The sequence below is a fragment of the Rhinatrema bivittatum genome, chromosome 7 (genome assembly GCF_901001135.1).
Source record: "Rhinatrema bivittatum chromosome 7, aRhiBiv1.1, whole genome shotgun sequence".
NCBI classification, from domain to species: domain Eukaryota; kingdom Metazoa; phylum Chordata; class Amphibia; order Gymnophiona; family Rhinatrematidae; genus Rhinatrema; species Rhinatrema bivittatum.
In genome coordinates this window covers 65,903,560-66,047,738 of record NC_042621.1, presented here as the reverse complement: position 1 = coordinate 66,047,738, position 144,179 = coordinate 65,903,560, and the positions used below count along the sequence as shown (strand labels likewise).

At 44.0% G+C, this 144,179-nt stretch overlaps 1 protein-coding gene across 1 annotated transcript; it reads left to right on the top strand.

The window, feature by feature from the left end:
• Nucleotides 1-71,276: 71,276 nt before the first annotated feature.
• Nucleotides 71,277-143,909, top strand: DNAJA2 (DnaJ heat shock protein family (Hsp40) member A2). The gene is made up of 9 exons (XM_029608468.1): nucleotides 71,277-71,457; nucleotides 79,699-79,758; nucleotides 81,825-82,048; nucleotides 104,686-104,766; nucleotides 105,555-105,688; nucleotides 120,508-120,704; nucleotides 135,961-136,105; nucleotides 136,293-136,420; nucleotides 143,133-143,909. Exons 1-9 carry the CDS (start codon nucleotides 71,380-71,382, stop codon nucleotides 143,319-143,321), a joined length of 1,236 nt encoding a protein of 411 aa, XP_029464328.1. The 5' UTR covers nucleotides 71,277-71,379; the 3' UTR covers nucleotides 143,322-143,909.
• The last annotated feature ends 270 nt before the right edge of the window (nucleotides 143,910-144,179 follow it).

The window sequence follows — 144,179 nt, the reverse complement described above, 5'->3', positions numbered from 1 at the left end:
ATTTAACACTGTACAATACCTTACTACTCCTTTCAGCTAAACAGCCACAGTATTCTTCCACCAATTCACCTACTGAACGTTGCAATGCCTTTGCCAGCTATTTCATTTCTAAGATGATCTCTCTCTGCTTCTCTTTTCCTTCATATACCCCCACTACCACCACCATCACAAGTTACTTCAGAACACGTTAACCAGCCAACATGAGATCAACTATGCCTGAAAAACAGAAATATTACCGATTCCTTCACAGCTCAAATCCTCCACTTGTGCCCTTTAAACCCATGCTCCACTCCACTACTGAAATTGCTTAAGGAAGAGATTGCTGGATCATTGCCCAACATAGTGCACTCTTCTCTTACTACAGGTCATGTATCATCACCTTTAAAGAAAACATCAGTTCGCCCTATTTTTAAAAAGCCATCTGCGGACAGTAATGATTATTCTAACTTCCGTCCAATCTCCTCTCTTCCGTTTCTTTCTAAGGTAATACAATCCATTGTTCTAACATAACTTACACAAATTTTTGGAAAAAAATAAATACAATTTTTAAACCAATACCAATTCAGATTTAAACACTTTCACAATACTGAAATTCTCTTCCTTTCAAGTACTGATATTATTTATCATGGAATTGACTCTGGTATCTCATATGCTTTAATTCTTCTCGATCTGTCTGCGGCATTGGATACCATTAACCATGATTTCTTATTAATCCATCTCTCTTTCGTTGATATTACTGGTACAGTTCCCTCCTGGTTTAAGTCCTCTCTTTCCAATCATGCCCAACAAATCCAAACAGTAACTTGCACCTTAGACTGGTTCACAACTCCCATTAGAGTACCTCGGGGTTCCGCATTAACTGTGAACCTTTTCAATATGTATTTTACCCCTCCTCTATACCCTCCTATCTACTGTTGGGCTATCACATAGATCTATGCAGATGATATCCAGTTCTTCTTTCCTCTAAAATCAACTTGGTCATCTACAGTTCAATTTATCTTCCTTTCCCTCTCTTCCTTCAGATGTTAGCTTTCACATAATAACATTTCTTTAAACTTACAGAAATCTGAAATTATAACTTTAGGTTGTTTTGCCCCTAATCACATCCCAACTACACTCAGCTTTGACAATTTCACAAAATGTCTGAAACCTGGGAGTCATATTTGATCAAACCCCAAATCAAATCTGAAATTCGTAGCTCATATGCAAAGCTCAAGATGCTCCAACATATTAAACCTCTTCTAGATCCTTCAGATTTTCCCACAAGGTTACAAGCACTCATTCTAAATAATCTTGATTACTACAACTCCTTATGCTCAGGACTTCCTCAGTGCTCACTCAGATCATTACAGATAGTACAGAATTCTGCTGCACGGTTTTTATCAGGCAGAAAGATACATGATCTACTCCTGGGGGAACTCTGCGCAAAAAAATTTAAAATTCTGCACACAAAAACTGAAAATTCTGCGCACAAAAACTGAACATTCTGCAAAATTCTGCAAACTTTATATTGGTCAAAATAACACAATTTACATGACAGTCTTTAAGTAATTACATTTTAAATTATTAAAGAAAAAAGTTATTACTTAAAGATGCAGAATTTTAAATATTTTGAGCAGAATTTCCCTAGAAATTCACTGTACGAATGTCCCTTCCACATACGCACACCCTCATACAGGCTCCCTCACTCTCTCTCACACACACACATCCCCTCATATAGGCTCCCTCTCTGAAACCCACACTCAAGCATCCCCCACACTCCCCCTCTTTCCAACCAAGCTGTCTCTCGCACTCCCCCACACTCCCTCTTACCAACTATGCTCTCTGTCACCCCCCCTCTCTCACACACACATTCTCTCTCACACCCTCCTGCTCTCTCTCACCCTCCCCTCCCTGACACACATTCTCTCTCACCAGCATGCCGCGGGACCCGCACCGTTCGAGGCGAAGATGAAGGCCCGGCACGCTGTTCGTGGCGAAGATGAAGGCCCGGCACGCCGTTCGCGGCACATGGGGGCCTTCCATTTTCACCTTGAGCAGAAAATAGCAGCGGAGACCCCGGCATGCCGCGAACGGAGTGCGTCCCATGGTACACGCTCCGTTCATGGCGCACACGGGGGCCTTCCCTTTTCGCCGCAAACGGCACGCCGGGCCTTGATCTTCACCACGAACGGAGTGTGTGCCGCGGGATGTGCTCCGTTCACGGCATGCCAGGTTCTCCTCTGCTATTCTCTGCCTGTCCCGCGACGGCCGCTGTCCTTCTGGTTTTGAATAGTCTTCCGGCGAGGGAGGAAATCGGCGAGGCGACGGTGGAAATCTGCGGAAAGGGCTACGAGGGAGGAAATCTGCGAGGATAGGGAGGAATTCTTCGCAAATTCTGCATTCAGCAGTAGCGCAGAATTCCCCCAGGAGTAATGATCATATTGCACCCGTTTTATAGTCACTTCATCGGTTACCTATCCAGTCACGTATACAATATAAACTAGCAGTTACAGTTAATAATTTACTCTCCATGGATCACTTCCATCTTGCATTTTTACACACCTACCAGAAATCTCAGATCTGCAAAGCACTTTATATTGGATGTTCCTGCTGCAAGATGCACCCGTTTAGCGCTTACCCGTGAGAGGGCTGTTTTATAGCCGGCATAAGTCCTTGAACTCATTCCCCTCTACAATTCGTTCTATTACAGATCCAAAGGAGTTTAAGAGAACCTAAAAACCCAGCTGTTCTTGCAAGCTTTCAACTCTTACAGGCATCCTTATTTGTAATTTTACTACAAATCCTGCTGCTTTAGTTCATTGGTTATTTTTTTACAGATTCTTTGTGTTCATCTTGTCCTTTTATTTATTTATTTATTTCAGGTTTTTATATACCGGCATTCGAGAACGCAGTCCCATCATGCTGGTTCACATAAAACAGGGGTGTATCGTAAACATAAACTAAAACAATGGTGCGGAAAAGGCAGTTACATATAAAGGGGGATTTGAACTTGGCGGAGAAAGAAGAGAAAGGACAGGTTAAATAATTAACCTTTTTTGTTGTATCTGTTTTATTTTATAACTATATATGTTCTTTATGTAATCTATGCAGAGTTTCCTGATGTCTAACAATGTATCTGGCTATGTCCAGTGAGATCAGATCGGTGAGATTTTCACATCCTGGCGTTTGTCTGACTAAATGCCAACTTTAGCTGGACGAATGCACATAATATGGACCTCAATGTGCCTCATCTTGAGGAGGGAGAAAAATGGCTGCTGCTACTGGCACAAACCATATTGAGCCAAGCAGCAGCACCGAGGTTAGAGTTACCAAACAGCTCCATTTTTTTTTTCAGGACAGATGGATCCAGCCCTGGTTTCACCCCATGACATATATAAGAACATAAGAACATGTCATACTGGGTCAGACCAAGGGTCCATCAAGCCCAGCATCCTGTTTCCAACAGTGACCAATCTATGCTACAAGTACCTGGCAATTACCCAAACACTAAGCAGATCCCATGCTACTGATGCCAGTAATAGCAGTGGCTGTTCCCTAAGTCAGTTTAATTAATAGCCATTAATGGACTTCTCCTCCAAGAACTTATCCAAACCTTTTTTAAACCCAGCTACACTAACTGCACTAACCACATCCTCTGACAACAAATTCCAGAGCTTAATTGTGCATTGAGTGAAAAAGAATTTTCTCTGTTTAGTTTTAAATGTGTTACTTGCTAACTTTATGGAATGCTCCCTAGTCCTATTATCCAAAAGAGTAAATAACCAATTTACATTTACCCATTCTAGACCACTCATGATTTTAAATACCTCTATCATATCCCCCCTCAGCCATCTCTTCTCCAAGCTGAACAGTGCTAACCTCTTTAGTCTTTCCTCATAGGGGAGCTGTTCCATTCCCTTTATCATTTTGGTTGCCCTTCTCTGTACCTTCTCCATCGCAACTATATCTATTTACTGTTCTTTAGTTTGTCAGTCTATCCTACTACATCTTCCAGGTTCACAGTGTTTTGGTTCAGTTTATCAGAATCGTCACCCTTGAAAACTGTCTCCAGAATGGTATCTCCCCAACATCCTCATCCATAAACACCGAAGCAAAAAACTCATTTAATCTTTCCTCAATGGCCTTATCTTCATTAAGTGCCCCTTTAACCCCTCAATCATGTAACAGTCCAACCAACTCCCTCGCAGGCTTCCTGCTTTGGATATATTTTTTAAAGTATTTCTTATGAGTTCTTGCCTCTATGACCAACTTCTTTTCAAATTTTCTTTTAGCTTGTCTTTTAATGTTTTATATTTAACTTGCCAATGCTTATGCTTTTTCTTATTTTCTTCAGATGGATCCTTCTTCCAGTTTTCGAAGGACAAGCTTTGGCTAAAATAGCCTCTTTCACTTCACCTTTTAACCATGCTGGCAATCTTTTGGCCTTCCTTCCACCTTTTGTTGTGCCGGAGGTGGACCCTTGGGCCAAGATGGGGTTGACAAAACCTGTAGGTAGGGACCTACGGGTCCCTACCGTCGGCAGGTGGAATGGGCTGATGGACAGAGGCCAGCTGGAGCTTCACCACTACCAGCCCTCATTCCCCGCGGGTTGAGCTGGATGCCAGGACCAGCTGGGCTTAGGTGGGCCTCTATGTAGAGTTGTCAGCCGAGAGATAGCAAGTGAAAGATGGTATTGTCTTATGCTGGACAAGGTAGGGTACTGGAGACTTGGGCACCAATGGAACAGAAGCAGACAGGGGGCGCTCGAGCAAGAGCAGGCCAAAGCCTGAATGAACCAAGTCCAAGCGATAAGCTTAAGAGGCGACAAGGTACAGGCTTGAGTCAGGGCTGGCGGAAATCTGGAGACTGTGGCAAGCAAGGCAGAGGTCTGAACACGAAGGTCAATGAGTAGACAGATGATGCAAGGTCTGGAATTGAGGATAGGCAAGAGCATAGTCAGGCAAAGCAGAGAGGTCTGGGTCTGGAGATAGGCTGTAGTGTAGTCAGGTGAAGCTAAGGTCCGGGCTTGGAGAGAGTCAATGGAGTGGTCAGGTGAAGCAGAGTCAAAGTCCATGTAGGCAATCCTTAGAAAGGGCGGGAACATAGGAACAAGGAAACAGGAACCAGGAACAACAAGGAGCAGGAACCTAGAAATGAATCTCTTAGGAGGCAACGAGTACTCGACCAGGAAGGGGACCTGTTGTAAAGGCAAAGCTAGGGAGCGGAGCCTGAGCTTAAATACAGTAGCTCTGTTGATGTCATCATCCGGTGCCGCGGCTCGGTTCCCGCCGCAGTCCCTACTAAAGCAATACTGAAGCGCGTGCCTAGGGAGGGGCACGGCACCAAGAGGAAGCGTCTCTCTGCGGGCCACGCAGAGAGGCCCAAGAAGAAGCAATGGACGCGGTGTCTGGACCGGGAACGCCAGGGACTGCAGCAGGGCCGGAGGCACCGGGGGAGGCCCAAGGATGGAGCTTGCGGCCCACCACTACCAGTGAAGAGGAAACCAGGAGCTGGAGATACTGTAGCAAGGTGAGGGGGCATTGCCGTGGGTCTGCGGGGATTTTTTTAACAATGTCCATGACTTCTGCACAGTCTTAATATTTGTAGCTGCATCTTTCAGTTTTTTTTAAACTATTTTTCTGATTTTATCAAAGTTTCCCTTTTGAAAGTTTAGTGCTAGAGCCATGCATTTATTTATTGTCCCCCTACCAGTCATTAAGTTCCACCCTGTTCCCTATATTCTTTTTTATAAAGTATAATAATTTCTTGAGTTGCCTACTGTTAAAATGTATTTATATTAGTTGTTGAATTATTTCTGTTACAATGTAATAATAATAAGACACCTTAGTCTTACTATTCTCCGCGTTAACATGTAAACCGATGTGATATACCCCAATGAATGTCGGTATATAAAAGCAAATAAAATAAATACATAAATTAATTAATTCAAATTTAATCATGTTTTGATCACTATTGCAAGCGGCCGTACCACCGTTACCTCACCAAATCCTGTGCTACACTAAGAATTAGATCTCCCTCTCTTGTTGGTTCCTGAACCAATTGCTCCATAAAACTGTCATTTATTCCATCCAGGAACTTTATCTCTCTAGCATGTCCTGATGTTTCATTTACCCACTCAGTTTTGGGGTAATTAAAATCTCCCATTATTACTGCACTACCAATTTGGTTAACTTCCTAATTTCTCTTAGCATTTCATCGTCCGTCTCATCATTTTGGCCTGGTGGACGGTAGTATAGACGGTAGACGGTAGTAGCGATAGGAGTATCGCTATACTCTTCCCCAATACACAAGGGATTTCTACCCATGAAGAATAGATTGTGCATTTAGTCTTTTGCAGGATCTTTATCCTATTGGACTTTATGCCATCCCGGACATAAAGCCCCTCTCCCTCCAAAGTTGCTCCTCTCTATTATTGTGATATAATTTGTACCCTGGTATAGCACTGTCCTGTAGATTATCTTCCTTCTCTCATGTCTCTGAGATGCCAATTAAGTCTATGTCGTCATTCACTGCTATACACTCTAACTCTCCCATCTTACTTCTTAGACTTCTGGCATTGGCATACAAACATTTCAAATTGTGTTTTTTCTTTATATTAACATTCTGTTTTTCAGTTAATAGGGATAATTTGGAATCTTTTAGCTCAGGTGATTATTTATAAGCCCATGGGCTACTATTCCTTTTATTGGATTCTCTCTGTTGGGATGCCCCAACTCTACTGCTTCATTAGTGTCCTTCACAGATACATCCCTCCGAGCCATGTACTGCTGAGTGACTGCCAATTTTCCCCTTAGAACAGCTTTTAAACAGAACAATCTCCTTTTTATAGGTTAGCGCCAGCTTCCTGGTTCCACCCTAGTTAAGGAAGAGCCCATTCCTTCAGAAAAGATTCCTCTGTCCCCAAAAGTTCCCCAGTTCCTTACAAAACTAAATCCCTCTTCCTTGCATCAACATCTCAACCATGCATTGAGACTCCAGAGCTCTGCCTGCCTCTGGGGACCTGCGCAAGGAACAGGAAGCATTTCAGAGAATGCTAACTTGGAGGTTTTGGATTTCAGCTTTCTACCTAAGAACCTAAATTTGGCTTCCAGAACCTCTCTCCCACATTTTCTTATGTGATTGGTTTCCACATGTACCATGACAGCCGGCTCCTCCCCAACACTGTCTAAAATCCTATCTAGCTGATGCGTGAGGTCTGCCACCTTTGCACCAGGTAGGCATGTTACCAGGTGATCTTCACACCCACCAGCTACCCAGTTATCTACATTCCTAATAATCAAACCACCAACCTAACCCTTCAATCCTGGGCAGTAGCCCTGGGAGACACATCCTCGGTATGAGAGGACAATGCATGATCTGAGATCAGGTCCTTGCTACAGGTTAATTTCCTGCTGCACCAGGTTGATGCTTTCCAATCAGGACACCTTCCTCTTCCAAGGCAGCATGAGAACTGCCAGAATGGAGTTGGGACTTGGCTACTAGGGATGTGCATTCATCAGTTTTTGGACATCCATTCATATCATTCATTTTGTACATTATGTGGAGTAGTCTAGTGGTTAGAGCAGTGACCTATGAACCAGAGAGACCAGGGTTCAAGTCCTACTGTCACTCCTTATGCCTTTGGTACAAATTTAGATTGTAAGCCCTCTGGGGATAAGGAAATACCTACAGTAACTGATAGTAATCTGCTTTGAAGTGCTGAAAAGTTTGAAAAGCAGAATATAAAAATCTAAATAAAATGAATATAAAACAAATGGTAAGCATGTCTGTCTAAAGTGTGTCCATTAGGTACACGCCATTTGTTGTTTGTACATTTGTTAGATACGTGATAGATGTCCAAACGAATAGATGCCTGAATGTACATAGTAGTCCTATATTGCTACTATGTCCCTGAGGGTCTCATCTATATACCTCTCTGTCTGACTCAGTTCCTCCAGATCCACCACACTATCCTCTAGAGATTGGACTCGTTCTCCGAGAGATCCAGAAGTTCTTTGCACTAGGTGCACACATACAACTTCTCACCGGTGGATGAAAAGTCATACATATGACATTTGATGCAGAAGACTGGAAGGCCCCCATGTATTGCTGCTCTATTGCTGTCTTTATCTTAAATGTTATTGAGTTCTTAGTTCAGATTAGGTTGCTAAGGAAGTAGGAATGTGTGTAAAAGTCCTTTATAGTTATTGGTATATTCACTAATTAATATGATAGTGACCTGCAATGGGATAATTAAACTCTTGATTAAACCTGGGGCAATCCTGTATTTTAAATAAAAGGCTGATTGATTTTTAATGTGAAAGTGTTTCCTGCCTATAAATCAAAGGATGAGATAGGAGTGGGTGGCAGAAGGGAGAGAGGAAAAAACAAACACCACACAAACTCAAAGCTTTTTCCTACCTTTTGGCTTTCTTTTTATAAGAAAAACATACACACTAAAGAATAAATCCCAATCGTTTACTTCTCCACAAAACTTTCTAAGTTCTAAAATTTCCCAAAGCAACATTTACTGATTCTCTTTAGCTCCTAGCAAGATGATCCTCTCCACTCAATGCTCCCACTGCCACCATGCTGGTCTTCTTCCTCCTGAATGGATTTGGGAACCCTGACAACATATGACTAAACTGCTTCACCATATGGGTCTTTCTTTTCCTGACAGTGTCTGAATGAAAAGTGAGGTGGCCACTACAGGGTTATTTTGGGAAGCATTTGCTGCTACCCCCAATTTATGCTGCCTGAGGTGACTGTCTCACCCTGCATAATGATAGAACTGCCCCTGATGTAACAGATCATGGGATGCTCTGGGTAATAACAAATATTTCAGATTACTGTATGCATGGGGCGGGGGACCATTGTAGTTAGTAGCTTTGTCGTCTGAGAGGAGACAGGCAATTATGAGCACTGCACTTTGCCCTTGATTAGCCTCCCAGTCTGAGCAAATGAAAGCCTGATGGTGAAGGGAGGCTTAAAAATCAAAGAGTTACTGAGCAATCTGCTTCTTTCAGCTGCAGAAGAAAACTCTAAAGGAAAACTAAAATAAATAAATGGGTCATTTAAAATCTGCACACAAAAAAAGCAAGCTTTGATGGAAACTGAGCAGAAAATCAGAGGAAATGGAAATCGAGGTATGGGTTTTACCTCGTGGCGGTGGAAGATGATAAAAAGGAGATGAAAGGCTGCAGTGAGCGTTGCTGTTACTCTCTAGGGCAAAGGGGGCTCAAGCATTACCGAAAGAGAAATGGATAAACAGACAAAGAGATGGACTTACATAGGGAAACGGGCTGACAAAGAAAGGCACCGTGAGAGAAGATACAGGAGGAAATGGAAATTGAACACGGGTGCAATCTTTCCATGCAGAATCAGAACTTTTCTTTCAGGGAAGATTCAATCCAAATTTCACACACTTTGCTGGCAGTTTTGGTGTATCTCTATTTATTTCAGAACACTGCCCTGTCAGACACGAATCAATGTCTGTTTTTTTTGGGAGCACTTATTTCATGGAGAGGAGACGCCATCCATAAATAAGGAACAGAAAGTGCAATACTTTCCCGAGGTGGAAAACACAACACACAGCAAGGAACAAACCTAGAAGGGAGCCTGTATAACTTAAAACCTTGCTGTTCATGGATGCTTTTATGGAATTTGTTTTTATTTTGCTTTCATTACTTTTAATGCACTGTAAATGGATTAAGATGATTTATGTAACATTATGTACGTATTTTGTTATCCATGCCAAAAGGTTATTTAGAGTCCGTGGGCTAAAAGATTTTCAAATTGAAATAAATAAAATGGACAATAGGAAACAAAAGCACCAATATTACAACCCAGATTCAGTAGGAAATAAAAACACAGAAACCAATCATATTAACCATCACTGTAGCTGAAAAATGTACAAAGAAAAGGCTTAACTTTCTCTCCGTGGAGTGCGAGTCTGGAGAAGGGACGCTGCTTCAGAGATGGTCTTAAAGATGTTACTGTTTCAAAAGATGTTATATAGGTAATAATGTAGTATAAGAATACCTTGTGAAAATCCGACCCCCACCCCCACCCCAATCTGTTTGGCTAAAAGCATGAATGCTATAGTACAGCAACATACTTACATACTTTTAACCATACCAAAAAGGCAGGGCCAGGTACACTAAAGAGAGCCTGGCTTCTTGCGGTTTCCAGTTCACTTTTTGTCTGCAAGTTTGTATTTCTCTTTATGGCTGCTCCATTCTGTATTTGAGGAAGATAAGGTTTATGTTCTGCATGTGTGACTGAGGTGAGGCATTCTCCTAACAGGAAGTGTATTAGTGTTTTAGGGCTTTCGGAGGGTCAAGTCCACACCCAACAAACATCACAATAGGCCGAATACCATATGGGTTGCCAAGGGTCTTTTTTGCAGGGATTTCTGGCTGGCTTCACAGCAGAGAGAAGCACCAAAATGCAGCCCAGGAATCTCCTATAATGCTTCCTGAGCAGCATCTGCAGGAGATACTTGAAGAAAGGACTGATTAAGGTGCATCATGTGAGGGCTCAAGTAGGTTTGAGGAATCTAGTTACTAGCAAGCTATCTTCTAGTGAGCAGCCGCAGTGATAACGATGGGATAAAGTGCACCTCGCAGGAAGAGCACGCAGATAGTGGAGAGTATGAGAGATACTTCTGATCTTTTCCCTCCCAAAATGCCCTCAACCCTAGCCCCAGTAGTGCTCCTAAGTGTCCAGAGAAGCGGAGAAGAACTTGTAAGACATAACAGATGTGGAGATAGAGTTAGGGATGACCAGAGTTTTGCAGAAGGCATTCACTGATAAAAGGCCTTGAAGAAAGAAAAGATACTGGGCCATCTTATAAACAGTGGCAAAGAGCATCATGTAAAAAAAAAAAAGAATACCCGTTAGCTTTCATTTCAGGAGAAGCCACTGGTACTAGCCTGGTGACATTGTCTATCTCTCAAAGCAGCAGCAGCAGGAGAGCCAGAGAAAAATGGAAGTCTGTTTCTATCTCTTCCTCTAGTGAAGTGACAGATAAGCAGATCCAGCTCCGCATCAGTGATAAGCCACCATGGGCTGTTTTACCACATTACTTTCCCATAGTAGGAGATAAGCAGCATGAAGTTGGTGATACGGTGCTTTGGCAAAATGATTGCCCTGAATGACCCAACCCTTGCAGATCACGTAGAACGTGGGGAGTGAGCAGCTGCTGCACCTCTTAAGCTTCCAATTACAAAGTGCCATCCCAGACACGATTCAGCAAATGTGATCCCCGCCCTGGACACTCAGTGCCGTGCTCGCTTGCAGGCACAGCTGGACCAAGGTGGAAGGGAGTAGAATCTATTTTCGCAGTGACATTTGGACCAGCCAGATTGCTATACATGCCTATTTTTCCCTGACAGCACACTAGTGACAGTAAGCCTAGCAGGGATAGAGCAACATCTTATAAGTAATAAGGGAGATTATGGGGGGCTGGCAGCTAGACTGGAGAGACAGAACCGGTGCTATTTTTTTGTTAGACAGTGCTGCTAATATTATAAAGGCAGTGGAAGATGGGGCTATGAGGGGATTCATTGCTTTGCACATTTCCTAAACTTGGCGGTAAAGGACACCCTGGGACCAAGGAGAAATGTGTCAGCTAAGTCCTGAGGAACTGATAGAGAGGTGCAGGAAAATAGAGGGGCATTTTCATCTGACCATGTAGAGTGGACATCAACTCTGAGGAGCAGGAAGCAAGGGGGCACCTCTGCATCAGATTATTCAGGATGTATGCACCAGGTGGATTTCCATCTATGTAATGCTGCAGAAGCTAATGGAGCAATGTACAGTCCTTCGTGTCTCTGGAAAGTAAGATAAGAATAGATTTCCCCCACCCAGGGCATCATGAGATTGGCTACAGACGATGTGAGTTCTGAAGCCCTTCATGGATACCATGGAGGATCTCAGTTTCACAAGAGCCATCCAGGTGAGGTCATCCTCATGGTCAGCAATCAGGAGGAGAAGCTGGAGATTTCTGGCAGCAACAGGGTCTGGCACCAGAGAAGGCAGCAACAGGTGCAAGAGAGGCTCAAACTCCTAACCAAGAACAATACGTCCATGCTGGTCGTGCTGTGTGACCCAGGAGTGAAAGGAAATATCACCTTCAGGGTCAATGGACTAATTCACTGGAAGCTGACGCTGATGGTAAGGCTGTGGGAATGGGAGCACCAGAGGAAGAAGGAAGAGTGGGTACGACACACAATACTGTCAGCATGAGCAACTCCTGCCAGCTACTATTCCCTCCCTTATCTTTGTCCACCACCCCCTCTCCCCCACCATGGCCACTGCAGAATAGGCTCTCCTGACACAGACCATAACTATTGTGATTATTTATTTTATATTCTGCTTTTCACACTTTTTTTCAGTGCTTCAAACCAGATTACATTCAGGTACTGTAAATATTTCCCTATCCCCAGAGGGCTTAGAATCTAAGTTTGTACCTGAGGCAATGGAGGGTAAAGCGACTTGCCCAAGGTCACAAGGAGTGACAGTGGGACTTGAACCCTGGTCTCCTTCTTCATAGCCCCACTGCTCTAACCACTAATGTATAAATTATCTGACTTTGGTAAGACACTTCTCTGCTACAGGACACACAAGGATACTACACAGAATTTAGTTGGAGCAAATATAAATTTATTATTGCATATCCTTGGGAGATACAGACAGCCAGACCTTCAACACAGGTAGGGCATTAATGCCTGTCTCTCTCAGTATCTTGTAAAAGCTGTATTATATAGGTTTAAACCATACAGAGAATGCCTGTAAGCCTATGGTGATAATCACTTACGCAATATGACAGTGAAATAAACTACTTTAACCTGAAAACTCTCCACCCACGTTGAGGCCCCTTTGTTTCTAGCCTTGCTTTTGCCAGATGTGTCCTGCTTCTTCTGAGTTTCTTTTGTCCTGTTGATATATCAATCATTTCATCTCCAGAGGGCAGGGAGAAACTCTGATATCAGTTGAGCCTCTCAGTTGGAGACAGATAATCCAAGAATGTGGCCTCAGCCATTTGCTATCTGTAATCTCATGACCTTTGAGCATAGGCTTTGCAGAGCCTAAATGTATTCCAGATGTCTTCCAAAGTCTTGAATCTGAGGTCAGTTTAAAGGTTTTTTTCTATGGCCAAAATTGCAGGCAGGCCACAGACAATGAAGGATTCTGGGAGCTGAGTGAGCAATAGTCTTAGCATTAGTCTCCATATTAGGCTGCCCATATATCACTAGGCTACTTGTAGAGGAGATTATCCTCCCTCAGCAAAGGAGCTTCCAGAAGAAATGTCAATGACATCCTATCTTGCGCAGGCCATTGAAGACACTGCCCTATGTCTGCTGGCCTACTGTGCAAAGAAGACCACGATCTGGCCAGACCTTGCAAATGAGGCTCGACATTTCTTCTCCTCACCTACCCGCATACCAAATGAACGGGAACTCTCAATAACAGGGCACATTGCACCATTCCCAGCTGGTGCCAGAGTTGGTGAAAATGTTTTTCTTTATTAAAAATAAGTCTTCTTGTGTTGAGTTTGCCACAGTTTGCATGCCAAGTAGCAGGAGGGACTGAGGGCACAGCTACTGTGAGCCACTGCCCACAATTTTGGCTTTCAGCCTCTTTCTATGCTGTTGCCAGTTGTCATTCATGAGGTCTGCTGCTGCTGCCCGGACAGCTCCCCCGTTCCCCACCTCTCTCCGGGTTCAGCTCCTTGCTGTGTTATGCTTCCACTGTTACTGTCTAGCCAGCAACTGGCCCTTTCATAGTCCCTGTAAGAATGCTTGCCACTATAGATTAGGGATGTGCATTTGTTAATTCGTTTAATATTACATGCTTGTATAGGAAACGAATGAAACGAATGCACATCCCTACTATAGATATCATTTTGCCTTTCTCTCAGAGCCTTTGCTTTGAGGTCTTTATCCCACTGTACTTTTTGCCTTATCCCTCACTCTATGCTTGGGACTTTGATGCCCCTGTGACTCTCTGCCTTACCCTTCACTCTGTGCTTTAAATTGTTGATACCAATGTGCTTGCTGCCTTAACCCGCACTCTGTGCCTTGAGGTAGTTATACCACTGTGCTCACTGTCAATTCCACTCATGCTATGCCTTGGGGCATTTGTGCCACTGTGCTTGCTGCCTTACCCTTCTCTCTATCCAGTGGGGTTTAGATGCCACTAGTTTACTGTCTTACTCCTCACTCATGCCACTGTTAATGTTGCTTTTGCCCCTCTCATGCCTTGCGGTATTCATGCCTCTTGGCTACTTTTCCCCCCTCACTATCTTGGCATACCCTGGGATATTTATGCCACAGTTCATACCACATTCCCCCTCTTTTGTTGCCTTGAGGTACATATGCCACTAGTTTTAGTGCCCTTTGCCTCTCTTTCAGTACCTTGGGGTGTTCACACCACTGTTGGTGGTACTCCTTTGCTCATAATTTGGTGCGTTAGGCTCTTCGTGCCACTGTTGGTGGTGCTCCTTTGCTCATATTTTGGTGCGTTAGGCTCTTCGTGCCACTGTTGGTGGTGCTCCTTTGCTCATATTTTGCTGCGTTAGGCTCTTCGTGCCACTGTTGGTGGTGCTCCTTTGCTCATATTTTGCTGCGTTAGGCTATTCGTGCCACTGTTGGTGGTGCTCCTTTGCTCATATTTTGGTGCGATAGGCTCTTCGTGCCACTGTTGGTGGTGCTCCTTTGCTCATATTTTGGTGCGTTAGGCTCTTCGTGCCACTGTTGGTGGTGCTCTTTTGCTTGGAAGTCTGTTCCAAGCGTACTGCGCAACAAGATAGAAAGCACGGAGTTAGGAGCTGTATTAACTAGGGATGATGCAGCCAGCCAATCTTATCTGGCTAACTTACTTAGGGCTGGATTTTCTATCTTCGCGCACCTCTCTGAATCCCGTGGTAACAGGGGGCGGGGGGCGAAGCCGGGGGGCGGGCCTGCGAAAGCCGGCAGCGATCGCACCACCGCGATGCCGCCCCGACTCCTCCCCTTCCGGTTCCGACGCCGCCCCGACTCCTCCTCTTCCGGTTCTGACGCCGCCCCGACTCCGCCCCTATCTAGCTATCGCACGCGAAAAGGGATAGTAAATGACCCCTTTAGATGGTTACCTTTCACAGTGGCGCTATTGGGTGCGAAAGCTGGCAGCGATAACACCGCGGTGGTGCGATCGCTGCCGGCTTTCGCAGGCCCCCCCCCCCCCCGCTCCCCGTTACCGCGGGATTCAGAGAGGTGTGCAAAGATAGAAAATCCAGCCCTAAGTAAGTTAGCCAGATAAGACTGGCTGGCTGCATCATCCCTAGGTAATGCAGCTCCTAACTCCGTGCTTTCTATCTTGTTGCGCAGTACGCTTGGAACAGACTTCCTGAGGTGTTGCATCTTGCTCTCTCTCTCTGGTCTTATTCAAATCCAGTCTAAAAAAAACCCCCACCTCTCTGAGTCTGCTTTTAAATCGTAACTCCTGATTATCCTTATCGATTTTAACCATTTTCTTAGTAAATGAAATTCCCCAAATCTCTTTTGCTCTCTGTTTGTCTTGATTAGATTCTAAGCTCTGTTGAGAAGGGGATTGTCTCTTATGTGTTTTCTAGGACTAAGTTGTTCAGACTAGCAGGATAAAAATATTTGTAAATACATTTTGTACAGCACTAAGTACCTGGCTCTATAGAAATAAGTGATAGTAGTAATAGCAGTACTAGTAGCTTTTAAAGATTAACATCAAAGTTTTGAATTTCACTCTCCGCTGTAGGGGGAGCCAGTGGATGTCCTTTAGGATTAATGAAATCCTATCATGGTAATTGCTACCAGAGATGAGGCAAACTGTGGGATTGGGGCATTGTTTTTGGGGGGGGTTTTCTAGATGTGCTGTCACAGTATACTATTCAGACAGATCATTTATTAGTGAATATATACTGATGCAGTGTTTACTGCAACCGTACCGAATACATTCTCCAGACTCCTGTTGGGAGTGACCAGAGGGGCAGCTATTTGAATTCTCCGGTGTGAACTTTTTCCTAGGATTTTGTGTAGTTCTTCATGGCACTTTGATTTTCCAGTTTCCAGAAAATGTCTTCAGTTTTTCTTAGTCAAGCCCCGTCTTTCTTAAATCTCTCCTTTATTATTATTATTATTATTATTTTTTAGCCTAGGAACTTCTTTCTGCTCCTGAGAACTTCCAGCTCAATCAGAGCCTGCCCTAAGTGGGTTCACAGCATCACGCGCCTTTATTTCCAACTACCCAGGGGGGGTTTCCCCATTTATTTTTATTCCCCCATTTTCCTTCCAGCATCATCCAATCACAGGCGTGGCAGTCATCCTCTGTAGTGTTCCCGCAAACCAAAGCTCTGGTCAGAGCACAGTGGTGTGTACCCTAAATCCTATCCATAGGTATTAGTTTTGTGCAGTGGCTGGGGGCTTGTTCCTTCCTTCTGGCTCTACCTCCGCTAACCCCTGTCACCTATACCCAAGCCCCTCGCCCACGGAGCTGCGGAGTGCTGCCTCTCCAGCTTGCACCCCCGGCCCCCCTGCTCTCCCAATGTCTCAACTGAAAATTCTTGGTGAGCTGTCATATCTTTTTTTTTTTCCGAAAAAATTTTGCTTCCCTGACTCTTCTGGTCTCGAATGATGTTAAAAACCTATCGCAACATCATCTGCCATCTGATTATTTCCAGAACAGACCAGACAAAGTCATTTCTTTCACAGCCTGCGTCCTTCTCATTTGAGGCTCGTTGATCTTTCTGCCTCGCCATCCTGTTCACACTCACTTTCCCCAAACAGCCAGATGGATGAAGCTATAATCCCGTACGACCATGATTTTAATGCCTTCTTCCAGTCACATCCTATAACCGCTCTTCACTAGCTTTTAACAAGAAAAATAATGAATTGTAAGTGTTAAAAAAAAAAAACTTCACTCATAGAAAATAAGCCCATCTGAAAATCAAATGAATGAGAACGTTTATTACTGTCACCTCAAAGCTAGAATGAGGCCTAAGGACTCTTGAGGCTGCCTCTTGTCTTGATCGGTCCAACACATCATAAGATACTGACCATTATGGCAAACCAACCAAACATAAAAACAGGAAAACAATTTTCAGAAAAGCTCTCTGGGTAGTTGTAAACCTGATTTATTTAATAAAAAAAAAAAAAGAATCTTTGTAGTTTCATTCTGTTACACATCAGTAATCTGCATGGCTCCTCAATAAATTGGTTTGGAATGCATGCTCGCTATATAATAGATTTCCATGATTCACAAAGGACCTCAATGGATATCTAGCATAAACCATTCTAGGCGACTGCAGAGCAGACGGGCATCTGGACAAATCATTTATTTTATCATTTGGAAACAGTACACTTGTTGTTCATATTGTAAACCCGCCCCCTCCCTCAAGGGAAGGGGGGGCCGTACTTCCTAGCCCTGCAAAGCACTGAATCATTCACACAGGATGGGAGAATGTGGTTTCTGTGAACGAGGGGCAGGAACAAAGCCCACAGGGCCACTAGAAGATCTATTCAGTCCATAAAAATAAAACATTCCGCACCAAAAAGTGGTGCTCTAAACAGAAAAAAAAGATTTATTTGAAGAGAAGTAGACCAAGTTTCAGCAGCTCCAAGAAAAAAGTCGCAAAATCAATCCAAATAATTGCAAAAATCAGAAACAACTTACAGTTCTTTTCAGAATTTCAAAATTACTTGAAGGTTGATAGTATCATATAGCAGGATAGGGATGTGCAGTAGGGACGGATATGTTCGATTTGGTATTCGTATTCATCAGGACCCAAATCTGTTACATCTGTTTTCGGGGGACCCCGATTTGTCCATTTGTTACGTATGGTATTCGTTTCCCAGTAAAGTTTTAAAAAACCCCATCCCAACCCTTTAAATTTAATTAACTACAACCCCCCCCCTCCTGACCCCCCCCCCCCAAGACTTGCCAAAAGTCCCTGGTGGTCCAGCGGGGGTCCTGGAGCAATCTCCTGCACTCGGGCTGTCAGCTGCCAGTATTCAAAATGGCACCGATAACCTTTGCCCTTACTATGTCACAGGGGCTACCGGTGCCATTGGTCGGCCCTTGTCACAAGATAGGAGCAATGGACGGCCGGCGCCATCTTGTGCTCCTACCATGTGACAGGGGCCGACCAACGGCACCAGTAGCCCCTGTGACATAGTTGACTTAGAAAATAGCCCCTGCTATTACTAGCAACAGTAACATGGAATAGACTTAGTTTTTGGGTACTTGCCAGGTTCTTATGGCCTGGATTGGTGTTGCGTCCGTCGCTGCCCAACACCCTCACTCCACCCTCTCTACCTCTGTGGCGACTCCCTCCGGGTCTAATGGACGGTTAGCTGCTGCGGCGTCTCCATGCCGTCTCCCTCCGGCGTCCCCGGACCGGCTCGACGCTGCAAATCCGCCATGTTCCTGATGACGTAGGGCACGGGCACGCGCGCGCGCTCCGATTGATGTACCAGCAAGGGCGCGAACCTCAGGGGCCTTCCCCTGAGCTGACGTCATCCGCTTCCAATATAAAAGGTCTCAGTATTCACTAACGATTTGCGTTAGCAAGGATTCGGAGAATTCCTTACACTAAGGATTTGTCCAAGCTAGTCTGCCTCCTCGGACTTATCAAGGGTACCCACTCCTCGGGGGCCTCGCTTTCTTTTCTTTATTTCAGATTGCAGAAAGGAACCGGTACTCGCTCCTCGAGGGCCCATGTTCCTGGGCATTCTGAAGATTCTCTACTGCCTGGAAGCTATCGCAGATACAGACATTTATGAGTGAATGGCAAATAAAATGATGGATGTCATAATGTCTCTGTATCGCTCCATGGTGAGACCACATCTTGAATACTGTGTGCAGTTCTGGTCACCGCATCTCAAAAAGGATATAGTTGCACTGGAGAAAGTGCAGAGAAGAAAGACCAAAATGATAAGTGGCATGGAACGGATGCCCTATGAGGAAAGGCTAAGGAAGTTAGGGCTGTTTAGTTTGGAGAAGAGACGACTGAAGGGGAATATGACAGACATCTACAAAATCATGAAAGGACTTGAAAAAATTAATGTAAATTGGTTATTTACTCTCTCAGATAATAGAAGGACTAGGGGCACTCTATGAAGTTAGCAAGTAGCTCATTTAAAACAAATCGAAGAAAATTCTTTATTACGTAGCGCATTCATTGCCAGAGGATGTGGTTACAGCAGTTAGTGTAACTGGGTTTAAAAAAGGTTTGGATAAATTCCTAGAGGAAAAATCCATAAACTGCTATTAATGAATAAGCAATAGTAGCTTGAGATTTATTTGTGTGGGTATTTGCCAGGTACTTGATTGGCCACTGTTGGAAACAGGATACTGGGCTTGATGGACCCGTGATCTGACCCAGTATGGCAATTATTATCTTCTTATGTTCTTAAATAATATAGCTATAGAAAAAAAGAACTGGGGATCTGAAAATATTTAAGAAGGAAACAGAACCATCTGTCTAATGTTGATGTCACAGTTAAAACTGATGGAGGGAGACCAAGAGTTGTTAATTAACCCATTATGTCCCAAATATTTGAAGAAGCTATCCTCTAAATAGGAGACTGGGTCATAATGGGTTAAAAATATAGTGCTTTACAGTTAGGCGTAGGAACTTACGTCAAATTAATTTTCCTTACCTTCCTTTGGTTACCCCTTTGTACATGTTTAAGTGTTATTTGAAAGAAGTATTGAAAGTTCCAGAAAATTCTTTTCCACCAGTGTCAGACGTAGCGAAGTCCAAAGGAGGAGGAAACAGTTTCTGTTAATCAGACCTAGGGTTTCACAACTTTGTTTTCATAAGTGTCCATGTAAATGTTTAGTTAACTATCAAAATGTCTTTTTTTTTTTTTTAACCTGGTCAATTATTGCTGTTTCTAAGAGATAAAATTGTAGCCATGGGCTCCGGCAATGTTATAGATTAATTTCTCTCCTAGAGATCCTGTAATCTTTATTACACATTATATGGTCACTGTGCTTTTTCTCTTTCTTATTTTCGTTTTTCCTTAGATTGTGGTGTAATTGAGGGCTTGTGGAGACTAATAATTCTTTTTGTTTTGTATTTTTCATGATTTAGTATTTCTTGAGTCCTTCCTAAAATAACTGTTCAAGATTTTTTTTTTCTTGGAAACTTATTATAATTTAATAACGATAAAGTTAAAAAAAAATACAAGGAAGAGAGCCTAAAACCTCAAAAGACAAGAAATTCCAAAGCAAGGATCCTTTTTAATGTGAACTTCTAAGGCAAATAGCGAAGTAACAAAATGCAAAAAGTCAGATTTTTGTTTCTTAACTAATTTTGCCATCCTAGCCTCCTTGTGACTTAGATCCGCAATAGATGTCCCCCTGGGTTCCACAAACTAAAGGGTTTTTCACATTTTATGTCAATGGGAACAATGCTATGTACATCCAGCTCTGTATTGTATTTTGTTCGGAATTCTTTATTTTCTTCCTACGGAGCAGGAAGTAAGAGCAACCCTTTAATTCAAATTTCCTTACCTTTCTAACATCATTTTAGAGTGAATTTCTACTGTCTAAGAATTATTGAGACTATAGGGGGTCACCATCTCATCCTGGTCAAGCCAAAGAGGCTAAGCCAGTCCTGGTTCTGCCCCAGTCTGTGCATGGAGCTGTAACTCTAATTTCTATTACCAAATGAAGACTATGTCTTCCTGTGTGCAGTAGAGTGAAAGCAGACCGGGATCAGCTTTTCCAAGCTGGTGTGGGTGAGGTAGCAACCTTATGAGTTCCCCCCCAAACCCCAGGAAGCTAATTGCCAGGGAACAGATTGGGTGGTGGGCACTGTTCCCTCAAAGCTGTGAGCATGTGTGCAAGCCCACAGGTCGTGAACCCTGCGTACATGGCAAAATATAGTGCACAATACAAAATCCCAAAAATGACTTGCATTATACTGGCTCGTAGTATACAAATTTGAACTCTGCTTATAAGAAGTTGCACAAAAGAACGTTTTTGGACACGTAGTCTTTCAAAAATCAGAGGGAACGTTGATGGTGGGAAATGCTCTTGCATGTCATTACAAAGCGTCATGCCTGTGAGGTGCTAGGCAAGGAAGAAGGCGAACAGGAATCCACCATATGGTTACAGTTGAGAATTTCTGAAGCCTGGGGCAGCGGTCCCAAAATACAGAGCATTTACTCACTCATTTATAGGATTTATTTATATGATGCCCTACCAATTGCACCTTACAATATAAGAGAAGACACAAGAAACAGCAGACACTTAATGGACAATACATATGGAAATGTAAAAAAGAGTGTGAATGATCCCTTTATCCCATGGAATACCCCCATACTATTAAAACATAACATGAGAACAGTAAAATAATTTAGCAGACAAAGACTCCCTCTAGTGTCAAGACTATCAAAAATATTCTTTCTCAAAAACGAGAAATCTGGATATTCCAGAGATTGTGATAGTTTATATTGGGCCAATAAAAAAAATGATAGATTTTATTGTGCATTAATGCGTTATAGTTCCCTTGTTCAGATATCATTAGCAGAGAATTTTGGATAGGGGATGACAAATTAGACTTGAAAGCAAGGTGTCTTATGTACATATAATCCCAGCCCCCACTTTCTGCGACAACAGTTAGAAAATCATGTGGTAATTATGCAGCACATTTGCATTTAAATAATGTAAATTCAAATTTAACTTTATTCACATGAAATCGTTTTTCAGGAATTTTTTTGTGGATAAATTATTTTGTTCTTTATTGGGAGGGAAGGGATCTTAGTGATTAGTGCTGGGAAGGGAGAATAGACAAGGCTTAAAGGGAAATAGCTACCGACATGGATTAAGCAAAGGAAAGTCTTGCTTTACCAATCAATTAGAATATTTTGAAGGTATAAATAAATATGTAGATACGAGCAAGCCAGCCTATATAGAAGGGGTGGCCAACTCCGGTCCTCGAGAGTCACAGACAGGTCTGGTTTTCAGGATATCTACAATGAATATTCATGAGAAAGATTTGCATGTACTGCCATCATTGTATGCAAATCTGTCTCATGCATATTTATCATAAATATGCTGAAAACCTGTCCTATTTGTGGCTCTCGAGGACTGGAGTTGGCCACTCCTACTATACAGTGTACCTGGATTTTCAGAAGGCAAAGTCCTTCATGAGAGACTCCAGGAAAATAAAAAGTCATGGGATAGGAGGAGATGTCCTACTGTGTATTGGTAACTGGTTAAAAGATAGGAAACAGGGCGTTGGACAAAATGGCCAGTTTTCCCAATGGAGAGTAGTGAATAGGGGAGTGCCCCAGGGGTCTGTACTGGGACCAGTGCTGTTTAACATTTACATAAATGATCTGGAAGATGACACAAAATTATTCAAAATTGTTAGAAACACAAGCAGGCTGTAAGGAACTGCTTGTGTTTGGGGAACTGGACATCTGAGCGGCAGATGAAATTTAATGTGGACAAATGCAAAGTTATGCACGTAGGGAAAAATAATTCTAACAAGAGTCACTCTGGACCATACATTGAAATCCTCAGCTCAGATTGAGGAGGCAGTCAACAAACCAAATAGAATGTTAAGAATTATTAAAAAGAATGGAGATCAATGGTGCAACCGCATCTTGAGTATTGTGTGCAATTTTACTTGCCCCATCTAAAAAAACCCAAAACATTATGGAACTAGAAAAAGTACAGAAAAAGGCAACAAAAGTCATAAGGGGCTGGAATGGCTTCCTGATGAAGAAAGGTTAAACAGGTTAGCTTGGAGAAGAGATGGCTGAAATGGGATATGCTAGCGGCTTTTAAAATCATGAGTCGGGTAGAAGAGGTAAATAAGAAATGGATATTTACTATTTCAAATAGTACTAATATTAGGGGACATTCTGTGCAACTAAACAGTAGCAGTTTTAAAACAAATAAGAGACGGTATTTTTTCGCTCAAGGCACAATCAGGCTGTGGGGGACTGGTTGCCGGAGAATGTGGTCAAAGCATCTAGCACAGTTGAATTCAAGAGGGGTTTGAACAAGTTCCTGAAGGAAAGGTCCATGAAAATCATTAGCCCGGTAGACTTGGAAAAGCCAATAAGGAATGGGTCCAGTCTAGTACGTCCTAGTGATACGGATTGGCCACCCTTGGAAACAGGATGCTGGGCTCGACGGGCCTTAGGTCTGACCCAACGTGGCGCATTTTGACAGGAAGCATATGGGTATGGCAGGAAAGAAGAATTTGGTCTTCCATTTGTTTGCTGCACCCGTATCGGCCAACGTCATCCAATGCGAGCTTGAAGAACATTTTGTGACAGGTACGGGATGAATGACGTACATTTCTTAAAGTGAAATACATTGAACTCGATACTGTTTTCGTTTTGTAGGGCAGAACAAATAAAAGGACCATTTTTAAAACAAAATATAAATAAGTAACTGTCCATGGAAGGGCATGAAATTTGGCCAGCTGCTAGCACACCTGAGACAATGGCTACATGATTTACTAAATAAATAAACTGTATGTTTTCCTTGAAGATAGGATATTTATACAGCAGAACTTTACTTTGGGTCATATGAATAAATAAATTGCTCATTCACACATGACAGGAGCTGCTGCTCACTTAAAATAGATGAGGTCTGAAAAGCATTAGAGTAGCTGGCAGCTGCAGATTAATAAATAGAATATGTAATGAAACAAGCCTTCACTTGCAATCAAGCTCTTCCAGATGCTTATAAAACCTTTGAGCTATAGCATACTGGCTCCTAAAATCTCATAACTTCTTCCACACAGAGTTGAAAGGAATGACTCTCCAGTCACTTCACTGCTGCAACAATAGTTGACCATCTAGAGGAAAATATTCAAAGCTATTTAGACCAATAACTTATACCACATATTCAGCAGCATGGCCATGCTGCTGAATTTACCCCGTTTTCAGGAAGTTAGCCAGATAATGAGTTCTCATGGCCCTGGGAGGGGAGAATGCTACCTAAACTTAGCCAACTATCTTAGGACCTGATTCATTAAGGGGTTTTCCCATAGATACAAAATGGAAGAAAAGTCTTAATGAATCTGGCCCATAGCCGGATAGCGATGGATATTGGTGTTTTTCTACCACTTTGTGTCTAAGGAATAAACCCTTAGGGGTAGATTTTATAACATGAGCGAGCGCGTCCATGTGCGCACGCTACCCGGCGCGCACGCACATGGACATGCGATTTTATAACATGCGCGCACATGTTATAAAATCAGGGGTCGGCGCATGCAAGGAGGTGCACAATTGTGCACCTTGGGGCGGATTTTAAAAGGAGCGCGAATAGCCTACTTTTGTTTGCGCTCCAGGCGCAAACAAAAGTACGCTGGATTTTAGTAGATACGCGCGGAGCCGCGCGTATCTGCTAAAAACCTGGATCGGCGCGCGCAAGGCTATCGATTTTGTATAGCCCGCGCGCCGAGCCGCGCAGCCTACCCCCGTTCCCTCCAAGGCCGCTCCGAAATCGGAGCGGCCTTGGAGGGAATCCTCTAACGCCCTCCCCTCACCTTCCCCTCCCTTCCTCTACCTAACCCACCCGCCCGGCCCTGTCCCCAGAGGGAGGCGTAAATCCCCGCGCGCGAGCGGGCCTCCTGCGCGCCGGGCCGCGACCTGGGGGCGGGTACGGAGGGCGCGGCCACGCCCCCGGACCGCCCCGGTCCGTAGCCACGCCCCCGTACCCGCCCCCAAAACGCTGCTGACACGCCCCCGAAACGCCGCGACGACCGGGCCCGCCCCCCCGACACACCCCTGACACGCCCCCCTCGGAGAACCCCGGGACTTACGCGAGTCCCGGGGCTCTGCGCGCGCCGGTAGGCCTATGTAAAATAGGCTTCCCGGCGCGCAGGGCCCTGCTCGCCTAAATCCGCCCAGTTTTGGGCGGATTTAGGCGAGCAGGGCTCTTAAAATCCGCCCCCTTGTGCGCACCGAGCCCACGCCGAGTCGCGCTGTCTTCCCCTGTTCCCTCCCAGGCCATTCCGAAATCGGAGCAGCCTCGGAGGGAACTTCCCTACGCCCCCACCCCATCTTCCCTTCCCTTCCCTCCCCCACCCTTTCCCCCCTACCTTTTTCTTTTCTTTTTTTTTTGTTTTAAAACTTACTTCAGCCCTGGGGTTGAAGTAAGTTGCGTGCGCCGGCCGACTGCAAATGGCCGACTGCAAATGGCCGCTGTGCCGGGAGCCTCTGGCCCCGCCCCGCCTCCGGACCGCCCCTTTTTGAAAGCCCCGGGACTTAGATGCGTTCCCGGGGCTTTACGCGCATCGCCGGGCCTTTTTAAAATAGGCCCGACCCGCGTAAGTCCGGTTACATGCATAACACTTTGAAAATCCGGCCCTTAGTGAATCAGGTAGTTAGCTAGATAAATGGTACTTCCCTTGAAACGCCCCCAGAACACCCCTGGGTTATCCGGCTAAGTTTGAGCTAGATAACTACTTAAACCAGACAACTCGGAAGTGTTCAGTGCATGGGAAATTTGAAATCCCCAGCTTTTGTATGGCTGTGTCAAACTTAGCCAGACAAATGTGTTGACAATTGCCTCCTTGCAATTTTCCTGAACTGGTTATTTCATTAGTTATTTTATTTATTAGTTATTTAATTTATTTTCCACTTTTCAGCCACTTCAAAGCAAATTACATTCAGGTACTATAGGTATTTCCCTATATCTAGAGGATTACAAACTAAGGGATGAATTTTCAAAATGTTATGCACATTAAGGGGTAGATATTCAAACCTACGCACGCGCACATGGACACGCCAATTTTCTAACATGTGCGCTCTGGCACACGCATTTTATAAAATCCGTTGGCCACGCGCACATGCACACCAGAAGTTATAATCCACGTGCACATGTACCGGTGGTGCGCGCAAGGCGGGAGGTGAATTTTTGTAATTTCCGTGCGGCGACGCAATTGGGCCTTCCCCAGTTCCCTCACCCCCGGCCTAACCTTCCTTCCCCTTCCCCTCTCCTTCCCACCCCCTAAAACTAGCCTACCTTGCCAGAATTTTTTTATATACTCCTCGGCAGCAGAAGTAATTTACGCGCGCTGGCAGCTGGCCAACGCGCGCTTCCCCAGGACAGCAGCCAATGGCCGCTGTCCCAGCCGGCCTCCATCCCGCCCTGCCCCGCCCCTCCCTGCCCGTCACCACCCCTGGCCCATCCCTTTCTCAGGGCCCAGCACTTGTGCGCATGGCCGGGTCCTTTTGAAAATGTTCACGGCACACCCAGGGCCCGGCCATGCGCATAAGTCGCGATTTTTATGGGTATGGCCAATTTAAAATTCGAAATATCAATAAACCACGACTGGGTGATTAAATGAACACTTCCAAATCTACAAAGAAAATCACCCACCACAACTCCAAATGTTTAAACAAACGTACTCGGCTCGCACACCGTCGCTGCCCTGTATATTTCACCCGCTTAAAATCATAAGCTTATGAAAACATTTCCACAAGTTATAAATATTTAAGGGAGGAGGCAGAGAGTTTCATACTAATACATTACACCATGGCAATGTATCTGCTGTATATGTGATCATTAACTACTGCCCTCCGTCCACATGAATTATTTTGTGTTTATATTATTTTTTTTTCTTTTCTGCAGTGCTCTGAAACATTCTTTATAATCAAAAAATGAATTAAAAGCACAAATCAGTTAGAAGAGAGTGAAACTTTTCATTGATGTAAATGAATCTTTCAGCGCATTCAAATGAGTCCCAACAACGAAACCACCAATCAGGTTCAGCCCTCGCCTGTCATACATCAAAACCCACCAATCGATGCTACCAACTACCCTTCCTGGGAAAGCACCAATCAGGATGGACCCTCCAGGAATGTCATACAAGATCAAAAGAAAATCGCAACTGTTTGTCCTCAAAGGTTGTGTATGCAGTGATTTGCCCTTGTTCTAAGATCTATATCGGACGCACCTCCCGGCCTGTGAAAGTATGGTTGACAGAACATAAATGACACCATAAAACACATAAAATCACTGATCCAATGGTCCAACATTTGATTGACGCGAACCATAGTTTTTCTCAATTAAAATGGAGAATAGTAGAACAAATTCATCCATCTATGCGTGGAGGGAATTTGGCAGCCCAATTAGACCATCGGGAGCCTTTTGGATTTATATGTTGAAAACCTCAGTTCCATATGGGTTACATTTATTTATTTAATTTATTTAAAAGTTTTTATATACCGCACAATGGATAAATATTTATCCGTCTAGGCGGTTTACAAGTGGTCAAAGCACATACATAGTTTAAAAGAAACACAAACAAAATTTTAAAAAATTAAATACAGTGCATGGAATCATAAAAAATTATTGCAGATGAAAAGCTTGGGTAAATAAATGGGTTTTCAGTAATTTTTTGAATTCTCTACGGTTAGAAGTTAATCAGATACAGTCTGGTAAGGCATTCCATAATGTTGGACCTGCAACTGAAAAGGCGCGTTTACGAATCAGAGATAAACTAACAGATTTTACATTGGGAATTTCTAATAAACATTTGTCAAAGGAGCGTAATTGTCTGGAAGGTTTATAAATTCGTAACAGAGAACATAACCAGATTGAGTCATTATTATAGATTAGGTTGTGTATAGTGGATAAGATTTTGTATGTTATGCGATATGATACTGGGAGCCAATGTAATTGTTGTAAAATCGGAGAGATATGTTCGTTTCGATGGATACTGTATAACATACGGGCAGTCGCATTTTGAACTAGTTGAAGTGGATGAATTGTTGATTGGGGTAGACCAAGATATAATGCGTTGCAATAATCTAATGAAGATAAGACAAGTGTTTGCGTGATCAGACGAAAATCATTTGGAAGGAGTAATGGTTTTAATTGCTTGAGCATGTGAATTTTGAAAAAAGACTTTTTTACAGTTTCGGATATATTGTTTGTCAATGATAGTTTGGAGTCAAGAATAACACCTAAGTTTTTTGCATGTGTTTTTATGGAGATGATTTGGTTCTTGAAGGTGAATATTGATGGTGGTTTGTAAATTGAGTCTGGAATAGTGGATAGATAGATTAATTCTGTTTTGTTTGTATTTAGTTTCAGCCTATTATGAGAGAGCCAAGTTTTGATTATAGACAAGTATAAATGCAGTAAAGAGAAAGTTTTAGACCATGAATCAGTGAAGGGTATAATAAACTGAATATCGTCAGCGTAGATTTTGAAATTTAAATTTAAGCCGTCCAGAAGTCTGCATAAGGGTAACAAGTATAGGTTAAATAGAAGAGCTGATAAAGCTGAACCTTGGGGTACACCTGTAGGGGTGGAGTACCAGTGTGACGATTGAAATCAACTGGCTATCCCTTATTTAATGGAGTGTATTAACAGACTTGGTTATGTTTCATATTAAATAACAGGAACCAGGGTGGTGGGTGGAGGTTTTCATGAATGACATGTGGGGGGTCCATCCTGATTGGTGCTTTCCCAATCAGCATTGATTGGTGGGTTTTGATGTATGACAAGCGAGGGCTGAACCTGATTGGTGGTTTCCAAGGAAAAACAGTTGGCAGTATTTCATTGGCTGGCAGGTAGACCTCCGAGGCAGTATTTAAGGGAGGAGAGTATGTGGGATTGGCAAACATGGCGGCATAGCAGGAAACTTTGATGGATTAGGACATGAGTGGACCACGGGAAACAGCGGTACATCTACTTATTCAACAACTCCTGAGGAAGGACCGTGAGTCTGAAACATGGCCATGTAGGGAGGAAAGTATGCTGTTTCGTTGTTGGGCTCATTTAAATGCGCTGAAAGATTCGTTTACATCAATGAAAAGTTTCACTCTCCTTTAACTGATTTGTGCTTTTAATTCACTTTATGATTATAAAGAATGTTTCAGAGCACTGCAGAAAAGAAAAAAAAATAATATAAACACAAAATAATTCATGTGGACGGAGGGCGGTAGTTAATGATCACATATACAGCAGATACATTGCCATGATGTAATGTACTAATATGAAACTATCCGCCTCCTTCCTTAAATATTTATAACTTGTGGAAATGTTTTCCGAAGTCTATGATTTTAAGCGGGCGAAATATACATGGCAGCGACGGTGTGCGAGCCGAGTAAGTTTGTTTAAACATTTGGAGTTGTGGTGGATGATTTAAAATTCGGCCATTTATTAGCAAATACGCCAGTAAAAATTAGCAAATACACTTGTAAGTAGCCTTTACTCATGTATTCCATATTTTATAAAAGTAAAGAATATGCATGTATTTTCCTGTTTGCGTAAAAAAGGAGCAGTCAAAGAACATTCTGGGATGGGGCCAAGATGTGTCTAAGCTACTGTTTTCAAAGACACTTGCATGCATAAATTTGCCAACATAGTTGCAATTTTTTATGCCTGCTAATTATCTGGTGTAAGTGATATCAAATGCGTTTATTGCGGTGTTTCCCAACCTTTTCAAGCCCAAGGCACACCTACCCAAACCAAAATGTTGTGTGGCACTCTAACCCACGGAGTGGGCAGTGGGGGCCTGAAGAGGAATCAAATGGCCAAAACAATTGATAGGGAAACACTGAAAGGCCCAACCAATCCTTCTTCCAAATTTTAAAACAAAGGGAGAAGGAGCAGAAACTCATGAACCCATCACAATGGATCAGTTCTCTCCATACACAAGTGCAGAGGAATGGAAAAGTTGGTGTGATGTGGGCAGATGGCTACCTTGGGTGCCACATGTGGCTGCCAGAGCTCCTTCACTGCTGCTCCTCCCATCACTCAGTGTGAATCATATCCGCTGTTCTTTGCATCCATCTCACTCAGCCTGGGGATAGGACAGAGGCTGGAAGGACTCAGACAGGGAAGATGAGTAGATGTTGTGTGCGGTGCATTAAGCGAGGCCCAGCTATCCATGCTCTGCATGGTTGCCCGTTCATTACCACACTCCGAAGCTCATGCTGTAGCTAGGAAGAAGAGGCATGCATGATTACACATGTTCTCGGAAAGGAGCTCCTACAAATTTGTGCCAGGGCTCACTGGCTGGGAAACACTGGTTTACTGTGACGTACTAACTGGGTGGGAGGTCTAAATGAAATGAGGGGAGGTAGTTCAGGCTGAAGAGTCAGAAAGGTCTCAATGACCTGGTGCAGCAATTGGTAGACGGGTTAATTGTATTTACTTGCGCATGTCTTAAAATTGATCGTCTTAAGCATGCAAATCAGAACATACGTAAATAAGTTGTGTTTCACTTTCATGTGTAAAATACGTGCACGTATATTTTAAAAAATAGATAGGAAAATGACTTGCATTCAATGCATTGATATATGTGATTTCAATTCATTGCACGTATCTGTGTATGTTGCAGGGGTAGAGAAAAGCTTAATTTACAGAAGGTGTGGGTTATAAAATGCTTGCATAGATCTGCCCACAGCCACATACGTTGCATATATGCCACTGGGTGTCTTGGTTTAAAAGTTACCCTCCTTGTTTTCACCTGCAGGCAACGGAGGCGGATGTGACTCGCTCGAGGTCACAAACGGCATCAGCAGGATTGCAACCCTGGTCTGCACCCTCACTGCTCTGACCACTGGCCTGCACCTCCGTAAAACCCTTCAGCATGTATTTAAAGCTCTTAAGGAAATTGCTTTGAAAGGTGGTTAGAAACCTTGAAAAGAGTAATTTCTGTGACAGTGTGTATAAAAAAAAAAATCTCCTGAAGAGAAAACTGGAGTAATAGGATAAATACGGGAAATCTCTAATGATCCCTTAATTAAAAGGTAAGAATGAAAGAGATTACTGTTAAAGGATTAAGCAGAATCACAGAAATAAAATAGGAAATCTGCTTATAATTAAAAGTCTGAGTGGATAAGGCCACTGACTGAACTAGATTTTTCTCTTAGAAGGTGTAAGCTGACTGAGCGAGTCCGTTTAAAAGACACAGTGGCGGGGACAGAACATTACTTCAGTAACTCCCTGCATCAGTGACGCCCTACAGTGAAAAATACTGTTTCAAAAACAGTTGTATCTCCAGATACAGAGGCTAATTAGAAACAAATTCTAGAATTTAAATATATATGTGTGTGTGTGTATATATATGTGTGTATTTTGTGCATGTGTGTTTGTGTGTGTGTGTGTGTGTGTGAATATATGTGTATTTTGTGCATGTGTGTGTATGTATGTATGTATATATATACAGATTGTATATATATATATATATACAGATTGTATATATATACAAAGGAATCTCAGATCAGCAAATAAAGCCTTACTAACCATACCCTCTGTAAAGACAGCTAAACTAACACAAGTAAGGGAAAGAGCATTATCATTAGCCAGCCCTATATTATGGAACTCAATGCCACCCGAAATAAGACTAATGAGAGACCATAAACTCTTCAAAAAAAGCCTAAAAACATGGCTTTTCAAAAAAGCATTTCAAAATGAGAATGGGGAATAGGTAGTACTAAGAAACTAGAAAAGGACTTATACACACAGGCAAAAGTCACCAGATAACATATATGTGTTCTTTACCTTTATTTTTATCACACTTAAGTTTTAAGTTAAAGAATTACAGTATATCGCATATATGGATAGCCCATAAAGGGAATTTCAATACACACTACATATAGCTTATAATATTTTGAATCATGTATCTGAACAACTTCGGCACCCTCTGTTTAAAATAAAATCTATTTCAAATTTATTCATGTGCCTATTTGTAAACCGTTGTGATGGTATATCACTAAACGACGGTATAGAAAAGTTTTTAAATAAAATAAAATAAATAAATATATATATATATATATATATATATGTACACTATATTTGAAATCTAAATTATAGAAACAAGAAACTCTCTGATAAAGAATCTTTCTCCAAAAATATTGTTATGCAAAAGAGAAATAACAACCAGAGGTGGAAATTAAGTCACATTCAGAACCATAGGAAATGAAATTGACTGCTTTATTCTCAATATAAACTCAGATAAGTGGGAGAGATAAACATAATTGCTGGGATTAACTAGGAAAGCTTTGGGATATACCAAGTAGGGAGCATGTTATTTATGGTTTTATTTTTAATGTTAGTTCACAGCACAGTACAGTGTTCTAGCAAATGAGGCATATGCATACTCACAATGGGGCCGATCCAATAAATGTGTGCGCAGAAACGGGCGCTCCGGGTTGAGCACCTGTTTTCCTAATGCACTCCCAGCCACCTCTCCTGGGCTTCCAATCCAATATTAAAATGAGGGGTTGCACTAAAAAGGAGGCGCTAGAGACGAATGTGTGTCCCTAGCGTCCATTCTGAATCGGGCGCACAGCAGAGGTGGCTGTCAAGCGGGCTGTCAAACCAATTGGGAAAACGGACGTTCAGTCTATGAGCATCTGTTTTCTCCTGCTTACCGGCATTTACACGGTGTTTCCCAGCCCTCTCCTGGAGGCACGCCTACCCAGACAGGTTTTCTGGCTTGCCACAATGAATATGCATTAGATAGATTTTCATACACTGTGTCTCAATGTATGCAAACGTATCTCATGCATATTAATTACAGATATCCTGAAAACCTGGCTGGGTAGATATGTCTCCAGGAGAGGGCTGGGAAACATTGAGCTATACTACAAACAGCTAGGAAAACGCTAATTTTCTGGCCATAGAAATGCATACTGAATTGAGTTATTTGGGGAAAGGGGGCTGATAGAGAAACATAGTACAAACATATTTAGTATTGCATATACTTACCTTAGTAACTTCTGAGAAAAGAATGCAATCTGCAAGACAAAACAGTGAGAAACATTTCAGAAAAGAACCATGATCTTGGATTAAAGTAAAAGGTGACAAAAGTTATACTTATTAATTAACTGAGGCTTACCTGATATTCTGGTTTGATGAGTTATTGTACCTGTAAAACAAAAGAAATAGAAACAAGGAGGATAAATTTCAAACAACTCTATACGGCCCCATATCGAGCATATATGACCTCAAACTGATCTATTACAATATTTTATAATCTGCTCATATAAGTTACGAGCAGATTATAAAATACACATAGAGGTAGATCTTCAAACGATACGCGAGCGCGTACTTTTGTTCGCGCAGCAGGCGCGAACAAAAGTACGCTGGATTTTATAAGATACGCGCGTAGCCGCGCGTATCTTATAAAATCCGGGGTCAGCGCACGCAAGGGGGTGCACATTTATGCAACCTGCACGCGCCGAGCCCAGCACGGCCTGCCTGTTCCCTCCGAGGCCGCTCCGATTTCGGAGCGGCCTCGGAGGGAACTTTTATTCGCCCTCCCCCCACCTTCCCCTCCCTTCCCCTACCTAACCCACCCCCCCCAGCCCTATCTAAACCCCCCCCTACCTTTGTTGGCAAAGTAACGCCTGCTGAAAGCAGGCGTAACTTTGCGCGCATCGGCCGGCAGCCCCGCTCCGTCCTCCGGTCCCGGGGGCTGGTCCGGAGGCCTCGACCACGCCCCCGAGCCGGCGCCACGCCCCCGGGCCCGCCCCCGAAATGCCATGTCGTTTCGGGAACGCCCCAGACACGCCCCCTCCCTCCCCTTTTCGAAAGCCCCGGGACTTACACGCGTCCCGGGGCTTTACGCGCGCCGGCCTTTTAAAATCCGCCCCATATTGTCTACTCCCTCACATGCACGCGTATGTTTGGTTAATCACAAATACCTGCAATGCATTGAAAGCGCATTCTTTCTTTACCCATTTTATTTATTTATTTATTTATTTAAACAATTTACATTCCACTGCTCCACAAATAGCTGATTACAAAAAAATATAACTTACTTGCAAAAACCCTGATTTCCAAGCAGACGTTGGTACATTTTAAAATGTGCACTTGTAATTTAAAGACCTCCAGTTCACCCAGTCCTTCTCCACGTCATCAAGACCCTCCTATTTCTTCTCCCTGAACACTCCCCAGTTCATCCAGACCTCCCACCTAAACAACAGTAGACAACACACGAGTCTGATATCAATTGCACAAGATCATTAGCCAGTGTTAAATTATGCAGCTAAGTTGCCAAATGTATTTACATAAGTCTCTTATAAAATAGCAACCTATGCACTGACGGGTAGATTTTAAAACCCACGCGCGGGTGTCCATGTGCACGCGCTACCCGGCGCGCACATGGACGCCGATTTTATAACATGCGTGCGCAGGTGCGCGCATGTTATAAAATCGGGGGTCGGCGCATGCAAGGGGGTGCACACTAGTGCATCTTGCGCGCGGCAATACCAGCGGCCTTCACCCATTCCCTCCCTGGCCGCTCCAATTTAGGAGCGGCCTGTGAGGGAACTTCCCTTCCCCCTACTCTATCCTTCCCACCCCTAGCCCTATTCTAAGCCCCCCCCCCGCCCCGTTCTTTTAACTTACGTCCAAGGCAGGCGCAGGTTGCGCGCGCCAACACCCTGCCGGCACGCAATCCCTCGGCACAGCAGCAAATGGCCGCTAGGCCGGGGACCTCTAGCTCCGCCCCGCCCCACCCCCGGACCACCGCGTCCCACCCCCTGCCCAGCTCTTTCCCGAAGTCCCGGGACTTAGACACATCCCAGGGCTTTACGCACGTCGCAGGGCCTTTTTAAAATAGGCCCAGCACGCATATCCCCACCTATGCGCGTACGGCTTTGAAAATCCGGGTCTTAACTCTTAGCCCCATCCCAGAATGCCCATAGATCTGCCCCTTTTTTGCACATGTAAATGAGCATGCAAAACCAAAAATGCACGCATACTTCTGATGCTTATAAAACAGTATGTGCACACGTACAAGCTACTTCCATGTGTACATTCTGATTCTACGTATGTAGTTCCTTAGAAAATTCACCCCTTAGTATTTAAAGTTCACAGAAGGTGGTAAACCTATAAAAAGAAAAGAAATTAGAAAACCGTGTTAGGAGAAAAAGATAAAGAAGTTAACTTACAAGATCAACATTTAGCTCAAGGAATTGCTTAAGTTTTTCTGGAAAAGAATAAAAAAGAAATATTTCTCATTAGTTAAAGAAGTTTATTTTGCTAACAAATAAATTGTTAATTTGCGTTAACATGATCATTATTGTTATTTTAACATTTATTGCTTATTATTGCTATTTTAACATTTATTGGCTTAATTCATATTTTATCTTTGATTATTTTCAAAACAAATCATTCAGCACCCCCTTCTCTCCCCTGCTTCCAGAGAAACTATTTATACTATTAATTATCACAGTATACAGAAGAAGTGTTCTTTTTTTTGTTATCTTTTAAAGAGCAATAGTAAGGGAGAGGTAGCATCAAATTCAACACCGTGCTAATTCTGAAAAGTTCCCCTTCTTCTGTTTCATCCCAGGGGTTACTTTAGAATTGTTCCAGATGTTTCACGGTTTGACCTAGGCAGGCCTCTGTAGTCTGCAGGATTTGCTGGGTCCCAGGTGGTTCAAATGACAAAATGGATGGAGCAGCAACACCAGGCAGAGAGGACGATGTTGGCAGAATCCCTTGACGCTTACAGGAAGCCATCTCTTTCCTGAGACCGTGCATGCAAAGGAAACATCACAAGCCGGGTCACATGTACTGAAGGGTTCTTATATAAGAACAGAAGAGATGCTATGCTGGATCACACTATAGGTCCACCAAGCCAAACATCTTTTTTCCTAACAAGTGGTCAATCCAAGGCGCTAGGAAATACCCAGTAGATCCCAAAGAACAGAACCATTCCTTGTTGCTCGCTCCTAGGGATAAGTGGTGGCTTTCTCAAGTCTACCTGGCTAATAATTGTTTATTGACTTTTCCTCTCAGAACTTTACCAAATCCTATTTTAAACCCAGCTATGCTAGATGCCTTGACCACATCCTCCAGCAACAGGTTCCCTAACTTTATTGTGCATTCAGTGAAAAAATATTTTTTCTCAATTAGTTTTAAAACTGCTACCTGCTGGTTTCATAGAATGTCCCCTGGTACTAGTACTATTTGAAGGTTTAAATAACCATTTCCTATTTACTTCTTACACCCCACTCATGATTTTAAAAACCTCTATCACAGAGGTCGGCAACTTTGGTCCTCGAGTGCCACAAGCCGGTCGGGTTTTCAGGCTAACCAGGCTATGAATATGCATGAAGTTTTATTTGTATGCAATGGATATCTTGAAAACCCGACCGGCTTGTGGCAATCAAGGACCAGAGTTTCCTACACCTAATCTATCATATCCTCTTTTGGTGGTCTCTTCTCCAAGCTGAAGAACCCTACCTTGTTTTTTTGCTGCCTTTCACTATACCTTATCTAGTTCTGCTATATTTTTATGAGATGGGCAACCAGAACTGCACACAATTCTCAAGATGTGGTCGCATCATGGATCAATAAAGAGATATTATGATAGTTTCGGGGGGGGGGGGGGAGTTGTAAATCTTTATATTAACAAGCCCCTTTTTAAAATAGGCCCAGTGCGCGTAACCTTTTTAAAAATCTGGCCCTATATATTTATGCAAATTAATTAACAATTATACTTTGCATACCTCTGAACATCCATTGGCAAAGATCTATTGTAGGACCTTCACGATTTATAGAATTCTCTTCTTCCCTTCTCAGACTTCAAAATTTACTCCATGTAAAGGAGATTTACCATCTCTAACTTCCACATTACCATCCCTTTCTTCCACATTAAAAGGCCAGATCTCTCCTTGGCCTTTCTTAGAATACAATGCTTAACTACTAGGGTTGCTTTTAGTAAAAATACTTTGTGATATTTGCCAATACCTGTATTTTCAAATATGTGACCAAGAAAGCACAAGGATGCTGCTCTTGACATCGCTCGGTTGGTCAGTGTTACTATATGATGTGAGGTATGTTACGAGTGCCGCCCGCGGCAGACCCGCAGGGCAGCCCTCTCACCTTCTTGTATGGACTCCACCACCTGGCTCCTCTTCGCTGGCAGCGGTGGGCCGCCAGCTCCGACCTCGGGTCGCCTCCGCTGCCACCATGGTCCCCAGTGTTGCCAGCCAAGATGTCCCTGCTCGTTGGGCCTCTCTGCGTGTGCGTGGCCTGCGGAGAGACGCCGCCATCGGTGCTGAGCCCCTCCTAGGCGCGCGCGCGTGCATCGCTGATTCTTTTAAAGGGCCCGAGGCGGGAACCTGGCCGCGGCCCTGGATGCTGATGTCGGACTCTTCAGCGTATATAAGCTCAGGCCTCGCTCCATAGCGTTGCCTTTGCAACAGGTCTCCTCGTACTCCTCATACTCGTTGCTGATGGAGAATTGTCTCTACGTTGTGTTCCTGTCTCCTGTGGTTCCCGGTTCCAGTCTTCCTTGTTCCTGGCCCTGGATTTACTTTCTGGATTTCGACTCGGCTTTGTTTGACTACTCTTCAGCTAATCTCCAACCCGGACAATTGGAGCGGACTGGGAGGGAACTGGGGAAGGCCTCGATGCGTCGCCGCGTGAATTTGCAAAATTATTCCTCCCCTTGCATGCGCCGACCCGGCATTTTATAACATGCGCGCACCAGGTAGTGCGCGCACATGGACGCACGCGCGTACGCAATGTTTTAAAAATCTACCCCTATGTGCGCAAACTTTAAAATCACATCTCTGCATATAAATCAGGGATTTCAGGTGTACATGTTGGGGGTTTTTTTTGCATATAAGTATACACACTTATTGCTTGTAAAATAGGTAGATATTTACATGTTATTAAGCATAAGCACATACTTTCAGAGCAGAGCCCTGGTGTATTTTATAAACCATCTAGCAACCCGCTGCACGGTTTATGAAATACTTGGATAAATCTCCATGTGTTTGATTATGCACGCAAATCCAGTACCTCAAATAGGTTCGGATGTTAGGCTCCCTGGTATTAATAGTATACATATCCTCTTCAGTAATTTGAATTTTGAAATCTTTTTCCCAGACATCTGCTAATGAGGAAAATATCTTGTAATCTTTTATCACTGTGAAAAAATTTGTAAAAGACTAGATAACGTAACTCTACAAGCTTTATATAATTGCATCTGCCTCTGAAATGCTGGCAAAGAATACTCAGAAAAAGACAGCTTGAATGTTTTTGCAATGTCATTTCTTAATTGAAGATAAGCAAAGAAATTTCATCTGAAAACCCAGTTTGAATAAACTTTATGGTTTAATATTTTAAAGTCAGGATTCTCTGAGCAGGGGAAAGATAATTCTTCTAGGCCCTGTACATTGCAATTAATTGTATCCCCAGGTAGCATGTGGTATACAGCAGTGATGAATGCTGACTTATCTATGTATTAAGAATCAAACTGGCAGCTGATTTGGTTTCTAACAATACTTTTCCTGAAATGATGTGCAATGATAAAATGATCTTTACAGCTAAACTTTTCATGTCTAGATGTTAGAACCTGTTGCTTTAGGCCAACCGCGGTCCTATCCCGTGACCGGCTGCTCTTACCTCGTCCTCCAGGCTGTAGAGGGACTCCCAACGCCAACAGGATGAAGATGCGGTTGGCCGCAGCGAAGGCCAGATGCGCCGCACTAGGGCTGTCGCTCAGCTGAGCGAGGTATCCCTAGGCACGTGTGTAAGTGGTGCACTTTTAAAAAGCCCATGGCAGGAAATCCCTCTCGGCGCCCTGAGATGACATCACAGGCCTTGCGCATTGAAGAGGTTTTTGGGGTTTGTGAACTTCTAATGACATTTCATCCCCAATTATTCTCGGATTGCAGCCCCCCGTATGGCACTCACCAGGAAGGAGGCCAACATCAGGGTTTGGCCTCCCGAACTCGTCGCTGCCTTTCCAGAGTTGAAGCAGGCCTTTCTCTAGAAACTGTGTCTATATCACCCGAATCCATGCCCCCATTTATCCTGGAGGTCGACACCTCCTCCTCAGGTGTAGGGGCTGCACTGAGCCAATATTCCAGTAGGGGGGGTCCTTCGTCCCTGCTCCTTCTTCTCCCGAAAATTCTCAACCACCAAGCGGAATTATGAAATTGGGGACAGGGAGTTGTTAACATTAAGATGGCGCTCAAGGATTGGCGACAGTTGTTGGAGGGTGCGTAACACAAGGTTATGATATATACTAACCACAAGAACTTGGAACACCTCTATCATGTTATACATATGAACACACACCAAGTCCAGTGGTCCTTATTCTTTGCCCACTTTGACTTTGAAATGAGGTATCGTCTGGCAACCAAGAATGTTTTGGCGGATGCCCTCTCTCGATCCTTTGAGGCAGAAGACATGCCTGATTTCCCCCAGCATATTTTTGATCCAGCCCAGATCCTCTTGACCTCCTCCCCCAGGAAAGATGGTTGTTCCATGATGACTTTGCCAGAAAGTATTGGAATGGTCTCATGATTTCCATGTTGCAGGTCATCCTGGTTGGGCCCGGACTCTCGCGCTGCTCCAGCGGTATTATTGGTGGCACCAGATGCAGAGAGACATCAAGGCCTGTGTGGTCTTGTGCCCAGCGGCGGACTCACTATGTCGGACCGGCCCGGGTATTCGCCGCCCAGGCCGGCCCAGGATACGTCACGTGGTCTGCTGGGCGTGGCTCTGTCACGGCCGCACACAGCAGACCACGTGACTGGAGCGATTGGCCCACCGGGGGATGCCCGATCCCCTGATAGGCCAATCCGCCCCTGCTTGTGCCCTACCTGTACACAGCAAAAACCGCTGTGGGATGACCTTGAGGGTTGATACAGCTGTTGCAAGCCCCCAGGGAACCCTGGACCCATTTGTCCACCAACTTTATAGTAGATCTCCCCCTCTCTAACTGCTGCAGCTCTATTTGGGTCGTCATTGATCGATTCTCTAGAATGGTTCATTTTGTTCCCCTTCCAGTCCTTCCTTCAGCTCCTGAATTGTCCTGGTTGCTACCTAAGCATATCGTCTCAGATAGGGGTGCACAATTTACTGCCAAATATTGGCGCTCCTTCTGCTATAAGTTCAACATCACAATGGACTACACCATTGCCTACCACTTTCAAGCCAATGGTCAATTGGAATGAACTAATCAGACTTTGAAAACCTTCTTTTTGCCAATGACTGCCAAGATAATTAGGCTGCCCTCCTCTCATGGGCAGAGTTTTCGCACAATTCCCAAATCAGCATTACCACAGGAGCCTCACCATTCCAGATCGTGTACAGGAGGCAACCCTCCCCTCCGCTGCTGGTACCATTGTCCGAGCCTTCTCCAGCAGCCCAATAAACCACGCATGAACTCCAGGAACTCTGGATCCACACCGAGGAGATGCTCAAAGGCTGCGCAAAGGGCCAAGGAAGCAACTGACGTGCATCGACGACCTGCACCACAATTCAGACCTGGGGAAAAGGTGTGGCTGACACCCACCACATTCGGCTTTGAATACTCTCCATGAGTCTTGCACCTTGCTATATTGGGCCGTTCCCAGTTACACAACAGGTAGGGCCAGTGACCCACCAGCTACACCTACTCACTTCCCTGGGAATCCACATCGTTTTCCATGTCTGGCTCCTCAAGCCATTAGTCCTCACGTGGCTGTCCTGGAAGGGGGCAAACCTCAAGACATTCCTTCTGAAGAAAATCAGGTTTACCATATGAGCGAGGTACTGGATGTACAACGGAAGAGCAAGATATGGGAATACCTGCTCTCCTGGGAGGGGTTCGGTCCAGAGGAAAATACATGGGAACCCACCTTGAATATCCTAGACAAAAGCCTCCTAAGGGCATTCCACAAATAGCACCTTAAGAAGCTTAAGCCCCTTGGGGGGTAGAGGAGACGGTACTATTGCATTTCACCAGTCATGGTCTCGTCCCGCAACCAGCCACTCTTACCTTGCCCTCCAGGCCGCCACGAAGGCCAGACACGCCACACTAGGGCCATTGCTCAGCTGAGTGGGGTGTCCCTAGGTGCGCGCATGTGTGACTAGTGCACTCGTGGCGGGAAATCCCCTGTGGAGCCCTGAGATGACATCTCAGGCCTTTCCTACTTAAGGCCTGTTCTGCCCAACATCAGACGCCTCAGCAATAGGTCGAAATCCGTTGAGTAGCTGTTTGCCACGCTCTTCCTGCACCCTGTCTTCAGTACCTGATCCTTGGTTCCTGTTCCTGTATCTTCGTTGGTTCTGCCTCCTTGTCTGGTGATTCCCAAGCTCCCTTCTGCCTCCCTTCAGGTTGTCTCTTCGGCTTTTGGACCTCAGCTTGGATCCCGGCTTCTTCTTCAGTATTGGATTCTCAGCTGGACTTCGCTGGATTGCTGCCTGCTCTGACCTCGGTTTGTCTTCATATCTGCTGTCTGCTACCTGCCTCAACTTCTGCCTGAACTGACTTGTCTTCTTCTCGCTGGCCTTCTACTTTCACGATGGATCCTCCATCATCCAGGGGCCCGTGCCTAAGTCCAGCTGGTCGCAGCACTCAAGGTCTCAACCTGCATGGAATGTGGACTGCTATTGGTGAAGTTCCTGTTGGGCCTCTGCTCCAGTCAGCTCCACCTGCTGATGGTGAGGAACTACAGGGCTCCTCCCTGTGGGTAGTGCTAACCTCACCTTAGTCTGTCCACATTCGCAACAGAACCAAATTGGGTAATAAATTTGTGACCTCTTCAGTTGTTTAATTTGTTAATAGTTGTAAAAATTCAATTATCCTAATTCTTGAAATTTATCTCTTCTCTCCTTTCCATGGTAAGAGGCAGTTGTAAACTTCCCTTCTATAAAGCTGGTAAGTGTCCAATCGGTCCCATTTTATCTTCTGTCTCTTGAGTAGTCTTTTTTGACATCTGTCTTTCTCCTCATAGTATCGGAAGGAAACTTGTCATACTTCTCCCAAGATCTTAAACAGATGTACATGAGCCCTTGTAAGGGTCCACTAAAACTCCTTTCTGCCCCTCTCCTTCCTTCCTCTGGATGCAGATGATACTATGATTCTTCACAGTAAAGGGAACTTCTCCATTTCATTGAATGTCCAAACAAAAGAATAATGGGAACCTAGGAAAGGCAACGTAAAAGTATTTTATCTGAAAAGAAGGAAAAAAAAACCACACGAGTCCAGGAGGATGGAAAAAAGCTCAGAAAAAAAAATCTCTTAAAAGAGATTCTTCAAAACTAAAGGGAAGGCTTCTCTCGCTCCACATTCTTCCCAGGTCTCACTTTTCAGAACCTCAGAGGTCTCTCTCCTTCAACATAATCAAAACAAGGGACAAACAGGAGATGTTGCCCCTAAGATGGGTAACACAAGGTAAAATGATGGTCAGAGGGTTATATATCAAAACAGCTTACCATTTACCTTCTCCCAACATGGGGGAGCTAACCACCCACGTTATTATTATTATTATGTTTCGTCCCAAAGCAAGAATTGACTTAACACTAACATGGTAGGGAACCAAAAGGGGCTCTACGCATGTCTATCTACAGCATATGCCCAGTAATTATGTTTTAAAGAAGAGCTTCTATGGGGGGCGGATCCAAAATGGAGTCTGTGGGAGAAGCTGCCGTGTGAAGCTCCTGAAGCGTTTGTTTTCTCTGATTATTTTTTCCTGTTTCTTGGCTATCAAAAGATGCCTCATACAAAGCGTAAGGGCAGGGTAAGAGAGGGTGCCCCGAACCTCGTAAGACCCGCGCTCATACAAACAACGCTGACAGGCTTCCAGCCTCAAATGGAGCTTATACCTCCGGAGTATCCCGCTGAGCAAACGGGCGGGGAGCAAGCGCCCTTGCTCCAGGGAGATACCACTCTAAGTCCCGGGGCCCCAACAACTCCTATTCCACCAGGTAACGCCAAAACAGCTGCTGACCCAGGCCCGCTCCAAGGACGGATGGCATCGTTATTTATTTATTTATTTATTTGAAGCTTTTATATACTGAGGTTTAGCGCATGCCTTCACCCCGGTTTACATTGAAACAAAACAATGATACATAGAACAAGTAGTGAAACAAAAGTATATGCATATAACAGGTCATGGAGCAAGTTGTAACAGGAAATAACTAAAATAGTTTAAGCCAAATAACGAAAATGAATATAGAAACGAAAAACGAGGAAGGTATATACAAACTCATGCTCTAAATACAAGAAAGTATGAGTGGGAAATGAAGGAAAGAAGGGGGGGGAATGGGTGGGAGGTAGGGGTCGGGGGGATAGAGGGGGAGGCAGTGGGAGGAGGAAGGGGTAAATATCTGCGGAAAAGAGAAGAGGGGAGAAGGAGATGGAGGCTTAAGGCATCACAATTGTAATTTGCTTAAATCATCATTGAAAGTCTGGCTGAAGATCCAGGTTTTCAGTTCTTTTTTGAATGATTTATTATCGATGATATTGGTGAGGTAGCATGGTAGGGCATTCCAGAGTTTTGGCCCAGCTATGGAGAGAGCTCTATTTCTGGTGTTCGTAAGCTTTGCCATGGGATATGTGGGTATTTCGAGAAGTCGTTTGTCAAAAGTTCTGGTGTTCCGTTGAGGTTTGTGGGGGTGGAACATTTTACTGACTGCGGAGTTATCTGTATTGTGTACTGCGTCGTGGATGATCGTCAGGGTTTTGTATTCTATTCTCTGAATGATTGGTAGCCAGTGTAGACTTTTTAATACTGGGGTGATGTGATCCGATTTTTTATTTCCGGTCAGTACTCTAGCAGCGGCATATTGCAGTAACTGTAGTGGTTTTATGGTGGATTTGGGGAGACCTAGTAACATTGAGTTGCAATAGTCTAGGCTGCTGAAGATCAGGGATTGTAGTACTGTTCGGAATTCCTGATGGTGGAGGAGCGGTTTTAGGTGTTTTAGTACATGAAGTTTATAGAAACCTTCCTTGGTTTTGGTTGCTATGTTTGTTTTTAGGTTAAGATCTTTGTCGATCCATACGCCGAGGTCCTTTGTAAAGCTTTTTAGAGGTATGGAGATGTTGTTGATTAGAAGAGAGTTGAGGGAGATGGTTTGGTCTGAGACGTTTCTTCCAATGAGGATACATTCAGTTTTATTCATGTTTAGGCATAATTTTAACTTGTTGAGCATGTTACTAATTGTGGTTAGGTGTTTGGCAGCAGTGCGGAGAGCGTCTTCTATTGAGTTGGTGATAGGGATGATGAACTGAATGTCGTCGGCGTACAGAAAGAAAGTTATTCCAAGACTGGAGATGAGGTGGCAGAGAGGGATTAGGTAGATGTTAAAGAGGGTGGCCGAAAGGGCAGAACCTTGTGGTACACCGGTGTCTAGAGGGAGGGGTTTTGATGAGATGTTATTCATAGTGACCTTGAAGGATCTGTTATTTAGGAAGGAGGTGAACCATTTGAGGGTGGTGCCGGAGAGGCCGATGTTTGTGAGGCTAGATAGAAGGATTTTGTGATCAACGGTATCGAATGCCACGGAGAGGTCTAGGAGTATTAGGAGGTGGTTAATCTTGATGTCAGCACTTCTTAGAATTTCATTGGATAGGTTGGCGAGAAGTGTTTCCGTGCTGTGATTTTTTCTAAATCCGTGTTGATTCGCGTGTAGTATGTTGTTTGATTCAAGGTGTTCGTTTAGTTGGGATAAAGCAACTTTTTCTGTCAATTTGGCTAGTAGGGGTAGATTGGAGATGGGGCGGTAGTTATTCGGGTCTGACGGATCTAGGTTCTTCTTTTTTAGAATGGGAGTGATGGTTGCTGATTTTAGTTCAGTTGGGAGTTCGCCTTCTTCTAATGATTTGTTCATGATGGCGGCTAAGATGGGGGCTATGATATGTGCCATATCTTTGAGGTTCCGTGTTGGGATAGTGTCAAGTTCATGACGCGCAGGATTTATTTTATTTAGCATTTTTTCGGCTTCAGTGTTGGAGACAGGGTTGAAATGTGACCACTGGGGTATATTCTTAGATTCTAACCAGTCATCAGTGGTAGTAGATTTGTTGAGAGAGCTTATTAGTCTGTTGATTTTGTCATTGAAGAACGTGGCAAGGTCTTGAGTTAAGTTGGTATCATTGTGTGAGTGGGTGGTAGTGTTTTTGTCCTCTGTGAGGTTTTTTATGATGTTGAATAAGGCATTTGAATTATTAGGAGAGTTTTTAATCTTTTGGCTGTAGTAGTTTCTTTTCGTGTTTGAAATCGTGCTTTTATAGATGGCAAGGTGAGTGCGGTATCTTTGTTGGTTAGTTGGGGACATCGATTTTCTCCATTCTTTTTCCAGTTTTCTGAGGTTTGTTTTCATTGATTTTAGGTTGGAGTCAAACCACGGGTTATTTTTGTCGTTTTTTAGTTTTCGCTGTCTAGTTTTCACTGGGTTTATATTGTTGGCTGTTAGTTTGGTTAGATGGTGCCAAGATTGAGTTGCTCTCTTGATGCTGGAGAGGTCGAGGTTAGAGAGTTGTTTTCCTAGTTCTTTTTGTAGTTTGTCTGGATGAAAATGTGGTCTGAATTTGAAAGAAGTAGGGATGTTTGAATTAGTTGAGATACTGGGTTGTAGTTGAGTTTTACAGTGGATGAGGAAGTGATCAGACCAGGGGACTGGGTTGGCTGAGGTGTGGGTATTTGAGAAGTGGTGGCTGGTGAAAATTAGGTCAAGAGTATGTCCAGCTTTATGAGTGTGGGTGTTCACTTGTTGAGTCATGTTGAAACTAGATAGCATGTCCAGAAGGGTTTGGCAGCTATGAGTTTTTTTGTTGATGTCTGTGTGGAGGTTGAAGTCGCCCAGTATTGTGGTAGGTTTTTTTGTGCTGATGTTTGAAGATAGGTAGTCCAGAAGGGGGGATGGGTCATCTTCTAGAAGGTTTGGGGGGCAGTAGACTAGGCATATTTGAAGGTGTTCTGAGTCAAAGAGGGCGATTTCGTATTTCTTTGGTAGGTTGTTGGAGATTGGTTTGATTGCGAGCTCTTTTTTTATTATTAGTAAGAGGCCGCCTCCTCTTCGGGCTTTACGAGGAATGGAGAACAGGTCGTAGTTGTTGTTAAGTAGTTGGTTTACGAGAACTTGGTCGGTGGTTTTGAACCAGGTTTCTGTAATAGCTATGAAGTCTGGATTCTTGTCTTGGATTAGGTCATTTATTAGGATATATTTTTTGGTTAGGGATTGAGCGTTTATTAAGAAGAAGGTCAAATAGGTTAGGTTTCTGAGGTTGTTCTTTAGGGGGATGTTAATGAGATGGTTGGATTTTCGTAGCATATGGTTCATGTTTGAGTTGCTTGGTGGTTTGTTAGGATTCCTGTTATGAATGATTGTTGTCGCTGATTATGGGTGTTTGAATTGAGATCTTGAATGAGAGACGAGGTTTTGGTCTTCAGTGGATTGATGAATATTTGGAGGGGTGGCTGGATAGAGAAGGTAAGAGGCGTCATGAAGGGGCCTGGAGAGTAAGAAGGTGGAAGCGGAGTCGTTTTGGGTGGGAGACATTGGGAGTGTGAAGAGAAGGGGAGCACAAATGGGCAAGCTCCTATTGCGCGCGCCGCCAAGCATGTGATGTTTATGTACGAGCTGTGATTTAAATTGCCCTTCTAGGCGCGGCAATTCCGATGTCATCGGTGGTGCTCTTGTATCTGGGCAGACCTAGACCGGGACCGGTAAGTGAAATGCTGATAAGGCCTCGTGTCCGGCGAAGGGCTGTCGGAGGTATGGCGAGTCTGAAAGCCCTACCCCGATGGGTCGCGGAACCGGATGTGCGGCTCTAGCTGGAGGATGCCTGTGGTTGAGTGAGGTCCGAGTGCAGCTAGTTGGAGGATGCCTGTGGTTGAGTGAGGTCCGAGTGCAGCTAGCTGGAGGATGCCTGTGGTTGAGTGAGGTCCGAGTGCAGCTAGTTGGAGGATGCCTGTGGTTGAGTGAGGTCCGAGTGCAGCTAGCTGGAGGATGCCTGTGGTTGAGTGAGGTCCGAGTGCAGCTAGCTGGAGGATGCCTGTGGTTGAGTGAGGTCCGAGTGCAGCTAGTTAGGGGATGCCTGTGGTTGAGTGAGGTCCGAGTGCAGCTAGTTGGAGGATGCCTGTGGTTGAGTGAGGTCCGAGTGCAGCTAGTTGGAGGATGCCTGTGGTTGAGTGAGGTCCGAGTGCAGCTAGCTGGAGGATGCCTGTGGTTGAGTGAGGTCCGAGGTCCGAGTGCAGCTAGTTGGAGGATGCCTGTGGTTGAGTGAGGTCCGAGTGCAGCTAGCTGGAGGATGCCTGTGGTTGAGTGAGGTCCGAGTGCAGCTAGCTGGAGGATGCCTGTGGTTGAGTGAGGTCCGAGTGCAGCTAGTTGGAGGATGCCTGTGGTTGAGTGAGGTCCGAGTGCAGCTAGTTGGAGGATGCCTGTGGTTGAGTGAGGTCCGAGTGCAGCTAGCTGGAGGATGCCTGTGGTTGAGTGAGGTCCGAGTGCAGCTAGTTGGAGGATGCCTGTGGTTGAGTGAGGTCCGAGTGCAGCTAGTTGGAGGATGCCTGTGGTTGAGTGAGGTCCGAGTGCAGCTAGCTGGAGGATGCCTGTGGTTGAGTGAGGTCCGAGGTCCGAGTGCAGCTAGTTGGAGGATGCCTGTGGTTGAGTGAGGTCCGAGTGCAGTCAGCTGGAGGATGCCTGTGGTTGAGTGAGGTCCGAGTGCAGTTAGCTGGAGGATGCCTGTGGTTGAATGAGGTCCGAGGTCCGAGTGCAGCTAGCAGGAGGATGCCTGTGGTTGAGTGAGTTCCGAAATTCAGTTGGGGGTGATATTACTGTGGATGTAGAGTTCTAAGCAATTTTTTATGTAGCTTAGGTATTTTAAGTATTTTTAAGGGTTTTTTTTTTTTTTTTTCTTTATAACTTATTCTTAATCTCAGTGGCTGCACGAAGGCGCGCACAAAGGGGCCAGCCCCTTTGTCGCGCTCCTTCTGTGTGCGACGCAGGCGCGCGGCGCCTGGAGGTTGTAAAATTTAAATCTCCCTCTCCGCTCCTGATTGGTGGTTCCCTGGTTGGTGGGAGGGTCCCTGCTCTGAGGGAAGGACGGCACGGCAGGCTGGAGGCACGATCGGTGGCTGGGCTCGCCGGGGGCAGGGGAGACAAGAGGCCTTACCCCAACGGGTCTGGGCGCCGATCGCGCAGGCCCTACCTCCCTCTAGGCACAGCAGCGGCAGCAGCGGCAACGGAGGTCCGGAGCAATTAAACGCGGAGCCTGCAGGTTGTAAAATTTAAATCTCCCTCTCCACTCCTGATTGGTGGTTCCCTGGTTGGTGGGAGGGTCCCTGCTCCGAGGGAAGGACGGCACGGCAGGCTGGAGGCACGATCGGTGGCTGGGCTTGCCGGGGGCAGGGGAGACAAGAGGCCTTACCCCGACGGGTCTGGGTGCCGATCGCGCAGGCCCTACCTCCCTCTAGGCACAGCAGCGGCAGCGGCAGCAGCGGCAACAGAGGTCCGGAGCAATTAAACGCGGAGCCTGCAGGTTGTAAAATTTAAATCTCCCTCTCCGCTCCTGATTGGTGGTTCCCTGGTTGGTGGGAGGGTCCCTGCTCCGAGGGAAGGACGGCACGGCAGGCTGGAGGCACGATCGGTGGCTGGGCTCGCCGGGGGCAGGGGAGACAAGAGGCCTTACCCCGACGGGTCTGGGCGCCGATCGCGCAGGCCCTACCTCCCTCTAGGCACAGCAGCGGCAGCGGCAGCAGCGGAAACGGAGGTCTGGAGCAATTAAAATTCGTTAGAAGTGAACCCTTTCGGGGAGGGAGAAGCTGGAAGTATGGCGGCGTCAGAAAGAACGGGAGGTCCCTTCATCTCCTCCCCACAAGTGGAAGGAATTATCAGCGAGGTCTGAGCTGGGACCGGCAAAATGGAAGCCGGAACAGTTATGAAGAGAGCTCAGCCTCAAAGGATCCAGGACACTCAAGGTATATCTCTATCGAAGTAATGACTTTTCTACCATTTGTACCAAGTGAAAAACCAAAATTTGTTACTATGGATCTGATATGGCAGGCGATAATGTTGATGCAAAGTGCCATAGTAAATTTATCTACAAATATAAAAGAAATGCAGATGGCGTTATATAATTTAACCCCTGAAATAAACCAGCACTCTATGAATTTGTTAAAAGTGGAAGAAGAAGGCATTAATTATTCGCCAATATGGGTAGTTCTCTTAAATAGTAGAGCTCCGTTTCGCTCACTTGTAGAATGAGTTCCTCTTGAGGAGATAATAAGAAAGAATTATAAGTGATACAACATTGAATTTTATTATAACTCTGAAAAAGATACAAAAAAAGGACAAAACATATTATATGACCTATGATTAAAAATGGCCCTATAAGCAGTATAGTGAAGTAGCAGCAATGTCCGAGAATACTGCAGGGCGTTATGAAGGTCGTTTATGAAAAATAAGAATGTTCTTGGCACTGGGATTTCTGTATAGAATACATAGTTAGGTTTCAATAAGCATTATTCTCTTTGACGTCCTCTTAAATATATAGTATTATAATCGTCAAAAAACATTAAAAAAAGAGTATCTCTTTATATGTAGAAATAATATCAGGGAATTTGGAAGGCTCCTGTAGAATCCATACTGCCTGTTGCTAAAGTGTGTTAACTTCCTATTGGCTCCAGATGTGGGGAATAACCTGGAAGGACCAGGAAGATCTGAGCTGTCTGATGACTAGTCTTCTCAGGATTCTCACTCAGAAGTCACTATAAGAACAACTCTTTTTGGTTGCCTTTGCCCTAGAAATTGATAAGAATTGGATTTTAAAAATAATTTTTTCGTGCCAGACAAAATGTCTTTCTGGGCCATACAGTGACAATGTTTCCTAATTTATCTATATTTACTCAATAGAGGCGTAAATTGTTTTTGAATAAGAAGCAGGAGGTGGTTGCATTAGGAGCCTCCTTGCTTAGATTTCCCTATAAACGTGAAATCAGATTGCAAGGTGCTGCATATGTGTTCTGTGAACCAGGTCAGCATTGTAGATTTCTTCAGGACAGGGCTAAACCCAGGGATATGTCATCTCAATAATATTAATAGACTGGTGCAATAGCATATGTATTGTTCCTTGTTTAATTCTGCATACTACTGTTATGCAGGAGGTGGATCCTTGGGCCAAGGTGAGGTTGACGCTACCCGTAGGAGAGATCTTACAGGTCCCCACCTTCGGTAGGCGGAGTGGGCTGACTGACAGAGGCCGGCTGGAGCTTCACCAATACGAGCCCTCGTTCCCCACGGGTTGAACCTTTGGGTACCGGAGCCAGCTGGAGTTAGGTGGGCCTCAGTATGTAGTCGTTGATGAGAAGATGAAGAGGTCAGCCCAGAGGCAGCAACAGCGGAACTGAAGAGTCTGTACTGGACAAGGCAGAGCCCCGGAGACCCGGGCGCCAATAGGGAGTGCCCGAGCAAGAACAGGCCGAAGCCTGAAAGGCCAAGTCCAGGACGTAGACAGTGGAAGCGTCGTAGAACAGGCTGAAGTGAGGGCAGGTGGCAATCAAGGAGCGGTGGCAAGGCAAGGCTGAAGTCAAGTCCAGGAGAGAAGGAATAGCATGGTCAGGCGAAGCAGAGGTCTGGACTAGGAGATGATCAGTAGCATAGTCAGGCGAAGCAGAGGTCTGGACTAGGAGATGATCAGTAGCATGGTCAGGCGAAGCAGAGGTCTGGACTAGGAGATGATCAGTAGCATGGTCAGGCGAAGCAGAGGTTTGGACTAGGAGATGATCAATAGCGTGGGCAGGCAAAGCAGAGGTCTGGACTAGGAGATGATCAATAGCGTGGTCAGGCGAAGCAGAGGTCTGGACAAAACAGTGGTCAGGTCCAGGAGAAGATCAATAGCATAGTCGGGCAAAGCAGAGGTCGGATCCAGGAGAAGATCAATAGCGTAGTTGGGCAAAGCAGAGGTCGAGTCCAGGAGAAGGAAAGTTGGGTAGCAAGAACACAGGAATGAAGCAGGCAAACCAGGAACTCGAAGGGAACAGGAACCAGGAACTCGAAAGAATCACCAGGAGGCAACGAAGTACACAACCAGTGTGGAGACCTGTTGCAAAGGCGACTAACTGGAGCTGAGCTCGGCCTTAAATATGGAGCTTCAGCGACATCATCATCCGGGGTCACGGCCAAGTTCTCGCCATGAGCGCTTTAAAGGAAACAGAGATGCGCATGTGCGCGCCTAGGGAGGGGCGTGGCGCTGGACGGCGGCCACTCTCCGTGGACCACGCAGGGAGGCCCGCCGCGGAGCACAGGAGTCCGTCGTAGAACCAGGAGTGCCGGGGACGGCCCGGGGACGGAGCCGGCGGCCTACAGCCGCGAGGGAAGTGGAGCCAGACGCTGGATTAGGCAGCAGAGGGTAAGAGGGCCTGGCCGCAGGCCTGCTGCGGCCAGCTCACGCAACAACTATATTTGCTTGAGGGGTTTTTTTTTCCCATGTAAATGAGTAATCCACCAAGTGAGGTCTGATTATATTTATTACTTTATTATTATTTCATAAGAATTATAATCCATGGCATTGCTTTTGCTAGCACTTTTTTTGTGTATATAATCTTAAACTCAATAAATAAAAAATTTTAGAAAATAAATAATTGACCCGGCAGAAATTTTTTTTGCAAAATCTATTACAGCATGACTTATCTTTTATTGAAATACTGCATGAGATGCAGAGAGGGAATAACTTTCCAGTAAACTTGTAGATTTCTTATTCTTGCGTTCAACCCCTTTTTCTACCTAAGTGTAAGCCTGTGCTGGGCTATTCATCATAGAAACATAGAAACATAGAAATGACGGCAGAAGAAGACCGAATGGCCCATCCAGTCTGCCCAGCAAGCCTCACACATTTTTTCTCTCATTCTTATCTGTTACTCTTAGCTCCTTGTTCTATTCCCCTTCCACCCCCACCATTAATGTAGAGAGCAGTGATGGAGCTGCATGCAAGTGAAATATCTAGCTTGATTAGTTAGGGGTAGTAGGGGCAGTAACTGCCGCGATAAGCAAGCTACACCCATGCTTATTTGTTTTACCTAGACTATGTTGTACACGCTCTTGTTGGTTTTTTTTTTTTTTTACTTCTCCCCTGCTGTAGAAGCAGAGAGCCATGCTGGATATGCATTGAAAGTGAAGTATCAGGCACATTTGGTTTGGGGGTAGTAACCGCCGTAACAAGCCAGCTACTCCTCGCTTTGTGATTGCGAATCCTTTTTTTCTTCACCCCTGTTGTTGAAGCTATGCAGGATATGCGTGAAGCATCAGTTTTTTTGTTTTTGTTTATTTTTCCCCCTGCCGTTGTTTGTTGTTTGTTTGTTTGTAAATTTTTTTCCCCTGCCGTTGAAGCAGAGAGCTATGCTGGAAATGCGTGATGTATCAGTCTTTCTCCCATGCCGATGCAGCAGAGAACCATGCTGGATATGCATGGAAAGTGAAGTATCAGGCACATTTGGTTTGGGGTAGTAACCGCCGTAACAAGCCAGCTACTCCCCGCGTTTTGAGTGCGAACCCTTTTTCTTCTCCCTTGCTGTTGTAGCAGAGAGCTCTGCTGGATGTGTGAAGTATCAGTTATTCTTCTCCCCTGTCATTGAAGCAGAGAGCTATGCTGTATATGCATTGAAAGTGAAGTATCAGGCATATTTGGTTTGGGGTAGTAACCGCCGTAACAAGCCAGCTACTCCCCTCTTTGTGAGTGCAAATCCTTTTTTCCATTACCTCTTGCTGTTGAAGCTTAGAGCGATGTAGGAGTCACAGTAAGCATGTGTATGTTTATTTAATAAGGGTATTGTGTCAATAGCCATCATTCTGGCGAGTCACCCACTCTTCATTGGCGGCCTCTTGACTTTATGGATCCGCAGTGTTTATCCCACGCCCCTTTGAAGTCTTTCACAGTTCTGGTCTTCACCACTTCCTCCGGAAGGGCATTCCAGGCATCCACCACCCTCTCCGTGAAGAAATACTTCCTGACATTGGTTCTGAATCTTCCTCCCTGGAGCCTCAAATCATGACCCCTGGTTCTGCTGATTATTTTCCTACGGAAGAGGTTTGTCGTTGTTTTTGGATCATTAAAACCTTTCAAGTATCTGAAAGTCTGTATCATATCACCTCTGCTCCTCCTCTCCTCCAGGGTGTACATATTTAGATTCTTCAATCTCTCCTCGTACGTCATCCTATGAAGATCCTCCACCTTCCTGGTCGCCCTTCTCTGTACCGCTTCCATCTTGTCTTTGTCTTTTTGTAGATACGGTCTCCAGAACTGAACACAGTACTCCAGGTGAGGCCTCACCAAGGACCTGTACAAGGGAATAATCACTTCCCTTTTCTTACTTGATATTCCTCTCTCTATGCAGCCCAGCATTCTTCTGGCTTTTGCTATCGCCTTGGCGCATTGTTTTGCTGTCTTCACATCATTAGACACTATCACCCCAAGGTCCCTCTCTTGCTCCGTGCACATCAGCCTTTCCCCCCCCATCGAGTACAGTTCATTCGGATTTCCACTCCCCATATGCATGACTTTGCACTTCTTGGCATTGAATCTCAGCTGCCATATCTTCGACCACTCTTCCAGTTTCCTTAGATCCCGTCTCATTCTCTCCACTCCTTCCGGCGTGTCCACTCTGTTGCAGATCTTAGTGTCATCCGCAAAAAGACAAACCTTACCTTCTATCCCGTCCGCAATGTCGCTCACAAAGATATTGAACAGGACCGGTCCCAACACCGATCCTTGCGGCACACCACTTAAAACCGCTCTCTCTTCAGAGAAGGCTCCATTTACCATCACACATTGTTTTCTGTCCTTCAACCAATTTGCAATCCAGGTCACCACCTCGGCACTCACTCCCAAGCTTCTCGTTTTATTCACCAGTCTCCTGTGCGGAACCGTATCAAAAGCTTTGCTGAAATCCAAGTAGATGACATCTAGTGCTCTTCCTTGATCCAATTCCATGGGCACTGGTGGGTACTTCACTTCCGTACGACTGTGGTCGAGCTGATGGTGACAGTGGACCAGCAGAGTGAATGCTTCACCGGAGACGTCCATACCAGGCCTGTGTAAGCTGTTGGTCTCCTGGGCGAGCTGATCCTGCCACCTGTGTGGGTTTGTTTTTTTTTTCTCCTAGTCTGTGAGGGCTGACATTGTTATCGCCGCCTCCTGGCCTACACACCGAATTTTCTGCATGGGAGGTGACGTCTGCTTTGTGCAGTTGTGCAAAATCCTATCAGGAGCAAATGAAGGAAAGGGCCATTAAAAAAAAAAATGAGAAAGAATAGCCTCTGCTGAAGGAGAAAACGGCTTAGATAATTCACTTTAAAATGTAAAGCTCTAAGGGCAAGTTCGACATTGAAATTCTTTGGGCTCATAAAGCAGGTACAGTATGTATCTTTTGCATGGTCACCCTGGTGACAACTGCTGGGTTTGTTTTGATTGCTAATGCCCTGACAGAAGAGTACTGACAGCTCCAGCATAGCTTTGAACGCTTTATGCCGGGGGCTGAGTAGACAATCACGCTGTGCGAGAGATGTCAATCGAAGAGAGATTATCAAGGAACTCGGTTAACGGTTGTAGTGTGCTATAACAAAACAAGATATGATCAATCCAAAAATATCACAAGGAAGTCTTACTTTTTTTTAGTGGTTTTCAATCACACATTTTCTTTTTTATTATTATTATTATTATTATTATTATTATTATTGAGCTATCGGTAATAAGGTCTTCTGTGGAAAGTGTTTACCAAAACTCTTTTGAATGTCATGATTCAAGTTACAAAGAGGATTTGTACCACCCCCTTGTCCCACTGCAGCTGTAAAGGTCTTGTTTCATTGTGCTACAGACCTTTCCCCAAGGAAGGTCCATCAGAAGGAGTCCAGAGAGCAGAGAGAGGAGGCAGGATCGTTGGAGATCCACAACTGGATCCATCCCTTTGGGACCCAGGACCCAGGCTGAATTGAAGACTGGATAGCGAGGATCACATTGTAGAGTAACAGTCTTACCTTGATCTGGCGGCTGAGCGGAGGCAGCGAGACACCCGGATGGGAGCGCAGGCGGGTCCAAGTCTAGGCAGGACTCAGGGTCAGAGGCAGGCAGCAAGAAAGGCAGAGCCCAATCCAAAGCAGGGTCAGAGGCAGGCGGCAAGCAAGGCAGAGTCCAAATCCAAAGCAGGGTCAGAGGCAGGCGGCAAGCAAGGCAGAGTCCAGTATCCAAAGCAGGGTCAGAGGCAGGCGGCAAGCAAGGCAGAGTCCAAGTCCAAAGCAGGGTCAGAGGCAGGCAGCAAGCAAGGCAGAGTCCAAGTCCAAAGCAGGGTCAGAGGCAGGTGGCAAGCAAGGCAGAGTCCAAGTCCAAAGCAGGGTCAGAGGCAGGAAGCAGGCAAGGCAGAGTCCAAGTCCAAAGCAGGATCTCGAACACAGAGTGAACACGGAACGAAGCAGCACCAGCACAAGCAAGCCTTAGCCGAGGCAATATTTGTGTTGGAACGCTGGATTTAAATACCTTTGATTTCCCGCACTAGCACAGGTCTCCCAGGAGTCACATCGACGTGCTGCAAAGGGAGGGGCCAAGATGTCCTGCGTGCTGTGCCACACAGTGCCCCAATGACGCCAATTGATGAGAGCCTGTGCCACCTCAGGAGCCGTCGGTGGAGAGCAGTTATGGGCCCCCATTGTAACAGTACCTCCCCCGCAAGGTCCTCTCCTCTGCCTCCTACGCCTGGGTTGGAGAGGAAAGCGTAGATGAAATTTACGAATTAAATGGGGAGCTTGAATGGTACTGGCTGGTTCCCACGAATTCTCTTCCAGGCCATAGTTTTTCCAGGAAATTAAATATTATAGCAACCGTCCTCTTCGCCTGACATCCAAGATTTCTTCTACTTCATATTGTGTGTCCTCCTCCACTATCACAGGTGACACTTGTTTAGGTTTTCTAGAAGGCCAGGACAGAACTGCGGGTTTAAGGAGAGATATATGAAAAACATCACTGAAGTTAACCGAAGCTTATACCTAACCTCCCCAATCTGCCTTTCAACTGGGGATGGCCCTATAAAGCGAGGAGTGAATTTTAAAGAAGGCATGCCTAGCCTGAGATTACGAGTGCTTAACCAAATTAGGTCTCCTGGGTGGAGCCAAGGAGCTGGCCTTCATTTTTTATCCGCCTGTATCTTGGACCTGGTTACAGCCTGCTGTAAAAGAACATGAGTGTTCTCCCATAACTCCTTCAAGTTTTGAGTGGCCAGGTTTACAGCACGACAAGACGAGGATGTGACAATGGGTAGCAGTATCCAAAGACGATGTTCCATTGCCCTGTGTAACATGATTGTTGTGACAAATCTCTGCCCAAGGGTCATCCTGACATTGGTTCACATAGCATCATAGAAAAGTTTTAAGTGACTGATTAGTCTGTTCTGCCACCCCATTCATCTGTGGGTAACAGGCTGAGGAGAAATCAAGTTGTATCCCAAACGTTTTACTAAGAGCCTTCCAGTAATGTGCAGTGAATTGAATTCCTCTAGCTGATACGATATGTTGAGGTAGTCCACGAATTCGGAAGATGTGTTGAACGAATAATCGCGCTAATTCTGGTGCTGTAGGCAAGCCAGGAAGAGGAATAAAATGAGCCATCTTCGAAAATCAATCAACCACTACCCAAATAGTATTGTTTTCTTCTAATGGAGGCAAATCGGTAATAAAATCAGTGGCAATATGAGTCCAAGGTTTGTCGGGTATTGGAAAGGTTGTAATAACCCTCAAGGTCGAGTCCGGGAGCTTTTGTGAGCCGCGCACATAGAGCAGGATTCTACGAATCTAGAACATAAGAACATGCCACACTGGGTCACACGAAGCATCCATCAAGCCCAGCATCCTGTTTCCAACAGTGGCCAATCCAGGCTATATGTACATGGCAAGTACCCAAAAACTAAGTCTATCCCATGGTACTGATGCTAGTAATAGCAGTGGCTATTTTCTAAGTCAACTTAATTAATAGCAGGTAATGGACTTCTGCTCCAAGAACTTATCCAAACCTTTTTTAAACCCAGCTACTCTAACTGCACTAACCACATCCCCTGGCAACAAATTCCAGAGTTTAATTGTGCTTTGAGTGAAAAAGAACTTTCTCTGATTAGTTTTAAATGTGCCACATGCTAACTTCATGGGGTACCCCCTTGTCTTTCTATTATCCGAAAGAGTAAACAACCGATTCACATTTACCCGTTCTAGACCTCTCATGATTTTAAACACTTCCATCATATCCCCCCTCAGCCGTCTCTTCTCCAAGCTGAACAGTCCTAACCTCTTTAGTCTTTCCTCATAGAGAAGCAATTCCATCCCCTTTATCATTTTGGTCGTCCTTCTCTGTACCTTCTCCATCGCAACTATATTTTTTTTCAGATGTGGCGACCAGAATTGTACACAATATTTAAGGTGCGGTCTCACCATGGAGCGATACAGAGGCATTATGAAATTTTCCATTTTATTCACTATTCCCTTCCTAATAAATCCTAACATTCTATTTGCTTTTTTGACTACTGCAGCAGACTGAGCCGATGATTTCAATGTATTATCCACTCTGACACCTAGATCTCTTTCCTGGGTGGTAGCTCCTAATATGGAACCTAACATTGTGTAACTATAGCATGGGTTATTTTTCCCTCTTGGAATCCTCCTTCCATTGAGGCCATCAGTAGTGATGAGTAAGGAGTTCTCTAGTCTGTTGAAGTCCAGGGTGATCCGCAAGATGAGAATCATGAACCCAATGCAGGACTCTTTCCAACCGTCTTCCCTACTGGGACTGCAAAAGTAGTGGCGACCATATGTTATTGTTTGAAAGGTTTTGGGTGGACCCTTGGACACTGTGGCAGCTGACCACGCCCACGGGGGGAAGTCCCGTGAGGGGCCACAGGTCAGGCTCAGCTTTGGGACACACAACAAAGTTATATCTTTTATTAGACAGAGTTGAGAAGCCACCAGAGGTGGCAGTAGTGAGTAGAGATGAAGCCCGGCTGGGCTTAGGGTTCCTCAGTATACTGGAACAGCGACTCCCTCTATGGCTGTGCTGTAGTGGAGAAAACTGAAATAGTGAGTACAGTGGAGCATACACAGAGTTCTGGAATAGAGCCTCATTGGTAAAGTTACTCACACAGCGGTTTCTCCCGGAAGGTAACACAGAAGCTGGAATGGAGGCAGGCCCTCGTGGAGCGAGTACCTGGTTCCAGGGAACAGCTCTGAGGAAATAAAGTTGGTAATTCACTGATGATGTAGGCAGCGGTTTCCTCCAAGCAGAAGTGATAGGTTCAGGCAGCGAGTCAGGGAACATGGGCCCTCGAGGAGCGAGTACCGGTTCCTGATAGCGACCTGAAAGAAATGAGAGAGACCCCCGAGGAGTGGGTACCCCGTTAGGATATAGTCCAAAAGTTGGAGAGGCAGATAGCTAGGTACGGAGAGTGAAGCCCATCGGTAAGGAGATCCAGATCCTTGCAAACTCGATTAGCTAGCAAAAAGTGTAGGCTTTTGTATCTGGGATGTGTGACGTCATCACAGGGGGACGCCCCTGAGGTTCGCGCCAAAGAGAGAATAAGAAGCAGGGCTGTGCAGAGCATGCGTCCTATGGTACCTGGACAACATGGCGGGATGCAGTGCCCAAGCCAGACCGGGGACACCGAAGAGGACGGCAGGCAGACACCGCGGCAGCCAGACGTCCATCAACCGCGGGAGGAGTCGCAAAAAAGGTAAGGTGGGCGGAGTGGAGACATTGGGCAGCGACAGTTGTAACACCATAATCTGGGCTGGGTCAATAATATAGTGAGATGGTTCAGGAGTGTCATCGAGGAAGCTTCCTGATAAGGCATCAGCTCGCTGATTCTTCTCGGCTGGGTAGAAGTGCAGCTTAAAGAAAGTGGCTAAAGAATAAGGCCCAATGAGCTTGTCGTGGATTCAGGCGCTGTGCGTGCGAGAGATTCGCCAAATTCTTATGGTTGGTATAGATAGTGATGGTATATTTAGCTCCTTCCAATAGGTGTTGCCATTCCTCGAGAGCTAACTAAATGGTGAAAAGCTCTCGATCAACAATGGCTTAATTCTTCTCTGCTGAAGAGAATTTCTTAGAAAAGTAGGCGCAGGTAACAAGATTTCCAGCCTCTGGTTGTAAAAGGATTGCTCCAACACCTAGCACGGAGGCATCTACCTCAATAATGAAGGTCTCGTAGGATCTGGACATTGCAAGCAGGGATCTTTTATGAATTCTTTCTTTAACTGTTGGAAGGTTTGAATGGCTTCTGGGGCCCAATTGCAGACATTGGTCCCTTTTTTGGTCATAGCCATGAGGGGTGCCACTAATGTTGAGTACCTGGAAGTAAATTGCTGATAATAATTTGAGAAGCCTAGGAATCATTGTAAGGCTTTGAGACCTACCGGTTGAGGCCAATCCAAAATTAGCTTAAGCTTCTCTGGGTCCATTTGTAGACCAGTCCGAGAAATAATGTAACCAAAAAAGGTAATTTCTCTTTATGAAACTTACATTTTTCTATCTTTGTGAATAACTTATTTTCTCGGAGACGTTGGAAGACGTTTCGTACATGAAGTAGGTGTTGGTTCTCTGTCTTGGAAAAAATAAGAATATCATCCAAATAAACAAGAACATGTGAATAAAGAAGATCCCAAAATATATCATTCACCATAGCTTGAAATACCACTGGAGCATTGCATAAACCAAAAGGCATTACTAGATATTCGTAATTTTCATCATGAGTATTAAAGGCTGTTTTCCACTCATCCCCATCCCGGATTCGTACCAGATTATAGGCTCCTCAGAGATCCAGTTTAGTAAATATCTGTGCCCCTTTTAGTCGGTCAAAAAGCTTGGTAATAATGGGAATAGGGTATCGATTTTTCCTTGGGATTGCATTCAGTCCTCAATCAATACATGTTGTAGAGATCCATCCTTTTTTTTTTTTTATCAAAAAAGAACCCAGGTCCCGCTGGAGAAAATGATGGCCTAATGAACCCACAAGCCAGGTTTTCTTGAATGTATTGGTTCATGGCCTCAGTCTCTGGTTCTGATAGTGAATACACTCTCCCTCGAGGAGGAATTTTCCCAGGAAGTAAATCGATGCCACAGTCATAGTCGCGATGTGGGGACAGTGTCTGAGCTTGCTGCTTACTGAAGACATTGGCGAAATCAGCATACTGGTCAGGCAATCCAGTAAGAGTTGGTACGGAACAGAGGATGTTGCAAAGGAGTGGTTTTACAGGAATCAGGCAGTTGTGAGGACAACTGAAATTCCAACTAGCTAACTGCAGTGTATCCCAGTCTATTCTGGGTTGCTGTAACCTCAACCAAGGCAGGCCTAGAATTATCTGGTTTGCAGAGGAGGGTAAGACATAAAGACGAATAGTTTCCTGATGCAGTACCCCAGTAGTCATGGTTATAGGTCCTATCTGCCAGGGGCTGTCTGGATACCAACGAAATGGTAAGAGGCACCTTCAGTGGTTCAGTGGGAATCTGATATTGTTGAACCAGAATCTCTTCAATGAAGTTCCTGGCTGCTCCAGTGTCCAAGAAGGCCTGCAGGTGAATGGAGTTCTTGGCAATGGATAGAGTCATAGGAATTAAGATTTGAGGTGAGGAAGTCACATGACCCAGGGAGGCCTCTTCCACCAATCCTAGGTCCGAGAGTTTCCCGGCTTCAGAGGGCAAGTTTTGGCATAATGACCCCCCATAACTTTGGCATGGGCCTCTCCATAATGGAGAGGCCCATGCCAAAGTTAGTCCCTTCAAGAGGGACAGAATAAAGGTGACCTTGGTTTTGTCGGAAGGAAATAATGGAGATTGAAGTGAGAAGTGCATTTTACATTGGTTTATGAAGCCACGACACTGCTGTGTATCTCCATTGAAATGGGGAGGAGGAGGCAACTGTATTGCGCTCCTGCACAATACAGACAAAGATTCTGTTGTCGCTGCTGCTGTTCCTCGGATGAAATACTGAATCGGTCAGTCTGCATAGGTTCCTCTGTGGCAGCTCGTGCTTCCTGAGGTTTGGAAAAGATGAGCGGGCATTGAAATGGCATTGAGGGTTTCCTGGAATCGAAGATACAAGCAAATAACTAACCAGATTAGATCTTCTAGAGAGTCTGGCGGGTCTCGTCCAGCCAATTCATCTTTGATGGATTCTGACAAACCCTGACGAAAAATAGCAGTAAGGCTATCCTCTCCCCAGCGAAGTTCAGCAGCAAGAGTCTGGAACTGAACAGCATAGTCTCCCACTGATCGACAGCCTTGATGGATTGAAGCAGATCTGAGGCTCTAGACGAAAGACCTTAAGGAATTGCTCCAGGTTATTCAGTAATGGATCATCTTGCTCCCATAATGGAGAGGCCCATGCCAAAGTTAGACCCTCCAAGAGGGACAGAATAAAGGTGACCTTGGTTTTGTCGGAAGGAAATAATGGAGATTGAAGTGAGAAGTGCATTTTACATCGGTTTATTGTTGTGATCTGCGGCGGCGGTAAGCCACGACCGGGACCCACTACTTACCGGCGCGGCAGACCGCGCCGCTAGAATTGACTACCTTTGGGGTTTTCGTCGCAGCTCCTGCTCTTCAAACATGGCCGCGGCGTCGGCCGTCCTCACTGCTCGCGGCTGACTCCGCCCCCGATCTGTTTCCTGGTCCGCGCGCGTGTGGCAATAGTTTTTTTCTAAAAGGGGCCACAACAGGAAGTGGTGGAACACTTCCTGTGAGCTGCTGTAGGAGTGGACTATTTAAGAGCTGGCTTGGCTGTCAGACATTGCCTTGACTTCATCTAGGCTCCTGTTGGTTTCCTGTGCTTGTTCCTGTTCCTGTACTTGACTCCCGGACCAGTTGCTGTGTTCTCTTGGTACCTGACTCCTGGTTTTGGCTGCGGATCTCCCTTTGTCTCTTCCTGGACCGGCTGCGGAACTCTCTCTGGCTTCTGACCCCTGGACCGACTGCGGATTTCTCTTTGGCTTCTGACCCCTGGACCGGCTGCGGAACCTACTCTGGCTTTTGACCCCTGGACTGGCTGCGGAACACTCTTTGGCTTCTGACCCCTGGACCGGCTGCAGTATTCTCGCTGGCTTCTGACCCTTGGACTGACAGGGGGACTCTCTTTAATTCTGTACGACCTGCTGGAGGCGCCAGTTACCCGCATCTTACAACCTGCTAGAGGCGCTAGCCACCCGTGCCATATGACCTGATGGAGGCGCCAGCTATCTGGATTACACGACCTGCAGGAGGCGCCTGCATCCAGATTCCCTTCATCCAAGACAAGTCCTATTGAGTGTGCCTCGCCTACCGACGGTGTAACTCTGGTTCACCTCGGGTCAAGGGTCCACCTTCCAGCGCACAACAGTAAGTCAAGGCCATGGACCCGGCTGAGGCGTCCGCGCTACTAGCAATTCCTGGGTTGGCCCAAAAAATAGTTGAACAACAGAGTATGATGGAATCCATGGCCGCTTCCATCGAACGACTCAATGCCCGGCTAGATGCTATGGTTGCCACCCACATTAATCCTCCGCCTGCAAATCCGCTGGTCACACCTGTTCCGCCCTCTCTACAGGCTAGACCCCGTCCAGTCCTACCTTTACCTGCTCCACCTCGATATGCCGGAGATCCTCGTTTTTGCTTGGGGTTCCTTGATCAATGCAGCATGCACTTCCATCTACAGACTTCACTTTCCCTGATGATTTAACTAAGACTACCTATATCTTGTCGTTATTAGAAGGCAAAGCCTTGGCTTAGGCCTCTCCGTTGTGGCAGCGTGGCGACCCGGTGTTACAGGACCTTCCTCGTTTCCTGGAATTATTTCGGACTGTGTTTGAGGAACCCGGGAAACAAGCAACCACTGGGTCTAGCCTTCTTCACCTCCGTCAAGGAGGGCACGCCCTTGTGGATTATAATATTGAATTTCGGCCCTTGGCAATGGAACTCCAATGGGAAGAATCCACACTCCGAACTATTTACCTGGAAGGATTGTCAGCTAGGATCAAGGATGAACTGGCGGCCAGGGAACTTCCAACCTCGTTAAATTCCCTTATTGAGCTTGCCACCAGAATTGACCGGCGACTTCAGGAAAGGGTTCGAGAAGGTCTAGAATCTAGAAGACGGCCGACCACCTCTTATGTTCCATTTCCCCTCCCTACGAACTCCCGAGAAGTTTCTTCTAATGAAACTATCACCAAAGAACCCATGCAGCTTGGCAGAGATCCTTTATCTCCGGCAGAACGACAAAGACGGCGGAAGGAGGGACTTTGTCTATATTGTGGAGGTTCTGGTCATCGTATTGCCGTCTGTCCCATTCGTCCAGGAAACTACAAAGCCTAGGGTCAATGGGGGGAGTAACCCTAGGTCTTACATCTCCTGCTCCCCCACTTACGCTACCAGTCACCCTCAAGATTGAAGGACATGAATTTACTACCTTGACTCTAGTGGACTCCGGTGCCGGCGGAGAATTCATCCTTCAAGAGATTGTCGATCAATTTCAGATTCCTATTCGTCTCTGCCCAAAGCCGTTAATTGTTTCTTCTATTCAAGGCGATCCACTACCAGGAACTATAACGCATCAGACAGAACCTCTGGAGTGCCACATCGCACCTGATCACTTTGAATGGATTACTTTCTACGTGCTAAGAAAAGCAATTCACCCAGTGGTCCTTGGTATTCCATGGTTGCAAATTCACAACCCACAATTCGACTGGACTTCTTTAAAACTTACTCATTGGGGGTCCGAATGTCATGGAACTTGTTTAAGAGAAACGGCTACCACGCATAGTTTCATCTGTACCTCTGGTCTAAGGAAGTTACCCTCGCAGTACGAGCAGTACGCGGACGTATTCTCCAAAGAGGCCGCTGACACATTGCCTCCACACCGGGAGTTTGATTGTGCTATCAATTTGATTCCGGGATCTGCGCCACCTCGAGGAAGAACATATCCCCTATCGGCTTCAGAGACTTGGGCTATGTCCGAATATATCCGGGACAATCTACAGAAGGGTTTCATTCGAAAATCTACCTCCCCTGCGGGAGCCGGATTTTTTTTTGTCGAGAAAAAAGATGGGACACTACGACCTTGTATCAACTTTAGGGGACTTAACGCTATAACCATCAAGAGCAGATATCTGTTACCACTTATTGCAGAGTTATTTGATCGACTACAAGGAGCTCGAATTTTTTCTAAACTTGATCTACGCGGAGCTTACAATCTGGTCAGGATTCGTGAAGGTGATGAATGGAAGACGGCCTTTAACACCCGGGACGGACATTATGAATATCTGGTTATGCCTTTCGGCTTAACTAACGCTCCGGCCGTCTTCCAGCACTTTATTAATGAAATCTTTAGAGACTTACTCTATATCTGTGTGGTGGTCTATTTAGATGATATTTTAATTTTTTCCAAGGATTTACAAACTCATCGTCAACACGTTATACAGATTCTGCAACGTTTGCGAGATCACCAATTATATGCCAAGCTAGAGAAATGTGTTTTCGAGACCGAATCTCTACCTTTTTTGGGATATATTATCTCCAAGCAAGGGTTCCAGATGGATCCTGCTAAATTGAAATGTATTCAAATTGGCCTCAACCTACCAGCCTACGTGCACTTCAAAGGTTTCTTGGATTTGCCAATTATCATAGCTTTATTAAAAATTTATCTAAGCTGGCTGCACCTCTGACTGCACTCACACGTAAAGGAGCTAATATCAAGAACTGGCCAGTAGAAGCGGTAGATGCATTCCAGGCTCTTAAGAATTCCTTCTTATAACAACCTCTTCACCATCCTGACCCCAGATGTCCCTTTACTATTGAGGTTGATGCTTCCACTGAGGGAGTCGGAGCAGTCCTTAGCCAAAATACCGTTACTGGAACATCTCATCCGTGCTCCTATTTTTCTAGAAAATTTTCTTCTGCGGAACGCAACTATTCCATTGGGGACAAAGAATTGTTAGCCATTAAACTCGCCTTAGAAGAATGGCGGCAGTGGTTGGAGGGGGCTCAGCATCGTATCACAATTTTTACGGATCATAAGAATTTAGTTTACCTTCAGCAAGCTCAACGTCTGAACCCGCGTCAGGCCTGTTGGGCGCTTTTTTTTACCCGTTTTGATTTTGAAATCAGATATCGTCCTGCTAGCAAAAATATTAAAGCCGATGCGTTATCACGATCTTTTGTTAGCGAAGACGTGATAGAGCCCATACAGAACATCATTGATCCAGCTCGCATCATCCTTTCCGCTTCTTTCACGGTTCTCGTTGGTAAAACGGTGGTACCCGGGAGGCTTCGTACCAAGGTTTTGAAATGGGGGCATGATTCCCAGGTGGCCGGACATCCTGGACAGAGACGAACTCTAGCCCTCCTGCAACGACATTATTGGTGGCCTGGGATGCGCAAGGACATTCGTGCTTACGTAGATTCCTGTCCCGTTTGCGCTCAACATAAGAATCCTACGGGGAAGACGTGGGGACTGTTACAACCTCTTCCGGCGCCTACTAAACCATGGACTCACATATCTACCGATTTCATTGTTGATCTTCCATCTTCAGAAGGACATACGGTTATATGGGTAGTGGTGGACCGATTTTCCAAAATGGCCCACTTTACACCATTACCCGTCCTCCCATCTGCTCCCCGTTTGGCTCAACTATTTATGTTACATATCTTTCACCTTCATGGAATTCCCCAGCACATCACCTCTGACCACGGATCACAGTTCACTGCTCGATACTGGCGGAGTGTTTGCACCAAGTTTCACATTACACTGGACTTTACCACTGCCTTTCACCCCCAAGCTGATGGGCAAGCAGAAAGGACTAATCGGGCTTTAAAGCAATTCGTGCGATCTTATGTTAATGCTCGCCAGGATGACTGGGCAGCATTATTGCCTTGGGCGGAGTTTTCCCACAATTTTCATGCCTGTACTTCTACTGGGACTTCGCCATTCCAAATTGTTTATGGACAGCAACCTGCTCCGCCTATACCGCTGCCTTTGCCGATTCCCTCTCCAGCGGCCCAGCTTACCGCTTCCCAGTTAAAACGACTTTGGAAGCATACACAGCTGATGCTACGGAAAGCGGCGAATACTGCTAAACACTTCGCTGATAGACACAGACGACCTGCACCACGATTTCTTCCGGGAGACAGAGTGTGGCTAAGTACCAGGCATATTCGTTTACGTGTTCCCTCGATGAGACTGGCCCCGCAGTATATTGGTCCATTTCCAGTGATTAGACAATTGGGTCCGGTAACTTACCAATTACGCTTGCCCTCTACACTACGTATTCACAACTCTTTTCATGTATCTCTTTTAAAACCTTTACTCCTCACATGGCCCTCTCGTAAGATGCCCGTACCTCCTGCTGTGAGGGCTGAAGAAGATACCATTTATCAAGTTCGGGAAGTCCTTGATGTACGTAGACGTGGTCATAAGTGGGAATACCTCCTAGCCTGGGAAGGATTTGGACCGGAGGAAAATTCGTGGGAGCCAGCCACTAACATCCTTGATAAGGACCTTCTCAAGAACTTTCATGCTAGGCATCCCGATAAACCCAAACCTTCTAGGGGGAGGCCTAGAGGAGGGGGTACTGTTGTGATCCGCGGCGGCGGTAAGCCGCGACCGGGACCCGCTACTTACCGGCGTGGCAGACCTGCGCCGCTAGAATTGACTACCTTCAGGGTTTTCGTCGCAGCTCCTGCTCTTCAAACATGGCCGCGGCGTCGGCCGTCCTCGCTGCTCGTGGCTGACTCCGCCCCCGATCTGCTTCCTGGTCCGCGCGCGTGTGGCAATAGTTTTTTTCTAAAAGGGGCCACAACAGGAAGTGGTGGAACACTTCCTGTGAGCTGCTGTAGGAGTGGACTATTTAAGGGCTGGCTTGGCTGTCAGACCTTGCCTTGACTTCATCTGGGCTCCTGTTGGTTTCCTGTGCTTGTTCCTGTTCCTGTACTTGACTCCCGGACCGGTTGCTGTGTTCTCTTGGTACCTGACTCCTGGTTTTGGCTGCGGATCTCCCTTTGTCTCTTCCTGGACCGGCTGCGGAACTCTCTCTGGCTTCTGACCCCTGGACCGACTGCGGATTTCTCTCTGGCTTCTGACCCCTGGACCGGCTGCGGAACCTACTCTGGCTTTTGACCCCTGGACTGGCTGCGGAACACTCTTTGGCTTCTGACCCCTGGACCGGCTGCAGTATTCTCGCTGGCTTCTGACCCTTGGACTGACAGTGGGACTCTCTTTAATTCTGTATGACCTGCTGGAGGTGCCAGTTACCCGCACCTTACGACCTGCTAGAGGCGCTAGCCACCCGTGCCATACGACCTGCTGGAGGCGTCCACAACTGCCCACTTAAAGGACTAAGAACTCCAGTTGGTGTTGGGAAGAGAGAGAGAGAGCATGTGTGTGTGTGTTTGTGTATGTGAGGGGGAGAAAGAGAGCATGTGCGGGTGTGTGAGGGAGAGAGAACGAGCGAGCATGTGTGTGCCTGTGTTTGTGTGTGAGAGGCAGCATACATATGTGTGGGAAGAGAGAGAGAGGGAGCAAGTATGTTATTTTTGGGAGGGGAAGATGGAGCATATAAGTGTTGGAGGAAAAGGGGTTGAGAGGAGGTGTGAATGGCCTGCAAGACTGGGGAGAGCGTGAGAAACAGTGAAAAAGGATCAAGGCACTATGGAGGAGTGAGAGAGGAAGTAAAGAAGACAGAAGAAGAGAAATGAAAAATGAAAGATTCTAGGAGAGGCAGAGAGACTGGGCTCAACACATTAAGAAAAATAAGATGCCCAGACAACAAAGTTAGAAGCATTTTATTTTTAGTTTATGGATTGGAATGTATCTGTTTTGGAAATATGTATATCTTATCCTTTAATTTTGCTCAGCAGAGGAGGAAATGCTTTTCTGTTTCGAGTTCTCCAGTGTTGCATTGCATGTGGATTCTGGCTTCTTGGGATTTCCATTTCATTTTTTGTGGTTTATTTATAGACATTTGATATTCAGGGATGGCCTCAAAGCAGATTACAACAAAATTAGAAAAAAAACAATTCCTTGAATTAATTATTCAGTTAGGGGGTCATTTTCAAAGGAGTTACGCATGTAAATGTGACATACTATCGTAGCAATTTTCAAAAGCTATTTACTCGGGTAAAGTGCACTTACTTGAGTAAATCCTATGGACAATTCAATGGCATATATTGTAGCAATTTTGAAAAGCCCACTTACTTGAGTAAAGTGTATTTACTCGAGCAAAAACCAGTTTTGCTCGAGTAAATGCTTTTTAAAATCTACCCCTTAGTGTCATGTTCACAATTGGTATAGCATTGAGTCAATGATGTGTAACTTGTGGTCCTCATGCAAGTTAGGTATTTAGTTGTTTGCACGTTTCTAATTTCTAGTTACTTATTCTGTATTTGGTGTGGTTCTGTCTGTGTTCTGCAGGTATGGCTGAGATGAGATATACTGCTAGTTATTGCGATTGTACTTTATACAGAGCAACGTTATACAAATAAAATGAAATGAAATGTAGCTTTTGTGTAGGGATTCACAGTCTGGTATGGTGGTGTTTTAGAGCCTGTTGCAAAATTTGCAGTGCCACCTTTTTGTAGCTAGGGTTGTTTAGAGTTCTTGGTGTTAGTGCTGTTTGGGGATAGCAGGTTTGCTACATAGGTGCTGATTGTGTTTATTGTAGTTTTGTGTATCAGAGCGCCTGGTACAGGAGGGAGTTTGTGTCATTGTAACTGAGATGATGCCAAAATCTGAATCATTTTTGTATGGTGAATAGTACAGGGAATTTGTAAAGGGATAATGCTGCCAACCACCGGTGCCCAGTTGCATCCAGTTTTGCAGTTGTTAAAACATAAATCAGTGGATTATTGTCTGTTTTTACCTTAAACTCAACCTCATATAGGTAATCTCTGAATTTGTCCATAACTGCCCACTTTTTTATTTATTTATTTATTGAGTTTTATATACCTTCGTTTGGTTTTGCCATCACAACGGTTTACAATTTTCGATGGGATACATTAGTTAAGGAGTTAACATATACTTTAAGAACAGAATAACAGTTAGTGTAACATACATTAGATAAGGAGCTAACATATACATTAGAAATGGAGTAATAGTTAATGCAGTATTGGGTTAGTTGTACATATTTGTTGTAAATGTTGCAGTTTAAGAGGGTTGCTAGGAACTTTTAGGAGAGGGATCATGTGGAGGGCTGTGATACGTTTTGTTCAGTTTGATGAACGATATCGTTTTCTAGGTTTGCTTGGGAGAGGGGTGATAATAGTGGGGGCCAGTGAGGTGGTGTGAGGTTCGGAGGGATGGATGGAAGTCCTAGGATGTTATGGTAGGCTTTAGTGAAGAGCCATGTTTTCAATCCTTTCTTGAAGATTTTTAGGTTCGATTGGATTCTTAGTTCGGGAGGAAGAGTGTTCCAGAGTTTAGGGCTTCCGATGGTTATGGCTCTTTCACGAGTTGTGGTTAATTGTGTGGAACTTTTAGGAGACCTTTGTTGGTAGAGCGGAGGTTTCGTTGAGGTGCGTGGAGTTCTATCGTTTTGCCTAGCCAGTCAGTTTGATGTCCATGGATAAGTTTGTGAAGTATGGTTAGTATTTTGTAGTCTATTCAATATTTTATTGGGAGCCAGTGGAGGGATTTGAGAGTTGGAGTAATATGTTCATGTTTTTTTTGTTCCTGTTAGTATTCTGGCTGCTGTGTTCTGTAGGATTTGGAGTGGGCGTATGGTGTTGAGTGGTAATCCGAATAATAATAATAATAGGGCTAAGAACTCCAGTTGGGGTTGGGACCTACAGTGCTTCTATTATAATTTGTTCAATTGCTTCAACATGTGAGATATGCCTGCCTGATAATAATGTTGATTGAATAAAAACTCCTACTGCTACTTCCGAACAGCACTTGCACCTGTAGATGCTTTACTTTTCCTAACACACCCTTGCCTTACTGGATTTATCCTTTGGTGTGTTTTTGATCTCCACTTGTTTGGTAGAATGGTAAGGGGAAACATCCTTCTCCTGCTCTGCACCATTATTAGGGGTGTTTCTATAGACACAGACTATTTGCAGAACTAGAGGTGCAGGATTTCTACAGGGCTTCTGTTCTATTTTGTATAGTTTAGGGTTAACGATAGATCACTCTCATATGAGCATTGATCGAATGATGTTATCAAATAATTGGTCTTTATCTGCCCTCATTTACTATGTTCTGATCAATGGAGTCGTAATGTTACTATCAATGGGGTAGCAACGTGTGGATGTGGAAGGACATCATCAGCATTTTATTTGGCATCTCTAAGCGTTTGGATTTTCACAGTTGAAAGTTGGCAACCCTAGTGCCTGGGATGGCGGAGGCAGTGACCAGTAGTAGAAAGAGGTGGTAGCGGGCACTCAGTGGACCTATGTGAGTTGGAGGAAGCAGCAGCAGCAACAACTAAATTGCCTGAAACTAGTCACCGGCTAGCTTTATTTTATTTATTTATTTATTTATTTATTTATTTCGCTTTTTTTTTTTTTTTTTTTTATATACCGAGGTATAGCAGAGTTGCCTTCACTCCGGTTTACATTATAACAACCTGTTACATTGAAATTTGAAAAATTACATTAAACAGACTGAGAACTGTCATATAAAATTGGTACAAGCAAAACAAGATATACCAAAAGTTGGGTACACTGAAAAAAATGATGGTTTAGAAATGGTTTAGAGGCTGGTAGGATTAGGACTAGAGATAAGAAATGAAAGAGTGCTAGGACCAGGCCAGAATAGTGGGGGGTTTGGTCTGGGAAGGGGAAAAATGCTGGATCTGACCTGGGGAGGGGTTGGAAGGGACAAAGTGCTGGGGTGGGGAAGCAGAGAATGCTGGAAGGGAAAAAAAGGGAAGAGGCAGAAAGATCATGAGCCCCATCCCCTTGCATAAAAATTCCCGGATATGGTTCTGGCACCTAATGCACCAATGCCTCGAAATTAAATTAAAGTAGCAGCCAGATGTTTTCTTCTTGGTTTACTTACTACAACTATACTACTTTACATTTCCTGGTAAATGCCATCTTTTGTGCATTTGAATTCTGAAGAAGACAGCATTAACTCTTGAAAGCTAGTGAATAAAAGGCTAGTCCAAGAAAAAGGTATCATCTTGTTTTTTATTTCTTAACCTTTTCTTTTTATGAAAACTGAGACACCGAAGTGGCAGCTAGCCCGGATTTAGCTATGGGCACCATAGGCGCTGCGCACTGTGCCAAAGGCGCCAAATACCCAGGCCAAAGCAAAGCCAGCTTCTGCTTGCTTATAGTGCTATGCGCCAGCACAGCTTCCAAGGGACGCCCATCGCCACGACGCTGCCTGGGGGCGCCATAACCTTAAATCCGGCCCTGAGTAGCAGGGACTCCTAAGTAACCTCTCTTCATGACAAGAGAACGGGCTAAGCCACAGCTAAAGGACTGCTCGCTCGCTCGCGACTGCCAGGGGGTTGCCACGCTCGGGAGAAGAGGTGCCTGGGGGGCGTGGTTTAACCAGACGTAGCCAGCGTGCGTACGTGCGTGTCCCCGCCCCCCTTCCTCTCTGCCGTTTCCTTGCTTTGCTCCTCCTCCTCGCTCCCGGCCGGTGAAGCCGCTCGTCTGCTCGCGCCCTCTCACTCTCTCCCCCCCCTCCCCCTCTGCAGCCGGCAATGTCGAACGTGGCGGACACCAAGCTGTACGACCTGCTGGGGGTGCCCCCGGGCGCCAGCGACAACGAGCTAAAGAAGGTACCGGCGGGGAGGAGCGGAGGCCTGAGGAGGAAGGGGGGGAGGCAGGCAGGCAGGCCGGCCTTGGTTTGAGAGGGCCCCAGCAAAAAACTAGGCCGCGCTGACGCGGAAGCAACCGGGAAGAGGTTGAGGCGAGAGCCGGCAACGCGGAGGGACCCCCCCCCCCCCCCCCCCCCCCCGCCGCGCGCTCCTGCGGCCGGGGCCCCGGGCCTTCCACGTTGGGGGTGACTTGGCAGGCACCAGCCTTGCCGAGCCCGTCCCCGACCCGTTTCGTTAATACTGCTGATCCCCGCCGGAGCACACACCGGGCCGGCCCTTCCAGCCACCTGCTTCGTTCCCGGGGCCGGCGCGGGGAGATTTTTTTCCTGAGCTGGACCGGAGGAGACTTCTGCCGGATTTGGCGTTCCGTTCCCGTGTCCCATGACCTTGATAAAATGATAAAGAGTCCCTGGCCTTTGGTTTTATTTAGTCGCTTCGTATTTTCTGGAGAGGTGGTGGGGATTGACAGGAACATGGTGGAAGGTTTAATTTGTTTTCCAGTTTCCCAGACGCCCTCTTCCACATCTTTGGACGCCTAAAATGCAAATTTGAGTAGAAGCGAGCATGGGGAGAGGCATCTGTTTACTATATATATATATATATATATATATATATATATATATATATATATATATATATATATATATAAAGATAGATTTAAGTTGAGCTTTCACATTTTTTTCCCAATACTATTTTTTTTTGTCAAATGGTGTGCTACTTTTGGTTTTGAAAGCTGCCTAGATTGCATAACATACAAACTTGCCCGTTCTCTTTGGTTCTTATTTAATGTAGTTGTGTAGTTTTTTTTTTATGGTTAGTATTTTTTAGTTATTTAAAAACTTTATAGACCACATAATTTGTATAAGACAAAAGTGGGCAATGGAAGGTGTGCATTTATTATGGTCTTTTTTATATCTTCCCCCAGTGTATTTTTTTGTATTCTATGTTAATCTGGCTCGCCAAGTTTTTATTTTTTTTACCTAGTGCATATCTTTTCATTGATAGCTCAAGATGAGTTACATTCAGGTACCATAGGTATCAGTGTGATGTCTGCATGATGCCTCCTGATTTACAGGCCGATACAGTACAGTGCGCTCCGGCGGAGCGCACTGTTAACCTGCGATTGGACGTGCGTTTTGGACGCGCTATTACCCCTTACTGAATAAGGGGTAAAGCTAGCGTGTCCAAAACGTGTGTCCAACCCCCCCCCCCCCCCCCCGAACCTAATAGCGCCCGCATGTTGATGACTCTTAGGTATTCCCGCGCGATACAGTAAGTAAAATGTGCAGCCAAGCCGCACATTTTACTTTAAGAAATTAGCACTTTCCCGGCACCGGGAAAGTGTACAGAAAAGTAGTAAAAACTGCTTTTCTCTGCACCCTCCGACTTAATATCATGACTATATTAAGTCGGAGGTCCCGAAAGTAAAAAAAAGATAAAAACATTTTTTTGAAATCGGCTCGTGGGTTGAAAACTGGATGCTCAATTTTGCTGGCGTCCTGTTTCTGAACCCGTGGCTGTCAGTGGGCTCGAGAACTGAGGCCGGCAAAATTGAGCGTCGGCTGTCAAATCTGCTGACAGCCGCCGCTTCTGTCCGAAAAGAGGCGCTAGTGTCCCTAGCACCTCTTTTTACCGCCGGCCCTAATTTTAATAAATTAAAATACTGTATCGCGCGCACAGGAGAGTGCGCACAGGCTCTCCTGCGATTTTACTGTATCGGCCCATTATTTAGATCCACAGTGGGTGGAATGTCCAAAGATTGGTTTTCAGAAACTTTATATACTATTATGTCTTTAGATGTGCATGATAAGGCGGTGTTTATAATTTTTCTTAAATTGCGAAATTATCTAAAAAATACTTTGCACTTGCTGAGCGGGGAATGATATTAAAGGGTTATGTTGAATATCTGAGTTTGTTTTGAGGGCTGAGCTAAATTAATTTAACAGACAAGGTGCCGGTAACATGGCGTTATTTACCTCTTCTAGTGCTGAATGTAAGTAGACTTGTGAGGAGTATAAATGTTTGTTACTAGCATTTGATGCCTTGCTGTATTTTTGCTGTGAGTCCAGTACTTTTTTTTTGTTGGGGGCTAGGGGCTGTTGGTTGTGTCAGTATCAGAGATCTTAGGATAGTGACTGTCAAAGTGATGTGTTGTGGTATTAATGGCAGAGCGAAATGAGTGGAACATATTGGTAGAGAAGAGTGGAGATTATCCACTGACATTAATAACAATCACTATATGTCATAGATGTTACTGTGCTAATGAGCCATCCAATTAAAGATACGCTGTCAAAAGCTCCAAGATATTTCATTTGGTACTGAAGGTAAAAACCAGTGTTGCATCACAAGAAATCTATGATGAGCATCACTGGTGTAGGGTGGTGCTGCTCAGTTACGCAGCATTGAGTACAGTCATGTCGTAGTCTCCGTTTATGCTGGACTGCGTGTACCTAAAACATCTTTGAGCCCAGGGACAATACAGGAAGTTCCTTTTAAGCTGATTAGAAAGACAGGAATGTTGTTAAAACCTTAGCACCAAATGTACCAAAGGTTTTTCTCATTTTTTCCATGGAGGAAAAAGGTTAGTTATGCGTGGCCCTTGGGTGTTTTTATTTGCTAAAACATAATTAGGGAAATCTATGCTTCTGTTATGGTAATAATTCTTCAGGGTGGGAGAAAAATAATGAAGCTGTTTTTGGTTCACAATTGTAATTTGATTATTTGAATAAATATTTATTTTTTAAATGTTTTAATGAGCAGTCCATTGGTTGATGGGGACTTATTCCAATATACCATTTATACCTGGCAAAACTTCCTAATTAAAATGAGTAACATTGCAGAATCATATTATAAATACCAGTCAGCCATTTGAACACCCAATTGAACACCCAGTTGATTCTATCTGTAATAAAATTAGATGTAAAAAAACAAACAAATAAATTGTTGTAATCTCCTTTGAACTAGAGGATACATTAGTTCTTGAAGCATATGTCAGGGCAAAACAGCTTGGTAAAATTACATTGTAGCCCTGGTGCACTGACATTTTAAAACAGCAATACTGACAAACTTGAAAAATCAGTTGACAGTTAATTACAAATATATGTTTTAATTGCATTTCTGAAAAATTGTGTAATTTTTTTTTTTTTTTAACTTACCCTACTTAGCCACTCTCACCACCGTCCTGTCCTGAATGTAAATAAACTGGAGCACTGCTATGTTGAATTATCTTCAGAGAACAAAGGAGAGAGGAGACTAAACCCACTCTATACTTCCAACATACGATTTTCAAAAAATTCTAATGTAACAATTAAATACCCAACAAATGACAATATCATAAAGATTTTTGCTCAAATAATGTAATCTGCAGCCTCTCACCACGCAATGGGCCGCAGGCTGTTATCAGCTTATAGAGCTGCTTTTTTATAATCATTTATTGTCATTTGTCCACCCACCGGTTACCTTTATTCAAACTAATTCCATAAACATATACATTTTCAACCTTTCTTAGAACTAACGTTCTTTAAATATCGAATTCAAAAAATAGAATACTTAGCCGTTAATATTTTCAATCAGGCAGCTACAGTGCATTGCTGTTAAATTTTGAACATCCCAACATGAATCATGTTTCAACTGAGGTGCCAGTCTTCTTCAGGGGAATTGTAACTATCAAATCAGGCCAATATATTCCGTATACCCTAAAAGTTAAAAACACAGATTAAAACTACTCAAAGCAGACCACACAGCCCATCTTATAACACATTCATCACTGCAAGCTATAGTCAATCCAATATTAGAGAGTCAGGAGATATTCTCCACTTACCCGGACCAAAATTTAAAGTCTCTCTAGGGATTCAAAAAATGGCGCTGCAGCGTCTCAGATGTTCTCTACAAACACACTAACTCAATTTAAGCACATCCCACTTGTTCAAACAACCGGAAATCTGGATCAACTTGGACAGCTGAACTACAATTCCCACAATCCTCACCCGTGGACGCCATGGTTTTTAAAACACTGACCAATCAATATCTTTATTCAATCCATTTGGATCTACCGTATTAAAATAGTAAATCCATTTTTGTTCTCTTTGGAGTAAATAACCATCAAAATCACCTCCACGACTCTTCGGAGAGGGTTTTTCTATCACAGCAAATCTTTAGGTCATCAAATTTATGCAAATGTGAAAGACAGTGTTGTACTACCGGTGCTTCAACCTTACCGCGTGTAATGGCACTCCTGTGCTCAATCATGCGGGTCTTCAAACACCGTTTCGTTTTGCCAATATATAAACGGGGGTATGGGCACCATAACCCATAAATCACACCCTTAGTTTCGCAGTTTGTAAGTGATCGTAACTGGAATTTGCCATTAGCAAAAAATGGTAAAACCATACTAGAAAAAGATTGAGTACAAACGGTACAGTTCCCACAAGGATAATGTCCTTTGATCCCAAAGTCCATAATCACTCCATCCATCTTTTCCTCTGCAAAATCTGAGTGTACTATCATGTCCCTCAAACGGCAAGACACAAACCACCCTATTAGTGTCTTGTTGTAAATTCTTAGGTAAAAAAAGTAAATCTCTGTTTATCCAACGTGCTCGTTTATAAGCCTTCCTAACAATCTGAGGTGGATAACCTCTTTGCTGGAAATTCTGACTCATTACTTGAGCCTTTAGTTTATACTCTCTGACGTCTGAACAAAGTCTTCTTAATCTCAAAAACTGTCCATATGGCAAATTATTACGCAAATGGTGGGGATGACAGCTATCGTACCTCAACAGCGTGTTTCTGTCAGTCGGCTTACGATATATTGAAAATTCAAACCCCGTTGGTCGTAGCATAATCAAGATATCCAAATATGCGACTTGATTTTTATTGAAATTGTAAGTGAACTTCAAATTGATATCGCAACTTTCCAACCATTCCATAAACGCTACAAATTCACTGTTCTCACCCTCCCATACCACCAGAATGTCATCAATATATCGCCTCCATAGCTTTATATGATCACTAAAGGGATTACGATTCAAAACTTTTTCTTCGAAATTCCCATGTATAAATTCGCCACGTCTGGCGCCATTGTGGCACCCATAGCCACCCCTTTCTTTTGAAGGAAAAACTCATTATTAAACATAAAAAAATTATGTTCCAAGGCTATTCGTGCCAAAGCTGATATAAATGTGGCTGGTATGCGAGATGGCACACCATTCAATTTTGCCGCAATGATTTCAATAGCCTCTAGCTGCGGGATATTCGTATAAAGCGAAACCACATCAATAGTGGCTAACGCCAATTGGGAAATAACTGTAAAGTTAAAGAATCCAACTGATTCGTCTGATTTGATGTCTCAGCTGGATTCTTTAACTTTACAGTTATTTCCCAATAATCGTTTGGCGTTAGCCACTATTGATGTGGTTTCGCTTTATATGAATATCCCGCAGCTAGAGGCTATTGAAATCATTGCGGCAAAATTGAATGGTGTGCCATCTCGCATACCAGCCACATTTATATCAGCTTTGGCACGAATAGCCTTGCAACATATTTTTTTTATGTTTAATAATGAGTTTTTCCTTCAAAAGAAAGGGGTGGCTATGGGTGCCACAATGGCGCCAGACGTGGCGAATTTATACATGGGGAATTTCGAAGAAAAAGTTTTGAATCGTAATCCCTTTAGTGATCATATAAAGCTATGGAGACGATATATTGATGACATTCTGGTGGTATGGGAGGGTGAGAACAGTGAATTTGTAGCGTTTATGGAATGGTTGGAAAGTTGCGATATCAATTTGAAGTTCACTTACAATTTCAATAAAAATCAAGTCGCATATTTGGATATCTTGATTATGTTACGACCAACGGGGTTTGAATTTTCAAGATATCGTAAGCCGACTGACAGAAACACGCTGTTGAGGTACGATAGCTGTCATCCCCACCATTTGCGTAATAATTTGCCATATGGACAGTTTTTGAGATTAAGAAGACTTTGTTCAGACGTCAGAGAGTATAAACTAAAGGCTCAAGTAATGAGTCAGAATTTCCAGCAAAGAGGTTATCCACCTCAGATTGTTAGGAAGGCTTATAAACGAGCACGTTGGATAAACAGAGATTTACTTTTTTTACCTAAGAATTTACAACAAGACACTAATAGGGTGGTTTGTGTCTTGCCGTTCTCTTCACAGATATATAAGGTTCAGAGTATTATAAAAAAATTTTGGCATATTCTGCAATTACATGAAGGTTTTTGGTGAATTTCCAAGATTTGCCTTTAAACGTGGGAGAAATTTGAGGGACATGATAGTACACTCAGATTTTGCAGAGGAAAAGATGGATGGAGTGATTATGGACTTTGGGATCAAAGGACATTATCCTTGTGGGAACTGTACCGTTTGTACTCAATCTTTTTCTGGTATGGTTTTACCATTTTTTGCTAATGGCAAATTCCAGTTACGATCACTTACAAACTGCGAATCTAAGGGTGTGATTTATGGGTTATGGTGCCCATGCCCCCGTTTATATATTGGCAAAACGAAACGGAGTTTGAAGACCCGCATGATTGAGCACAGGAGTGCCATTACACGCGGTAAGGTTGAAGCACCGGTAGTACAACACTGTCTTTCACATTTGCATTCATTTGATGACCTAAGATTTGCTGTGATAGAAAAACCCTCTCCGAAGAGTCGTGGAGGTGATTTTGATGGTTATTTACTCCAAAGAGAACAAAAATGGATTTACTATTTTAATACGGTAGATCCAAATGGATTGAATAAAGATATTGATTGGTCAGTGTTTTAAAAACCATGGCGTCCACGGGTGAGGATTGTGGGAATTGTAGTTCAGCTGTCCAAGTTGATCCGGATTTCCGGTTGTTTGAACAAGTGGGATGTGCTTAAATTGAGAGTTAGTGTGTTTGTAGAGAACATCTGAGACGCTGCAGCGCCATTTTTTGAATCCCTAGAGAGACTTTAAATTTTGGTCCGGGTAAGTGGAGAATATCTCCTGACTCTCTAATATTGGATTGACTATAGCTTGCAGTGATGAATGTGTTATAAGATGGGCTGTGTGGTCTGCTTTGCGTAGTTTTAATCTGTGTTTTTAACTTTTAGGGTATACGGAATATATTGGCCTGATTTGATAGTTACAATTCCCCTGAAGAAGACTGGCACCTCAGTTGAAACATGATTCATGTTGGGATGTTCAAAATTTAACAGCAATGCACTGTAGCTGCCTGATTGAAAATATTAACGGCTAAGTATTCTATTTTTTGAATTCGATATTTAAAGAACGTTAGTTCTAAGAAAGGTTGAAAATGTATATGTTTATGGAATTAGTTTGAATAAAGGTAACCGGTGGGTGGACAAATGACAATAAATGATTATAAAAAAGCAGCTCTATAAGCTGATAACAGCCTGCGGCCCATTGCGTGGTGAGAGGCTGCAGATTACATTATTTGAGCAAAAATCTTTATGATATTGTCATTTGTTGGGTATTTAATTGTTACATTAGAATTTTTTGAAAATCGTATGTTGGAAGTATAGAGTGGGTTTAGTCTCCTCTCCTTTGTTCTGTGATTACGGTAATTGGAGAGGTAGTTGCTTCATAGTGTTTTGATGAATTATCTTCAGATCCTGATACAAGTTTCTCACCAAGGCATTCATGTAAAACATGAGCTGAAAGGTGACTGTGGGTAAGGAAAGACTTTTAAACAAAAATAGGAATGTGAGTGCATTGGAAGGTGCGTGCCTTTTATTCCTGAAAAGTGGAAACAAGCAAAATTAATACAAATATAAAACTTAAGGTAAAAAAGGAATCAATAGAGTAAAGCTACAAACTAGTTGAGATTTTATATCTGACTGGTGCAAATGCATTAATTGAAACAGCTGATATTTTACTAGGAAATTTGTATTTAAATAGCTGTTACTTGAGCTGTTTTGTAATGCACCTGATTACTGATCCTGGAAATGTGTTTAAAGCTTAATGCATACACCTGTTGTGTTTACTTGTTTTGAAGTATGCATGTATGGGTAATCACAAAACCTTTTAGTTTTTCATTCTGCTGCTAAAATTTAGGATTATAAGGAAGACTAATGCCCCCACAGAAAGCAGGTTGTATCAGTTAATTTGAATGACTAGAGGCTGCAAAGACTGGAGGTCTTAAATTGCTGGTTTGTTTCCAGAATTGTAGCAGTTTTGTTTTTCTTAATAGGCATACAGAAAATTAGCCAAGGAATATCATCCCGATAAGAATCCAAATGCAGGGGACAAGGTAAGAACTTTTTCATCCATAGCTCATTTTATTTTGTGGTAGTTCAGCATAAAGTGCCCCTTGTGAAAAGTTTGTTTTCAGTAATAGTGGTGAATGAAGGCTGTTATTTTCTTGTGAATTTTTTGAGATCTTAATATGCAGGCTACAGCTGTGATGCAGTTAATGGTCTGCTGGTTTATGGGCAGGATTTAAGATTTTTTTTTGTGTTTATTTTTTCTTTATAAGGTATATAACTGAGCAGCTGGGTGCCAACCAGTAATTAATTATTTCAGCGAAAGAAGTCAGAATACAGTACCATGGGGCCTGGTCAGCTGTCAATCTAATTCCAGTCAGAATTATCTTTTTCCATCCTTCTCCAATTTCTTTTTCCATGAAAGTAAATGTAGTAGATGAGAAAGATAAGGACCAGATGGCCCATCCATTCTGTCCTGCCGTTTTCCTGTCTGGTTCTCTACCACTTTGGGTAGATGAGCATATGAATCCCCAAACTTAAACTATCACCAATGCTTCTTCCCGTCATATCTTTTACCCAGCCTCTTAAACTTGTTCCTACCCGTGCCTTCTATATCTTTCCCAACTATGTTTAAATTTAGTGGTGACCCCACCCCTTCACTGGTGGACAATTTCAGACCTTATCTTCCTGTTTGATTTTTACAAGTCTCATACTTAATCCAAGACCTAGTTCCCTCCCATGTCTTTACCACCAAACTTTGTAATAATCTAAAAGATCACAAAAACTAGTGAGACCAGGGGCGGATTCCGGGCAAAGATGGGCCCGGGGATTTTCTGCCCAGGAGATATCCCGTGGTCTGCTGAGCCGCGGCTCTGTTGCGGCCGCGCTCGGCAGACCACGTGACCAGAGCGACCGGCCCACCGGGGGATGCCCGATCCCCCGATAGGCCAATCCCCCGAGTGAGACTTTTACTTGAAACATCTGGCAACTCAGTGTTCCTTAATACTAGGGTTGTAACCATGGCCGCTTCATGCAGGTTACTGTAGCCTGCAACCACACTGCCTACTGACATGCGTGCTACTCTCTTTGGCCATCTAAATGTCCATATAATTGAGCAAACGCTCAAGCCACCTGCCGCACCACCTGCCATTAATGATGCACTCTCTTTTATCGTACTTTTGGTTGCAGAGGAAATGAAGACCTAGTCTTATGGGGTGCTTTTATAGTGTTCAGTTTTTTTATTTAAGCATTTTTTTTTTTTCAGGTTCCCTTGTGCCTGCACTTTCTGCTGGGCAGTTTGCTTACTTTTAACCAGCTGGGATGTGATTCATTCAGCAGTTGAACCCAGAGCTGCTTTTTATTTAAAAAAAAATAAATTTCTTTTAATTACAACCCCAGATATGAATGAACCCAATGTTTTTATGGGACAAATTTTATTGAACCTTCAACCACAGATTGTCTATCAAACACCTGTTTGGTTTTTTTTTATCTGAATTGCGCTTCCACTACCTGAAAATACATGAAATCTTCCTGCAGCAGTGCATGCTGAGTAAGCTTAACACATGTAACTGTTGTACCAGCCCTGTGGATCAGGCCACAGGAAGCTGTGGTTCAGCTCTCCATTCTGGAGTTCTTGGGGGTCAGATTTGCCATGCTCAGTCAAACAGGAGCAGTGCTGAAAGTCCCAGAGGAAATTTCCATGTTGGCCAGCAAACCATTGTAAAATGGGAATGAAATTGACATCATCAAAAAAATTCCCCCGCTATCAGTTTTGGGGGTTTTTTTTGTTTCTGTGGGGGAAATATACAGATGCATTATGAATTTAGGGACTAATTTTATGTAACATTTTTTTACAGTTATTTCCCCAGTAGAAATGAGAAAGTTGTTTGTTTAAGCTAGTCTGCTTTTGGTTTTAAATAGTAGGTTTAAACTGCTTGGGTTGTCACTTCATCAGTTTAATTGTATATGTGAAAGTAATCAATTGATGCGGTACTTATGTAAATTAATTAGTAGACAGCGTGCTTTCAGATTTTAATTTAGCATCTTAAATCTTATTGGAAAAATATAACCTGTAATCTCTCTTCCTTACCTGCTGTATCTTTGTGCTCTGTAGTTTAAAGAAATAAGTTTTGCATATGAAGTCCTAACAAACCCAGAAAAACGTGAGTTATATGATCGGTATGGAGAGCAAGGCCTGCGGGAAGGCAGTGGTGGAACTGGAGGCATGGATGATATTTTCTCGCATATTTTTGGTGGCGGCTTGTTCAATTTCATGGGTGGTCAGAATAGGAATCGTAATGGCAGACGAAGAGGAGAAGACATGATACACCCTCTTAAGTGAGTATTATCACGTGCTGGCACATTCCTCTCTTCTTTAGTAAGAATAGTTAGAATAATATAGAAGTTAAATTGTTTTTATGCTTGTGGTGTTAATAATTATACCATTTTTTCCTTTCCTTTTCAAATTTCAAGTACATTTTTTTCTTCATCCAAGTTTCTCTCATCTTGATGCATTCTTACCATGAATAACTACTTTAGATTATTTTTTTTACGGTGCATGATTTCATGACAGCTTTTCAGAAAAGCTCCTATAAAGATATTTCCCTTTTAATCGAGAATGGCACTGCTGTTGAAGGTGACTCCTCAGTTTATTCTGAAGCTATTTTATATTTGTAGCTTCACTAGAGAAACTTTTATATTAAATGTTCTTTTTCACAGTTCCCTATCAGATATTTCCCATGGAAATGGGGTCTGAAATTTGCCTGCTCTCACGGTTGGTAAAAATACCTGTGGGTACTTACACCTGCAGTAAAAAAAAACAAAACAAAAGTGGGATTAGGTTTGGGAGGAAAGGTACATGCAGGGGCTTGAGAACTGTTACACCAGGGGCCCAAATTTTCAAAAGGAAATGCCATGGGGAATTTCCATTCAAAAATATGCTTGCAGTCCTATAGGACTGCATGCCTACAGGTTTTTAAATTATTGATTTGCATGCCAACTAAAAATGCAAAGGTAGTTGCAGAATGAGCCTGGTTTATTTTTATGATCTTTACTGGTGGTGTGCTTCGTAAAGCATACCACTTTTTTTTTTTGTACTGCAGGTGCTGCAGGACAGTTACATAAACTGCACATAAGAATTACATACTGCTTTGATTTGGTGATAGTAAATATATATTATGCTGCATGTGTGTCACATTGCTCATTACACAGCGGAAATAAAAAAAAAAATAATAATAATAAAGGCCCAGTATTATTTTTATCTTTAAGAATGACACAAGGGAAAGATAAGTACTCTGTCTAAACTGAAATTGCATAAATATATAAATCCTATACCAAAACAGCACCAATTTACAGCACTCAAACAGTAACCACATTACCTAATAAAAGGCAACACTGAAAATATTACACCAGGGCTTAAGTCACCAATACACCTCCTATTAGGAAAATAGACCAAGCCAGGCTGCTATAGAGCCCTGCACAGAAACTACACGCCAGCAGAAAACCTCACCTGAATCACATGTGCTGACCCTCACCTAACAAAGAATAAAGAGACCATAAAGTATAACTAGAAGCATTTTGACAAAAACTGAATTGGAAACCACAACAAGTCAGAGACTCTGTGCAGTGCAACAAAGGAAAAAGAGAAACATCAACAGTCTTCATTAAAAAAAAAAAAAATCAAGAAATATAAAATCAATAGCAGTAAAACCATACTAACAAAAAGAACAGGTTTCAAAATAGCTGATGAATGGAATATCCGATAATTAAAAACCGTTATAAAAAATTTCTAGACACCAATAAAATATTTCAGAATAACAGACCCAATAATGAAAAATAATGATAAAAAAATGCTTTTCTCTGCATACCTGGGAATATTTGATATCCAGGTGCCCTGAGATTTTGAATTGGCAGGAGGAGGGGTGGTCTTTTTGCAACTTCCTCCTCTCTCTGTCACACACAAGCTTTCTCTCTCACACTGGTTCTCAATCACATACATATATATATGCTCTCTCGCTTACATAGGCTCTCAGTTGATCACATATACACAAGCTTTTTCTCTCTCACTTATATAGGCTCTTAATCACACATTTACGCACATGCTGTCTTTCTCTCACACACACAGACTCTCATTCAAGCACGGGCTCTCAATCACATACTCACATGCTCTCTCACCTAACCAACTCTTAATCACATACAGACACACATGCTCTCTCTCATTTATGCACACGGGCTCTTAATCATACATACACATGAGCTGTCTCACCACACACTCATACAAACAGGTTTTTAATCACACACACACACAGGTTCTCAATCATACTTACATTCATGATATCTCTCTCATATATAGGTTCTCAATCACACACGTACACATACAGTCTCTCAATCACTCACACACACAGGATCTCAAACACATATGCTTGCTCGCTCACTCACACTCTCTCTCGCCATCCCCGATCGAACTAGTGGCAGCAGCAGTCTCCTATATTTTCAGCCCTCGTGGCCTCGAGAGAGGAGTCCCATTGGCTGCAGGGCTGCTGTTGCTCCTCTTTGTTCTGCGCCATACTGATCTTCAGGCCGATGCTGCACGTTCTAGCACGGTCTCTTCTTCCCGCGCGCGTGGCAACTGCATACCACTTCCTCTTCCGGGTCACAGGGGAGAGCGGCAAGAAGAAGAGAGACCATGCTGGTGCCGCTGATTCCAGCACTCCTGCTGCGTTCCACCCGGACTGTCAGCATTTTAAGCCCAAGCGGAGGACCTATTTTGCTGGGGCAGGGGGAGCAGTGGGGGACCGATAAGTGTGGCGACACACCGGTTGAGAAATGAATGGGGAAATTCCTGGCCTTCTCTGCTCATCACAGGCAAAACTTTTCAAGTTAAGAAATATGGAAATTAGCTTTAATACTGGTTATTTAAATTATATTATATAAGGTGTGATGGTTTTTAAACACACAAATATTGGCTTTATTTGCTCCCATATCTGACTATCCTTTCTCAGAACACTGAATACATTTGATGAGACATTGCTAGATACCAGCCTGCAGATATATCATCAAACAACGGTATAGAGAAAGGATCAGGGGGTGATCATATCTGATGAGCTTAAGGTGGCCAAACAGATAAATGACGACAACAAGCCAGAAAGATGCTTGGGTAGATAGGGAGAGGAATAGTCAGCAGAAAAAGGGACTCTATAGGTACTTGGTGCGACCTCATTTAGAATACTGTGCATAGTTCTGGAGATCATATTTTCAAAAGGATATAAACTGGTTGGAGTCGGTCCAGTTGGTGGCTACAATAATAGTCAGTGGTCTTCGTTCTAAAGCATATGGGAAGACTTAAAGATCTAAACACGTAATCCTTAGAGCAGAGCTTTCCAAACTTTTCATGTTGGTGACACACTTTTTAGACAAACATAATTTCACGACACGGTAATTCAGTCTACTAGTAAACCAGAGGTTAAAGGTTAAACGAACGAAACATATTTCGACAATTTATGTATGTTTCCTTAAATATATACATAAATAAAATGTTTCACGACACAACGTATCTCATGAAAACCTTAAATTTATATTAAAAATATATATTCCGATTCATGTTATTGTTATAATTTGAGAAACAATAATAAAACAAATTGTCTGTCCCCCACACCCTCATCTCTCTCCTCCCCCCAGCACATGTCTGGCCCCCACACACTCATATCTCTCCCCCTCAAGCACATGTCTGTCCCCCCAGCACGTTTGCCCCCCACTCACTCATCTCTCTCCCCCCAGCACAAGTCTGGCCCCCACACTCATGTACCTCGTCTTTTTGATTGTTGCCAGTTAAGTGCTTCACTCCCTTCCATGATCACCAGACACTGCTGCTTGCAGTCAGTACTCCTCATGGCCAGGCCTCATCGGCAGCAGCAGCCAATGCAAGGATGGCTGGGCTCGTTCCACCCACCAAGCCCCCCCCCAAAAACGCGATTGACAGCAAAAATCACCCAATAATAAGCAACCCATAAACTGAAAAAAAAAAGTGAATCTCTAGAAAAAAAAAAGCCCAAACTCTCATCAGAGTTGACCGGGCTTGCGCGACACACCTGCACACTGCAGGCGACACACTAACGTGTCCCGACACACAGTTTGGAAAGCTCTGCCTTAGAGGAAAGGCAAGATAGGCAAGGTATGATAGACATTTCTATGCACAGTAGGCAAGCCTCTTGCAACAGAAAGGAGGCTCTAGAACAAGGAGTTAGAACACAAGACATGCCATACTAGGTCAGACCAAGGGTCCATCAAGCCCAGCATCCTGTTTCCAACAGAGGCCAAACCGGGCCACAAGAACCTGGCAATTACCCAAACACTAAGAAGATCTCATGCTACTGATGCTAGTAATAGCAGTGGCTATTTTCTAAGTCAACTTGATTATTAGCAGGGAATGGACTTCACCTCCAAGAACTTAACCAAACCTTTTTTTTTTTTTTTTTTTTTTAAATCATTTAATCTTTCCACAATGGCCTTATCTTCTCTAAGTACTCCTTTAACTCCTTGATCATTTAACGGTCCAGCTGACTCACTCGCAGGCTTTCTGCTTCGGATATATTTTAAAAGTTTTTAGTGTGAGTTTTTGCCTCTACGACCAACTTCTTTTCAAATTCTCTCTTAGCCTGTCTTATCAATGTCTTACATTTAACTTGCCAATGCTTATGCTTTATCCTATTTTCTTCTTTTGGATCCTTCTTCCAATTTTTGAATAAAGATCTTTTGGCTAAAATAGCTTCTTTCACCTCCCCTTTTAACCATGCCGGTAATCATTTTGCTTTCCTTCCACCTTTCTTAATGTGTGGAATACATCTGGACTGTGCTTCTAGGATGGTATATTTTAACAAATTCCACATCTCTTGCACACTTTTTACCTTTGTAGCTGCTCCTTTCAGTTTTTTCTATTTTTCTCATTTTATCAAAGATTCCCTTTTGAACGTTTAGCACTAGAGCAGTGGATTTGTTTACTGTCCCCCTTCCAGTCATTAATTCAAATTTGATCATATTATAATCACTATTGCCAAGCGGCGCCACCACCATTACCTCTCTCACCAAATCCTGTGCTCCACTGAGAATCAGATCTAAAATTGCTCCCTCTCTCGTCTGTTCCTGAACCAGTTGCTCCAAAAAACTGTCATTTATTCCATCCAGGAACGTTATCTCTCTAGCATGTCCCAATGTTACATTTACCCAGGCAATATTGGGGTAATTGAAATCTTCCATTATTACTGCACTACCAATTTGGTTAGCTTCCCTAATTTCTCTTAGCATTTCACTATCAGTCTCATCATCTTGGCCAGATGGACGGAGCTATCACTATAGTCTTCCCTGACACACAAGGGATTTCTACCCATAAAGATTCAATTGTGTATTTATTCTCATGCAGGATGTTTATCCTGTTGGACTCTATGCCAGCCCGGACATAAAGCGCCACACCGCCTCCCGGGTGCCCCTCTCTGTCATTAGGACAGTGATGGCTAACCTTTTGAGCTCAGTGTGTCAAAATTCATTAAAAAACCGAGCATAACTCGGGTGGTGTGTCACTTCTAGAAAAATCCATAATTTTGTGATATTTGTAGCTCTAATCAACAAAGTTATAATTTTAATATATATACTGTATTTATTAATAAAGCAAAAACAAATAATTCTTTACCTTACCTGCTTAGTGACTTTTTTGTTGCTGAATTTCATTGGCTAAATCTTCAATTGAAGGTTGGTATTTCGTACACTTCAAGTCCAAGCAAGCGTTACAAACTTCATCTGTCAGTCGGTTTCTTTTATTGGCTCCCATTCATGTTCACAACACTCCCTCCCCATCTCCCAAGCATGCACACATTCATTCTCACACACACAGACCCCCAGGCAGGCACCCATGCATTCACACACATACACCCCCAGGCAGAGTCCCATTCATACACATTCACACACTAAAGGTAGACCCCCCCCTCTCTTTCTTTTGCCAGCAACCTCAGAACCTCTCTCATTCCTCTGCTGCCACTGTCACTGATGCCGCGTGGCTATTGCGGAGGTGCCGATTGCTGCTACTGACACTGAAGTCCATTCTGCTGCCTCCTCTGTGCAGGCCCCGTGGGCTTCCACTTTCTCCATGCTGATCTTGTACATTGTGAGATCCATTGAGAAAGTGCTATTCTTGCACATTCCCAAAGAGTACATGTGCCAATCACTAAAAAGTACTTTTTTTTTTTTTTTTTGCCTTTGCTGTCTGATCTTAGTTTTCTAATTGGTTGGTCACAGGCTTTTTTTTCACCTTCCCTTTCTTATTTTTTTGCCAATTCCTTTTATATTGTCTTTTTTTCTGTTTCTTTTTTCTCCATCTTCTTCCCTCAAACACACAGTCAGGTTCTCATTCTCACATGCATTTCTCTTTCTCACACACACAGGCTCTCACTGGCACATGCTCTCTCTCATACAATCATTCATACACACAGGCTCTCACTGGCACATGCTCTCTCTCGTACAATCATTCATATACACAGGCTCTCACTGGCACATGCTCTCTCTCATACAATCATTCATACACACAGGCTCTCACTGGCACATGCTCTCTCTCATACAATCATTCATACACACAGGCTCTCACTGGCACATGCTCTCTCTCGTACAATCATTCATACACACAGGCTCTCACTGGCACATGCTCTCTCTCGTACAATCATTCATACACACAGGCTCTCACTGGCACATGCTCTCTCACATACAATCATTCATACACACAGGCTCTCACTGGCACATGCTCTCTCACATACAATCATTCATACACACAGGCTCTCACTGGCACATGCTCTCTCTCATACAATCATTCATACACACAGGCTCTCACTGGCACATGCTCTCTCTCATACAATCATTCATTGGCACATGCTCTCTCATACAATCATTCATATACACAGGCTCTCACTGGCACATGCTCTCTCTCATACAATCATTCATATACACAGGCTCTCACTGGCACATGCTCTCTCTCTCATACAATCATTCATACACACAGGCTCTCACTGGCACATGCTCTCTCTCTCTCACACACTCTCACACACACACACACACACACACACACACACAGGCTCTCACATGCTGTCTCTGCAAACATTCAGGTCCTCTCTCTCAACTCACCTCATACACGCACTCTACGGGCCCTCAGCCTCTCTCTCACCTCTGGGCCTCCTCTTCGCGGGTCGCCGCAGGATGGGCTCTGCAGCGGCCCTGATCTTCTCGGGCCGCGGCAGCCCTGCTACCGGGCCTCTTCCTCTTCTTGGGCCGCTGCGACTTGGGATTCGTAGCGACCCGCGGCGGCTCCTCCTCTTCTGCACGCGCTGATTCGCTTCCTCCTTCCTGCCCATGCGGCTCCGGCAACGTTTACTTCCGGGGCCGCACAGGCAGGAAGGAGGAGCATCATCGCTGCGACGCATGAGCCTCCCTGCGCCCGGGGGCATTGGTGGAGGGTAGGGGGAAACTAAAAAACACATTTAAAGGCTTGGTGCAGCTGAAAAAGAAAAGGTTCGGCGCAGCCGATAAAAAAAAAAAAAAAAAAATCCTGATAGTCCTCGAAACGCTGCGCGTGTCAGCCAAAACGGCTCGGCGTGTCACCTCTGACACGCGTGTCATAGGTTAGCCATCACTGCATTAGGAGGATATAATTTGTACCCTGGTATAGCACTGTCCCATTGGTTGTCCTCCTTCCACGACGTCTCTGAGATGCCAATTAAGTCTGTCATCATTCACTGCTATGCACTCTAATTCTCCCATCTTACTTTTTAGACTTCTGGCATTAGCATACAAACATTTCAAAGTTTGTATTTTCATTCTGCTTTTTAATTCCAGCAAGCCTATCCAGACTAATCCTCTTTCTCCTCCCAACCTCTGCCCCAGATGCTTCCCCTCTCAGATCGTCCCAGATACTTTGTAAATATTCTACTGGTGCTGTTATCCGTTCAGTACATTTCTAATTTATTACTTGTTGAATTTTATTTAGTTACTGTTAATCAGTTTTCTGACCTATATCTTCTTGCCTCCTCTGTTGCTGTTATTCCTCACCCACCGCCCTGTTATAATGTATTTTCCACTCTTTTGTTGTCATGTGAACCGGCATGATGTCTCTTACTAATGCCGGTATATAAAAGTTATTAAATAAATAAATTTGAATCTTTTAGCTCAGGTGAGTTTTTAGTTACAGGCACTTGGACTACTTTTCTTAGTATTGGAACCTCACTGTTGAGATGCCCTAATTCTAATGCATCATTAGTATCCTTTGAAAATACCTCCCTCCGAACCATGCACTGCTGAGCGACTGTTGGCTTTCCCCTTTGTTCTAGTTTAAAAGCTGCTCTATCTCCTTTTTTAAAGGTTAGTGCCAGCAGTCTGGTTCCACCCTGGTTAAGGTGGAGCCCATCCCTTCGGAAGAGACTCCCCACTTCCCCAAAAGGTTCCCCAGTTCCTAACAAAACTGAATCCCTCTTCTTTGCACCATCGTCTCATCCACGCATTGAGACTCCGGAGCTCTGCCTGCCTCTGGTGACCTGCGCGTGGAACAGGGAGCATTTCAGAGAATGCTACCCTGGAGGTTCTGGACTTCAGCTTTCTACCTAAGAGTATAAATTTGGCTTCCAGATCCTTCCTCCCACATTTTCCTATGCTGTTGGTGCCCACATGTACCACGACAGCCAGCTCCTCCCCAGCACTGTCTAAAATCCTATCTAGGTGACGCGTGAGGTCCGCCACCTTCACACCAGGTAGGCATGTTACCAGGTGATCCTCACGTCCACCAGCCACCCAGCTGTCTACACGCCTAATAATCGAATCACCATCTATGACGGCCGACCTAACCCTTCCCTCCTGGGCAGTAGGCCTTGGGGAGATATCCTCTGTGCGAAAGGACAATGCATCACCTGGAGAGCAGGTCCTTGCTACAGGATCCTTTCCTGCTACACCAGGTTGATGCTCTCCAATCATGAGACCTTCTTCCTCCAAGGCAGCACTAGGGCTGCCAGTCTGAAGTTGGGACTTGGCTACTATGTCCCTGAAGGTCTCATCTATATACCTCTCTGTCTGCCACTCTAGCCTCCAGAGATTGGACTCGTTCTCTGAGAGCCAGGAGCTCTTTGCATCGCATGCACACGTACAATTTCTCACCGGCGGGTAAAAAATCATACATGTGACACTTGTGGGAGGGCCCCCCTCTTGCTGCTGGACTGCTGCCTTCATCTCAGATTTGTTCAGTTGCTATGGGAGTAGGAATGTGTCTAATTAGGGTCCTTTAAATGTATTAGTGAATTCACTATATGTCGAGTAGTGACCTACAGGGGATGATCAAACTCTTAATAAGGGTGGGGAATTCGTGACGTGAAGTTAAAAGGCTGGTTTTTTTGTTTTGTGTGAAAGTGGCACCTGCCTATAGATTAAAGGATGAGCGAGGGTTGGGAAATACAAACACTAACTTCTGCTTATTAACTGCTTTACTGACTGATATTTGAAAATAAACACTCTAACTTCTGTTTATTGGCTGCCTTACTGATTATTAAACACACTAAATAATATACCCCAATAGTTTACTTCTCCCCGAATGTTTTAAAAAAATTTCCTAAGCAAAACATACTGATTACTGGAGTTATCTTAGGAAATGTTTCTTTACAGAGAAGGTAGTGGATGCGTGGAATAAAATCTTAGTGGAGATGGTGGAGTATCTGAATCCCATGCCGCCATGAATAAACATGGGATATCTGACGGAGTGATGGGAATTGTAAAGCTAAATTAATTGGGCTTTTGGGTACTCTAGACAGGCCATAAGGTTGTTTTCTGCCATCACATTTCTCTGTTTCTATTTCGATGAGGGCTGTTTGAATGATAGGTATTAAATGAGGCCTCCTATGTGTCTACCCAGTTGAATGAGAATTTGGAGGTTGATCTAAATGATTACCCTGAGTTGCTGCCCAAGGAGTTCTTCTATATATTAGATACAAAGATACTGCTTTTACTACACCTGGATGCTTTATTTTCAGAAAAAAATTGCTACTGCTGAAAAGCAGTGTGCTGTAGATAACTGTTTAAGTCACTGTAATCAAACAGTCACATGCACAACCACATGTGAACCCAGTTAATTGTTCACTAATACTAAGTTAATAGGAAAAATATAGGATAAGTTGGTTGGAATACTTCATTGCTCCTGGTTAGGTAACTGACTGGCATGTTTTTAGCTGTTAAGATTTAAGCTAAAATCTCTATGAGGAAATTATCCAGATAATTTTCATTTGTTTTTGTAGTTTTGGCCCAGTTGTTTCTACCTGTTCTTTTGGCCGTCCAGCAAAATTGTAATAGCCCCCTACTGGGGCTGTGGCATAAATGAGCTTTCGTTTGCAATGATCTGGGAGTTCACCCAAAGCTCTACTCATTTGATCTCCTTCCCTCCCTTTCTGTCTAACCACTGCTTCCTCCCAGGGACCAAGCATCATTTCTTTAGGTCCAGTACAAACTTGTGTGCTGGGTCTCTTGTTGCACACGCATCATCCCACATACACAATCTCATTATTATCCAGTCATTGTTTTGATTTCTTTTGTGCTCATGCAGTTTTCACCAACACTCTCCTGGAGGCATACTTAGCCAGTTGGGTTTTCAGGATTGTCACAATGAATATTAATGAGATAAATTTGCAGATAGAATATGCAAATCAATCTTGGGTATTTATTGAAACCAGACTGATTAGGTGTGCCTTCAAGAGAGTATTAGGAAACTTTGTTCTAATGGACCAACATGGGTGCAAACATTTTGTAAATAAAGCTTTAAAATGAATTTGTTTATTTTTCTGGCTTTTTTCATTGCAAAATCATGAATTATCTCTCCAGAGTCTACTTTTATTGCAAGTTCATGCTCAACAGACAAAATAGCAAGGTAGCTTTACCATTCTTGTGCAATGTGCAAAAAATCCATAGGGTTATGTACCTTCATTAAAAATTAGTTGCAGTTTTATTCGTAAATCTCATTAAATAAAATAATTAGGGGTTGTTCATGCTCTATTTCCAAAAGTAGATTTGAAGTTTCCTTTCCAAATGTAAAATTCCATAAGGAAGATCCTCAAATATCTGTAGGATACGTGCAAAGTGCATATATTGAGAAGCTGCTTTTAATTCCTTAAACTCGTGTCCTATATTTCGGTACCAAACAAAATATAATACAAATGTTATAGGTTGCTTTAAATCTGCGCTCTAATTAACAAATGATGTTGTCCAAAGTTGCATCAAAAACACTCCTTTTACATAAAGATTCTGAATTCTTTTCAGGGATGGTAGAAAATGATTCCTCAGGTGTGGAATCTTGAAATCTTTTTCTGCTTCTTGCCTCTTTGGTATTTATGGCAAAATTCATATGCCTTCTGCTTCAAAGCATGCTTCCTGTAGCATTTTGGGCCACTGATCTATAAGTTGTTTTTCTTCTGCAATAATATCAGCGTTGAGAACTGCCTCTGATTCAAGAGAGGAATCTTGTTTTTTGTCATCAGTACTTGAAAGAACCTTGCACTTGAAGCTAGCCAGCAAAGGAATGAAAATGAGATGAAGTACCTTTTCAGTGCTTCCACTTGTGATTTTAGCTTTGTGCATCATTTTAATTCAAGAGCATATTCTAGTGCTTCCAGAATAACTGAAAGGTTCTTTGTGAGTGGATACATACCATCAGCTTGTGTCTGAATGAGAGTTGAGTGAGTGGTATATCTTATTTTATTTTCTTTTACCTCGCAGTGCTACCACTGAAAAACACAAAGTTATTACACACAACCAAAAATGTTTATTTTTCAGTAGATGCTGCTGCAGAGTTAACTCATATAAGATTTTGTGAATGGGAAGCACGAGGAGAATACACAGCATATTCATTTTTGGACATAATGCAGTCCTGAACATCTTTTATTTTCCCTGACACATAGAGCCATTATCAAAACCTTGATCTCTGTCATCATTGAGAAGAATGTTTGATGCTTCAAGCTGGCAGTTAGCATTTCAGCTTTCTGTTCTCCATTTTTTTAAATTGGCTGATAAACTCAAGGAAGCTTTCTTTAATAATAAATGTACCAGTATGTTTGTCAACTACAAATCTGAATGTCAACATATTATGGTCTTTGTGAGAGAAATCAGGAACATCATATATGATAGAATAATAAACAGCCTTTTCTGTCTCTACAAAGATGACCTCCTGCACAATCTTACCACATAAGTCACTCTGACTCTCCCGTGAGAAATAGTGAACCTATCCTTGAATAGGTTTGCCTTCTGTTTGACTTTGGCTTCTTTATGGCAGCATCATGCTGTCATAAAGAGCTATTAGCTCAAGATTTCTCAGAAATTTGCCATTGTATATATCACCTATCTAGATTCTCATCTCATTGTTTTCAGTTGATAAGCAGGCTGAATTAGCCATTACATGTGAGTGATATCTAGCAGCACCAAACAGACATGTCTCTCCAAGCTAGAAAAGCTTAGAGCTCTGAGCATGTATGGCAGTTCCCGTGCGGGTGCTGCTTCATTAGCCTTTTCAGTCGGGTTTTTTTTTTTGTCCAACTGAAGCACGAAATATGTACTGTGCTCCTCGCTTTTTTCTTCTCAATGGTTATATAAAACCAAATTCTTCACTTCTCGTGGCCTTGCTTCCTCAATAGCTCCCACAACAGTACTTTTAAGTGCTGCTTAAAGAAAAAAAAAAAAACATTGCTTGAAAGAATTCAGGCGGGAAACTTCCTGAAACATGTCTTCTAAGAAGAAAGGAGCTCCTCCTGCCTTTAAGAGCTGTATTTGTAGATAAATTTATGTTGATCACAGATGGGCACCAACTGCTACCAGTCTTTTGGTCCCAACCACAACCAACCAAACTGTCCGGCATGTAGTCGTTTATCCCTGCAGGTTCAACGATCTAGGGCTGCAAAGATTGAAAGTCTTTGGCAGGTCCAGAGCTGTAGTTAAATCTTCCTCATAGAGCTCCTCGTCACCATGCAGCTTGTCGAACACTACTCCAATGGCTCAAACGCTTGCCTGGGGTCGAGTGGAGAGGAGTCTGCGTCAAAATGGCGTTGCTCCCAAGATGAACCAAATGTGTCTAAGAAACAAAAGCTGTCGCAGACAGTGCTGACAGTGCCCTCGACGCATGCCACACCAGTACATGAACCATCGAAGTGCCCAAAGCACAATACATAAACCCAGCTGAACATTATATAAACGTGCATGGTGCCTCGACAAATCCAAAACACTTGATGCTTCAGTGCTCTTGACGCAGACATCTCCAGCTCCCGGAAGCTCCAAGCATTCTAAATCTTCATTACATCAAAGCTCTCAGAAGCAGACTCATAGCCGCTCTAACTAGGCCTTCCCATCACAAGAGCCCTTTCTGTGGCACAGCTTCATAGCCGCTCTAACTAGGCCTTCCCATCACAAGAGCCCTTTCTGTGGCACAGCTTCATCTCGAGACACTGGACTTAATTTTGTTAAATTATTCCACTTGCTTTTAACAAACCAGCAGCTTCAGATTCTGACTCTACCTTCGTGTTGGAGGAAGATGCGCCCCCTCTCACTCTGGGACAGAGATTGCAGCATTCCTATAGAGAATGTGGCAGACAGTACAAACTTTTTTTCACATCTCTTTCCAAAGAACCAGAGAGTTCTTTTCAGCCAATATGGTCTAATTTTGCCATCATTTTCTCACAAGTCGCAGTGGTGGCATCCCTGATACCCCTTATGGGGAATCTCGGGTACTGCTCCACATGAGTCGTACTCTTTAATAGCAGCAGAGTCTTCTCGCTTAGGCAGGAGAAGGCTCATTTTCTCTCCACCATCCCATTCAGAGCACCTGTTGGCATCTTCACAGACTTTGCAGCATTCATGGCCTAGCCCCTAGACTTGGCTACTATGTCCCTGAAGGTCTTATCTATATACCTCTGTCTGCCTCAGATCCTCCAGGTCTGCCACTCTAGCCTCCAGAGATCAAACTCGTTCTCTGAGAGGCAGGAGTTCTTTGCACTGGGTGCATACATACGATCTCTCACTGGCGGGTAAAAAATCATACATGTGACATTTGATGCAAAAGCCTGGAAAGCTGGCCCCCCCCCCCCCCCCCCTTGTTGCTGGACTGCTGCCTTCACCTTAATTTTGTTGAGTTCCTAGTTAAATTTAGGTTGCTAAGGGAGTAGGAATTAGAGTACTTTAAATTTATAGGTGTATTCACTAATTAATCTGCTAGTGACCTACAAGGGAATGATTAAACACTCAATAAGGGCTGGTACAATAGTATGAATTAGAAAAGAGCCTTAAACCTATCTCCAAACTTTAAATCCAAGAATTTCCAAAACTACACTTACCAATCCTCTTCAACCACCATTAATTTGATCTTCGCTCAAAGGATTGAGAGGTTTGAGTGGCGTGCGCTTCCGGCCCTCTTCTGCAAAGGGTGCGGGGCCTTTGGAAGCTGGGCTGTGGAATTCAAAACCTAGATCGCTTGCTGTGATCTCAGAAGTCATCTCCTGGGGGGGGATACTGGGAGTAGTATGCAGATGAGCCTTCTGGTCCTCTTCTACTTCATTCGGACCGAAACAGATGAGCCCTGCTCCCTGCAACCATTCAAGGATTTAGAGGAGGCCATCAGATATCTCTTGGCCGTCTATGAATCTTTCAATACTGTTGCCTGATCATTGTTAGCCTCCACGAAAAGCTTGCAGATCTCCCTAGCTAGGGGACAGCCTCTTCAGTTGAATGGGACAGTATCATAAATTAAAGATCAAAATATGGCTGTTCAGTCTCTGTCCACAACTCCTGATTTAGCCCTCCATGACCTGCTGCTCTTTCTAATTTTACAGGTGGTCCTGTTACCACAGAAGATATTTCTAATCCTACTAACCATATCGCCTCCACAGCCTCAACGATGACCATGATCAACTTCCAGCACAACCTTGCGAAAGAGAATGCTGGCAGTAAAAGTCCATTCGGCAGACCCAACCTAAATTAGGGCCCGTTTTTTGATTTTGGAACCAAAGACCAGTCCCAACAAAGGGGGTGGCAGGATCTAGGACTATCAAACTGGCCACAGAATACTTCCTACTCATGATAAAGGAGAAAGGCAGTGAGGATCCTGTCTCAGTGGCACAAAAGTGGCATATGTAAACAAGCAGGGAGGCATCCACAGTACATCTCTGGTGGAGGAGGCGAGGCTGCTCTTTATTTGGATAGAACATAATTTGTTCTGTCTTTCAGCAGCCCACATTGCAAGAAGCAAGAATGTCTAGGCATATTTTCTCAGCAGGAACAGGCTGGATGCAGGGGAATCAGGGCTTGGCAAACCTTCCAGCATTTAGTGGGCCAGTAGCATCCCTCATTCATGGACCTGATGGCAACTGGAACAAATCCTGAAGCCAGCAGATTCTTCAGCAGGAAGAAAGAATGTGAATCCAGTGGAATAAATACTCCGATCAAACATTGGCCCAGAGACACTCTACTTTACATGTTTCTTTCCTGGCCACTCATAGACAGAATATTGAAGAGAATCATCCTACAACTGTAATCTTGGTTGCCTGCAATTGGCCAGGGGACCATGGTACTTGGACCTGGTGAGACTTCTGAACGGCCTCCCCCCCCCCCCCCCCCCCGAGCCTTCCTGGGGGTACGTACTACTGCAACAGGGCCCAATCATGACAGAAGACCCCACTTTCGTATGGCCTTTCTCTTAAAAGGGAGCATCTATGTAAAAGACGATATTCTTGATAGTCATATCAACCATGCTGGAAGCATGCAAAATGTCAACATCCTTGGCATATATTTGGATCTGGTTCATGCTTGAAGAATTCTGTCACATATATCCTAAGTTTCCTTCAAAAAGGGCTGGATAATGGCTTAGCCTTCAATTCATTGAAAGTACAAGCAGCAGCCATATCTTGTTATGGGGGGGATGATTAAGGGGTTGGAGATAGCCATGCACCAAGATGTAGTTAATTATTTATGATTTCGCCTTTATTGTTAAACTACATACTTGTACTGAACAATTCATTGTAAATCTCAAACATCCATTTTTGGAAATTCCTCCATTCTACAGGTTTATACACTTTGTTAAAGTTTCTATCTTGTCTTCTTCTTGCTCCTAGTTGTACGTCTCCTTGTTTATTGTAACTGCATCTATATTATTTATAGTTCATATTATTTCGTTCTCTGTTCCAGTTATCACCCATTGTTTATTGTAAACCGGCTTGATGTGATATTCTCACGAATGCCGGTATAGAAAAAATTAAAATAAATAAATAAAATTTATGAGGAGTAAGGCATATCCGTCCCACTTTCAGACCATGGTTCCTCAGAGAAATCTTAATCTGGTACTGGAAGCCCTGATAGGTCCCCTCTTTGAGCCGATAAGGAAGTCATCCTTAAAGGATCTTTCCCTGAAAACAGCATTTCTTGTCATTATCTGTTCTAGATGCATCTTGGCACCACAGGTTGTTTCATGCAGGGACCTATATTTATTGTTTTCAGCAGATGCCATCACTCAGCATCCCGTCCTTTCCTTCTTGCCCATTCTGATTTCTGTCTTTCATGTAAACCAATCCATCTCCTTCCCTGCTTTCAGAAGTAGCAAAGATCGTAAAGGTGACAGAAGGCTATGCCTTCTAGATGTTAGGTACATCCTATTAAGATAACTTTTGGAAAACTAATAGATTGTAGAGATGTGAATCGTGTTCTCGATCGTCTTAACGATCGATTTCGGCTGGGAGGGGGAGGGAATCGTATTTTTGCCGTTTGGGTTTTAAAAATATCGTGAAAAATTGTTAAAATCGTGAGCCAACCCCCTAAAACCCACCCCCGACCCTTTAAATTAAATCCCCCACCCTCCCGAACCCCCCCCCCCAATGCTTTAAATGACCTGGGGATCCAGCGGTGGTCCAGAACGGCGGCGGTCCGGAACGGCCCCCTCAATTGAATCCTTTTGTCTTCAGCCGGCGCCATTTTGCAAAATGGCCGCCGCAAAATGGCGGCGGCCATAGACAAAAACGATTCGACGCAGGAGGTCGTTCCGGACCCCCGCTGGACTTTTGGCAAGTCTTGTGGGGGTCAGGAGGCCCCCCCCAAGCTGGCCAAAAGTTTCTGGGAGTCCAGCGGGGTTCAGGAAGCGATTTCTTGCCGCGAATCGTTTTCCGTACGGAAAATGGCGCCGGCAGGAGATCGACTGCAGGAGGTCGTTCAGCGCCGCTGAACGAACCTCCTGCAGTCGATCTCCTGCCGGCGCCATTTTCCGTACGGAAAACGATTCGCGGCAAGAAATAGATTGTTCTTCTTGTTCAGAGAGCCTTGGAAAGGGAAGGAAGCCTCCAAGGCTATACTAACCAAATGGATCAAGGAAGTTATCTCTTCTGCTTATCTACTCAAAGGGGCACAGGTCCCTGCAGTGATTAAGGCACATTCCACAAGGGTCCAAGCATCATTATGAGCAGAAGCATCGCTGATTTTACTACATGAGATTTGTAGGGTGGCCACATGGTGGTCATTGCATTCCTTCATGAGGTTTTAAGGACTTGACATGAGAACAAAGGCAGAATCTGCCTTTGGGCTGGGATCCTTAAGGCAGCCCCATCTTCCACCCACCCAATTTAGGTACTGCTTTGGTACCCTCACTAGTCCAGACTGGACTAGAAGGAAAAAAGGAATGTAAAATTTTTCTGTTAATTTCCTTTCCTTGAGACCTGCTAGACCAAACTAACAGGGTGAATGGCCTTCAACTGGAGCCTCATCTTTCACTCTTTCTTTTTTCTTTCTTTCTTTCTTTCTCTTTTTTCTTTTTTTTTCTTCCTTCTTTCCTTCCTTAAGTCAGGGTCTCAAGCTCCCTCTGTGATTTCAAAAATGTATTTATTTTTTTTCTTCCACTATACAAGTAAAATTGGGGAAGATGCCTTTTCCTTGGTTTCAGGTTTGGGTTACATTCTGTAAATTCAAATTATGGTGATTCTTTCATTGCTGTGACAAAAGGCTACTGGCTAAGTCCACATCCTCTTATAGCCAGCCAGTAGCGAGGGGGAAAAAAGTGTGGCCTCTGTCTCTGGCAGTTGTGGAATGAGAGATTTCCACTAGTCAAGACTGGTCTTGCAAGACTCAAGGAAAGGAAATTCACAGGTACAATTTTACATTATCTCTTGGTACAGCATTTTTTCATATCTGTACATGAAGTACTCTGGTCGTAGAGCAAGGGATGTATGTGATCAGAAAGTAGCAAAACAAGGCAGCAGTAAGAGCTGGCAGCCCTGCAAGTGTTTGTACCTGCTATCATCATCTTAAACATTGGTGTTTTAATGGCAGTCATGAATTTTTTTTTATACAAATTAATCTTATATCATAGAATGAAAATATTCTTCATACATGGAAGCAATACTGTCTCTAAATCAGTACTTCTGATTTGCTAAAAACATTGAAATGAACATTGTCTGCTTTTTAATCATATTCTGTATTTAAATATGTGAACAAAAGAATATAATTCCTAGCCAGATCAAAATAAAAGGAAATTTGCTGCAGCTATGCATACACTTGGAATAATTTTAGCATTTAACTATTTTACTATTGACCTACTTAGAACGGGTTTCAAAATAATTTCTACATAGTGCATTTTGACTTAACATTGCTGGTGTGGAAAAAAATGATTTTTTTTGTTTTAATATGGATGTTTTGAGTAGAATTAGTGATCTGATTTAGCTAAAACATATTATCCTATTGTACTCAAAGTATATACATAAGCATCGGTTCTGAAGGTTAATGGAAGTTATGCTTTTTGGACTGATATGGAAGGCACATATCAATGAATTGGTTCCTACTGTGTTGCCCTCAGTTTACATATTTTTGCTGTTGCACCTCAGTTGTAAGGGGAAAAGTTAGACTTTGCTATGTGTTCATCCTTGCCCTAAAACTTTGAGAGGGGCTGACATAAATACACAGCATAACTAAATAAATGATAGACAATGCTGAGATTGATTTCTCAGAAACCTTTAAAATTTTGTTGTAATGCATCAGCACTGACAGGGGTAGATTTTAAAAGGCCTGCACGCGTGTGCCAGCGCACCTATTTTGCATAGGCCGCCGGCGCGCGCAAAGCCCCGGGGCTTCGTAAAAGGGGTGTCCGGGGGCGTGGTGACAGTTTGGGGGGCGGGCCGGGAGGGCGGTCCCGAATCCCCCGGCACTGCGTCTTGTGCCGGGGGATGTCTAGGCGGCGCGCGCAAGTTACGCCTGCCTCAAGCAGGCATAACTTGTACAGCAAAGGTGGGGTGGGGGGGATTTAGGTAGGGCTGGGGGGTAGGTTAGAGAGGGGAAGGTGGGGGGACACGGAAGGAAATTTCCTTCCGAGGACGCTCCAATTTCGGAGCAGCCTCGGAGGGAACAGAGGCAGGCTGCGCGGCTCGGCGCGCACAGGCTGCCGATTTTGCGCAGCCTTGCGCACGCCGACCCCGGATTTTATAAGATACGTGCAGCTACGCCCGTATCTTATAAAATCCGGCGTACTTTTGTTTGCGCCGGTTGCACGAACAAAAGTATGCGCGTGCGTACTTTTTTAAGATCTACCCTTTCTGTTTTAAAAGTGGAATGCACTGGTAGATAAACTTACTGGCAGATGCCACTGTTATAGTGGCAGCATTCCTGTCCTAGCAGGAAAACTAGCTGTTGAATGTGGGTCTCCCAAGTGTAGATTTGTACTGTTTACAGGCCATGACCCCATCTTGTGAACCAGTTTGGGTTTTTTTAAGAACATAAGGACATGCCATACTGGGTCAGACCAAGGGTCCATCAAGCCCAGCATCCTGTCTCCAATAATGGCCAATCCAGGCCATAAGAACCTGGCAAGTTCCCAAAAACTAAGTCTATCCCATGTTACTGTTGCTAGTAATAGCAGTGGCTATTTTCTAAGTCAACTTAATAGGTAATGGACTTCTCTTCCAAGAACTTATCCAATTCTTTTTTTAAACACAGCTACACTAACCACATCCTCTGGCAACAAATTCCAGAGTTTATGCGTTCAGTGAAAAACAACTCTCTCCGATTAGTTTTAAATGTGCCACATGCTAACTTCACGGATTGCCCCCCTAGTCTTTCTATTATCCGAAAGAGTAAATAACCGGTTCACATCTACCCGTTCTAGACCTCTCATGATTTTAAACACCTCTATCATATCCCCCCTCAGCTGTCTCTTCTCCAAGCTGAAAAGTCCTAACCTCTTTAGTCTTTCCTCATAGGGGAGCTGTTCCATTCCCTTTATCGTTTTGGTCGCCCTTCTCTGTACCTTCTCCATCATAACTATATCTTTTTTGAGATGCGGCGACCAGAATTGTACACAATATTCAAGGTGTGGTCTCACCATGGGTGATACAGAGGCATTATGACATTTTCTGTTTTACTCACCATTCCCTTTCTAATATTTCACAACATTCTGTTGCTTTTTTGACTGCCGCAGCACACTGAACTGACGATTTCAATGTGTTATCCACTATGACGCCTAGATCTTTTTCCTGTGTGGTAGCTCCTAATATGGAACCTAACATTGTGTAATTATAGCATGGGTTATTTTTCCCTATATGCATCACCTTGTACTTATCCACATTAAATTTCATCTGCCATTTGGATGCCTAATTTTCCAGTTTCATAAGGTCTTCCTACAATTTATCACAATCTGCTTGTGATTTAACTACTCTGAATAATTTTATATCATTTGTAAATTTGATTACGTCACTCGTATTTCTTTCCAGATCATTTATAAATATATTGAAAAGTACGGGTCCCAATATAGATCCCTGAGGCACTCCACTGCCCACTCCTTTCCACTGAGAAAATTGCCATTTAATCCTACTCTCTGTTTCCAGTCTTTTAGCCAGTTTGCAATCCACGAAAGGACATCGCCTCCTATCCCATGACTTTTTGTTTTTCCTAGAAGCCTCTCATGAGGAATTTTGTCAAATGCCTTCTGAAAATCCAAATACACTACATCTACTGGTTCATCTTTATCTACATATTTATTAACTCCTTCAAAAAAGTGAAGCAGATTTGTGAGGCAAGACTTGCCTTGGGTAAAAGGGACGGACCCAAAAAACAGCAAGGTAGGCGATCCAGTAGAACCGAAGGAAGACAACAAACGGGATGCCACAAAGAAGCCTTTTTCAATTCTTTATTGGTGGAGACGTAAACAACTGCCCGACTCTGGCCGAGTTTCGCCACATAAAGTGGCTGCCTCAGGGGCTATAGAAAACATATATATAAAATCATTAAATTATAAATACATAAAAAATCATAAAATTATTAAAAACAGACAAATAACCTTAAATATCAATAAATCCAAAATAAATAATAAAATTATATTAAATTTTATATTTAAAAAAAAAAATTTAGATTAAATTTTTAGATTACCTTCAGATGTACATGTATTGCGGATCTTTTTAAAGAAAAGTGATATTATTTATCAGTTTGTGTTTATAAGTAAGATATATTTTTTTATATATAATTACTCTGACTCCACTTTGCAGATATCCTCCTATTTTTAGATTGATTTATTTATTTATTTATAACTTTTTCTATACCGAAGTTCAAAAAACAGAGTTAATTATCACTCCGGTTTACATATCAACCTTGAACAAACAGTGACAAAATTGTCTTACATAGAACAGGGGGAGAAACTTGGATACAACATAAGTAAAGGGAAATATAACAAATCGAACTGTTAAGAGCTAAATGAATTGTCTAGATGGGGTGAAAAGGAGAAATCAAAGGGAAAAAAGGAGAAATCTAAGGGAAGGGGTGAAGAGGTGGGGGATGGAAGGAATGTGGGTTAACATTGCTTTAATGCATAGATTGATGTTGCTTACATGCTTATTTTAATCCCATTGTCACTTTTATTCTGCTCTTATGTTTTTATAAGTGTTATATTTATGTGATTGTGTTCGTGTTATCGTATTTATAATTTTATTATTTATTTTGGATTTATTGATATTTAAGGTTATTTGTCTGTTTTTAATAATTTTATGATTTTTATGTATTTATAATTTTATGATTTTATATATATGTTTTCTATAGCCCCTGAGGCAGCCACTTTATGTGGCGAAACTCGGCCAGAGTCGGGCAGTTGTTTACGTCTCCACCAATAAAGAATTGAAAAAGGCTTCTTTGTGGCATCCCCTTTGTTGTTTGCCTTGGGTAAAGCCATGCTGACGTTGTTCCATTGAACCATGTCTTTCTATATGTTCTGTGATTTTGATATTTAGAACACTTTCCACTATTTTTCCTGGCACTGAAGTCAGGCTAACTGATCTGTAGTTTCCCGGATTGCTCCCCCCCGGAGCCCTTTTTAAATATTGGGGTTACATTAGCTACCTTCCAGTCTTCAGGTACAATGGATGATTTTAATGATAGGTTACAAATTTTTACTAATAGGTCTGAAATTTCATTTTTTACTTCTTTCAGAACCCTGGGATGTATACCATCCGGTCCAGGTGATTTACTACTCTTCAGTTTGTCAGTCAGGTCTACCATATCTTCTAGGTTCACCTTGATTTGGTTCAGTCCATCTGAACCATTACCCCTGAAAACCTTCTCCGGTTACGGGTACCTCCCCATCAATCCTCTTCAGTAAACACCTTGATCCCCTTTAACCCCTCTTTCATCTAATGGTCCAACTGACTCCCTCACAGGCTTTCTGCTTTTTAAACTCTGTGGTAAATATTTAGTCGTCATCCACATTTAGAAGTAAAAAAAAAAAATTATATATAATTGACTCTTTCAGGTAAGAGCAAAGTTAAAAATGTCTACTTTCCCTTATGTGGCAGAGTGACTGCTTTTTGTTTTATATTGGTGTCTGCTTATTTGCCAGAGGTATAGATTTGTATGTGAGCTGAAAGATTTTTCATTGTGGTGTGCATATATAAATGGAGAATTTATAAAATATTTTCTTGTCTTAACAGAGTATCTTTAGAAGATTTGTACAATGGCAGGACAACCAAACTACAGCTTAGCAAGAATGTTCTTTGTAGTTCTTGTAATGGGTATGTATCATCATTATTTCTTGCACGTTAGAATTTTTGTACAGATTGAGTTATTTCCACCCTGTTAATTCTTTGATCTGACAATCTAAAAAAATAAGCCATTAAGTTGCAGAGATCTATTTATCTGTGTAATATTTAATCTTGCTTAACTGTGCCATCAGAACTGACAAGCTTCTTTTGTTAGTGCAGTTTGTTTCATTTACTGTTTGCATTATACCTTGCCTAGAGTGTCTGTCTGACAAATTGGCTTGTGCTAAATTTGATTAACTAGAACTGTTTAATTTTGTTGGTAGGGTCAAGGAGAAAGCTGTGTTCAGTGTTAGCATCACCCAGATTACTTTCCATTTTATGAGCTGACTGTACTTGAATGTTGCTTAGTGCCCTAAGATGTAAAAAATGTCATGTCTAAAAAAAATATATATATTATAAAATATTGACACGCCTAGAAAATTTGTGGGCCCATTACCTATAGATTTTTATTTTGCATAGATTTCTGAACGTTTGCTTTTGTCTTACCATTTTAAGATAAAGGGTGCAATAATTGGCATAGAATACACTTCATTAATCCAGGATAGAAAAGACTTAGTAACTGAATCATCCTGTGAAACAAACGAGCAAAAAAAAAAAAAAATATATTGGTGTGTGTGTGTTTGTTCACCCCTGGGATGAAATACGGATGGCTCTAGAAAATGCAGATGTTAGATTTGTTGATGGTAAAAACCTCTACTTATGGCACTAACTAAGCCTCTTGGCTGTGGATAGTATAGTAACCGTATACCTGAATTTAGCCAAGGTGGTAAGTCGGGAGCTGTTCAGAAGTGTACTGCGTGCCGGGGTCGAGGTGTACGGATCATGATCAGACAGCTGGCTCCTGGAATGGTGCAGCAGATGCAATCTGTGTGCTCAGACTGCAATGGAGAAGGTAAGTGAACATTTAGTCACTTACAAATATGTTCATGTGGCAGGGAGGTGATGCAGTAAGCCGTCTTGCTCGCCTTTCACTGCTGGCCGGCTGAGCGTCCTGCTTGCTGTAGAATTGAAATTCCCAGTGCGTTAGAAGTGTATGGGAGTGCAGGGATTAGAGCAGTGGACAGAAAAGCAGAGAAGCCAGGGTTCAAATCCTTCTTTTCCCAGTGATGCTCCTTGTCAGTTTGGACAAGTCGCTTTGCCTTCCATTGTCTGAAGTGCAAACTTGGGGCCTGATTTACTAAGGCTTTTCTCCCATTCTGTGTCTATGGGGAAAACATGTTTCGTTTAATGAGGCCTTGAGATTGTAACTCACCTTGAGCTTGGATTTAGTAAGGTGAGTAATTTTAAATTAAGAATCCAAACAGATATTTTGCAAAGTCTATTTCAAAATAATTAATATCCAACCAGCAAAGATGCAGATTTTAAGCATAACCTTGCACCTTCCTCCTTCCACCCCTAACTTTAAAAAAATTGTCTAGGATCCTAGAAAATAGTGGTGACCTTCCTTAATGACCACATCTCATATGTACCTAATTAGTGGATTTTTGATCAGGTCAGTTTTAAAGAAGAGAAAGGGATTGAGAATTGATGGAGCCTGCTACAGTGTTTTTTTCACAGCGTGGAAAGAATTGCTATAAATATTTTCCCTTTTTAATATTGGATGTTCAAAGCTGTGTTTATTTCTCCATTAAGCTTCTTTTTGCAAATTTCAGTTTTTCATTTCGGAAAAAGCATTGTGCTTTAATATAGAAAATAGAAATAGAGAAACGTGATAGGCCATATGGTCTTTTTCTGCTATCTAGTCTGCCCATGCACACCAATTAATTTAGTTTTACAATCCCTATTATGCCCTCAGAATTCCTCTGTGTTTATCTCATGCTTTCTTGAATTTAGATACTGTTCTAATCTCTACCACTTCCATGGAGAAGCTGTTCCATGCATCCACTACCATGGCTGTAAAAAATGTATTTCCTTAGATTTCTCCTGAGTCTATCCCCGCTCAGCCCCTGTCCATTCATTCAAGAGCCTCCTATCCCTTGAAAGAAGCCCACCTACTGTGCATGGAAACTTTAGAAGTATGTACAGGTCTCTAGCATATCTCACCTTTCTTATGGGATATACATGTTCAGATCTTTGTCCCAATATGTTTTAGAATGAAGACCGCTGATTATTTTAAGTGCTTCCTTCTGGCAGACTCCAACCAGTTTATATTCTTTGGAAGAAGTGGTACCCAGGACTGTATACAGTACTCCAACTGCGGTCTCCCAGGGATCTATATAAGGGCAATAATTCCTCCCTTTTTCTGCTGACCATTTATCTCCCTATGCAGCCAAGCAACTTTCTAGCTTTTGCCACATTACCTTATCCACTTGTAAGGCCCTTTTGTTTTTTGCAGCCTAAATTTTTTAACATTAAATCTTAGCTTTTTTAATATTAAATCTTAGCTTTTTTAACATTAAATATTAGCTGCCACACCTTAGACCATGCCCTAACTCATATTTTCCACACCTTCCTGGCAGTCTACCCTGTAGCAGATTTTGGTATCACCAGCAAAAAGACAAACCTTTCCGACAATCTTTCCATAATGTCTGTTGCCTTATAATATCTCCTTTTAGTTTTGCCCACTGGTCTTCTGTTTCCTCTAGATTTTCCCATTCAGCTAACGACTCTGTGGTGTTCCTCCATTTTAAGTTTTCCTGAAATCTAGGACCCTCCCCTACGAATGAGCCTTCATCTCCTGCACTGTACTGAAACCACACCATCAGGTGATCACTGGCTCCCAGGTGATTGTCGTCTACGACATCAGAAACACAGTCCCTATTGGTAAACACCAGGGCCAGTATCATCCCCTCCTAGGTGGGTTCTGTTACCAGTTGACAGAAGAGTTCTTCCTGCAGAGAATCCAAGATCTCCCTGCTTCTAGGATGTCCCAAGCAACGTCTGGCAAAATGAAATTCCTTAGTAATAGCACTTCCACTTTCATAGTAATTTTGTGAATATTAAATCTCTCTTCATTTCTTCTCTATGATGGAAATCTGAATATTACACTAATATAAATAGATGTTACATTTCTTCTTTCCAGATTAACCTACAATGCCACCTTGTAAGCCCTGCAATTTTTGCTTTTTTTTTTTTTGTGTGTGTGTTTGTTTTTGTTACATACAGTGCCACTCTTCCTCTGTTTCTTCCTACATGGTCCTTTCTGGATAGCTTGTAGCCCAGTCATGTCTTTCCCTGTATCTTGTCTTCATAACAGCCACTACATTCAAGTATGTTTCTTCTATAACTGCTTCTAGATCTGGGACTTTATTTCCTATATTGTCAGCATTAGTGTACATAGCTTTCCAGATTTTCTCTTTTCCCATTTCTATACAAGTATTTAACCTTTTACCTACCTTAGGTTTTTGTTCACTCATCCCCGATGATCCTAGTTTAATGCCCTTCTTGATAGGTTTGCCAGTCTGTGTTGGAAGATTCTGCACCTTCTACTTCGACAGGGGGACCCCATATCTTCTCAGCAGTCCTTGAAACATTATCCCATGGTCCAGGAAGCTGAAATGCTCTCGTCAACACCATCTGCTCAGTTATTCATTCATCTCCAGAATGCAAGTGTCTCTGCCTGGGCCTTTATCCTTGACTGGGAGCATGGAGGAGAATATCATCTCTGCACCTATCTGCTTTACCCAGAGCCATGAAGTTACTTTTGAAATTATCTGTGTGGTACTTTGCTGTATCATTCGTGCCAGCATGAATGAGCAGCATCGGATAGTAAGCAGTAGATTTGAGGATTTTCTGCAGTCTCTCCAAAATATCTTGGATTGTGGCACCCGGCAGACAGCATACTTCCCAGGACCTCATGTCTGGTCAGCATATGGATATCTCTGTGTCCCTCAGAAGCAAGTCACCAACCACCACTACCCATGATGCAATGGTGGTTTAGCCTGCAGCTTTGAGGTTTGCAAGTTTTGGTTCCTCCACATCCTGGGATAACTACTTCTCCATTTCCAAGGCTACATACTCGAGGGAAATTGGAGTCGGAGTATAGGATCTAGTGGCAGAGGTAATCTGGATACAGCTGTCATCTTGTGGTCCAGTTTCACCTTCACCTCTCCTTGAGTTTTCCATCTTTAACACCTGAATAAGCATGTCATCGACGTAGTCCTCACTCTCCCTGATGCTTCTCAGTCTTGCTACCTCCTCTCTGAGTCCCATCAGCTGTTTTCTGAGGAAGTCTATCTGCAGACATCTTTCCCACTGAACAGGTTCCTCGTGTGGATCCAGACATCTGTCTGGACAAAAGTAGACGTAGTAACAGTGGCGACAGCTTTGGTGATAACGATGTTTCCCAGCCATCCTTCAGCTGTTGGGAGCTTCTGGTACCTATTGAAAGAAATGAGAGACCTACCAAAGGCCCCCTGCTTTTTCCTCCGCTGTTCTGCAGGTAAAATTAGCTAGCCAGTGGAATCTAACTTCCACCTCTACACTCAGAAGTTCTATTGCAGCCATATTTGATTACTTTTTTTATTACAAGTGTCTTGTACTATTCTTTCAGACTACAATATGTATTATAAATCTACGAGGGGTGTAGTTTTGTGTTATTCCTTTGTAGACTCTTGTTGCTTAGGGTATTAAAATAAACCAGCAAAACTAGAAATTATAATCACAAAGATCAAATATGATGCTAACAATAAAGCTCCCAAGAAACGTAATTAATTGGTTCTGTTAGTAACACAAAATGATCTAAATCACATGCTGTCCTTCCCCCTTACTAGTCAGTACTTTCTCAAACTGACTAGTAACTTATCCTAATCTGTGATTTTAAGATGTTTTATCAATCTTTAAGACCTACTATTTATTTTAAATTTGGCTGGGGTTTATTTTGCACTTATTTGTCCAAGGTCATGTGTGGTGCCAAGAATATTAGGTGCCCTGGGCGAATCTTACAGCTGTGTGACCCCCCCACCCTGCATTCTGCACACACAATTAAAAATTATGCATCTATAACAGATTTTACATGAAAAAAACATTCTGAGGTAAAAATATCACTTACAAGCATGTATATTATTTTTACAAGCACTGCTGTTGTGCTAACCAGAAAACCCTGTGCAGAAAAAAGAAAGAAAACGCTTGGAACCCATATGGCATCGGGCCTAACACATGTTGGGTATGGGCTTTGCTATCAGAAAGCAATGAGTAAATTGAATTACAATATAGTAAACCTCCCATTAAACCTTGCATTAACTGTCAGCACTCAAACTGTAATAACACTTCCTATGAAAAGGCAACACTGTAAATATTACACCAGGCCCTAAAACCCCAATTCATCTCCTAACAGGAAAACAGAACTAGCAAGGCTGCTGTAGATCCCTACACAGAAACTACATGCTAGCAGAATACCTCACCTCAGTCACACATGCAGAATACAAACAGACCCTCACCAAGTACAGAATAAAGTATAAATAGAAATGTGCAGACAAAAGCAGAGCGCTCACACAACATTCCCTCTCACCGGCATCCCCCTCCCCTCATATAGGCTCCCTCTCTCTGAAACCCACACTCAAGCACCCCCCCCCCCACCCACCCTCTCTTTCTTACCTCTCATGCTCTCTCACACCCTCCTGTTCCCTCTCACCCTCCCCACTCCCCCTCTTACCAACCATGCTCTGTCACCCTCCCTTCTCTCACACACACATTCTCCCTCACCGGCATCCCCCCCCCCCCATGCTGTCTCTCTCACCCTCCCCTCCCCGACATACATTCTCTGTCACTGGCATGCCGCGGGACGTGCTCCGTTCGCGGCATGCCGGGGTCTCCTCTGCTATTTTCTGTGCAGAATTTGGCAGTTCTGAGCAGACGGGGAATTTGCGCAAATTCTGCAGTAGCACAGAATTCCCCCAGGAGTAAGTTATACATAATTATTAAAAAAAAAAAAAAACCCTTTTTAGTTTATAAAGTGTGTTTTTGTATCTATTAAGTGTGTATTCTTTAAAGAGCCCTGTTGCCTTGGGTACTAAAGCTCAGACCAATTAAAAATAATTACATGAAGGATTTACTATGGTGTTAATAAATAAGTTCCCCCTGAACTTACGTGGTCTCTTTTCCCTTCTAAAAATTCCTCTCTAAACCTAAGCAGTATTAGTACCTAGCAAAACAACAAAGCAGGTAAATATCCTTTTTCAAAAAATAAAAAATAGGCAATTGTTTACATAGCTTCTTGCTCATATAATAAGAGGTATTCACCATGGAAGATGTTGGGCTACTATGCTATATTTTTATTTTTGATGCTCATAAAGCACATTGCTTTATGCTGTAGTGAGAAACCCTGATTCATTTAAAAAAAAAAAAAAAAATGCCAAGTCTGGTATAATTTAGAACAAGTGGCCTCTTTTCCTTCCCCTTGATATTCATTTTTCGCTATATTCAGCTCTTTCAAATCTATATTTGTTGTAGGTTGTTTAAAATTTATATTCTGCCTTTCATGACTAGTCAGTCACGTGAAAGCTGATTATATCCAGGTACTGTAGGTGTTTTCCTGGCCTTGAAGGCTTACAATCTGAGGGACCTGTTTACTTAAGGTTTTCTCACATTTTGTGTCTGAGAAAATGCTTAGTAATGGGGTCCTAAGTTTCTACCTGAGACAATAGAGGGAGAAGTGCACTTGCGCAAGGTCACAAGGAATGTCTGGGGGATTTGAACCGTGGCTTACAGCCTGCTGCTCTACCCACTAGATTATTATTTCCCAACCATTGTTCTACAACACACTGCTGTGCCTTCAGACCTGATTAGATGTGGCATGGAAAAATCAGTACTGCCTGTTGCTCAGATCCAGACCAGCACCTTGGCCCCTTCAAGAAACACCAGCAATGGCTCTGGAATATGTAGTTCTTTTTTTCCATAGATAAACAGCATGAATTAGTCATGCTGCCCTGGTACATCCTCCATGCCACTAGGTGGCTGAGCTCTCTAAGATCACAAAAGTCTTTTAGTGAGGTGTTCCTTCTTGTATCTTCCCTCGTTTCCCTGAGTCTCCTCAGTCCGTTTTTTTCAGCGCGACTGACTGCACGCAGAGCTCTCCTCTCCTGTGAGAAGAAAAGTGTTTTTTTCAGAAAAGAGAGAAAATCAGCAGCGCACCACGGAGAAACTTAACAAATTTAAGATGTTTCATCCACCAGGCTTTAAATTCTGTTCCTGTGGTAATATAATGTCTATCACAGATGGGCATGAATGCTGCTACATCTGCTTGGGTTCCAACCATGATCAGGCAAATTGCAGGGACTGCGGACACATGTCCCCACGGGCACAGCGCCAGAGAGCTGCCTGAATAGCTCAGCTCAGAGGAGAACCATTGGGCTCTTATGCCCCCTCTGAAGTCTCAGCCAAATCATCTCCGGGACCACATAGGAAGCCAAAGGTCCCATCGCAGGGCCACTTCCGCGGACCCTCCCGGTCCAACACACCCGGTGCCAAAGCAAGCCCGATCGGGATCGATGCACGACGCGGGAGATCAAACGCCACAGCCGCACACCGCGTCAAAAGCGACGCACCTAAGAAGCACCGATGCAGCTATGAAGCATCAACACAACCAGTGAGCGCATCAATGCCAGGAAGAAATTGCATCTAGGTCGGGTTCCATCGATGCACCGCTGACTTCTCCGTGCCCTCTTCGGCGCAACCTGATGCAGTGCCTTTCAAATAGACGCTGCCAACACAGCCTACAGCAAAACAACCTAAGAAACACTCGACTGAGCACAAAAGGCCAAAGGATCCTTCTTCATTATTTTGTGGATTCGGATGATGGTATATCTCCTCAGACTTTCTAGAAGCTCCTCAGCCTCTTCAGAGGCTTTTTTCAGGTCTCTCCACAGCCTCACACTGCTGCGTTGGTTCCAGACTTCAGGATCCGCTCTATGAGAAGGTCAGCCACCCACAGATTGACATCGCTCAACCAAGAGGGCCGGATAGTGATATTCTCCTCGCGGCACTACCTCCATCAGGATTCCCAATGCAACTGAGGCCGTCCTCTACATCGGGCTTGGCCTCCCAAGCCATATCTCAGATCTCAATGATCTTGTCACAATTTCTGACGTCAGTGGAGCAACAACATCAACCACCATCTGACAAGTCCTCCGAGGCTCCATTATCACCGGGAAGTTCCCCTACTCCGTGCCTTTCGCCGAAAGATCAATCCCAGAGACCCTCACCTCCGGTAGAAGACTCCCCACTCATCCTCTGTACCAGGTTATCCATCGGACCCAGCGGAAATCCCGCCAGAACCGGTATCCTCCCGGAGGATCTCTTATTCGCAATTTTTAGAAAAAGTGGGCCACCGCCTAGACGTGGAGACTAAGAAAATCCTGGCTCCTAGGCAAGAAATGCTGGGAATTCATAAAATCTTCGATAGCCCAGCTGAGCCCACAGCACTCCCGTCACACTCAGTACTAGACTCTGTAATGGAAAAGGCTTTGGAATCACCCTTCTCCACTATGCCAACCTCAAGAAAAACTGACCTTAAATATCGGATGCGAGACTCGCCTTTTTATGCGACGGTCCAGCTTCCCTATGCATTGGTGGTGATCGAATCAATGCAGAGGGCGAAAAAATTGAGGCTTCATTCGAATACACCGCAGGACGAGATGGCAAATACCTCGATGATTTCGGGAAGAAGGCATTCCGGTCGGGCATGTTAAATGCCAAAATACAGAACCACCAGTTCTATGTGACACAATATTTGTTCGAATGCCTTCAATCCCTGAAAACCCTATTACAGGGGGGTTCTTCAGAAGCCCGACTCCCTCAAGAATGCTATGATAGGGAAGAGGGCCTTTGACATCTCCTTCGTTCAGTCTACGAAGGTTTCGAGACATTGGCAAAAACTACCGCTAATGCATAGCAACGAGATAACTAGTGTGGCTAAGGGCAAGTGCCTTCAGAGATGACATGCACGAGAAGCTGGCAAATCTCCCTTGCCCCTCCCTTTTTGGTGACAGGCTCACAGAAATGGTGGCGAAACTTAAAGAACAAAAAGTGGTGGTCTTGTCCTTAACATCCCCGTCCGAAGGTTCATCGTCTCGACGCCATTTCGCCTCGTACCGGAAGTCCGGTTACCCTCAACGCACGTACAGGCCTTACTCATCTTACTGGCCTCCACCCTATCAGCCCAGCCGCCAGCAACCTTAACAACACGGGCCACGCCAATGCCCTCGCCAACCTCAGCAACTGGCTGTCCATCATCCTCCTAAAAACCAGCAAGGTTTTTAGGACTGTCATTACCACCGCTACCGGCACAGACTGTAGGAGGCAGGTTGTCCCATTTTCTCTCAGCCTGGAACAGCATAACATCCAATCTTTGGGTTCTAACCATAATAAGAGGGTTATTCTATAAATTTTCTATCTCACCCGGAAACATACTGCACATCGGGGACCTCTTCATCGAGAGATCAACTAGCTACTTCAGCAAAAGTGCATATGAGAATTGACTCATCCCAGCTTCAACAGAGATTCAGTTCACAATTCTTCCTCATTCCCAAGAAATCCAGGGGGCTTCGACCAATCCTGGATCTGCGCGCTCTCAACAAATGCCTGCAAAGAGAAAAATTCAAAATGACTTCCTTCATGTCCATTCTTCCTTTCCTTTGACCCAGGGATTGGATGTGCTCACTGGATTTAATAAGGATGCATATGTCCATATACCAATGCATCCTATGTCCTGGCATTACTTCTGTTTCCTGGTGGATGAGAGACACTTCCAATACAAAGTACTCCCGTTCGGCCTCTCCTCCACCCCCCGAGTCTTCACCAAGTGTCTAGCGGTGGCACATCTCAGTCGACAGGGGGTTCAGATATTTCCTTACCTGGATGACTGGCCACTGGTAGCCCCCAATCAGTCTACCCTGCAAGACAATTTACTTTGTACAATATCTTGCCTAGACAATCTGGGCCTTCTGATAAACTATGAGAAATCAAATTTGCAACCTACTCAAACCTTGCAGTTCATCAAAGCCCATATCGACACCGTTCAGGACAAGGCCTTCCTGTCACAGCCTCGAGTGCTTGCTCTATCCACACTGGCCTGTCACCTACTAGAAAGTACAACAGCTCCAGCCTGCCAAATCTTCACCTTTCTGAGACACATGGCACTGTCCATCTATGTCGTCCCACATACGCGACTACATATGCATCGTTTACAATGGGGTCTGAAAACTCAATGGACTCAGTACCTCAGTCCACCGTCCACTCCTATCACTCTGACAGCCAGCATGAAGATAGACCTACATTGGTGGCTAACCGCACCAGAACTGACAACAGGTTCACCTCTGTGATCCCCTTGACAACACAGTGCTTACCACAGATGGGCTCCCCAACCCGTGGGGGAGGCATCTCACCAGCCTACACAGACTCAAGGGTTATGGTCCCAGTGAGAATGGGACCAACACATAAACCTCCTGGAACTTCAGGCCATCCGCAATGCCCTTCGAACCTTTGAGCAGGCCCTCTGAGGCCAAGTTATCATAATCCACACGGACACCCAGGTTGCAATGTTTTACATAAACAAAGGAGGGGGGTCAGGTTCCTGGAGCCTTTGCAGGGAAGCTGTCGAGATTCTGGAATGGGCACACAAGGAAATCTCCCTGCAAGCCACATACTTACCCAGAATCAACAACTCCAGAACAGACAAACTTAAGCAGGATATTTCACCTCCACGAATGGGAACTACATCATGATGTAGCCAATCAAATTTTCTCCACTTGGGGTCTTCCCCGGATCGACCTCTTCGCAACAGATCGCAAAAAGGTCATACTGTTTTGCTCAGTGTACCCCAGCCCCCACCGGCTGGCACAGGATGCGTTCCTCATAGATTGGTCACAAGGTCTGCTTTATATGTTCCCTCCGATACCACTCATTTCTCGCACAGTCCAGAGGTGCATCGAAGACAATGCGGACTTGATTCTCATTGCCCCAGCATGGGCACAACAACCGTGGTACAGCTATCTAGTTCAACTATCGGCACGCAAATCGATCCCCCTGGACAACAGCAGCTTAGCTGCTTACCCAAGACGGAGGATCGCTACTTCATCCACTTCATTCATCGCTGAATCTCACTGCATGTAGGTTGAAAGACTTGTATTCCAAAGTCTAAATATTTCTCCTCAACTTCAAGATATTCTGGTCTCCTCCAGAAAACCATCGACTAGTCTAAGTTACCAATGAAAATGGTCACGTTACACTTCCTGGTGTTCGGCCGAGGGTACAGATCCACTCACCTGTCCATCAGACTGCCTCCTGGATTATCTCCATCTGCTCTACAGGGAGGGCCTCGCCACTGCCTCACTTTGAGTACACCTCAGTGCCATAGCAGCTTACCACACTCCTCTCAACGGGGAACCTATTTCTTGTCATTCCCTTGTCTCCAGGTTCATGAAAGGTGTCCTATGTCTACAGCCCCCGACTAGAAAACTGCCAGTGCCATGGGATATCAACATACTATTGGAACAACTCATGCTACCACCTTTCGAACTGTTGGACACTTGTCATCCTAGGTACCTTTCCTAGAAAGTGCTGCTCTTAGTTGCCCTCACCTCTGCAAGGCGCATCAGCGAACTACAAGCCTTAGTTCACTACCCACCTTACCTTGAATTTTACCATGACAAATTTACGCTGCGTACACATCCTAACTTCTTACCCAAAGTGGTTTCAGCTTTCCACATCAACCAGACCATCACCCTCCCGACTTTCCACCCAAAACCTCATGCAAACGAGAGTGAGTGAAGACTTCATTCATTAGACTGTAAGCGAGCGCTAGCCTATTATAAAAAGCGCACTCATTCTGCCAACAGAGCCTCGCAGCTCTTTCTCTCCTTCAATCCAAATGCACCAGGACTCCCCGTATCCAAGAGACGACTATCGTCCTGGATCTCAAATTGCATATTTTTCTGCTACCAAAAGCGTTCAGAGACCCGATCTGCCACACCCAAGGCACATCAGGTCCGTGCGATGGCTGCTTCAATTGCTCACCTCCACGATGTGCCTCTCCTGGATATTTGTAAGGCAGCCACATGGCCATCACTGCACACGTTCACATCCCACTACTGTTTGGATAAACAAGCTGCGGATGACGCACAAATGGGGCGGACCATTCTCGGAAAGAGCACCTCTACAGCACGTCAAGCAGGCTCATAAGAACTGTCTGCCTATATTCTACTGTATTGAGCAGTTATTCAAGAAATGCGCTCAATACTTCAGCTGGGGGCTCCCAGATAGCATGGTTAATTCATGCTGCTTATCTAGAGGAAAAGAGCAAGTTTGTTTACCGTAAACTGTGTTTTCCATAGATAGCAGATGAATTAGCCATGCTGACCCGCCTGCCTCCCTGGACAGTTCCGGCATTGCATATCATCTTGCTTTGACATGGACTGAGGAGACTCAGGGAAACGTGGGAAGATACAAGAAGGAACACCTCACTAAAACACTTTGGTGATCTTAGAGAGCTTCGCCACCTAGTGGCATGGAGGACATACCTAGACAGCATTGCTAATTCATCTATCTACGGAAAACACAGTTTATGGTAAGCAAACTTGCTCTTCTGAGAACATGTGTAATCATGCAGCCCCTTCTTTCTAGCTAAAGCATGAGTCCTGAAGTGTGGTAATTACTGGGCAGCATGCTAGGCCTGAATAGTTGGGCCTTGTTTTTGTGTAGCACATACATTGCACACAGTGCTGCCTCCTTTGAATCCTTCCAGCCTCTTTCTTATTTTCAAGATGAGTAAGACAAAGAGAGCGTGCACTGAGTACTGGATATGGTCTACTCTGAGCGTTGGGAGTAGCAACCATAAAGGGGCTCTTATAGCCTCATGAGAGACAGCCAAGGTAACTGAGCCAACTGCCTCTACCACACCGACTTCTCCCTTCTTCTGCATTTGTATATAGAGGGAGCTGCTTTATCGTTAAGGGTTCATGTGTGTCTTGTCCCCTCTCTCTCTTTATTTTAAAATTTGGAAGAGACTTGTGGGGCTTTCAGTGCTTCCCTAGCTGCTCTTTTCACCATGTGATTCCTCCATGTTGGCACAGCCAGCTCCATGGAGGCTGGTGTGCCACACAACATTTTTGTTAAAGTAGGTGCTCCATGAGCTTGAAAAAAATTGGAAAATGCATTAGGCTACTTCTGTCCCCCCCCCCCCCCCCCCCCCCGGAACAAGAGGAAAATTATGTGAAATGAACCTGTGATGCACACATTATTTTGGGGCTGTATCCATGTTTGAAATGCTTTTTAGCTACAGTTGTGCCTGAAGCTTTGTTCTTAAGTGCAGGTTGGACATATTGCATATGGGATGATCTAAACTGATGAGAAATTGCAGCATAAGCATCATTAAATTTTGTTTTATACAACTGTGACTAGTAGGGATGTGCATTCGTATTGACCGCATATATAAAACGCTACTCATATTTTTTTTTAACTTAAAAAAAGGATTCGACATATACGATCGGATTTCCCACATATCCAACATAGCTATGTTGGATATGTGGGAAATCGCGATTGTTGAGCCAAAATAAAAATTTAAACCCCCTCACCCTCCTTAATCCACCCCCCAGACTTACCACAACTCCCTGGTGATCGAGCGAGGAGTGAGGACGCCATTTCTGCAATCCTTGGCGAGAAGCATGTGACGTCGCGCCACGTTGAGTGACGTGGCGCCACGTGATTCCCGGCGAGTTCGCGCCGGAAGGCTCGTTCGGCCCAAAAAGAACTTTTGGCCAGCTTGGGGGAGCCTCCTGACCCCCCCAAGCTGGCCAAAAGTTCTTTTTGGGCCGAACGAGCCTTCCGGCGCGAACTCGCCGGGAATCACGTGACGCCGGCGTCACTCGACGTGCCGCCGACGTCACATGCTTCTCGCCAAGGATTGCAGAAATGACGTCCTCACTCCTCGCTCGATCACCAGGGAGTTGTGGTAAGTCTGGGGGGGGGGGATTAAGGAGGGTGAGGGGGTTTAAATTTTTTTTTTTTGCACATATGGACATATACCCAACTCATTTAATTTTTTTTATGTCCATATTGACCGCAAATGGGACCCCCTTTGGACATATGGACATATGGACATAAACTTTTGCTCTGCACATCCCTAGTGACTAGTACTAATGAGAGAGAAGTTCCAGGACGTAATTTTAAGAGGGGTATTGCCTACCAACTACGTTCTCCCCTATGAGGAAAGACTAAAGAGGTTAGGGCTGTTCAGCTTGGAGAAGAGATGGCCGGGGGGGATATGATAGAGGTCTTTAAAATCATGAGCGGTCTAGAACGGGTAAATGTGACTCGATTATTTACTCTTTTGGATGATAGAAGGACTAGGGGGCACTCCATGAAGTTAGCAAGTAGCACATTTAAGACTAATCAGAGAAAATTCTTTTTCACTCAACGCACAATTAAGCTCTGGAATTTGTTGCCAGAGGCTGTGGTTAGTGCAGCTGGGTTTAAAAAAAGGTTTGGATAAGTTCTTGGAGAAGTCCATTACTTATATTAATCAAGTTGACTTAGAAAATAACCACTGCTATTACTGGCATCAGTAGCATGGGATCTGCTTAGTGTTTGGGTAATTGCCAGGTACTTGTAACCTGGATTGGCCACGGTTGAAAACAGGATGCTGGGCTTGATGGACCTTCGGTCTGACCCAGTATGACAAGTTCTTATGTTCTTGTTACTCTTCCTTGACCCTCTGCCATCAGAGATAATTTCTGGCTGACATATGGTAATGCCTCCATTTTCTCCTATATCTGTTTTATAAATATTTATCCCTTTCTCAAGCCTCCTATGATTGAGAGTATGAAGAGTATAGTTTGATTTTCTTCTAACAATTTCATATTGCCACTTTGGCTTTGTGTTAGCTGCAATTTGCCGATTTCATGAAAGGAAAATGTCTTAGCAAAAATCTCCCATATAATTTGCTCCTTCATAGTGTACCCTCGGGTTTTAGAAATAAAGGATATTTATCAGACTATATCCTGCATTTTTTCCATTTTTGAAACTATGTTGGTATTAGATTGTCTTGATTAGAGATGGTGTGAGCTCTTTAGTTTAAGGGGGGCTACAGGAGAGATCAAAATAAGTGATAGCCCTATCCTTTTTGGGGGAAAAGGAGGAAGTAACTTTTACTGTTTACACACAAATTGAGCTTGATCCCATCTGCATGTATGTGTCTCTTTTTACATTTCCAATTCTGTAAACTCATCAGGGGTCTCTACACTTTCCACCTGGCTGTGACATTCTGTGCCATATGCCTGGAATAGCCTTTTGAATTGCTGCGTCATGCCCCTTCCTGCCATATTCAAGTCTTGCATAAAAACCTGCCCTTTTGAGATTGCTTTTAAGTCTCAAACTCTGACACTTCCTTATCCCAGCCTGGTCGATTTTCACCTTTTTAATCATAGTAAATACATGTCCACAAATCTGTGTGTCATCTCAGGGTTACTCAAACCGGTCCTTGGGCCCTCCCCAATCGGGTTTTCAGGATAGCTCTAATGAATATGCATGCGATTGATTTGCATGCACTACCACCTTTGTATGCAGATATTTCTCATGCTTATTCATTGGAGATATCCAGAAAACCTGACTGGCTATGGGGGGCGCAGGGCCCGGAGGATCCATTTGAGCAACCCTGTCTTATCTAGATTGTAAAATCCACATAGGAAGAGCTGCACATATCTTAGTAGCACTAAGGAAATTGGTGGTGGCGTAAGGAATTTACATGCAAACCAGATTTGTACTTTTCTCATTTTCCAGGAGAAGTAATTAATGAAAAGGATCGCTGTAAAAAATGTGAAGGGAAGAAAGTGATTAAAGAAGTTAAGATCCTTGAAGTTCATGTAGATAAAGGCATGAAGCACGGACAGAAAATTACATTTTCTGGAGAAGCTGATCAGGCCCCAGGAATGGAACCTGGAGACATTGTCCTTGTGCTACAGGAGAAAGAGAATGAGGTGATTTGATAGTAAACTCATATCAACTGTCAAGACTGTGGTTTTTTTTCTTTTCAAATGTTGTTTTTCTGTATTTGGGGGCCCAGCAGTTTTCCTTTTCCTCCTTTTGTGTTTCCAGTTCAGTTGAAAACTGCCTCTACTGAGGCTACAGTGCCATGAACCTTCCTTTGCAACTAGCTGGGTTTCCCCCTGTGTTTATCCCCCAGTAATTACCCTGACATGTTTCCATTATGCAATGGCTGGGTCTGTGAATGCTGCCTCTGCATCCCTTTGAATTTGGAACTATAAAAACGTTCAACTGGAAGGCATTTCAGAACTGTTCTGTAAACACAGTTTGAGGGCTAAGGACTGAAATGCAGTCTGCCTGTCCGTCCTTTCCTATATGTAAAAGATCATTGAAGGGAAGGCACAGTGGAAGGTTGCAAAAGCATGTAGTGGAGGAAAAAAAAACTTTTGGGGATCCTGTTCTTTCTCAGTTATTTCATCTCTTTAAGGCAGTTTGTCACATTGTGGGAAGAAAACCAGAGTTTTTTTCTTTTTAAGATTTCAGATAGTCTCTTTATTTGCTGGTCTTAGCATTGATGCTGTATGAGCTTTCTTTGCCCTCCAATTCCTATCATTTTTTGTTCCGAATATAACTCTGAATTGTACCTGGGTTTTGTTTTTATTTATTAGGAAAAAGATGTAGCATTTAAGATCTTGAGTGAGCTCTTAGGCAATTAGAAGATGGGGGATTCAATGGAGCCCTAGTCTTTTTTTAAATCTGTTCCATAGTTTCTTAGTTGCATACAAAATTATTTCTAATTCTTCAGTGAACTTGTCCACACTGCACTGTGATATCGTATTCCAGGGATAATTTTGCAAGTAGAGTAATGATTGACATCTGAGCATCCTATCAGAGTTCTGGTAGCTTATTTGGAACGGTGCCAAATCCTGTTTAACAGATTCTTGAATACAAAAGTAATGATAGGATGTACTTAGCACTGTGGTCCAGGATAACATAAGCAATGATAATGGAGTCTCCTGTTGATTGACACATGTTTTTAGCAGCTTCCTTTAAGCTGGTTTGTGTCCATTGGTATGACGCAAGGTCAATTCTTGACCCAAAAAGACCACAGATGAAGCAGGAGAATTCATTAAGGGACTCTTCCATATCTGATCTCCTATGAGAGTTTCACCTGTACGATGGAGCCTCAGTGTCATTCTTTCCAGACTGATGAATCCTCTGTTTAAATCCTTTGCTTCAGTTAATTTAAAGTTTCTAACTTGGAAGGTCCTATTTTTTGATAGAAGTCATCTCAGTCTGTACAATGAGTGAGCTTCAGGTGTTAGTAGTGCATGTACCATTCACTCAGACTTTCAGTAATAAAATAATGCTAAGACCTCCATCCAAAATTCCTTCCTAAAATATTTTCTCTATTTCCAGCATTCTTTCCTAAACCTTATTCTAACAAAGAAGAGCAAGCTCTGCATACCCTAGACTATAGAAGGCACTACTCTTATCTAGAGAGGTTCAAACATTTTAGAATATCATCCCAACTTGTTTCTTATGATCAAAATAGGGTCATGCAGTTAAGCAAACTTTCTTCCTGGCTGTCTGATTGCATTGTCCACTGTACGAAAGTTTAGTGCTCTGTCGTCTTGGCAAACCTCTTCAAATCTGGACACCTTCAACTTCTTTTGCTCGCCTGTGTTCTGCATCAATAATGAGACATCTGTATGGCATCCACATGATCTTTGACCAAGCATTATTGTCTGGAACAAGATTCTTATAGAAATAACTTTGGTCAAGCAGTTCTAAAGATTTATTTATTTGAAAGCATCAACTCCTTCCTCCTACAGCTTTTATCTGGTTGTAGTATATTGAGTAGCTAAAAGAAGAAACTTCTGATTAATCCTCAGAATGTTTTATTTATTTATATGCTGCCTATATCAAAGCCCTAGGTGGCATACAGACCAACACACACAAAATTAAACATCAGGCATAATAATAAAACATACACTAGAACTTCCTGATGCCATACTGCATCTGCAATATCTAAGCACAAAAAGTCATTAGCCTAAAAGAATTCTTGCCTGAAGATCTTAGCCATACTTTTAAATGACTTACTGCTCTCAATCAGCCACAACTCCTGTGGCAAGGTGTTCCATAGACTGGGGGTGGTGACTGAGAAAGCCTGCTCCCTAGTCTTGCATGACCTTTAGATGTCCCATCAATCAGGCCTCTTTGTGAGGAGCACAGTGACCTCCCAGGGTTATAGATCTGGAGCAAAGCATTAGTCCATGGCAAAGCATCCAGAGCAAGAAGTTTATGAACTAGTACAACCATTTTGTATTTGATCCTCCACTGGACAGGAAGCCAGTGAAGATCAAATAGACCTGGAGATTAGCCATGCTGTTGTGTTCTGCAATAATTGTCGTACCTTCTTGATGGTTAACGATATGCCCAGATATGATGAGTTGCTGTAGTCAAGGGTAGGTGAGATTAAGGCCTGAACAACTCCATGGAAATCAGCAGGATATAACCAGCGTTTAATGCAGCGTAATAACTGCATTTTGTAGAAGCCAGCTTGAACCACAGATTTGACCTGAGGGCCCATAGACAATTTTAATTATTTAACTGAGACCATAAGGCAAGATTTTAATCTCTTCATTCTCAACTTTGATCATAGGGGGTTTCATCCTAATGTCCCAGTTCTGAATAATTACAATTTCAGTTTTAGCTAGATTTATTTATTTATAATATTTTATATACTAATATTCTGTATAATAACAGTTCACAATAAAACTATAATTAAATTAACTACAAATTTAAAAAAAATCATAAAATCAAAATAATTACAAAAGCAATTAAAATTAATAAACAAGTAAAATAAAATCAACATAAATACAATTTAAGATAAACATCAAACCAAGTTAAAATAAAAAATCAATAAGCATATACATAAAGCCTCATATACTCCAGTCGATATTCCAGCTCGTGTACAATTTCACCATAACTCCTTTGATCCGCTCTGCCTTAAATTTATTTCACATCCACATATGCTGCTTAAAAAGCCAGGTTTTAGATTTTTTTTTTTTTAAATATTAAAAAAAATCTTTCTGTAGTCTCAGCTCAGCTGGCATTAAATTCCATAATTTAGGCCCAGCTCGTTCCCTGACTTTACTTAGGTTTGCTGTTTGTACGGAAGATATAGTTAAACCTTTGGTTGCTGATCTTAAGTTCCTTTGAGGTGAATGAATGTGCAAAGAAGCGTTCAGCCATTCTGTTCTTTAGATTTAAAGCTAATTTATTATATGTAAGCCAATTTCTTATAGAAGTTAAGCAAAGTGAGATCATTGCTGTTGTGTCCAACTAGAGCTAACTTGGAGGGAGATAAAACCATCATTGGCATACAGAATCCCAATTAGTATGGCTGAATTAATCCTGATTGTCCACGGAGAAAGCGAAGTTGCTTACCAGTAACAGGTGCTCTCCTTACACTGCAAGACAAATTAGTCGTACAATTCCTCTCTCCCCTCCCAGTAAAGTTGAAGCTTAGCTTGTTAAATGACTGAGGGGCCTCATATGGCAGCGGATATATGGGAACAGCCACACATGCTTAGACTTCTAGGTCTTTCTGAGCTACAAGAGTGTACATTTCCTTATTGGCAGTGTCACCCACATGTGACTGATTTGTCCTGCTGTCTATGGAGAATATCTATTACAGGTAAGTAACTTTGCTTTCCCCCTCTGCTTCCTGTATGGCGCTCTCCCTCCCACTGCAGCACCCACTTCTCCCCTGTTTCCCCCCTTTCTCAGTCAGGCACTCGATCCTTCTTTCCCCCAACCTGCTTAAAAAATTGACTCCACAGCAGACTGCCCTTTCTTCTGGCCAACTCTGAGATCATTCTGCTGCTGCATACTCTGAATTTCAGTGCCACCTTTGTTTAGTTGGATGCTTTCCCTCCAGCTCCACATGGGCCATTCCGCAGGCCTCCATTCATCAGACCCTATACGTACTGGATTCCTCCTGCTGACCTCACACACCAGCTGTCCAGGCACAATAGCTAATCCATTTTTTTTTATTACATTTCCAATTAATTACAAGAAGTACAAACTTGAATAAGAAAACTGAGATAATGATAATAGTAGCCAAGAAAAAAAAATTACAAAAAACTGAAACATCAATCTCCTAATAATTCACAAAATGAATCCAAGACACAACCATTGGGAGGATGGCATCAAGGATGGCATCAAGGTAAAAAGTAATAACATTAATAAAAAGCCAAAACCCTTATCTTATACATGTGAAAAACCATATCCTCAACCTACATCTCTTCCAATCTTTATTCTCTTAAGAGTTCAGGAAAAAACAAAGTTTTGAGGGTTAAAAAAAAAAAAAAGTTTGTTACATGTTGCAACTTAACAGGACATAAGGATAACACACTACAAAAAATGTCGAGAGACAACCTCTGGGCACATTCCCAGAAACTTTTCCTCTGATCCAGAATTTTTCTTACAAAAATATGGAAATACCCATATCTTCCCTCCAAGAAACAAAGATCCTTGATTGTGAAAATAGACATGGAGTCTTTATCTTGAGCAAAAACAGGAGACCAACAATACTGCCCTCTTAATTTCTTCCTCTCCCAGTCTCTCCAGGAAAGCAATCCAGTCCAAGCTGTCAATAGACAGAATCAGGTTATTCTTTCAGTTTAGAATTAAATTATATTCAAAGGAGGAATACAGACTTCTGAAATCTTGAGAACATCTACTAAATTATTTGTTGAAGATATCTAGTGGGGAAACCGTAGTAATTTGGGGAAAATTAACCAGTCTTAAGTTGAGGTATCTTGTATAGTTTCCCAAATTATCAGCCTTTCTATTGGTAACCCTCTTATCCTGAATTAGAAAGATTGGTACTGCTGCCAACTGGTTAACTTCACCAGAACTACAACCTAATTCCTAGACATCACTTGCTAAACTAGACTCTTGGGCCTGTATCCACACTTCAGCTTGAGAGGTGAATACATCCAGCAAAGAAATAGCTTGATGAAGGGAGGCTAGTGCATACCAAATAACAGCTAAGTTCAGTCTCCTGTTTCTTCAAGGGTGGTACAGGGGCAACCATGTTGTTAGAAGTATGAGGAAGTCTGAAACCACTTACCCCTTCCAAATGGGCTTCTTCCCAGTTACTCAGACCTGGCATTTGTACTCCAGCTTCTGTTCCAGTAAGGTCTGCAATTTCCTGCAGGACCTGTGATGCTTTTAAATTCCTTCCTCTGTGGCTCTCTTCCCCTGCTGATACTGAAGAGCTCTGCTTTCCGGTTCTCATGGTATCTCCACCAATCATGTGGAGGTACTACGTGACTGGTATCAGAGTTCACAGCCGCACAGTAGCTAGAGGGTTGGTTCCTCAACCCACGTGCTTCAGTATATCCTGAAAAATCAGCAGGCTGCTTGAAACCCTTGATAGCCAACGGATGACTGGAATGTGAGTTCAAGGACATGGAGAGATCTCCTTTAGTTCTTCCCTTCTACTTCTTCACAATATCAATACAAATGGTAATAGTTAATTAGCAAAACAGAAGTATTCCTCAACTCAGTTTCAGCATGGCCCCCTTCATGTGATCATCTTGGATCTCTTTACCAAGGCTAATCTGTCCTTGCTTCCAGCCATCTTATTAGAGTCTACAGCTCACTGTATTCATGGAGAATTATGAAATTTAGCATGATTGAGCATGCTAATAAATTATGCACAAAAAATTGTTTGCACAGAATTCCCTGGAGTGTAACATTTAGGTTTCCATATCAGAATGTGTCGCCCAGTGCAAGCTTTGACTCAAAGCTGAATTTCATTTAGTGCTGCAATGTCAGTGTTGTATTTCTTGAGTATCTTGCCTAATAGGGTGATTGCCCCTTTCATCTTGAGTTATGATCTATTAGTGTGTGCACATTCCATGTGGCAGCATTTGTATCATGATAGGTTTTTCAACCGCATTGTTCGATGGCCAACCAAGAGCAGTAATCTGGTTAGAGTCTATCCATACTTGGAGACTTTTACTACAAGAAGGAGTAAGGAATGTAATCAATAATAATGGTAGTAGGATGCAACTTAGAATGTGATCTTTGAATCAAAATGAAATCTGTCACGTTTAGAGCCAGTTTGTTATAGAACAACCATTTCTTAAGTGTGGAAAAGCAAATCTGCAAGAATTCTTCAGTGACAGGCCATGTGAACTGAATGTCATCAGCATAGATTTTATATCCTTCACATTGGGCCAGCTAAGATCTTACATATGGATGCCAGGTAGATATTAAAAAATAAGGAAGACAATGTTAGAGAATCCCAGCAGAAGCCTTGGCCTTCTGCCATTGGAATTAAATTATGTACTAATCGTGGTGGCTGAATAGCCTTCACATGAGTGAGAGATGTTTGTGCCGTCTTGGTCCTACTGTCTTTTTCACACACACACACACACAATGTGCTTACTAGTGCAAAAGCTGCCTCAAGTTTAGCAGTGAATAGGGAGAAGAATGATCAGCAAACCAAAGGAGTTGATACTGCTCCTGTATAGGTCCTTGGAATAATGTATACAGTTCTGGAGACCATCCCTGGAAAAGAATATAAACCAGATGGAGTCGGGTCAAAATGTGGGAACTATAATGCTCATCAGTCTTCGATGCAGAGCCTATGGTGACAAACTTAAAGACCTAAACATATATACCCTAGAAGAAAGGCAGGATGCGGGAGATATAGTTAACTTTATATATCATTTTGAAATATTCTTCACAAGCATATCTCAAATAATTGAGATAAACGTAGCCTAGTGGTTAGAGCAGCAGGATACAAACCAGGGTTCAAATCCCATGGCCCACTCCTTGTGGCCTTGTGCAAGTCACTTTACCCTACATTTGCCCTAAATACAAACTTACAGGCTCATTCATCAAAATGCGTTGGGGTGTTATCGCAGGCATTAGGACCTGACGCACACGATAATGCATGTGTTATTTTTCGCATCTCGTGATGCATATGCAAATTTCAAAAAAGTAGTCAAAGGGGAGGAGTTAGGGCAGGGTTTATGAAAATGAGGGGTGTTTAACATTGCTTGCAATAGCATAACGCACATTATCACAGGTTTTAACACCAGAAATAACTACACCTTTTTTCCTGGTATTAAGCTGTGCGATATGCTCGAAACAGGATTCATGATATTTATCGCGAATCCTGTTTTGGGGAGGAGGGAGAGGAGTGGAGTAGAGAGAGAGAGCCTCTGGGGTGGTACACGTATTTGTCATCTATTTATACCACTATAGGAGGGTCATCTAATAACTCGAGTTGAGGTTTTGGTGGTGGTCTAGGGTTTGGGGGTCCAGTTTTACATGCACAGTCAGATGTACGAACAACACAGTACACATCAGTGAAGATTTGATGTGATTTCGAATGAGGAAACATACACAAAGATGAGATTTCTACATTGCACTCTCGCCCTAGCTTGATAGCACCCGGGTAGAGTGCATCAAGCTAGGGCGAGAGTACATTGGCCAAGAAAACCTTTCTTTTTTTTTTCCCCTGAGTAGATCTTGTCACATCAGGAAAGACCCAAACACACTGACCCATAAAATTAACCAAGGCTTTTTGGAAAAAAAAAATTGAAATACCAGGTCCAGATCATCCTTGAAAACAAAGCTGCAAGCAAAGTTGCTCTATTGAATTCTTCACCATTCATTCTCTCCAGAGTATCCATTGTTCCTGTTCGTACCCCAGATCAATCCAGACAAGTGGGTTTATGCATCCCTACCAGCAGACGGAGGCAGAGGACAAAACTTTCAGGCACTGCTACATAACCAAGAGGGCCACCTGCAGTCCCTCGGTATTTCTCTGTCTCCAGCAGATGGTAGAGGTGAAATCCTGCAATCTGGAGTTTAAAAAAAAAAAGTATAAGATTTCTGCTCCCTGAGGTTCCTTCATGGGCCATCCCTTGGGTAGAGCAGGCGGTTGAAGATCCCTGTTCTGGCTTAGCCCTTGGGGGGGGGGGGGTGTGGAGTGGGGTGAAAGCCAGGGGTCCTGGTTCCCTCACCCCCTCTGGGCTCCTGGCACACTCAGCCTCCTTCAGAAGCAAGGAAGTATTTGAGTTTTCTTCCCTTCCCTGGCCCTGTATTTGTGTGTCTTTGTTTTAAGTTTTTTTTGGGGGGGGGGAAAGGCTGAACACAGGAAGAAGAGGAGCAGGACTGAAGTAGTTTGAGCAGCTGGATTTGTTCTCTGCCAGGAGGCAGGTAAGGGGGGAGGGAGCAAATTAATACCTTGGTCAGGCCCAGGGACTGTTTCAGCACCAGATAGTGCTGTTTTCTCCTTGTATTGGCAGGGGCTATTTTTAGGCCCGATCACACTGGCATGCTGCTACCCACACATCATGGCAAAGTTATTTGTGGCTGTGGTTTAAGCCAGGGCTCACCTCGATTCAACCATATTTTGCCAGGAATGCATCTCAGGAGGGGCTGGGACCTGCGGGGGGGGGGGGGGGGGGGAGGAGGCAGGAGGTCGGCTGGGCCGGTTCCGGGGTGGGGGGGGGGGTGGGGTTGGAGGAGTCAGCAGCCGTTTTGTCTACATGTGCTGGGAGTCAGGCTGTTGTTGCAGAGTCTTGGAACTCCCCTCCCATGCTGTTTCCCGCAGAACAAGATCATACTGGTGGCAAGGAAAGGAAGGAAGCACAGGGGCACGCGGATCTGGATTCTTCTTTGTCAGATCCTGAAGCTTTTTCGGCAGATTTTGTCCTGGAAGGGAGCAGGTTACCATGAGGCCTTTGCCCAGGAAGTCCCAGATAGCTAAGAAGCCTAGGAATTGGAGGCATAAGTGTCCGGAGGGATAAGCGGTAAAAGAAGATACATCAGATGAGATGGATGATCTGGATCAGATGCAGGGAGGGCCAGTGGATCCGGACACAGACCCGTTAGCATCTTGGTGATTTCGATGCAGGATCCTGTTAGTGCATTGGGGGATCCAGTGCAGGATCCATACAAGGTTCCAATCATGGACGGTGACGATCCTCGGGTGGTCCATCTATTCTGTAGGGCTGAGCTTGGCCCGTTAATTCCTCAGGTGCTGGATGAGCTGCGAATTAAGGTCACTCAGGAGGATTTGGATAATGAAGGGGTATTCCCGGTCCTAGGGGGATTACAGGGGCCGCCTAAGAGGGTGAATAAGTTGGTGGAGTGGGAATCTCCCAAAGTGGGCTTGAAGGTGTCCAGGGCTATGGCTAAGTTATATCCATTGCCAGAACAGACGTGTCGTGAAAGATTCCCACGGTCGATGCAGAGGTTTCCGCAGTTACCAAGAAGATGGCCATCCCAGTGGTAGGTTCGGCCACTCTGAAGGAGATCCTGGATCGTAAACTGGACATTTTACTTAAAGGGCTGTTTGAGGTTTCAACTTTGTGTCTTCATGTGGCAGTGCGCAGAAGCTTGATGCAGAGATCCTGCTTGTGCTGCGTACAGAAGGCGCACAATAAGTGGTCGGGAGCGGGCAGCTAAGGTGGCTCAAGTTACCTGCTTGGAAGCAGTAATGGCCTGTGTAGCAGATGCCCTATATGATATGATCCGGACTTCTGCCAGGAGTATGGTCTCTGCAGTGGTGGCGCGGAGACTCCTATGGCTATGAAATTGGTCATCTGATGTGTGGTCTAAAGATCAGCATCTAACCTCTCCTTCAGGGGCAAGCTGCTGTTTGGGGAGGATCTGGAGCAGCTCCCGAAACAGTTGGAGGAGTCAAAGGGTAATAAGTTGCATGAGGACAGGAAAACTACCAAGATTCCAAGAGGTGAGAAGGTTTCATGCTGGCAGGAGCCCTGGGCCAGTAGCACAAAAACAGAATTCTGGCAGGCAGCAGTCCTTTCGAGCCCAACGCAGATCTCCAAGGGATGGTGGGCCCCAGGGAGGAGGCGGAAGTAAGATTGGTCAATGAAGACAGGCTGGTCTGCGGCTATCGGAGGGAGGCTGTCCTTCTTTTACAAGGAATGGACCAGGATCATATTGGACCAGTGGGTCCTGGAAGTGGTAGGAGGCTGCTATGCCTTAGAATTTTCTCATCTGTTCAGGGATGCCTTTGTAAGCTCCCGCTGTGTCTCCCGGTCCAAGCGAGAGGTGGTGCGGGATACTTTGCAATGGCTACAGCTCCTGCACACCATTGTTCCAGTGCCCCCTCAGGAGAGGGGACTGGGTCAGTACTCCATGGTTCCCAAAACGTAGGGGGCTTTTTGTCCCATTCTTGATCTGCAGAAGGTTAATGCTGCCCTCCGGGTACCATGGTTTTGTTGGAGACATTGCGCACAGTGATAGCGGCAGTGCACAAAGAGGAGTTTCTGGAGAAGTCAGACTTGATGGAAGCCTATCTCTATGTCCCCATTCAGGCCAAAAAACAGGAGTTCATGCTCCTGGAGGAGCATTTCCAATTTCGGGCCTTTCCCTTAGGGTTAGTGACAGTGCTGCACCCATTCACAAAGGTGATGGTAGTTGTGGCAGCAGCGCTCAGGAAGGAATGTATCCTGATGCACCTGTGCCTGGACGATTGACTAGTATGGGCGAAGTTGGAAGTGGAATGTTGTCACTCACCAGTGAGTCTTGCAGCTCCTGGATTCGTTGGGTTGGGTGAAGAATCTAGTAAAGATTCATTTGAAGCTGGCCCAGTCATTGGAATATCTGGGGGCATGCTTCGATACCTGGATAGGGAAGGTGTTTCTGACTACGAAGGGGGGTAGTCATGTTGCAGAGTCAGGTCCTTCGGCTGCTGCGTCTATCAGTTCCCAGGGTCTGGGATTATTTCCAGGTCCTGGGTTCCATGGCCTCTATGCTGGAATTAGTTTGATGGGTCTTTTCTCATATGCGCCCGCTGCAGAAGGCGCTGTTATCCAATTGGAATCCGCTTTCAGAGGAATTTTTCCTTTGCCGTTGCCGGAGGATGCCAGGTCCAGTCTCTCGTGGTGGCTGTCTTGGCACAATCTGGAGAAAGGGATGGATCTGGAAGTGCCAGACTGGGTGCTGGTGACCACGAATGTCAGCCTCTCTGGTTGGGGAAATGATTTGTCAAGGGAAATCGGCTGTGGGTCAGTGGTTGTCAGAGAAGGCGACCTGGTCCATCAATCGGCTGGAAAGCAGGGCAGTGCACAAAGCCTTACTGGCGTTTCTCCCACTCATTCAAGATAAGGCAGTGCGAGTGTCCTCGGACAATGCGATGACAGTGCCATACAGGGCGGAATGAAGAGTAGTCTAGTAGCACTGGAGGCACAAGAACTATTTGTTTGGGTGGAGAAACATCTGGTAAGAATAGCTGCTGCCGAAGTGGACAAAATGCAGGTGGATGTCCTCAGCAGACAGTGTCTGGCTCCAGAGGAGTGGGAGTTGTCTGCGGAGGCTTTCGCCTTGATTCAGACTAGTGGTGGACCTCATGGTGACTCCAGGAAATGCGAAGAAGGATCAGTTTTTCAGTGGCAGAAGGGAGGTCGGATCAGAGGGCATCAACGCTCTCATTCAGCCGTGGCTGACACATATGCTGTACGTGTTTCCACCATGGCCTCTCGTAGGTTGAGTGCTGCAGCACATCAAGCTTCATCTGGGCAGGGTGATTCTGGTGGCATCCGAGTGCCTGTGTGGGCCGTGGTTTACGGATCATCTTCATCTAGCAGTGGATGGTCCCGTTCACTTGGCCCATCTGCCGGGGGTGTTGTGGCAGAGACCCATATTTTCAGACCGGGAGGTTCGCTTGTCTAGCATCTTGGCTTTTGAGAGGTGACTGCTCCACTTGAAGGGTTATTCAGAACCTGTGATTGCGACTTTGCTTCAGGCGAGGAGACCTTCCATGTCGTCAGCTTATGTCCAAGTGTGGTGAGTGTTTGAATCATGGTGCGTGCAGAACAAGGTGCAGCCTTTGAAGGTGGATTTTCAGCAGATTCTGGCTTTTTTGCAAAATGGCTAGGCTAAAGGTTTGGCCTATAATTTCCTTTGGGTTCAGGTGGCAGCTTTAGGGTCCCTTCGAGGTAGGATTCTAGGAAGACCATTGACATCTCATCCGGATGTGGTTCATTTCAAGAGAGCAAAACTTCTGCATCCTTCGGTCAGGAAGATTTGTCCAGCATGGAATCTGAATGTGGTTCTTCAGGTGTTGTGTGGTCCTCCCTTTGAACCAGTTAAAAGGGCTTCTTTAAATGATTTAAACCTGAAGGCTGTTTTCCTAATGGCTATCTGTTTAGCTAGAAGGATTTCTGAGCTGCAGGCATTGTCGTGTAGTGACCCTTTCCTACGTTTTTCAGAAGAGGTTTCTTTAAGTACAGTTCCTTCCTTTTTGCCTAAGGTGGTTTCCTCCTTTCACCTTAACCAGGTGATCGAGCTTCCGGCCTTTCCAAATTTGTTTGCGGATGCTCCTATGGCGAGGGAGCTTCACTTATTGGCTGTGCGACAAATTCTTTTGCGTTATCTTGAGGTGACAAATGCCTTTCGGAGATCTGATCATCTGTTTGTCCTGTTCAGTGGAGCAAAGAAGGGAAATAAGGCTTCCAAGGACACTATTGCACGATGGTTAAAAGAGACGGTAACTTCGGCTTACATCTGTAAAGGCTGGCCGGTGCTGGAGGGGTTGAGAGCTCATTCAACTAAGGCGCAGGCAACCTTGTGGGTGGAGTGTCAGCTGCTTTCTCCACAGGAGATTTGTTGCACGGTGACATGGTCTTCTCTTCACACTTTTACCAACCATTACCACTTGGATGTGTGGGCACCAGAGGAGAGGCATCTTTTGGGGAAAATATGTTGTGTGTGGGTCTTTCGAGTTCCCACCCAGAATAGAGGGGCTTGGGTACATCCCACTTGTCTGGACTGATCTGGGGTACAAACAGGAAAGGAAAATTGGTTCTTAAGTGCTTATTTTTGTTCCTGAAGTACCACGGATCAGTCCAGAGACCCTCCCCATCTTTCAAAAAGCTTTCTTCTGAATATTGCTGAGCTGCTATGCGATATATTCAGAGTAAAGCATTTTTGGTATGTACTTTTGTATTAAGGAGGGCCTAGTTTTTCAGGGGGCTCCAGCCTTTGTCACTGTTAGCCCAAGGTTTATTGGGGTTTAAGGTATACATCTTGGTTTGGGTACAGGTCAATACCGAGGGACTGCAGGTGGCACTCTGTTATGTAGCGATGCCTCAAAGTTTTGTTCTCTTCCTCCATCTGCTGGTAGGGATGCATAAATCCACTTGTATGGACTGATCTGTGGTCCTTCAGGAACAAAAATTAGCAGGTAAGAACCAATTTTCCTATTCCTGAATATCTCCCACCATGTTAGCTACAGCATTCTGTAATATCTTCTTAAAAGGCAGGTAATAAACCTTATTTAATAGTGAAAAAACCTCTATAGGTATGGAAAGAATCTCAAAAGATTTCTTGAGTTTCCAGTGGCGACAAATAGGAGACCTTAGGAAATTTACAAAACAAAGATTGAGTTGTCTGACCTGGTTTTCCAATTGCTTCTGTCTCCTATGTATTGATGTCTTATCCTGAACTAAGGAAACATATTAACCGTTTTAACTTTTCTCATCTGCTTATTTTAAAAATTTTCCAATTAGTTTCTTAGCATCATCTTCCTGCTTTTTTGCCAGAGTTCTAATAGAATCTGCTAGGGTACAACTTTCTTTGGATATAGCATTCAAAGATGAATCCAACCAATCAAGGACAGCCCATATCAATTCTAAACTCGCAATCAGAGGTAGAAGCGAGCCATCTAGTGTAGGTAAAACTCAGCCACAGTACTTCTTGATGGAGCGGCACCACCATAATTCAAAGCTCACATAGACGAATTCCCAATGGCTTCTGCAGCTTCAAGAAATACTCCTGCTTCACCAGCATCCCACGGCTCCTATGGCCTGTTCCAGAATGTCATCAGACCACATAAGAACAATAGAATGATGACGAGACCCGAATGAAGAGAGCCCACTGCTGGTGGATGAGAGATTTCCAGTCTGGTCAGGCGCTCCCTTGCTGGATTTAACAGCGATTCCACCACTCTCACTAAACAAGCCCTTCTGCAGAAATGCCTCCATGCTGCTCCCGATCAAAGGGGTTGAAGCCATGGTAGGAAAAACTGGTAGTTTGTCCTTTCTCTTAGAAGGCATTGTCAAAGGAAAAAAAAAAAAGGCAAAGCATTTAGGCAAAAAAAAATATACAGAACAGAGGAAACACTTCAATCAAAACCGCTATCTTGATTTCTCTCCGCAGCCACCAGGGACGTATATTTAAATACCTCCACGGTATCAATGCACAGGAGGTGGGCCTTTCAACAAAGGGAGGCTTGGGGATGAGGATGAAAGGGGGTAGACTCAGGAGTAATCTAAGGAAATATTTTTTTACAGATAGGGTGATAAATGCACAATATAGCCTCCCAGTGGAGGTGATGTCCACAAGGACAGTATCTAAATTCAAGAAAGCGTGCAACAAGTATAGTGGATCCCTGAGAGAGTGGTAGGGATTGGAAAATTGGGTAGATTAGGTGGGCCATATGGTCTTTTTCTGCCAAGCGCAGGAGCCCTGCCTGCTTGTACTAATTCACCAACCCCTGGGACATAGTTGATAAAATGGCCAGGGCATGTCCATACATTGGCAGACCTATTCATATTGTGTGCAAGATCCATGATATTCTAAGATCCTGAGTGATTTATCCCAAGGTCCTAGTTGTCTATGTGTTGCTATAAAGAGGTACTGCAGGAGTCTTGGTGGTAGAATGTGTGCTGGCCCAGGAAACTTTATACACTTGGCTTCTTCTTTTGCTTAACAGCAGCTAGCTGTACTGCTACACTGTATGCATCTCACTTAACCTATGCAAATGGCTCTATGGTAGTAGCTGTCAACACAGAAAAAATTAATGCTAAGAAATATTTACATATTCAGACTTAAGTCTAGTCTCTCCAGTTTCATAACACAGACAAGAAACCATGTTTTGGAATAGTGTCCTTTAGGAATAGTAATATGAAATAATGGTTGTATGAACAACCTTTTCTGTCTGGTAGTTTCAAAGCCTGAATTTGTTTAAATTATGAGGTCACTGATGGGGATTGTTCTTTTATTCCATGCAGTACTTTTAACATTTGTGCACATTTTGCAATTCTATGTGATACGAGTACACCATGCCCACCTTGCCTCCTAACTCAATCTAATTCCAATGAATTTGTGGCTGTCCATTTATGTAAAAGTAAAACCATGTTGTTTAAAAAAAATTTTCATAAACATCTGTTTTGTTGGCAGGTGTTTCAGAGGGATGGCAGTGACTTGCATATGACACACAAGATAGGGCTGGTCGAAGCACTGTGTGGGTTTCAGTTCACGTTTAAGCATCTCGATGGACGTCAGATTGTTGTTAAATATCCTCCTGGAAAAGTAATTGAGCCAGGTATGGTCTTGAGTTTCTAGGAACACTTGCTTTTAAAACAAATTTGTGTGCAGAACTTGAGGCTCCATGTTTGCCTTAATTTATTCTATTGTGATAAGCAAAGCTTAGAAAAGTCAGTAAAACTTAATGTTTCCTTTTCTGTTAAGAAGCTTAACCTTTTATCTTTGTTAATCTTTCACCAAAACAGGTTGTGTTCGTATAGTTAAAGGGGAAGGAATGCCACAATATCGCAATCCCTTTGAAAAAGGAGATCTGTTTATTAAATTTGATGTGCAGTTTCCAGAAAATAACTGGATTAACCCAGAAAAGCTTTCTGTAAGTGTCCATCTTAAGTTTTTCTAGAATTTTGCAACAACTTTATAATGTTATCTACGTCCATTGAGCTGACAGAAGCTGCATAATCGAATAAGGTCCGGTCAGTTTTTGATCTCATTGTAGCTCTAATGTGAAGTAATTTAGTGATTTGTTTGATATGCTTATATTGCAGCAAGCTATATATGAGGGCAGATAAGGATAGCAAGTCTTCTATTCCTAATGTATTGCAGAGCCTACCTAAGCTCTAGTTTTACCCTGACAACCTCGCATCTAGGGGCCTCTTCACAGAATGTGATACCTGTTAAAGGACCAACAAAAAGTTCCCTGTACGTACCAGGATCATTCCAGACTGTGGGTTATGTTCCCTGTCCAGCAGATGGAGTTAGAACCAAAAATTCCCAGGGGAGTACCTATATAGCCACGCCTCCCTCGCCTCAATCCTCAGTATAGTTCTAACTCCAGCAGATTGAGCAGGGGACACGGTGGTCCCCAGCACTTTTCTAGTTTTATTTTCTCTTTGAGGAATCAATTAAATAATATTAGATAAAGGTTTTCTTCTAAGGGATAGGTTCTGTAGTGTTCTGACAGGACCACTCCGTTCAAAGAGAGACACTGTTTTCCAGTCAGGAACTTGTTGACAGGCTGTGTTTTTTGCCTGTCACTTTATTTCTCTCTTCCTATCTCTTTGTTTTTTCCTCTTCCTTGCCTGGCTAGAGTGTGGTAAGTGTTATTTTTATTTCATTTACAGTCGTTGGTAGGAACAGGAATTTATGAGGGGTGAAAGTCTGTAGTGCCGACTGCTCCCCCTAGCCCCGGAGTTTTCCTTTTCCCCTCCTCCCTTTCAGGGAGTGATTGGAGTTCCCGCCCTGCAGCTCTGCGACGACCCATTCCCCGGAGCTGCTCACCGTCGGGACGGCGTTTTTCCCTGACGGTCTCTTGGGGACGGTGAGGGGTCCGGAGGCCGAAGAGTTTTATTAATTCGCCGCTTCAGTTGTTGCCGCGCGCCTCAGCCGCCCCTCCCCCTCCCTTCCGCCGCGATGCAAAAATCGCCGAACGGCTCCGGAGCTCGACACGGGCTTCAGCTTTTCCTGAGGGGGAGTATGGCTTATCTGGTAGGCAGCTTGGAGGAGAGTCGGACTGTGCTGGCAGGAAGCGGCATGCCCCGTTTCCTCTCAGCGCGGGAACGGCGGCCATTTTCTCAGCTGACTCTGAGGCAGCTCTCTCTGAGGAGGACGTCGACGCTCCTCTCCAGGTTTCCTCTAACAGTATGGAATTTCGGAGCGCAACGGACCAGGGCAGGCAAGGGGACGATGTCTCGGGGGGACCCCTCATCAGCACAAGGCATTTTTACAGAGCAGGGATCCGAATCTTGGAATTTGGGGTCCCCCTCCCCCCAAACTGGCCTGCTTGACACTGCTTTCGACAGCAGACCCTCCCTTAGGGAGGGCTTCTTTGCCCACAGGGGGTGCGGGGTCCACTCAGCCCCCCCGCCCCCCGTGATTCCTATACCGCTGCAACAACCGTCGGGGGATCCATGGCAAGATCCAGATGCGGATGATCCCTCCCTGGCGGCCCAGGTAGAAGGTGACGACCCGAGGGTCCTCCGTATTTTTCAAGCAGCGGAATTGGATGATCTCATCCCCCACATCCTCCAGGAAATGGACATTGACCCTCCTCCGGATCCTGTGGCTCAGGATCCGAAGATTAAGAAAGGGGATCCTCTCCTAGCGGGCTTACGACCTCTAGCGAAAGCTTTTCCCACGCATCACAACATCTTGCAATTGATTTCAAGGGAGTGGGATACTCCTGAGGCCAATCTTCGAGTCGGTCGAGCCATGGAAAAGTTATACCCTCTCCCCACTGATTTCTTGGAGATTCTTAAGGTTCCTGCTGTTGATTCAGCGGTATCCACGGTCACAAAACATACTACCGTCACGGGCGGGACGGCGTTGAAGGATGTCCAGGATCGCAAGCTCGAGGTTTACCTCAAGCGTATCTTCGAAGTCTCAGCGTTGGGGATGAGGGCTGCTATCTGCAGTTCCCTAGCACAGCGAGCAGCTCTGCGTTGGGTACAACAGCTTCTCACTTCCCAATCTTTGCCACAGGCAGAGACTATTCAGGCTGATAGACTTGAAGCGGTGGTTGCCTATGGAGCTGATGCTTTTTATGATCTGTTAAGGGTCCTCGCTCGTTCCATGGTGGTGGCGGTGTCCGCTCGTTGTCTTTTTGTGGCTACGCAACTGGGTGGCAGATGCTTCGTCTAAGACGCGCCTGAGTTCCCTTCCTTTCAAGGGTAGGTGCCTATTTGGGGAAGATTTGGATCAGATCATCAAATCTCTTAATGAGAATGCGGTGCACAAGCTACCAGAAGATCGTCCACGTTCTTCTAGATCTTTTTATTCCTCCAGAAATAGGTACCGGAATCAACGGAGGTCGCGTCCTACTATAGACAGCAGACGCCTCGGGCTCCTTCTACACGATCACACACTTGGAACCGGTCCTTTCGAGGGCGCCGCCACAGTAAGGATACTCAAGGGGCAGGTCCTTCCTCGAAGGCTTCACAATGATGCCAGAAGGACCCAAGAGGGGATCCCCCACCTGGGGGGTCGCCTTACTCTTTTACAAGGAGTGGGCCCAAATTACGTCGGATCACTGGGTGCTGGACATCTTAAGACAAGGCTACGTATTAGATTTTGTACACGAACCCCGAGATCGTTTTCTCCTTGCGGTTCCCGTCTCAAACAATTAGCAGTCCGACAGACTCTCGATCGTCTGCTACAGCTGGGGGCGATAGTACCGGTAGCGGCCTCCGAACTGGGAAAAGGTCATTATTAAATCTACTTCGTGGTTCCCAAGAAAGAGGGCACTTTTTGACCTATCCTAGATCTCAAGACTGTCAACAAGTGTCTCAGAGTTCCTCGTTTTCGTATGGAAACGCTCCGTTCAGTGTTAGCAGCCGTGCATCCGGGAGAATTCTTGGCCTCTTTGGACCTTACAGAGGCATACCTTCACATCCCGATCCATCACCATCATCAGCGCTTCTTACGCTTCAAGATTTTGGGACAGCATTTTCAGTTTCGTGCTCTCCCTTTTTGGTCTGGCGACGGCTCCGCATGTCTTCACCAAGATCATGGTAGTGGTGGCGGCGGCGCTCCGCAAGGAGGGTATCCTTGTACATCCCTATCTAGACGACTGGCGCATTCGGGCGAAGTCGAGGACGCAGGGTTACCGTGCTGTAGACAGGGTAGTACAGCTTCTTCAGTCTCTGGGATGGATCGTCAATTTCTCAAAGAGCAAACTGATACCGTCTCAATCGCTGGATTTTCTGGGAGCACACTTCGACACCAGCCGAGCCAAGGTATTTCTGCACCCGGACAGAGCTCGGGCTCTGCGTGCTCAGGTAACACGGTTCATGGCGCTAGTTGCTCCCACGGCGTGGGATTATCTCCAGGTACTGGGAACCATGGCCTCAACAATCGATTTGGTTCCGTGGGCCTTCGCTCATCTCAGGCCTCTCCAGAGGTCTCTGCTTTCGCGATGGAACCCAGTGTCGAGAGATTTTCAAGCAGTACTGCCCATCCTGGATGTTGTCTTGCTCAGCTTACAGTCGTGGCTGGACCCTCAACAATTAGCTCAGGGAGTGTCTCTACAGAACCCGGATTGGGTGGTCGTCACCACGGATGCCAGTCTCACCGGCTGGGGGGCGGTCTGTCAGGACAGGTCTCTCCAAGGCCGATGGACGATGGAACAGTCCACTTGGCCCATCAATCGGCTGGAGACCAGAGCAGTCCGTCTAGCGCTGCAGGGGTTCTACCCACTGGTACGCAGTCGAGCGGTTCGGATTCTTTCGGACAATGCAACCACAGTGGCGTACATCAATCGCCAGGGGGGCACCAGAAGCCATCTAGTCTCGTTGGAGACCGAGTTGATGACATGGGCGGAGCTAGACTTACAGCGGCTAGCAACTTCGCACATAGCGGGCGTGGATAACGTTCAGGCAGATTTTCTCAGTGGACGCAATGCGAAGGATAGTACAGCGTTGGGGGAGACCCCATGTGGATCTAATGGCAACCGCGACAAATGCAAAGGCCGCCCGGTTCTTCAGCCGCAGGCGAGAGCGCGGCGCGGAAGGAGTCGACGCACTGGTTCTTCCCTGGCCTCGACAGTGTCTCCTGTATGTCTTTCCTCCATGGCCTCCAGTGGGCAAGGTTATCCGATGGATAGAGACGCATCAAGGTCCGGTGATCCTAGTTGCACCAGAGTGGCCTCGTCGACCATGGTTTGCAGATCTTCTCAATCTGGCAGTAGACGTCCCTCTTCGGCTCAGTCATCTGCCACGTCTTCTTCACCAAGGACCAGTATTTTTCAAGGAGGCGGATCGCTTCTGTCTTGCGGCTTGGCTTTTGAGAGGCGTCAATTGAGACGGCGCGGATATCCAGAATCTGTCATCTCCACGCTCCTGAAAGCTAGGAAGACATCTACGTCGGTTACTTATGTCAGAGTATGGAAGGTTTTTGAGGAATGGTGCGAGTCAAAATCGATTCTACCAACGCAGGCCTCTGTGACACATGTGCTTTCCTTCCTACAGGCTGGTCTGGATTTGGGCCTTGCCTATAATTCTCTTCGTGTGCAGGTGGCGGCGTTTGGAGCCTTCCTACGTAGTAATGACAGGGAGCTCCTGGCCTCACATCCAGATATCCTACGTTTTTTAAAGGCGGTAAAACACTTGAAGCCTCCAATTAGACCACCTTGTCCTTCTTGGAATCTCAATTTGGTACTCCGGGCTCTATGTGCACCGCCTTTTGAGCCTCTGACTTCGGCCACACTCAAGGATGTCACCCTTAAGACCATCTTCCTGGTGGCGATCAGCTCAGCACGTCGGATCTCTGAACTACAAGCTCTATCATGTAGGGAGCCATACCTTCGTTTCACGCCAGGGGGAGTATCCCTGCGGACAGTTCCATCTTTTCTGCCGAAGGTGGTCTCGACTTTCCATCTCAACCAATCGATAGAGCTTCCATCATTTTTATCCTCTGATTCTTCTGACCTGCGTCGGTTGGATGTCCTACGTTCTTTGATACATTATTTGGAGGTCACTAATGAATTTCGACTCTCCGATCATTTGTTTGTCCTTTGGTCGGGACCCAGGAAGGGTTGCATGGCATCCAAACAATCAATCGCTCGCTGGCTGAAAGGAGCGATTATAGCCACATACATCGGAGTGGGTAAGTCTCCACCTTTAGCTGTTAAGGCGCATTCTCTCCGCGCTCAAGCGACGTCGTGGGCGGAAAGTTCTGCAGTTTCTTCTCAGGAAATCTGTAGGGCGGCCACATGGAAGTCTCTCCACACTTTCGCAAGACATTATCGTCTAGACATTCGCGCGCCATCTCACGGTCAGCTTGGAGACAGGGTCTTACGGGCAGGGCTGTCCGCGACCCACCCATGATGGGGAAGCTTTGGTACATCCCACAGTCTGGAATGATCCTGGTACGTACAGGGAAAAGAAAATTATTCCTTACCTGCTAATTTTCGTTCCTGTAGTACCATGGATCATTCCAGACCCCTCCCTGGTTTTGGGGGTTCTTTGTGGGCCATCCCTGCTTTCCTGTCTTCACAATATTTTCACTCTGTATCTCTAGTTATTGCGAGCTGTGTCTTTGAACACAGTGCTGTTTGCAAGTTCTCAGTTACAGTTTTTTGAGTACAAGTTAGTTGCTGTCACTTACAGCTGTTATTTTTTCTCTATATTTTTGAGATTAATTGATTCCTCTGGTTCTGTCTCTTCTCGTCTTGGCTTTGCTAGTCCAGTTACTGAGGATTGAGGCGAGGGAGGCGTGGCTATATAGGTCCTCTCCTGGGAATTTTTGGTTCTAACTCCATCTGCTGGACAGGGAACATAACCCACAGTCTGGAATGATCCATGGTACTACAGGAACGAAAATTAGCAGGTAAGGAATAATTTTCTTTTTTTACAGGACAGGAATGTCCTGCAGTGTGTATTACTTGTTTACAGCAAACTAAATGGAAAGGTTGGCCTGGCAATTTCCTGCTTTTAGTCTTCCAATTCAAGCAGAACCAGACTGGTAATCAATACCGTGAGCTTTCATGTGCAACTACTGAGTTTCGCTACCTTCCCCATCCCCATTCAGCCCAATCACTACAGTGGCTGTTCTTGGGACGCACTCAGCTCTATCAGAACCTGACTAACACGGTTTTTAAGTCTGGTCACTAGATGGCACTGTTGTGCAATTAGTCTGTCTTTCTTGCCAGGTGCTGTGCATGCTGCCTTTGCAGCATTCCCAGCTCCAGCCACTATGGGGAACAGAAGCCATGACCCTGCAATTGAACCCAGGTCCTTTACATAGCAGTGCACAGCCACCAGTCTAGCCGCTTTCCCATTTCATTGATAAATGAGGAAGTCACACATTTTGTGGAATGCAGCTGGAATCGTGTTTCAGATGCTGTGCTTGTAACCCCATTAAATGTCTGATTTTTTTTTTTTCTTTATCAGTATTTGGCATAGATTATGAATACAATTTCACTGAGGAGAATAAAGATATTAAATTGTGAGCCTGCTGCGTAACAAATTTACAAAATCTGTTTAAAACTAGAGCAATACTGTTGATGCTTCATATGCTTAAGAGCCTGATTCAAAACAATCAGGCACGATGGCATTTGCCAAGCTTAAACCAATTACAATTTTGCTGTTTAGGAACTGGAAGACCTTCTGCCAGCCAGACCTGATATCCCCAATGTAATTGGTGAAACTGAAGAGGTAGATCTTCAAGAATTTGACAACTCCCGTGGTTCAGCTGGAGGCCAGAGACGGGAAGCTTACAATGATAGCTCAGATGAGGAAAGTGGTCATCATGGTCCTGGTGTACAGTGTGCCCATCAGTAAACATTTGGAAACAAATTGCACAAAGGATTCTTTCAAAATTTTTTGCCTGGTTTTTGTTTCAGCAATCCAGCTGGTTTGTGCAAATAATCCAGATAACCTAATGGACACTTCTATTGCGTATGTGTAACTTGGTTATAGTATTTACAGAGTGTATAATTTAAACTAACTATAAAGCTTACATCTTTACAGTTTTGACTGTTCTGTAGCAGAATAAAGCACTCGAATGGAAGACCAGACTCCCCTCATGGATTTTAAGTTTCAGTCCTTGTATCTGTGCTTGATTTTTACCTGGTTTCTGTGTAGATTCTAAGTTTCCTTTTTTCTAAATTCAGACCTGACATTGTACACTTTGTCCTGAAGCTTTGTATTTGACTGCAATTGCATAAGCTGCTACCAATGGAATAATTTTATAGCCTGTATCATTTTGATGCATGGTAAATAAATGGCCTTTGCATACCCAAGGAATTTGACACACAGTGGCAACAATGGAAGAACGTAAAAAATATGGTTGTAAAGTTTTGTTTGTTTTTTTTTTTAAATCTTGTGAAAGGTTTCTGAAAGTAAGTAATAAAGGCAGTTAGTGTATAACTACTTTTTCCTTTGTTAAGTCATAAGGCTTCAAAACAAACTACTTTAAAGAGATGAATCACCAGCTAAGAAAATGAATGCCAACTGCTTGAATCCTTTGTTTTAATTCTCTTTTACATTGGTATAAGTGAAGACCTTAATGTTAAAAGCTAGTAGTTGGAGTTTGTTGGGCTTTTTTTTTTTTTTTTTTTTTGCACTATTGAAGCTTTTTAATACAGATTTAGTATTCCAAGCTTGCAGGCTTTGTTATAATACTCACTAAATTTGAGC

Excerpts from the sequence above, each read along its gene's own strand:
- DNAJA2 (XM_029608468.1), top strand. The coding sequence starts at position 71,380 with ATGTCGAACGTGGCGGACACCAAGCTGTACGACCTGCTGGGGGTGCCC. Across the intron at positions 79,759-81,824 it reads ATCCAAATGCAGGGGACAAG|TTTAAAGAAATAAGTTTTGC; the intron begins GTAAGAACTTTT and ends TGTGCTCTGTAG. Across the intron at positions 136,421-143,132 it reads TTAACCCAGAAAAGCTTTCT|GAACTGGAAGACCTTCTGCC; the intron begins GTAAGTGTCCAT and ends TTTGCTGTTTAG.